This window comes from Symphalangus syndactylus, chromosome 2 (genome assembly GCF_028878055.3).
Source record: "Symphalangus syndactylus isolate Jambi chromosome 2, NHGRI_mSymSyn1-v2.1_pri, whole genome shotgun sequence".
Taxonomy (NCBI): Eukaryota; Metazoa; Chordata; class Mammalia; order Primates; family Hylobatidae; genus Symphalangus; species Symphalangus syndactylus.
Window position 1 is genome coordinate 38131520 of NC_072424.2, and position 142803 is coordinate 38274322.

The 142803-nt window shown below is 43.7% G+C and overlaps 3 protein-coding genes and 1 long non-coding RNA gene across 23 annotated transcripts; 3 read left to right on the forward strand and 1 right to left on the reverse strand.

Annotated features, from left to right (window-relative positions):
- Nucleotides 1-1664: 1664 nt before the first annotated feature.
- On the forward strand, nt 1665-7976 carry NDUFB8 (NADH:ubiquinone oxidoreductase subunit B8). Of its 2 annotated transcripts, none has more exons than XM_055252004.2 (5): nt 1665-2074; nt 2336-2462; nt 4754-4853; nt 5274-5429; nt 7787-7976. In XM_055252004.2, exons 1-5 carry the CDS (start codon nt 1990-1992, stop codon nt 7877-7879), a joined length of 561 nt encoding a protein of 186 aa, XP_055107979.1. In that variant the 5' UTR covers nt 1665-1989; the 3' UTR covers nt 7880-7976. The 2 variants fall into 2 exon arrangements, with proteins under 2 accessions (XP_055107979.1, XP_055107982.1); XM_055252007.2 differs by having other exon boundaries at nt 1916-2074; nt 7577-7976.
- Nucleotides 7977-12057: 4081 nt separating this feature from the next.
- Nucleotides 12058-51464, forward strand: SEC31B (SEC31 homolog B, COPII coat complex component). Of its 19 annotated transcripts, XR_010115797.1 has the most exons (29): nt 12175-12337; nt 15097-15220; nt 15869-15992; nt 22152-22347; nt 22561-22656; nt 23618-23761; nt 24102-24244; nt 25240-25339; nt 25459-25620; nt 26157-26291; nt 29155-29385; nt 32011-32085; nt 32349-32447; nt 32805-32904; nt 33401-33579; nt 33815-33941; nt 34332-34477; nt 35182-35355; nt 36061-36222; nt 40727-40904; nt 41291-41605; nt 41850-41908; nt 42215-42361; nt 42636-42755; nt 43524-43595; nt 43827-44121; nt 45950-47555; nt 47776-47835; nt 48849-50447. XR_010115797.1 is itself a non-coding variant. In XM_055252017.2 (26 exons), the coding sequence occupies exons 2-26, from the start codon at nt 15142-15144 to the stop codon at nt 44004-44006; spliced, it is 3543 nt and encodes a 1180-aa protein (XP_055107992.2). In that variant the 5' UTR covers nt 12175-12337; nt 15051-15141; the 3' UTR covers nt 44007-44973. The 19 variants fall into 19 exon arrangements, 17 of the variants coding, with proteins under 17 accessions (XP_063474379.1, XP_063474383.1, XP_055107992.2 ...); XR_010115800.1 differs by having other exon boundaries at nt 45950-47835; nt 48849-51464; XM_055252017.2 differs by lacking the exons at nt 45950-47555; nt 47776-47835; nt 48849-50447 and having other exon boundaries at nt 15051-15220; nt 43827-44973.
- Nucleotides 47882-71937, reverse strand: WNT8B (Wnt family member 8B). The gene is made up of 6 exons (XM_055252058.1): nt 71710-71937; nt 52568-52601; nt 51638-51776; nt 50513-50638; nt 49582-49724; nt 47882-49365 (listed from the first exon to the last, which is right to left on the reverse strand). The coding sequence occupies exons 1-6, from the start codon at nt 71775-71777 to the stop codon at nt 48820-48822; spliced, it is 1056 nt and encodes a 351-aa protein (XP_055108033.1). The 5' UTR covers nt 71778-71937; the 3' UTR covers nt 47882-48819.
- LOC129467562 (uncharacterized) lies at nt 52630-70884 on the forward strand. The gene is made up of 5 exons (XR_010115817.1): nt 52630-53459; nt 63189-63235; nt 65082-65213; nt 70286-70397; nt 70858-70884. It is a non-coding gene; the product is annotated as an uncharacterized lncRNA (long non-coding RNA).
- Nucleotides 71938-142803: the final 70866 nt, after the last annotated feature.

Below are 142803 nucleotides of genomic sequence, written 5' to 3' on the forward strand. Positions count from 1 at the left end.
GACAAAAACTTATACAAGAATGTTCATAGCAGCATTATTCACAATAGCCAAACAAGCAGAAACAACTCAAATGTCCGTTAACTGATAAATGTATAAATGCTGTACTGTACATTCATATAATGGAATATTATACAGCTCAAAAAGGAATGAAGTACTGATATGTGCTACAACACAGACAAACTTTGAAAACATTATCTTAAGTGAAAGAAAATGGACACAAAAGGCCACATATTGCATGTGCGTTACATATATATCCATTTATATAAACTGTCTGAATAGGCAAATCCATAGAAACAGAAAGTAAATTAGTGGTTGCCAGTGGGTAGAAGTAGGGGCAATGTGCTAATGTGTATGGGTTTTTTCAGAAGCGATAAAAATGTTTTAGATAGTGATGATGATTGCACAACTTTGTAAATGTACTAAAAATAACTATTGTACACTTTAAAAGGTTTTTTTGTTTTTGTTTTTGTTTGTTTTTTGTTTTAGAGACAGTCTCACCCTGTCACCCAGGCTGGAGTGCAGTGGCGTGATCTCGGCTCATTGCAACCTCTGTCTCCTGTGTTCAAGTGATTCTCCTGCCTCAGCCTCCCGAGTAGCTGGGATTACAAGTGTACACCACCATGCCCGACTATTTTTGTATTTTCAGTAGAGACGGGTTTTTGCTGTGTTGGCCAGGCTGGTCTTGAACTCCTGACCTCAAGTGATCTTCCCACCTCGGCCTCCCAATGTGCTGGGATTACAGGCGTGAGCCACTGCACCCGGCCTAAAAGGGTGAATTTATGCTATGTGAATAGTCTCTTAATAAAAATAAATAAATTAGATCAACTCTGTTTCTTGACCTAAATTGGATCAGGGTTTGCTATTGGTTGAATGCAGATGTTGTCCAATTATTCTGAACATCAACTAGTGATGCTCATTTGCAAGACAGCAAGTTGCTGCGTAGCCCTTCCCAAAATTTATATATTAAATAGTATATATCCATATTTGTTTATTTTTTATAACTTAAAAAAAAAGAGAGACGAAGTCTCACTGTGTCACACAGGCTGGTCTCAAGCCATTCTCCAACCTAGGCCTCCCAAAGCGTTGGGATTACAGGTGTGAGCCACAGCTCCCAGCTTATATGCATTTTTATTGCTCTGATATATACTTGAGAATATTTATAATAATAGGTTCTGCTCCAAAACAGTGGTCACCTGAAAAGTCACCGGAAATACGTGCATATTTATAATGTGTAAGTTATTCAAATCCCAAGTGAAAACATTCATATGCAAACATAATAATGTCTCCAATTCTTCTGTTGAGTTAGAGTTTGTTCATTATGGGCCGGTTTGTAATTTGTTTTATCCAAGTCCTACCAACTCCGAGGCTTTAAGCTGTCTCTGGAGAGCTGCCTCTGGTGATAGGTTTAATTTTACATTTGTTGGGTTGAGGTGACTGAGACATGCAGATGGAAACACGGACTGAAACTAAAGAGCCAATTCAGGGCCGATTTGTGTGTTGCACTGGCGTCTAAGTGAAGATCAATCAATTTGGAGAACAGAACAAGCAAGACCAACAGGTGAATTTGAAGAATGATCATGTTTGGGGATGGAAGGAAGTGCCGGTGAAGGAGAGGAAAGCAAGCAGCCAGAGAAGAGAGTAAGACAGGCTCATTTCACTAGTACAGCTTCTGGGGGAGGTGGTTAAGCTGTCTACTTGGGTTGCTCAGGTTCCAGTTCCCATCATCCCTGGATGGGTCTAAGTCAGCTCAGGGAGAAAAAGGACACAACATTCTGAAATGTCAGAGATCTGCCTGGTTTTCTCTTCTTCCCGCTTATCCCTCCCAGCCTCTATCCAACCCCTGGCTTCCCAACTCCGTATTTAAACCCCGCCCCTGTTGAACCCTTCGGCTTTTCTTCACTCCCGGCTTCCTCCGTCACGTTTGGCCCGGCTCAGCCGCCGTGACAGGCCTTTGCGCATGTGCAGAAGGGAAACGTGAAGAAGGTGAAGATGGCGGTGGCCAGGGCCGGGGTCCTGGGAGTCCAGTGGCTGCAAAGGGCATCCCGGAACGTGATGCCGCTGGGCGCACGGACAGGTCCGCGAGAAAGCGGCGAGACCTCAGTGTGGGAAGGGGGCACCTGAGGTTTGGTGTATCGGGAGGGGGGATCGTGGATGCCGCGGCGGCAGCCTCTGGGTAGGGAGCGGAGGTGGCGTTGATATATCCAGAAAATGGGGTGGAGGGTCGCGCTGATCCTGCGAAGTCCCAGGCTCGGACCTCTGCAGCCCCAGCGACTTGAAGGCTTCGGAGCGGCTGGAGAGCGGGCTCGCTTCTGACCTGTTCTCTTCTGCGTTCTAGCCTCCCACATGACCAAGGACATGTTCCCGGGACCCTATCCTAGGACCCCAGAAGAACGGGCCGCCGCCGCCAAGAAGTATAATATGCGTGTGGAAGACTACGAACCTTACCCGGATGATGGCATGGGGTGAGACAGAGAGGGTCTGCTCGCACCCAAGTAGTGATGGGAGAAGGCCGGCTGGGTTGGGTGGCTTGACTGTGACCCTTTCTCCCGAACCTTCTCGTGACTCCTCAGAGTCAATGGAGTGGGTGCTTTTCTCTGTGGAGGCAGGTGGGAGGGGGTGGGTGAGCAGCTGCAGCTGAGAGGACTTCAATTTTCTCCTTGGCTCAGGCTGTTTCCTCAAATGAGGAAGCCGAGGTTTTAATGGCTCCCTCGAGGTCTCCCGAATAGCAGGAGCCTTCCTTGGCTCTATTCAGAGCGTCGAGTTTCATTTAGATTGAGCATCTGCTGCGCTCAGGTGCTGTCATCCAGGCATGTGACCAGGCTGGAGTTGGACTCCTGTCATGAGAATCTTATTTGTAAACGGAGTACTCTATATTTGTGTGTATGTCTCTTTAAAAAAAAATTTTTTTTCTGTTAGTGCTGTGGAAATCGTAGCAACTGTTAAGCAGGTTAAACAGCCAGCCCCCTTACTTACTCCAGTTGATGGTATCCTATCCCTTCCACACTCTTCCGTATCCATACCCACATAACATCTCAATGGTTAATTATCTGAAGTGATTATCATTGCCTTTATTTCCTGTCCTAATGTCACTCTTTCAATCTTGGTTTCAGCAGCTTCTATTCTTCTTGTTATACACTCATTTTCTGTAGCATATGTCTAGTTGTCATCATTTCCTGTTTTTTCTTATGTTGTGGACAAGAGCAGCCTTGTTTGAAGTCAGTGTCAGATGAACCTGGATTTGTTGGGGAAAACCCAGCTTAGCAAGACACCCATGAGGTGTCTGAGATGTGGAGATGAATGCCAACTGGGTGGTCAAGAACACAGTTATTACGAGAAGAGTGCTTTTCTGATCTGTACCCTTTTTGTTTTTATTCCAATTAGCTGGGTGACTTTGGATTCAGACTCTAAACTTTAAGTTTTCATTTTCTATCTTATGAGGGAATCAGAGTACAGTCATACGTCATTTAACAACAGGGATACATTCTGAGAAATGTGTTGTTAGGCGATCTCCTCACTGTATGAACATCAGAGAGTACTTACAGAAACCTAGATGGTATAGCCTACTACACACCTCGGCTTTATGGTATGGCCTATTGCTCTGAGGCCACAAACCTGTACCGAATACTGTGGGAAATTGTAACACAATGGTATTTGTGTATCTAAACATAGAAAAGGTACATAAAAATATGCTATGAAAGATAAAAAATGGGCCAGGCACAGTGGCTCACGCCTGTAATCCCAGCACTTTGGGAGGCCAAGGCAGGTGGATCACGAGGTCAGGAGATCCAGACCAGCCTGGCCAACATGGCAAAACCCTGTCTCTACTAAAAATACAAAAATTAGCTGGGCATGGTGGCAGGTGCCTGTAATCCCAGCTACTTGGGAGGCTGAGGTGGGAGAATTGCTTGAACCCGGGAGGCGGAGGTTGCAGTGAGCTGAGATTGTGCCATTGCACTCCAGCCTGGGCGAAAAGAGCAAGACTCCGTCTCAAAAAAGAGAAAAAGATAAAAAAAAAATGGTACATATGTATAGGGCAGCTTTATTATAAACTTATGGGACCCCCTTCGTGTATGTGGTCCGTCATTGACCGAAATGTTATGTGGCACATGACTGTAATTGATTGCTAAATTCCCTTTCATCTCTAATATCACATGATTGTGTGACTTTTTCTTTTTATTGAAAGAAGTTTGGGGAAGCTGGGTTTTTTTGTTTTGTTTTGTTTTTTTCAGACAGTTTCACTCTTGTTGCCTAGGCTGGAGTGCCATGGTGCGATCTCGGCTCACTGCAACCTCCACTTCTTGGGTTTTAGTGATTCTCCTGCCTCAGCCTCCTGAGTAGCTGAGATTATAGGCATCTGCCACCACACCCAGCTAATTTTTGTATTTTTAGTAAAGATGGGGTTTTGCCATGTTGACCAGTCTGGTCTTGAATTCCTGACCTTAGGTGATCTGCCCACCTCGGCCTCCCAAAGTGCTGGGATTACAGGCATGAGCCACCGCACCCGGCCCAGGGAAAGCTTATATACGTTAAAATATTTCAAAGTTTGCCATGAACTTTTAAATACAATTTGGACTTCTATGGTTAATTCTGTGCTTAGTGACTAGAACTTGAGCTCTTGCCTTGAGGTTTAGTTCTTTTGTCCTTAGGTGAGGCAGTTATCTCTGTCACTTGGTTTCTCATCTATAAGATGAGGAGACTCTGAATTGTCTGAGGCTCCTCACAGCCCCTTCCAGAAGTTCTTGCTGTCTCTCAGGTATGGTGACTACCCGAAGCTCCCTGACCGCTCACAGCATGAGAGGGATCCATGGTATAGCTGGGACCAACCGGACCTGAGGTTGAACTGGGGTGAACCGGTAAGTGAACCATATCTCATTTGACCTTCCTTCTCCCTTTGTCTTCTTGGAGATTCTTTAGCTCAGATGGTACTTCTTTGACCAAGTAACACTAAGCTTTTCTGCTCAAGGAAGCAAGGTCCAGTGATGTGAGATCTGAGATTGCATGTGGCACACTGAATGGGACGTCTGGGAATCATGAAACTCTGTACTGTGAAAGTTGTGCACTTCCATGATTGAGCTGTCCCTATTCAGCAGAACCTAGACAGAGGCCAGCATCTAATCCTGTAGGGCAGTGTGCCTCAGACCTGGTTCTCAGCATATTACCCCAGGGCGGTAGAATGCGTCTGTCTAGCCTTGTATCAGGCTCTGATCACTGGGGACTTGCCTGCATTTTGCAGGAAGAGTAGTATGTGACAGCTATTTGTCTTTCTGCCTCAGATGCACTGGCACCTAGACATGTACAACAGGAACCGTGTGGATACATCCCCCACACCTGTTTCTTGGCATGTCATGTGTATGCAGCTCGTCGGTTTCCTGGCTTTCATGATATTCATGTGCTGGATGGGGGACACGTACCCTGTCTACCAGCCTGTGGTGAGTATCCGAGAAGTGCTCCCTTAGGCACGCTTGCTTAGCCCCATTTCCTGAGGGAGTGAAGTCTCTGGGGTAGGAATCCAATCAATACCAAGCTTGGCTTCCTGGAGTCTTAGGAGATAGGAAGATAGGAGGGCCTTGACCCATTGGCCTGCCACAAGTACCAGAGCACTTCTCCACCCCTACTTCTTGGACCAGTCTGGGTGAGTAGATACACTTGAAGACTAGATGAGCAGTGAGTGTGTGGAAACCAGCTAGTCACCAGAGTTGCTATTTAGGGATTATATTTATTAACAATATTTCATTAAGTGATCTTTCACAGTAGAGTTAAGGAATCTTGAGCGAAAATCTTATCCTTTGTTGGACATGTGAAGGGCACTTCCTGTAGTATATTGGAAGCAATTAAGTGTCTACTACAGGCATAGACTTACATTTTGGAGAATGTAAAGGACATAGAAAATGAATTCTCTAGCTTTAAGGAAGTTTAGTTAAGAAAATTTAAATAAGTTACATGAGCAACATTTGAACATATATATGGGAATTCTGTACAATTTATGTGTATATATGTGTATAGTGAATGTATGTGCTTAGTGGTATGAGTTACTGTCAAGGAGAAGGGCTACCTAGATGCTAACACACACACACACACACACACACACACACACACACGCTTTGGGTGATGGAAAGTTGGAGAAAACATTTGGGGCAAGAGAAAACAATGAAGGCGGCCAGGCATGGTGGCTTGCGCCTGTAATCCCGGCACATTGGGAGGCTGAGGTGGGCAGATTGCTTGAGCTCAGGAGTTCAAGACCAGCCTTGGCAACATGGAGAAACCCCATCTCTACAAAGTATACAAAAAAATTAGCTGGGCATGGTGGTGTGCGCCTGTAATCCCAGCTACTTGGAAGGCTGGGGCACAGGAATCCTTTGAACTCGGGAGGCAGAGGTTGCAGTGAGCTGAAATCACACTACTGCCCCCCAGCCTGGGCAGCAGAGCAAGACTCTGTCTCAAAAAAAAAAAAAAAAAAAAGAAAACAATGAAGGAAAAGGAGGGTGAGTTAGCTAGAGTAGAATAGAAGTATAAAATAGTTCCTAAATAACCAGCTGCATTGGTTTCCTGGAGACTTGCTAAAAATCCAGATTCCCAGGCCCCGCTTCTTGGTGCTCCTAATTCAGTAGCATCACAGTAGGGTTCTAGAAGCGGTATTTTTAACAAGCTCCCAGGTAATTCTGATGTGCATCTAGATTTGGAAATCACTGTGTTAAAAAATATTGTGACGTAAGTTGGTCAGTTAGGTTGGGCAGCTTTTATTTCATTGGTAAGGGATTTGGACTTGATGGTGTAATAAAGCATTAATTGAACAAATATTTATGGAGCCTCTACTATGTACCAGATGCAGACTGTGCTAGCGGTTGGGGATACAGTGATGACTTGGTCTGCCTCTAGGTGGCAGGGAGCCATTTTGGGTTTTCGAACAGAAAAGTGACATAATGAATGCTGAGTTCTTAGGAAGATTAATCCAGGAGTAGTCTCCAGGATGTACTGGAAGGAGAGAAACTGAAAGCAGAGAGGCTGCTGTGTTTGCAGTTGGCTGCCCAGTGCTACCTCTGCAGAGACAATCAATGTCCTGAAGGTAGCTGGTATGTCTGTGTGCACTGACACGAGCCTTCCTACCAAGCCCCAGGGGCTCCATGCTGGAGAGTGCACGTAGGGCTAGGGTGAGCACTAACTTCACTTCAGGAGAGCAAGAAACAGTGTGGCTCTTCCATTTTTCAGTTCTGTAAGCACATCACCCTTTTCTCCTCCCCTTGAGCTGTGTTCTCTGACAGCTGTTTGTTGGTAAAGCCAGCAGCCCCTAAAGCACGTCCCAGCCTTGTCTCCTCTGTGCTTTCCCCCACCACTGCTCCTGCACGCCTCATTTGCTGGGCCACTTTAGTGGTGGAACCATTAGAGGCTGAGTGACTTAAAGGAGATTGAGTCTGTCTCGACCCGGAGAGAGAGTAGGATGGATGGATGCATTGTCTCATTTAGAAAGCGTTGCCTCTGACTCTGACACACTCTCTCTATTTCTTTACCTCCCTCCCTCTCTTCCTTCCCCTCCTTTCCCTAGCCCCCTTCCCTCCCCCTTTCTCCTTCTCTTTCACAGTGTAGGCACCACTTCTCTTACAATTTAGGCTTTCTCTCTGCCTTGGGCTGAGTGAGGAAGAGGAGTGCTGTTCCGGCCTTCCTAGCCCAGCTGGGTCTGACCAGAGGCTACTGCGTACCCATTTACCATGCGTGATTGTTAACTCAGAGTGGGGTGTAGCCAGGTATTGACTGAATGTATGTTCTTGCTGACCTGTGTTTTTTTCCGTAGGGACCAAAGCAGTATCCTTACAATAATCTGTACCTGGAACGAGGCGGCGATCCCTCTAAAGAACCAGAGCGGGTGGTTCACTATGAGATCTGAGGAGGCTTCGTGGGCTTTTGTGTCCTCTAACTAGGACTCCCTCATTCCTAGAAATTTAACCTTAATGAAATCCCTAATAAAACTCAGTGCTGTGTTATTTGTGCCTCATTTCCCCAGGAATAGTCACTGCCCTGAGGAACCTCATCCTTTTCCCTTTTTTTCTGCTTGAAGTCTGCTGTCTTCCCTGTTTTCTTATTCTGAAATTTAAAGTATAAGAGGGTGGGGTGGATGGGGGCTTAGGCACAAAATGTTAATTTGTTAATTTCACTTGGGTTGTGAAGGTACTTAAGGGTTTTAGCTGTGTGGAGGTGTTAAGGGTCGCTCCTTTTCCCATTTACAGGGTCAAGGAAGAAATGTTCCTAACTTTCCAAGTTGGAACAAGATTTATTTCCCATAAAAAACCTTTCTAGTCTGGGTCTGGTAGCTCACGCCTATTATCCCAACACTTTGGGAGGCTGAGGTGGAAGGATTGCTTGAAGCTCAGGACTTTGAGACTAGCCTGGGCAACATGACGAGACCCCATCTCTACAAAAAAAAATTTCAAAAAATTCGCTGGGCACAGCAGTGCGCGCCTGTGGTCCCAGCTGTGCAGGAGGCTGAGCTGGGAGGATCATTTGAGCCCTGGAGGGTGCAGTGAGCCATGTTTGCAACACTGCTCCAGCCTGGACAACACAGCAATACCCTGTCTCGAAAAAAACCTTGGCATGGCGTGGTGGCTCAGCCTGTAACCCAGCACTTTGGGAGGCCGAGGCGGGTGAATCACTTGAGGCCAGGGGTTGAAGACTAGCCTGACTAACATAGTAAAAACCCCATCTCTATTTAAAGAATACAAAACATTAGCCGAGCTTGGTGGTGCATGCTTGTAATCCCAGCTACTCCGGAGTCAGGCAGGAGACTCGCTTGAACCCAGGAGGTGGAGGTTGCAGTGAGATGGTGCCACTGCACTCCAGCCTGGGCAACAGAGCCAGACTGTCTCAGGGAAAAAAACCTCCTTAATAATAGTGGTTACTTGGAAAAAATTGTGCTCTTAACATGTTTCAAGTATATTACAGGACTGATAAGTGTTTTTGTCCTGTCTGCCTAAGGCTGTGACTGCCTCTGATCTTATTTCTGTTATAAGAAGAATATTCCAAAGCAGCTTCTGAATCATAGCTTCTTAATAAGTTGACATTACCTATATTTATGAATTGGAGGACAGTGAGTTACTACTGAACATGTTCATAGCTTTGATTACTTTTAATGACTCATCCACACTCCTATAACAGCCTTAGAGAAAAACTATGTTTTTGAGAATCTATCTCATTCATCTGTTTTTTGTTTTATTTAGAGATAGGATCTTCCTCTGTTCCCCAGGTTGAAGTGCAGTAGCGCAATCATAGCTCTCTGTAACCTCAAACCTCTGGGCTCAAGAGATCCTCCTTACTCAACCTCCCTAGTAGCTAGGATTACTGGTATGTACGAACCTAAGTTTCTTATTTTTTGTTGAGGTGGGATCTTGCTATGTTGCCCAGGCTGGCTCAAACTCCTGGCCTCAAGCAGTCCTGCCTCAGCTTCCTAAAGCACTGGGAATACAGGCAGGAGCCACCGTACCCAGCCCTCATGCGTTTATTTTTAAGTGAACCAACCCGTATTCCTTTGGGGACGTTTTCTTAAGTTACAGTATATTGCCGGAAAACCTGTCCCATAGAAATGCATACATTTAATGTGACCAAAAGAAGCAAGTTCATTCAAATTAGATGTGGAGTCTTAGTTATGCAGGCAGTGAGAGATCTTTTGTGAGGTCAGGGAGTGGATACTTGTGGAATGCTATTCTTTGAAGGTCCCGACTGGCTTTTTATCTGTCTTCATTCTCTATAGCATTTGATAATCATTTCCTTCACAAACACCTGTGTGTCTAATATGTATCAAACACTTATAAGCCCTGGAGATATAAAACTGAGTAAGACAAAGTAATCGCCTTCAAATATTACATAGGAGACCAGCAGTTATAATACAAAGTGAAAATAATTATCATTATTACTATTGAGACAGGGTCTCACTCTGTTGCCCAGGCTGCAGTGTAATGGTGTGATCACAGCTCACTGCAGCCTCTACCTCCCAGGCCCAAGCGGTCCTCTCACTGTAGCCTCCCAATCAGTTGGGACCACAGGGATGCACCACCACACCTGGCTAACTTTTGTATTTTTTGTAAAGACAGGGTTTCACCATGTTGCCCAGGCTGGTCTTAAACTTGTGGGCTCAAGCAATCCACCTGCCTTGGCCTCCCAAAGTGTTGAGATTATGGGTGTGGGCCACTATGCCAGGCCAAAAAGAGTTTTTTTTTATTTTTATTTTTTATTTTTTTTTTTTGAGACGGAGTCTCGCTCTGTCGCCCAGGCTGGAGTACAGTGGCGCAATCTCGGCTCACTGCAAGCTCCGCCTCCCGGGTTCACGCCATTCTCCTGCCTCAGCCTCTCCGAGTAGCTGGGACTACAGGCGCCCGCCACTATGCCCGGCTAATTTTTTTTGTATTCTTAGTAGAGACGAGGTTTCACTGTAGTCTAGATCTCCTGACCTCGTGATCCGCCCGCCTTGGCCTCCCAAAGTGCTGGGATTACAAGCGTGAGCCACCGCGCCCGGCCAAGAGTTTTTTTTTTGAGACATGGTCTCACTCTTGTCACCCAGGCTGGAGTGCAGTGGCATGATCTCAGCTCACTGCAACCTCTGCCTCCCAGGTTCAAGTGATTGTCGTGCCTCAGCCTCCCGACTAGCTGGGATTACAGGCATACGCCACCACGCCCAGCTAATTTTTTCTGTATTTTTTGGTAGAGATGTAGTTTCACCATATTGGTCAGGCTGGTCTTGAACTTCTGACCTCAAGTGATCTACCCGCCTCAGCCTCCCAAAGTGCTAGGATTACAGGCATGAGCCACCGCTCCCAGCAAGAATTCTTAAAAGGTGTGAGTTGAGAAAGTGCACTTTTAATTTGATTTAATCATGTCCTACCCGAAACTGTGACTTAAGCTTCCGGTTCAAATTTCTTTAGGAGTATTCCATCAGTAACTCTTCTGCCTCCTTCTCTCAGGTTTAGTTTTCAACCCTGTTTACTTTTCCTCAGGCTTCATTCCCTGTAGTGCCAGCTAAGAAGTTCAGGAGATACATGAGTACTTAGTAGGTAGGAAGCACGGGCTAGGCACAGATAATGCACTGAATTACCTTCTGTCTGACTTCAAAATTGCCAAATCCACATGGAAGGGAACTGGAGTTGTGTCACAATGAGTTGGGCCCCATTATGATAACTGGCCCCCATCTTTGGAGGTGTATCAGGCAGAAATACAGAGAATTCATGCATTAAGCATAAGTTTCTAAGATCTAAAGCTGCTTACAGATTTTTTTTTTTTTTTTTTTTTTTTGAGATGGAGTCTCTGTCACCCAGGCTGGAGTACAGTGGTGTGATCTCAGCTCACTGCAACCTCCGCCTCCCGGGTTCAAGCTATTCTCATGCCTCAGCCTCCCGAGTAGCTGGGACTACAGGCGTGCACCACTATGCCTGGCTAATTTTTATATTTTTGGTATCGATGGAGTTTCACCACGTTGGCCAGGCTGGTCTCGAACTCCTGACCTTTGGTGATATGCCCACCTTGGCCTCCTAAAGTGCTGGGATTACAGGTGTGAGCCACTGCACCCAGCCTGTCCATAGAACATTTTTATTTGGAAGTGGCACAATTTCTTCAACATAAAAAATACATGATTGGCTGGAATATCACCTGTGTTCTTGCAGCTCCAGAGGATAACACCCCTCCTATGTTCCTGAAATATTTCAGGAAGCCCCTGGCCCTGTAGTCTCACCCTCCATACACTTACAGCCCTTAATTCAACCAAGTTTTGGGCACCAGTTTCTGCTGGGCTGCAGTGCAACACTCACTGCCATGTACAGCCTCGATTGCTTTTTACGTTTTCAACTAAATGGATTCCACCAAGGGCTCCTGGGGCTAGGACCGGGTCTTCTCCCGCTTCAATACATAGATAATGAGTTAGTATTTTCCCTTTTCAGAGACTGGCCCTAGAGCCTCGCTCAAACTGAATAGACCAGAACTTACTGGTCCAGATCTGAGCCACTGCGCAATCACAGGGTAGGTGAGGGAGGTGAGCCACTGCGCAATCACAGGGTAGGTGAGGGAGGTGAGCCACTGCGCAATCACAGGGTAGGTGAGGGAGGTGAGCCACTGCGCAATCACAGGGTAGGTGAGGGAGGCCCGGTTAAAAGCTATAATATTGTTTGGAAACGTTCTCCGTGGGTCTGTCCGTGTCTCGGGCTCGGCGCCCGCGGAGCGTGTTTGCGGCGGTGCCCTTCCGGGGTCCGCGCCGCTTTTGGTCCTCCGCAGCCGCCGTCCACAGCGCCCGGCTCCGCGCGAGAGCCCTGCCAGAGGACCGGCTCCGGCCGCGGCGCCTGACCCTTGCCCGGGGTCTTCCGCACAGGTTGGTTCGCCCCGCCGGTCTGGGGTCCCTGGGAGCAGAGATTGCGCTGGGGACCCGGAGCACTGCTCCTTTCTCGGCAGAGCGCCGAGGGGAGCCCGCTTGCTGCGGAGCCCCCGGCCCGCGCCTGCCCTGCCCGCGGGTCCGGGCCCCGGGGGCCTCCACTACGCCTACCCTTGAAGTGGATCCGGCTCTACTGTCCCTGCTGCACGGGAGCCCCCAGCCGGATGAGGGTCTCCCTATTCAGCGCTGCCTTGCGCCTTCCCATCCGCCTTGGTCCTGACCTGGCCCGGTGTCGCTGCGTTTGGGCTGGGCGGGAAGGCCTGTCATTGCTGACCCTGGCGCGCCGCGCTTCGGCGACAGCGGGAAAGAAGCCGTACTGACCGTCTTCCCTAGGGACTGGACTGCCAAGGGTAGCTGGTGCCCTCCTGCATGGCAAGTCTGTCCAGCATTTCATTGGTCATCTCCCCCTCACGCCCCCATGGCCAATCTGACCCCAGCGGGGGCCCTTTTTTCTGTGAATAGCTGCCTCTGAACAATGTGAATTAAGAGCCCATTTTCCCAGTTCCTAGACTGTCAGTGATTAAAACACTTTATAGGGTTTACTTGCGACTAGTACAATGGTTAGAAATACAGGCTCTTGATGCTGATGGGGGTTCACATCCCGGCCTAGCCAGTTGTCGTCTCTGGAAAATGGGCATAATCGTAGTACTTACCTGATAGGACCACTGAGATAATTAAATGAGATATGCACATCAAATGCACAGCTGCTTATCGCAGCTCCTATTTTTGTTATTAGGGGATCTTTTCCCAGAAACATTAAAATGGCTGTGACCAGCAGGTGGCACTGGTGACTGTATAGTAGAGTGTTGAGCTGGTCACAGGATACCTGATAGTAGCCACAAGTGTTTAAAGGTCCCTTGGAAATCTTGGCTTAATGGGCAGGCTTCAACTTTCTTCACGCTGGAAAGTACGTTAGAGATTAAGTAATACTATCTCCTGTTTTTGTAGGTGAGACTGATCTGACTATAGCTTACTCAAGCAGGTCACAGTAGGTCCCAAGCTTTCTCCTCAAGTTCAGTGTAATTTTTAAAAATCATTTCTACCTCTTTGCTAGCCTGTTGGGATGGGACCTTGAATATACATTGGAATTAGAAACCACAGAGTTAAAATGGGTGTCCACATTCGAGCTTTTACGATGTGCCAGGCATTCGTTTGGAAACTAGTTATAACATGGTGAACAAAAGCGGACACAGTGCCAGCTCTCATGGAGCTTGCATATTAGTGGAAGAGACCGACAATGTCAATGTAAATAAATATGTAATTATAAATTACTAGGAAGAAAAAAAACTGAGGCTTTTTGTGATCGGGTAGTTCGCTTATTTGGGGAAGTGAGAAGCTGAGCCCAGAAAGATATGATAAGGAGACAGTCATGTAGAAAGTGAAGCGAAGAGCATTCAAAGCATAGGGAACAGCATTTGTAAAGGCTCTAAGGAAGGAAAATGTCAGGAAATTAAAGGCTAGTGTGGCTGAAGCACAGTGAATGAGAAAAATATCAAAATATGAAGTTGAAGTGGTAGGCTGGAGCCTTTGGGCAGGGCTCAAAGAACTTTGAGTTTTATTCTGTGTGTGATAGAAATCATTGAAAGATTTTAAGCATGGAATGCCAAAATCCTATTTTTTATTTTAGAAGTTCACTCCTGCTGCTGTGTAAAGAACGAATTGGGTAATGGCTTGAGTAGAAAGGGGATAGCTAGTTGGGAGACTGTTGCAGTACTCCAGGTAAGAGATGATATAATCAAAAAGGCTGTTGGCAGCGAAAATAGAGAAAAGTAGACAGATTAAGATATATTTTGGAGGTAAAATCAGGAAGACTAAATGACGGATTAGAAGAGAATGAGGGAGGAGGAATCAAGAGGGATTTTCAGGCTTCTGGGTTGAGCAATTGGGTGGATAGTGGAACCATTTACCCAGATGAAGAAAACTGGAAGAAGAACAGAAGAGATTGTAACTTTGCTCCTTTCTGAAAAAAACAAACCCGTAAGAGATGGTAGAATAGAGAATTCCATTTTAGACAGACTAAAATGGGAATTCCCTCCCCCATTGGGTATCTACTATATCCAAGTGAAATATTTGATTAGAAATTGCATTTAAGCGGCGGATCACTTGAGGTCAGGAGTTCGAGACCAGCCTGGCCAACACAGTAAAACTACGTTTCTACTAAAAATACAAAAATTAGCCAGGCGTGGTGGCACATGCCTGTAATCTCAGCCACTCAAGGAGAATCACTTGAACCCAGGAGGCAGGGGTTGCAGTGAGCTGAGATCGTGCCACTGCACTCCAGCCTGGGCGACAGAGCAAGACTCTGTCTAAAAAAAGAAAAAAGAAGAAGAAATTGTATATAAGAACTGGGAGCTTAGAGAAGAGATTTGTGATGGTGATATAAATTTGGGGATCATCAGCATATGGATGCTATTTAAAGCCAAGGAAATGGACAAAAATCACTGAGAGATTGTCTGGTTTGATGGTTATCACCACTGGACCTGTGGTAGCCATTGTGGTTGAGTATCTTTTGCGGTTTAAAGCATTACATTTCAGTAATTGGGTGAATGAACTATCTTTAGATCTGCAGATGGTCATGTATTTGTCACTCTGTGTTGCCCTGAAATGCCCTATCTTGTGATGGAGAAAGACAAACAAGAACTCTTGTCCACAGATGCTCCCTGGATCTGGCTGTTAAGTTTGCTGGTTTCTATTTTCAGTGGGCTGAGGGCCATGTCAGTTTTCTGCCACCTACAGGATAGACCATGAAGCTGAAGGAACTTGAGCGGCCAGCTGTCCAGGCATGGAGCCCAGCCAGCCAATACCCTTTGTATCTGGCCACAGGTATGGTGACACTGTGAATTAGGATCCACTGGGAGTACATAAGATGAGGGGAAACTTAGTATCTAGAATTATTTATTGAGCATCAGAGAAAGCTCTCAGATCATAGAAAGCGAGGGTGGCTCACAGCATAAGCAAGGAGATATTAGGTATTTTGGGTACCTGAGGGCTGCCTAGGACTATGGCTCAAGTTTAGGTACGTCATGTTTTTTTTTTTTTTTTGAGACAGAGTCTCACTCTGTCGCTCAGGCTGGAGTGCAGTGGCGCGATCTCGGCTCACTGCAAGCTCTGCCTTCTGGGTTCACACCATTCTCCTGCCTCAGCCTCCTGAGTAGCTGGGACTACAGGTACCCACCACCACGCCCGGCTAATTTTTTTTGTATTTTTAGTAGAGACAGGGTTTCACCATGTTAGCCAGGATGGTCTCAATCTCCTGACCTTGTGATCTACCCGCCTCGGCATCCCAAAGTGCTAGGATTACAGGCGTGAGCCACCGCGCCCAGCCAATGTTTTCTTGCTTTTGTGGAGTTACCTTTGAGAAAGGGTATACCCAGCCCTCTTCTGTTCCTTCTCTTCTTCACTCCTTAACCTTCTTATACCTGAAATCCATGCGTATATTGCTGCTCATATGCTGCCTTTTCTTGTGCCTAGGAACATCTGCCCAACAGCTAGATTCCTCCTTCAGCACAAATGGCACATTGGAAATATTTGAGGTTGATTTCAGAGACCCTTCTCTGGACTTGAAACACAAAGCAGTCCTTTCTGCCTCGAGCAGGTATTGTCTGATCTGTCGATGGGTATACAGGGTAGATCCTGATGAGGAATCCTGGGAGCAGTGTGTGTTTCTCAGGGCTCATGAGGAACCAAGTGAGGGAAGAAGGAGCTTTGCCAAGTTGGAGAGAAGTTAACCCTGGGCTTATTTTGCAAAAGGATTTAAAAAACAACCACCCCCACCTTTCCAGTCAGCAGCAATAGCAGTGTCAGGCTGAATGCATGTGATAGAGATGCCTCAGACAAGCCTGGACCCACGTGTACCTGGTCTGTCTTTGAACCCAGAGATATTGGCTCCTTCCTCCCTTGGCTCTTGTGAAGATAAACATCTTACACAATATCACTCTCTCTGCCAACAAGGAAGAGAACGAATGATCCTCTCCTCATTGCTTTTAGACACTGATTGGTTCTCATGGATTTCATGGCTCTTGCAGGCTTCCAGCGCTAGATACTATCATTCATTGAGCACATGTGTACATGCCAGACACTGTGCTAGGGGCTCTGTACATTTTATTTATTCCTCATAATAAACCTAAGTGATAAGTACCATATTTCCATTTTACATAGGAGAGAACTGAAACTCTGAGAAGCTAGGATTTAAGTCAAGGCCTATCTGTGTCCAAAGCCTACCTTCTTTCCATTATTCTGCCCTTCTTCTAAAGGTCTTATAAAGGTGGGGCTTATAATCTGAAGCGATGGTCTCCAAATTTTTATATCATCAGAAAAAATGTGAATATTCATTATACTCAAGTTATATATTCAGTATAAATGTATACATGTACTACTATACTGTTTTTGTTTTTGTTTGGAACAGGGTCTCACTCTGTTGCCCAGGCTGGATTGCAGTGGCACGATCAGGGCTCACTGCAACCTCCACCTCCTGGGCTCAAGCGATCCTCTCGCCTCAGCCCCCTGAGTAGCTGGGACTGCAGGTATATGCCACCACACCCAGCTAATTTTTTTATATTTTTAGAAGAGATGGGGTTTTGCCGTGTTGCCCAGGCTGGTCTTGAACTCCTGAGCTCAAGCGATCAGCCCCCTCGGCCTCCCAAAGTGCTGGGACTATAGGTGTGAGCCACTGAGCCACCTGGCTCTACTATTTTTTTTTTTTTTTTGAGATGGAGTTTCACTCTCTTGCCCAGTCTGGAGTGCAGTGGGGCGATCTCGGATCACTGCAACCTCTGTTTCCCAGGTTCAAGGGATTCTCCTGCCTCAGCCTCCCGAGTAGCTGGGACTACAGGTGCGTGCCACCACACCTGGCTAATTTTTTTGTTATACTATTAATAAAGTGTAATTTCTACTTTTTAAATATATATTAGAGGTTACTGGTTTAGAAGGCAACATTCCATCTGATGACTGATGAACTCCTTGTGCATTTCTTGGTCCCTCTAAGAGATTAGTTAAAATATTTAGGCAGAAGTACCCTCTTTCTTTTCATAGTTTAACCTCATAATGAAAAGTTAGTTGTTGTTTTCCCTTTCTTGAGCTCCTGCATCACTTTATGACAGCATCTCTTATTTTGCAGGTTTTTTTTTTTACATCTCTTTGTATTTCCAGTACCTATATCCTCTGAAGAGCAGGCACTTGAGGATTTACTGATGATGATTAGGTACTCTTAGCCCCTAACCAAACATTTCAGAAGGGGCCCCTCAAAGGGGTGAGCTAATTCAAGATGTTTATATGCTGGAGCTTAAAAAAGGGGTTCAACCTGAGAAAGCTAATAGGAAAAGAAAAAAGATGAGGGGGCACTAGTTCTAATCCTCAACAAGCAAAGCAATAGCTTCAGCGTAGTAGTGGCTCCTTAGGGCTAAGAGTTCTTAAGAAAGAGGCAGTATAATCTTAGAAACTTAATTTTGAGATCCATGTGGGCAGAGATTTTAATGGTTTTTTGTTTTGTTTTGCTTTTTTTTTTTTTTTTTTTTTTTTGAGACGGAGTCTTGCTCTTTCGCCCAGGCTGGAGTGCAGTGGCGCAATCTCGGCTCACTGCAAGCTCCGCGTCCCGGGTTCACGCCATTCTCCTGCCTCAGCCTCTCCGAGTAGCTGGGACTACAGGCGCCCGCCACCACGCCCGGCTAATTTTTTGTATTTTTTAGTAGAGACGGGGTTTCACCGTGGTCTCGATCTCCTGACCTTGTGATCCGCCCGCCTCGGCCTCCCAAAGTGCTGGGATTACAAGCGTGAGCCACCGCGCCCGGCCTTGTTTTGCTTTTTTCCGGAGACTGAGTCTCACTCTGTCACCCAGGCTGGAGTGCAGTGGCTCAATCTCGGCTCACTGCAACCTCCACCTCCTGCATTCAAGCAGTTCTCCTGCCTCAGCCTCCCGAGTAGCTGGGATTACAGGCGTGCACCACCATGCCCAGCTAATTTTTGTATTATTAGTCAAGATGGGGTTTCACCATATTGGCCAGGCTGGTCTCGAACTCCTGACCTCAGGTGATCCAACCACCTCAGCCTCCCAAAGTGCTGAGATTATAGGCGTGAGCTACCGCACCCGGCCGAGATTTTAATGTTTTACTCATTGATCTATCTCCAGCACTTAGAGCAGTGCCTGGCATTATATTTAATAAATATTTGTATTTAATAAATATTTGTTATATGAATGAGTGATATTAGAAACTTTTGGGTTACCAGCCAGGTGCGATGGCTCATGCTTGTAATCCCAGCACTTTGGGAGGCTGAGACCGGTGGATCGCTTGAGGCCAGGAGTTCAAGACCAGCCTGGCCAACATGGTGCAACCCTGTCTCTACTAAAAATACAAAAATTAGCTAGGCGTGGTGGCGCACAACTGTAATCCCAGCTACTCGGGAGGCTGAGGCACCAGAATCGCTTGCACGTGGAAGGCGGAGGTTGCAGTGAGCCAACAAGATGGTACCACTGCACTCCAGCCTGGGCGACAGACAGAGCAAGACCCTGCCAAAAAAAAAAAAAAAGGAAGAAGAAACTTCTGGGTTACCAAACAGCATTCAAATCCAGCACTTCAGTTACAGTTAGTCTTCAGTTCTTCAGTTAGTCTTAGTGTCTTAAGAGTTTTTTAGGCTTAGTGTCTTAAGAGTTTTTCTCTGATGCATCAGAGAAATATTATCTACCTAGAAATATTTGACTGAAAGAAAAATGTTCTGAAACACCAGTATGGGTATAGATAAGGGGCAGCCTCAAGCTATAAATAGACTGAAGAGAGTGCATGGAAAAATGCCTCTGGATGCAGTCAAAATCAATATGGATTAACATGTGCAGTGGAGCAAACAGTGTTTGGTTTGTTAGATGAATTTCACTCAGAAAGGTTTCTGGGAGAATATCACACTGTTTATATCATTGACTGAGGACATAGCTGCTGTGGGTAAATGAAATGAGAGACCAGTGTGTGGTCTGCTGTACCTTACCCTCTCTATACACTGAGTTTCTAGCTCTCTGGAGTGGCCCCCATAACCTCTGGAAGAACCATCCTCAAGTAACATGGAGAAAGTAGAGGATCTGTCTTCTGTCATTCTACCTTTATCTCAATTCTAGCTACTTGGGGAGCACTGTGTCCTCTCTTTGGGGGCCTTCTGTAAGGGACGACATCAAGCAGAAAAAAATCATTTGTGTACTTCTCTCAGTTTTCCTGTTCTCAAGACTTGCCTTCTTTCTAGAGGCATTAAGATAATAGAGCATGGCTTAGTTGTTGGATAGACCTGAGTTTATATCCCAGCTCTGCTACTTGCTGTCCTCTTGGACAGTTTATCTAACTTCTCTGAACCTTTTTATTCCACTGTAAATTGAGGATTCATGGTAGATGCGTAGTAGTTTGTTGTATAATAGGCATTCAGAAAAGTAGCTTTCCTCTCAAACAACCAATGCTCCATTCATTCTCCAGCTTGTAGTACTGCCTTAACCACTCTGTTTGACTTCTAGGGAGGCTTGAGTTTCCCAAGTTATTTTGGCTTGAATATGGACAAACTCTTTTCACTTTAGTTCACTAACATGAAGCTGGGATTTTTTTGAAAAGAATCTTACTAAGAAAATGAAAGAATCCAAACCAAAGGAATGAATAAATCATGGAAACAATTTACACAGCAGATATTTCTTTTTTAAAAAAACAGACATAGGGTCTCGCTTTATTGACCAGGCTGGCTTCCATCTCCTGGGCACAAGTGATCCTCCTGTCCCAGCCTCCTGAGTAGCTGGGATTATAGGTGTGAGCCACTGTGCCCAGCTAGACCACCTTTTTTGTTTTTTAACTTTTTATTTTTTAAAAATCCAAACTTACAGGAAAGTTGCGGAATAGGACACACCCACCCATCTCTTGTTCCGTTTTCATTTGCAGAGTAGAGATGGGAACACTCCCTGAGCACCCTGAACCATCAAGTCGCCTTCCTCACTTAACTCCACCTAGGTGTTAAGCCCATTCGCTCAGGTTGCTCTCTATCACAACCTATTCAGGCACCAGCTTTACCCTCGCTAGTGAGGTGGTTAACCACAGAAATGTGCTTTCTATGTGCATACAGAAAGAAAATCATTTTGTCACACCCTGTATGTGGCAAACTGAAGTAACTGCCACTCTGAAGTAACTGCCCTCTTCTCCAGCCCTTTGGTGACTCCCCCTTGAGGTCTCAGGTACCTTTTACTCTGCTCTGTATGTCATGTGTTCTGACCATGCTGAGGCCGCTGCACCCTCTGCATCTCCATGTGGGTTTTTCACTGGACATACCCTCCGCTGGTTCCTGTGTGACCTACTGTGGGCTTCTCTAGCTACTCAGTTGACATGTCCTCTACCCCTGCTGAGCTCCAGTCCCTGGATGACATGGCAGCCTCTTGAACCTGTATGGAAAAACATCCTTCTGCTACCTTAGAAAACAGCCTTTCTGGCAGTAGCCTCTTAGCTAGCATTGTGTTAGTTCTGCTGTTTTGCTTCAGATGCTGACCTGGTCCGAGCTGGTGCTCCACACTTTGCTTCTGACCAGTTGGCTCCGCTCCAGTGACTGGCCTACCAGTGACTGGCCTAACAAGCTCCTGCCTATCACCTACTCAGTTGCTTTGCTGACTGTTCGCAGGGAGCATTTCTTTGCAGTTGGAGATCTTGTAACCTCATTTGGCGTGATATCTGGCTTCTCCAAAGGGCTGTGGAAATGTCCTTGGCAGCTATGAAGTGAGAGACAGACCACCTATGAGGCTTCAGGGATTTCACATGCCTTCCATAGGGGCTTTGCAGAGGACCCAAACTTGTCCAGAAGGGATCCAGGGATCCAAAGGGATCTTTTTCTCTGGGGCAAGACGTTGGCATTATCTTGTTAGAAGCATCCTCAGAAATCCAGAAAAGTATTTCCTGAGTGGGAGTGTATCCTTTCATGCCTCTGTCTCCAGGTCTGGCCCTTTGTAGCCACATGGCCACTCCAGTGGGCCAGCCACATGGGAGAGGCATGGGATGGGGAGGCCATTGGGTCTTTTCTCATTTCCAGTTTGAGAGTGAATTGTTGGTCTAGGGAGCCTGCTTCTAATAGTTACAGAAGAGTTTGGATCTTTCTCTCAATAGGAGACAGTATTTTATGATGTTAAGAGCTCAGGCTCTGGAATAAGATGGGCCTGACTTTGAACCTTGACCCTGCTACTTCCTAGCATTTATCCTAAAATGGGGATAAAATTACTAGCTCTGTGTACAGAAATTTTATAACTTCTTTGTGCCTCAGTTTTCTCAATTGAAAATGGAAATAATAGTAATACTTCATGAGGTTGTTAAATATTCAGTCAGCTAATACATCTAAAGCACTTAAAACAGTGTCTGATACATAGCAAGTATTCAGTCAGCGTAAGTGGTTGCTATTATTACCTGACTATTTGAATTGTGAGGATTATGTGAAGTAATCTATTTGAAGTATATATCATGGGCCTATATAACCCCAATGTTAACTTAAAAATGTACATATATATGTTTATATATACACCTCCACACAACTCAGCGGCAGTAGCTTCCTGGCTTCTGGTGTAACATAGATGAAACATTTTTTCAGAGAAAGGGCAGGACTGGGCGGAGGATACCTCCCTTCTGTCTGGGAAATGAAGGAGACAGGCAAGTTCCAGCTAGGGGTGGGGCTGCCTGCATAATGGCAGAAGCTGACAGAGATGCCCATCCTGTGCTTACTGACATGAACCTAAGTTTGTACTGATGCCAGTTCCTCCTCTTTATAGGTTTCACAAGCTGATCTGGGGGAGCTTTGGCAGTGGGCTTCTGGAAAGCTCCAGGGTTATTGCAGGCGGCGGGGACAATGGCATGCTTATTCTATACAATGTGACCCACATCCTGTCTTCGGGGAAGGAGCCTGTGATTGCCCAGAAACAGAAGCACACGGGAGCTGTCAGAGCCCTTGACTTTAATCCTTTCCAGGTACTACATTTCAGTTAGTCAAACATGGCCAAGCCAGGGAGCAACAGATCTGAGTGGAAGCATTCGTTTGTGGCCTCCAGTCTGTAACTCTGACCCCTTTCCAGGCTGTTTCAGGGGAAGCTTTTGATAGCCCCAAATTTGGGCTTCTTTCCTCCTTTCCTGCTCTATTTCTTCCTAGGGTGGTATGTCTCCAAACACCTTTTATTCATACAGGGCAACCTCCTGGCTTCAGGGGCCAGCGATTCTGAAATCTTCATTTGGGATCTGAATAACTTGAATGTGCCAATGACCCTGGGATCCAAGTCACAGGTAAGCAGCACCCCCACTACCCAACCCTGGCTGCTGCTTAGAATGTGCAGCTGATTCTCCTAAGTAAAAGTCTTGAGTTCTGGAGCCAATCGGAGCTCAAGAGATATCAGGCTTTACCACTGGAGGGCAATAAAACTCCACAGACTAACTTGCTACCAGCCAGATAAGAGTTAGGATGGCCGGTGGGTGGAGGGTGTATATGGGGTAGTTGGTTTGTGCACATTACTTGTTCTAGGAGTTTCTGGGAGGCAGATGAAAGGTGGGGAGAGCAAAAGACACCACAAGAAGGGATGGGAGTGCTGTTTATCACAGTAGAGCTTTCGCAGGGTTGGATAGGGCATTGGGCCCAGCAAAGAGGGAGCAAGAATAGGACCCCAGACATACCATTGTCCTTTTTATGGGGGGGGGTCAGCTTTGTTCTCCCTGTATGTGGCTCTCCCCTGCAGTCGGGGGTCTGGTCTCTCTTGGAGAGCCTGTCTGTCAATCTGTAACTGGGCCTATCTTTTTGCTTCCTGGCCTTTTCTCTTTCTTCTGTGCTTACAGTATCGTGAGGTAAGTTAAGTTTCAATTTGATAGCATCTTGTGGTTTTTCTCTCAGCCTCACTCTCTCCGGGGGTCTTGGGTATCTGTTTTCCTCCCTCCCTCATCTTCCTCCTTCTCTCCATCTCTTTTTGTCCTAGACAAGAGGGCTGTTTTTTAAAATCTTGACTCTATCCTCTTAGTAAAACCTTGGGTAGGAGTAAAACTTAGATGTGCCTGCCATCCCCTCTGCTTCTACACTGATACCCTAAAGGATCCTCCCTGGAAAATTCAACTCCCAGCTTCACAACACTGTTTTAGTTTGGGTAGCCCCATGTCTATTCTTGGACTTGCTGTGGGTGGCTGGGAGCAGTGGAACAGCAGATGTCACTTTGTCCAGGGGGTGACAAATTGTCATCTTTCTGTCCCCATCCTGCCTTAGCAGCCCCCAGAGGACATCAAGGCACTGTCTTGGAACCGGCAAGCCCAACACATTCTGTCTTCTGCTCACCCCAGTGGCAAGGCAGTTGTGTGGGATCTCAGGAAGAATGAGCCTATCATCAAAGTCAGTGATCACAGCAACAGGGTGAGTATTGGAGGTCAGAACACAGGCATGGGCTCTGGCTTCTCTCTCCTGCCTAGCAGTTAGAGCTGCTCTGCCCCAGGCCAGAGTCCTGCTTTCAGCTGTCAGACATGTGGAGTCAGCCACTTAGCACATTTCCTATTGAGAGTGAAAACTTTGAGAAGCTAAACAGAGCTGATCTGGAAGCTTCTGCCGTTCCTTACTTATTCCTGGCCATCACTCTCTGATGCCTGTGGTGTTCCCAGTCACAGAAGAGACAGAAAACTTGCTCTCAGAGTGGTCCCATTTCAACTGGGTAAAAGAGTCAGGTTACAGCACCCATTGGGATCTGCTTTGTTCACAGATGCACTGCTCAGGCCTGGCCTGGCATCCTGACATTGCCACCCAGTTAGTGCTGTGCTCAGAGGATGATCGTCTTCCCGTGATTCAGCTGTGGGACTTGCGCTTTGCCTCCTTGCCCCTGAAGGTGCTGGAGAACCACAGCAGGTAACATCTCAGACGTCATCCATATCCTTGGGGGGATGGTGGACATAACTGGCCTGGGTAGGAGGCAATGTATCCCTCACTTTAGCTACTAAACATCCTCCCTGGCTTTAAAGCCATTCCGGTCAACATATAGTCATCCAATACCAACTCCAGCCTTAACCAAGAGGAGGCGCTTAGACCCTGAGGTTATGGAGAGGAGGCTGAGATTCCATCTAAATTCCAGAGATGGGAATGGAATGGGGTAATGAGAAATACTGGAACCAGTGTTTAGTCCGCAGGCTCTGATATGAGGATAACGTTCATTTCTTTAGGTGATGAGCTTGCCTTCTCCAGGATTTTTTCATAAAAACAACTTGACTCCTGTCTGTCCTGTGAACAGGCCTCTACAATCTGTTCTTTCTAACCAAAGGGCCATGGTGCCTTTGTATCTCCTTGGGGACTTTTATTTTTTTAGACCAGTTCTTGCTCTGTCACCCAGGCTGGAGTGCAGTGGCGTGATCAAGGCTCACTGTGACCTCAATCTCCTGGGCTCAAGTGATCCTCCCCGCTCAGCCTCGCAAAGTGTTGGGATTACAGGCATGAGCCACTGTGCCTGGCTTCCTTGGGGACTTTAGATGGTTAGGTCTTTACTACCTCCTGGGCTAAAAGCACCCATAGTGATGAGTGTTTGTGTGATTCATACTGATTCATAATCTCTACTGTCTAATCAGTGAAAAGAAGTAGGCCATCCTGCAGTGATCTAAGAGAGGCAGAGTGGTACATTGCATAGTGCACGGGCTCTGAGGTTTGGTTTGGGTTCTGACTCTGCAACTGTTGGAAAGTTACTTAATTTTTCAAAACCTCATTTTCTTCATTTGTAAGATAATATCAGACCATGCATTTTATAGGGCATGGATGGTCTGATATGCCCTATAAAATGTATAAAAGACATATAACGCACCCTACTCATAGTAGGCATTCAACAAATGCTAGTTCCTCTTCCCTTCCCTTTTTAGGGGGATCTTGTCAGTGTCATGGAGCCAGGCTGATGCTGAGCTGCTGCTCACTAGTGCTAAGGACAGCCAGATCTTGTGCTGGAACCTGGGGAGCAGTGAGGTAGGCTGGCCCTTCTGTGGGCATGCTGGGATGGGAGAGAGAGGGTAGAAGAATCTCAGCTGCAGCCATGTGTTTTGGGTTTCATGGACTGTCCCTAATGGTGTGTTCCCTCATATTAGGTGGTATATAAGCTACCAACACAGAGCAGCTGGTGCTTTGATGTGCAGTGGTGCCCTCGGGACCCTTCAGTGTTCTCTGCTGCCTCCTGCGACGGCTGGATCAGTTTGTACTCTGTGATGGGTAGGAGCTGGGAAGTCCAGCACATGAGACAGGCTGACAAGGTTTGAAGGGCTTGGTAGAGAATGCTGGAGGGAAGGGGCTGTCTCTGTGGGAGAGAGACATGTGGCTTGAGAAGCGGAGATATTGGAGATTGGGAGACCAGGGCCCAGGGTTTGGGAGGGCTGTACCTTTGTTCTAGTGCCCATCTTCCTGAAAGGATGTCAGTTTCTGCCACAATGTGAAGAAGGCCTTCACCTTGACTCTTGTTATTGGATGGGCCCTATAGTATTTCAGGGACAGTGGGACCCCTTTGCTGGGACAGTTATTTCAAGAGTATGACTCTTATCTTTCTCCTATAGATCCATTTTATGCCACACTCCATTGTAGACTTTGAATGTAGTAGTCTTTCCAAGAGCTTACTTGCATAGGAGTCCCACCCTCGCTACCACTCACTTCCCCATCCCCTAGAATATGGGAGTCTGACCTTTCTAGGTCAAATTGGGTGTCTCAAGGATTCCTCCCAAAATGGAGTTTGTAGGTGGAGTTCCTGACTAAACTGTCACTTTAGGATGGCGATGCAGGTGTCTTTCCCCCCCAGATCTCCTCTTCCTTCAGCAAAGGCCAGCCTCTCCCACCACTGCAGGTGCCAGAGCAAGTGGCACAAGCATCACTGATACCTCCCCTGAAAAAACCCCCCAAATGGGTTAGAAGACCAACAGGTGTTTCATTTGCTGTAAGTGTAGTGGATGTATAGGTGTGTGTGTGTGTGTCTGTGTGTGTGTATGTTTGTGAAGCCTACCATGTGCCCAGCATGGAGCTAAGTTTTGTAGGAGACATATTCCCACTGCCTCTGTCTCAGAATGGATCCCACTTTACCTCTCAAGGAGAGAGTTACTATAGCTTCCCTCTCTTCACTTCACCCATTCTATATCTTCTGCCAGTCCTGTCTAAAAGGAGTTGACTGCCTTAGAATTCTCGGTTGTGGAGAAATAGCCTGAGATTCCATCTTTTCTCTAACCTTACATGTCTGGACTGGTAGTAAGGAACTACAAAGAAGGCAAAAAAAAACACCAGATTTTATTCTGTCATTTCTCTGTTCAAAACCTTTGAGCCTCCCATTGCTTTATAGACAAGGCTAAATGTGCACAGGGCTCCACTTACCTTTCCATTTCCATCTCATTCTCATATGTTCTCTATGTTCCAGTTACATATGACTTCTTTCTGTTTTGTAAATAACTCCTCAACTCTTCCTGTCTCTGCTTGTACCCTAACCTTCAGCTTCTCTCCTGGGCCCATTGAATGCTACCACAGCCTTTCAAGGCCCCTCTCTTAAATACTATCTCCTCCTTGATGCCTGTCTTTAACCCAAGTCAAAATTAACCTCTGTCTCTAATCCCACAGACTTATACTTTGGTAATGATACATTCTAACTATACTAAAGTTATTTATATACATATATGCATATTACCCTGCTAAGTAATAGACTCCTTAAGGATAGGGACTATGTCTTGCTGATTTTTATATCCCCAAAGCGGTGCTTCACAAACTATTAATGTGCATCCACATCACTTGGGGATCTTATTAAAATTCAGAAACTGGGTCATTGAGTCGGAAGTAAAGCCCAAGATTCTGATTTTTCAGCAGGCTCCCAGTTGATGTCCTTGCAGCTGGTCTGAGGACTAGCACTTTGAATGACAAGGCCCTGAAGCACTTGGTACAGTGCTTTAAATATTAGTTTTGAATTGAAAACAGATGTATAAAAGTGGAAGTTCTTGTTTTCAAAGCCAACAGTTTTACTGGGGAGGCAAGACTAACACATTCAATAGGCTGTGAGCTTAAAAAGAAAAAGAAGTAGGGAGGTAAAGAATTCTGAGGTCAAGAGGCCTGAATTCTTATCATAGCTCTGTCATTTATTAGCTGGGTAACCTTGAACAATTCATTTAACCTCTCAGGACTTAACCGTTGTTTTCGGTAAAACAGGGATAGTGATGCCTGCCCAGAAAATTAACATGAACCACAAATAAGAATATATGTACATACTTTGTAAAACTATCAAGTACTATATAAATCAAAAGTTAAAATGGTTTTGTTTAGCATTAATCTGTAGATTTTGTGCTGTAGAAGTCACGGTAAATAAGAATTCTGACTGGGAGAGTTCATTAGGAGGTGGATATTGGGAAAAGAAATGGTGAATAGTTAGGGAGTAAAGCAATAGTTATCAACCCCAAATAATCTGTACCACAAACCCCCATGACACAAGTTTACCATGTAACAAACATGCACATTTACTGCATTGGATTGAATTTTTTTAACCTAAAGTAAAAGCTAAAAAAAAAAATAGTTGTCGGCCAGGCGCTGGTGGCTTACTCCTGTAATCCCAGCACTTTGGGAGGCCGAGGCGGGTGGATCACCTGAGGTTGGGGAGTTCGAGACCAGCCTGACCAACATGGAGAAACCCCTGTCTCTACTAAAAATACAAAATTAGCCGGGCGTGGTGGCGCATACCTGTAATCCCAGCTACTTGGGCGGCTGAGGCAGGAGAATCGAGTGACCCCGGGAGGTGGAGGTTACGGTGAGCCGAGATTGTGCCATTGCACTCCAGCCTGGGCAACAAGAGCAAAACTCCATCTCAAAAAAAAAAAAAAGTTGTCAGCCTTGGATACACATTTGAATAACCTGAATAATTCAAAAAATTCTGATGCCTAGTCCCACCCCCAGAGTTTCTGATTGTATTGTCTGGGGTGTGGCCTGGCAAGTCTGGATTGTTCTTCACGTGGTTTTAATATGCAGCCAATGTTGAGAACTGCTGGAGTAAAAAGGGTTTTTCCAAGGTCCTGTTTTGTGCCAGGTGCTTTATATAAGGCATCTAATTTGGTGAGAAGGATACTCCAGGTGGGGGTGTTGTGGGTAAAGGCACAGAAGCAGGAACACACCGGGCATTTTAGGGATGTGGAGCAATTGTAATAAACAAGCAGGGAGAGAGATGCTGGGAAAGATAGGTTTGGCCCTGATTTTGCAGAGGTTTGTGCACTGCATGCGGGGGAGCTTAAGCTCTTTCCTGTGGCCTTGTAAAACCACACAAGCTCCTGAATAGCAGCAGGTTGGTACAAACAATAGAGGGATAGTCTAAGGCTTAACTAGAGGAGGGAAAAGAACAGAAGGCTAGCAAACTATTTTAGTAATCTGGGTGTACTAGCACTGGGAATGGGATGGAGGGGACCTGTATGAAAGACAGTGAACAAGAATAAGTAGGACTTTGTCGTTGCTTGGCTATAGGGGGTATGAAGACTTTGCTAATGCTGAGGTATTTAGCCCAGGTGACTGGGAGAATGGTGGTACCAGGACAGGTTAGCAGAAGGTGAGTACTGTGTGGTGAAGTTTGAAGCGGGTGGTCCTAAGAGTGCAGAAGTGGTTTTGGTAGGGAGATGCATTCAATACTAAAGTCCTGATCCTATTCCACCCCACCAGGAACTCTCTTATTTTATTTATTTCCTAGCCTAGGGTCAGCCATCAGATAGCCTTCTCTGTGAACCTGACTTAGTGTTACTTTTTGGCTTGAAGGTATAACCTTTACCCTTCTTGCTTTTCCTCACCAGTTTGGAGGGAAGCTGGTTACTTTTGGCCTCCTCAGCACCCCTGCCCATCTGGTGCCGCAGGCTTGCCCCCGCCTAGTCTTCATCAGTCAAGTCACCACAGAATCTGAATTCCTGATGCGATCAACTGAGCTGCAGGAGGCCTTGGGATCAGGAAATCTACTGAATTACTGTCAGAACAAGAGCCAGCAAGCTTTACTGCAAAGTGAAAAGATGCTGTGGCAGTTCCTGAAGGTGGGAAGCCTGAAGGCTAGCTGCTCGGAAGTGTCTCCCCAAAGCCTGGAACTCCAACCTGTGTCAACTGCAGGAGAAGCACAAGCACACTGGGACCCAGATTTCAGAGGCCTTAACTCCCATTAGTTTTTCCCCCACACTATACCCACTATCTGGACACAAAACGTTCACCCTTTACCAGAGGCTCAGAGGCCATTTGGGAAGAGGCTAGGAAAGATGGGGAATACACGAGATGTTTTCCTTTGTTGCTACTATTGCTGATGTCCTAGGTACTTTACCAGGGCCAAGGCAAAGACCTTCACGGTATCATGCCAAAGGGCAGGCAAGGTAATGGAAAGGAAGAAAAAAGGGAAGAAAGAGAAAAAGAGGAGAAAGGAAAATGATTAGTTAGAAGGACACATTGTCATAAGAAGGCTTTGAGTTGGTTTCACGTAACCCAAGGCAAGTCGTTGGAGTGGGTCCTAGGGTTCAGGTGCCACTGTACGCTGGAGGCATGGGTTCAGTGCCAGTTCTCATTTAATTTCAAGTTTCCTATGACACCAGGAGAAGTACTATACCTATCAAAGGAAATGAGCAAGTGAGAGATCTGAAGGAAGAAAGGGAAGTAGCTGACTGGTCAGTCAGTGGGATGATTGTGCAAATTTTTGGAATTGTATAGAAGAAAGCAAAAAGGATTGGGCTTGTACCAGGGCATCTGAGAGGGACTTGAAATTTGAGCTTTAGGCATAGTAGAGCTTTATGAAGGTGGACATCAGGAAGTTAGAGAAAGAGGATTTGAGAAAGATCTTGACTATACAGTGAAGCCAGAGAATGATGTGGGAAGAAAAGAATAAGAAATGATGCTTTTGTCGTAAGCAGGATACAAGTTCCAGGAATGGTGAGATGGGAAAGAGAGGGAGTGGTCAGGAGTTCAGCCTTTACTCCGCTAAACAAAGGAGACAGTGGTACCTATAGGACAGAGGGACCTATAGGACAGGGCATTTTGAGTTTTTTTGTTCCTGTTTTTTTGAGACAGAGTTTCACTCTTGTCACTCAGGCTGGAGTGCAATGGCATGATCTTGGCTTACTGCAACGTCTGCCTCCCGGGTTCAAGCAATTCTCCTGCCTCAGCCTCCTAAATAGCTGGGATTACAGGCATCTTCCACTACGCCCTGCTAATTTTTGTATTTTTAATAGAGACAGGGTTTCACCATGTTGGCCAGGCTAGTCTCGAACTCCTGAACTCAGGTGATCCACCCACCTCAGCCTCCCAAAGTGCTGGGATTATAGGCGTGAGCCACCACGCCTGGCCAGGCATTCTGGTTTAAAAGCTACCCAAGAGCTGTCCATCATGATGGTTCCTGGTTGGGTGTGGTGAACATTTCCAAGGGAAGGGCATGGAAGGAGAAGGGTGACCAGAGAGACTATGAGAAAGGTATGGTTAGAAATCATGGTTCAGTGTGGAATAAATTAAGGGCCTGGGACAGCTAACCAAGATTACAGGGGCTTCAGAAAGGTTTGCTCCTTGGTATTTGGGACATTGAGTGGGAAGCTGACTTTGTTTGCCGTACCTGTGCAACTTCTACCAGAGGTCTTCTCAAAGAAACATTTAGACTCACAAGGCTGGGTGCAGTGGCTCATGCCTGTAATCCCAGCACTTTGCGAGGCCAAGGCGGGTGGATCACCTGGGGTCAGGAGTTGGAGACCAGCCTGGCCAACATGGTGAAACCCTGTCTCTACTAAAAATACAAAAAATTAGCCGGGGCATGGTTAAGGGTGCCTGTAATCCCAGCTACTCAGGAGGCTGAGACAGGAGAATCGTTTGAACCCTGGGGGTGGAGGTTGCAGTGAGCCGACATGGCGCCACTGTACTCCAGCCTGGTCGACAGAGTGAGAGTCTGTCAAAAAAAAAAAAAAAAAAAAAACACCATTTAGACTCACAAGACTACTGTAGGCTATACTTGGCAGCAGTCTTCTCGGAAGGATATGGGATAGGGACCGCAGCAGGGTAGCATCAGGCGGGTATCTTCTGTGGGAGCCCTTTCAGCAGTCTTGCAGTAATTCAGAGTTCTCTTCTTCAGCCCCCCAGAGACAGCTCAGGTGCAAGGAGATGAGAATATACATCAGGCAGGTACATAAGTTGCTCTGACTTAGAAGCTTCTTGCCCACAAGAGCCAATATCTCTTGTACCAATTCTAAAAGCATAGCTTCCGGGGTCCCTGCAAGGAATCTGTCCAGTTACAAGAGCCACTGCAATCAGGGAAACGCATAGCATGTTGTTCACATTAATTATTTCTAGGTTACATAGTTCCAGTCTATGCAAGTTACCAATCACAAGCATATTGCCTAGGAACAGCCGACATTTTACTCTCACCAGACTACCAGGGTAACAGAGCTAGGAAGTCAATGAAAGGTCAAATTCTCATGTGCAAAGGGCAGGGGGCTGTGTTAACACTGCCCATAGCCCATCAGTAAGTCAGATCCAAGGAGGAAAAGGGAGAGACGGCATTGGACTGCTGAGGGCACTTCTAGTAGTACAAAGAACTATATTGGGGGGTATACTGGCACAGATGCCCAGCTTGGTGTAGGAAGACCGTCATTTATGGTCATTTAATGGAATCTTTTCTGTGTTCTGTGGTTTCTTAGGTGACCTTAGAGCAAGACTCCAGAATGAAATTCCTAAAGCTTTTAGGATACAGTAAAGATGAGCTTCAGAAGAAGGTAAGCTGCTTTTCACATCAGAAACATGTACTTGTTGAAGAGAAGAAGAGAATGTTGCCAGAGTAAACCATCTCAGAATACCTCTTCCTGGCCTTATGATTGCATATGTGAGCATTTTACATCTTGGAGTTTGTTTTTTTCTCAGAAAGAAATAGATCAGGGATCTTAGAGAGTCCAGTTGGTGGGGTATGGAGGTAGGAAGAGGATAATGCTTATTTGATCTTACGCTGGAAAGAGTGGTTTTCATAGGTCTCTCCCTGCAGGTGGCCACATGGTTGAAGAGTGACATGGGGTTAGCTGAGAGTCCTCAGCCCAAGGGAAATGACCTCAACAGTGACAGACAACAGGCCTTCTGCAGCCAGGTGTGGTAGGAGTCTAGTCAGCCTGACCTATGGTAATACAGGAAACCTGCCTTTTGGGCATCTTTCCCTTCCTGGCCCTTTTCTTTGCTCTCTGTAAGTGTTTAGCATCTGTAGAAGTCTTCAGACTCCTCACTCTCTTAGAACCAGTGTGAGACACAGGGTCCCTAAGCTTTTGGGCTGGGAGTGGAGAGCTGTGTCTTAACTGTGAACTATGGCCCTTCCCAAACCTTACCTGGCTATTTTTTTAGTTTTACCCATTAACGGCCAAACAGTAGAGCTCTCAGAGCTGCTAAGCCAGCTCACTGTCTGTTTTCTGGGTTCATCCCTAAGTAGTCACCTCTGTCCTTCCTCATACAGGCCTCCAAACACACCACAGAGGAAGCCTCTGCTTCCTCAGCCTTCTTTGATGAGCTGGTCCCTCAGAACATGACTCCTTTGGAGATCCCCATCACAAAAGGTACCCTGACCCTGAGGGAGAGAGAGAGTCTCTGCTTAGGACTAGGTGGGCATGGAGGTTTTGGACTTGAGACATTCCCTTCTTGTCCCCTGCCTCATGCCTTCCTCCCACCATCTCAAATGCTGAGTGAGTCGCTTACCAGTTAGAGCTCTCTCTGGTTGTAGATTTTCATGGATAGGTCCTTCCTATGGAAGGTCTTCTACCAACAGATTTTCTTCTATCCTTCTTGCTGAAAGCACTGTGGGCCTGCCCACTGTGATCAAGCACACCTCACACTGTGCTACTGCCACATCAGTTCCCTCCCTTGTCTTGGGCCCTGTCTTTAGACCTGGGCACCAAAATACATTTTATTGCCAAGGAATGAAGCTTGAGGGCTTAGTTTGGAGCCAAGCACGCTGAGTGATACAGAGATATAGAGGGTGTGCTATGGGCCCTGAGGGGGCAGGAAGTTGGGGTTTGAGAGCAACTAATGCAGAGGGGATGCTTCTGCCTGCAGATGTTGATGGACTCCTAAGCCAGGCTCTCCTGCTTGGGGAACTGGGTCCAGCCGTGGAGCTGTGTTTGAAGCAGGAGCGCTTTGCTGATGCCCTTATCCTGGCCCAGGCTGGGGGTGCAGATCTGCTGAAGCAAACACAGGAGCGCTACTTGGCCAAGAAGAAAACCAAAATCTCCTCGGTAACTGCCCATCATGCAGGAGAAGAAGGGAGGGGATTACTTGGACCTTGTGAGGTGGATACCCACACCTTGGGACCCGTGTTTGAGTATCTGCCTGCCTCTCTCTTTCTACTCTAACCACCCCCACCTCATCCCTTGCCTCTACTCAGTGCTCTAACAGGAGGCCTGTGCAGGAATCCTGCTGCCTATGCTGGATGGATGGCTGATGGCCTCTTTCCCCCTCTGCCCGTTACAGCTTCTAGCCTGTGTTGTGCAAAAGAATTGGAAGGATGTGGTGTGTACCTGTAGCCTGAAGAACTGGAGAGAGGCACTGGCTTTGCTACTGACATACTCAGGCACAGAGAAATTCCCTGAGCTCTGTGGTAGGTGTGGTCCCAGGCTTCAGGATGAAATGGTGTGACCCCAGCATGGAGTCAAAGGATGCATGCAGGAGGGAGGTGGAGGAGCATCCTGAGCTCTGGGAGGCCAGGCAATGTTGTCAGGGCTAGAATCTGGCTCAGCCAGGAGGCAGGGACCACAGTGCATGCCCCTACTTTCAGAGGGGATCTTTTGTTGTCCTGTTTTACCTTGTCTTGTCACACCATGATGTGAGAACTTTCCCCTTCCCTGTACAGCAAGGTGAGTCTCAGTGTTGTCTTAAAGCCACTGCAGCTACTTGTCCCAGGCTCATGGTCCTCTCCCTGTTTTCAAACAGGAGAAGGAGAGGCACACAGGGCAGCTGTGCCATTAATGAAATTTTCCTCTCTCTGCAGACATGCTGGGAACTCGCATGGAACAGGAGGGCGGCAGGGCACTAACCTCCGAAGCCAGACTCTGTTATGTGTGCTCAGGGAGTGTGGAGCGGCTGGTGGAGTGCTGGGCAAAATGCCAGCAGGCTTTGTCCCCCATGGCTCTGCAGGTACCCCTTCTCTGCAGGGTACTGGCCATTCCACACCAGGCCCTTAGGAGGCTAGTGGTGGAGATGTGCAGAGCTAGCAGAGGCGAATCTTCTGGGACAGGCTGGAACCACGGTGTTAGGGAGGAGCGAAAGGTCCTGAATGTCTGGGATCTTCTCCTTCCTCAGAGAAGACTTAAGCAGCAGCTGCTTCCGTGTTAGTCTTCATAATTTTTTTCCTATTTCAGGTTTGGTTTTACAGATGTATTCAGCACTTGAGTAATTGTGGCTTGGCCCTTCTATTAGCTACTGTGGAAAATTCTGTGGATCTAAACTGCCAGGTGTTCTGTGGGTGACCACAGAAAGTGGGGGTCACAGACTCACGGAGAGACAAAAGTCACACATGAAACAATTAGTATAACAGAGTCTGTGGTTGGTGATGTATAAGCAGAAAGGGTAAAAAAGCAAAAGGAAGAGGTAGAGATGTACAAAAATCTAAGACCCAGATGGGTCCAGTTAAATCCAATCTTAACAGTTTGGGAGGTGAGGCCAGGTGGCCCTTCTCTGTCACAGTTCTTACATGTCATCATCTGCTGCCTTCACCTAGGTATGGCCAGGTACCCTCATCTCTACCCATAGTGGGAGATCCCTGAATGAGCTGCGTGGACTTAAAAGAGAGCAGGATATGCCTCATTGAAGGCTTACCACCCTCATCCTTGTCCTTACAGGACCTGATGGAGAAGGTGATGGTTCTTAACAGGAGCTTGGAGCAACTGTGGGGTCCTCATGGGGTGAGCCCAGGCCCTGCCACAATCTACAGGGTCACTCAGTATGCCAACCTCCTGGCAGCCCAGGGCAGCCTGGCCACTGCCATGAGCTTTCTACCCAGTGACTGTGCTCAGGTAAGTGGGGCCATGTGGAGAGAGCAAACCATTTCATTCAGTCATCTAACATTGATTGAGCACTTCCATGTTCCAGGCACTATGCTAATGCTGAAGCTCCTAGGATAGATAAGATGGAATCCCTTAAGCACCTCACAATCTACTGGGGGAAGATCAGATGTCGATGACTTATAGTGCCATAACAGAAGCTTATACTGAGCACTGTGGGAGTCCAGGGAAGGGACTGATTTTTGCCTGGAGAAGTCAAGGAAGGCTTCCCAATGGTTAAAACAGCTGAGCTGGACCTTCAAAGAGAAGTAGCTTACCAGCAGATATAGAGCATTCTAAGCAGAAAGAATAGCAAGGAGGGAGGCATGCAAGTGTTTGGCAGGGATTCGGGAACCTTGAGTCATTTCTAAGGGGGCTAGAGTATAGAGCAGGGGTGTCCAAGGGTCAGAATACAGTCGTGAGTGCTTAGTTTCTGTTTCTGGTTGGGCCAGTAAAGCCCCTTCCTCATCCGTTTTCCACTTACCACTAGAGACAGAAACCAAAAACCATGGCTTCAGGCTGCTAAAAGCCTAAAACAAAACAAAACAGAACAGAACAACAACAAAATAACACGGGTTGGACAAGCTTGGTGTAGAGGGTCAGCTGAAATTTGACTGCTACCTGGGACCTTGATTGTTTTAATTTCTTGACACAGCTCTTCCTCGTTAAAACTTATAGCCACCAGTTCAGCAGCTAAGAGATCGGCTTTTTCATGCTCAAGGTTCTGCTGTCTTGGGCCAACAGTCTCCCCCTTTCCCCTTCCCCCGGATTGTTGTGGGAGCTACCCTCCACTCTAAAGAGACATCCTCTTACAAATTGGGATCCCAGCCTTCTCACCAGGTAAGACCTTGTTTGTTCATTCATTTGTTCATTCAACAATACTTAACGTGCCAAGCATGGTTCTGGGCACTTGGAATATATTGTGAACAAAACTGATGAAAATTCCCGACTTCCATAGAACATAGATTCAGTTCTTTTTATAATAAATAACTGTTTATTGAACTACTAGGCTCTTAGGACATAAAGGTGCAAAAATCGTGATACTTGCCCTCAAGTAGCTCATAGTCTAGTGGAAAGATAGATATGTAAAAAATAGCTACAATAGGCCTGGCGTGGTGTCTCATGCCTGTAATCCCAGCACTTTGGGAGGCCAAAGCGGGCAGATCATGAGGTCTGGAGTTCGAGACCATCCTGGCCAACATGGTGAAACCCCATCTCTACTGAAAATACAAAAAAATGATCTGGGCGTGGTGGCACGCACCTGTAGTCCAAGCTACTCGGGAGGCTGAGGCAGGAGTATCACTTGAACCCAGGAGGCGGGGGTTGAAGTGAGCCCAGATCATACCACTGCACTCTAGCCTGGCAACGGAGCAAGACTCTGTCTCAAAAAAAAAAAAAAAAAAAAAAAGCTACAGTAAAATTCATAAATACTATGATTGGGGTATGGCAAGGGGCTATAAGATCACACAGATGAAAGTAGTTTACTCTGTATGGTGAGGTTGTGGGGGCAGTCCAGGGAGTGTTTCAGAAAGAGTCTGATGTTTGATCAGAGTTTCAAAGATTAAAAGTTTTTAGGCAAAGGAATGAGCAAGTGAAGACTGTTTCAGGCACAGAGAATAGCATGTACAAAGGCACTGAAGCAAGAGTAAGCCGAGGCCTTTTGAGGATTACTATTATTTCATTGGGGCTGCAACACAGGTGTTTGTGGCTGTGAAGTGAAGTTAGATGAAACTGGAACAACAGGTAGGAGTTAGATCACTAAGGACCTAGCATTCTGTGATAAAGAACTTAAACGACAGGGAGGAACTATTGAACAGTTTTAGGAAGAGTGACATAATTAGCTGTATATTAGGAAGGGCCAGGCTGGAGGGAGTTAGGCTATAGTAAGGGATGATGAAGATATGAAATAACTAAAGCTAGCCAGTGAGGTTGGATTTGAAATACTAAGTACGTAGTAGATAGAACTGACAGAATTGCTGATAGTTTGGAGAGGTGTGTGTGTGGTTGCGGGGACTGAGGGAGAGGAAAGAGGTTCTGGCCAAAGTGCCCGGGGGGATTGGATACTGTTAAGATGTGAGGCCAGACGCTTACTAGAGGGGCTGGGGAACAGAATCCCGGGAGATTTGGATACTGAGTTATCAGGCAGAAGCTCTGATGGCTCATCTTGTCCCACCTTCAATCCCCACCCTAATGCCTTTTCTTTTTTCCCTCCCTTTCCTCCCTCCCTTTCTTCCCTCACTTGTCTCCCCTTTTCCCCTTCCCCTCCTCTCCTCTCTCTCTCCCTCTCCCCGTCTCTTTTCATTTAAAAATAACTATAGATTCACAGGAGGTGGCAAAGAAATGTACTGGGATGTCTCCTGCATCCCAACAACACCCCGCCCCATGTCGGCATCTCACACAACCACAGTACACTATCAAAACCAAGAAATTGCCATTAGTACAATCCATGGATTCAGATTTCAGATTCAGTCTCCACCAGTTTTACATATTGTTATGTGTGTGTTTATGTGTGTTTATGCAGTTTTGCCACACTGTGGTATGTAACCACCACCAAAATCAAGATACTCAATTTTACCATCACCACAAGACTCTCTTGTGTTACCTCTTTTATAGCTGTGCTTATCCCGCCTCCCTCATCCTTGACTTGACCAATATGTTCTCCAGCTCTATAATTGCTATTTAATGATTGTTACTTAAATAGAATCATGCAATGTGTATCCTTTTGAGATTGGCTTTTCTCCCTTAGCATAACTTCTTTGAGATTCGTTCAAGTTGTTCTGTGTACCAGTAGTTCACTCATTCTTATTGCAGAGTAGTATTCTATGGTGTGAATGTACCATGGTTTTAATTTTTTTTTTTTTTTTGAGACAGAGTCTCGCTTTGTTGCCCAGGCTGGAGTGCAGTGGCGCGATCTTGGCTCACTGCAAGCTCCGCCTCCCAGGCTCACGCCATTCTCCTGCCTCAGCCTCCCGAGTAGCTGGGACTACAGGCACACGCCACCACGCCCAGAGAATTTTTTGTATTTTTAGTGGAGACGGGGTTTCACCATGTTAGCCAGGATGGTCTTGATCTCCTGACCTCATGATCCGCCCGCCTTGGCCTCCCAAAGCGCTGGGATTATAGGCGTGAGCCACCGTGCCCAGCCCCAGTTTTAATTTTTTTAGCCATTCAAACTTTGAAGGACATTTGGGTAGTTTCCAATTTGGCGTATTATGAGTAAAGCTGCTATGAGTATTCAAATACAAGTTCCTAACTGACATCTTTACTAGGTTCAGTCTTTCAGTCCATGAACGTGGCATGTTTCTCCATCAGCGTTTTATAATTTTTATCACACCAATCCTGTACATATTTTGTCCAATTCATACTTAAGTATTTCATTTTTTTAATATCACCTGTCAGCTCATGCCTACTAAGTATTTAATTTTCTCTTCAGCAGTTTAAAATCAAATTTCCTGGTTTCCACTTGTTCATTGTGAGTATATAGAAATGCAGTTGATTTTTATGTATTGATCTGGTTATATCCTGTGACTTTCCTGAATAGTTACAGAAGTTTTTTGTGGATTCCATGGGGTTTTCTATTAGACAGTCATGCTGTCTGCAAATCTGCAGATAGTTTTCTTTCTTTTCAATCTATATGCATTTAATTTCTTTCTTATGCCTTATTGTAGTGACTAGGACTTCCAGTCTCTGTTAAATAAGAATAGTGAACATGAGCCAGGCGCGGTGGCTCATACCTGTAATCCCAGCACTTTGGGAAACTGAGGCGGGTGGATCACCTAAGGTCAGGAGTTGAGACCAGCCTGGCCAACATGGTGAGACCCCATCTCTACTAAAAATATAAAATTAACCGGGCATGGTGGCGCATGCCTGTAATCCCAGCTACTCAGGAGGCAAGGCTAGACAGTCGCTTGAACCCGGGAGGTGGAGGTTGCAGTGGGCTGAGATTGTGCCATTGCACTCCAGCCTGGGCACCAAGAGCGAAACTCTGTCTCAAAAAAAAAATAAATAAATAGTGAACATGAATGTTCTTGCCTTGTTTCCAGTCTTAGAGGAAAAACATTCAATATTTCAGCATTAAGCATGATGTTAGCTTTAGGTTTTTCGTAGATGCTCTTTATGAGACCAAGGACATTTCCCTCTGTTCCTTGTGTCTTAGTCCATTTTGTGCCACCATAACAGAATACCACAGACTGGGAAATTTATAAAGAACAGAAATTTCTTTCTTATGGTTCTGGAGTCCAAGATCAAGGCACCACCAGGTATGGTTCCAGCAGGTATGGTTCCACCCTCTAGTTCCAAGATGGTGCCTTGCTGCTATGTCCTCACCTGGCAGGCGGCAGATGTGCAAGAGAAAGCAAACCCACTCCTGCAAGTCATTTTTATAGTGGCATTAATCCATTAATGAGGGCAGAGCCCTCATGACCTAAACACTTCCAAAAAGTCCCACCTCCCAACACTGTTGCATTGAGGATTCAGTTTTCAACACATGACTTTGGGGAGCATATTCAGACCATAACACCTTGTGTACTAGATCATGAATCGGTGTTGAATTTTGTCGAATGTTTTTTCTGCATCATTTCTGTGATCATATTATTTTCATTCTTTAGTTTGTTGGTATAGGGGATTAAATTGATTGGTTTTTAAATATATTGGATCAGCTTTGTATGAACTGGGATCAATCCCACTTTCTTGTGGAATATTATTTTCTATATACATTATTTGATTTGCTAAAATTTTGTTGAGGATTTTTGTGTCTAAGTTCATGAGAAACATTGATGTGTAGTTTTATTTTCTGCTATGCTGGCATCAGGGTAATACTGGCCTCATGAAATTAGTTAGGAAGTGTTCCTTCTATTTTCTGGAAGAGATTACGTAAACTTTGTATTAATTCTTTGACTGTTTGGTGAAATTCTCCAGTGAAACCATCTAGGCGTGGAGATTTCTTTTTTGGGAGCTTTTAAATTACAAATTCAATCTCTTTAATGGTTATAGGACTATCCGGATCTTCCTTCATTGTGACTGAGTTTTGGTAGTTTGTGGTTCTTGAGGAATGGGTCCATTTCTGATAAGTTGTCAGATTTATGAATGTAAAGTTTTCTTTAGTATTCGTTTATATTTTTAATGGCTTCAGGGTCTGTTGTAATATTCCCTGTTTGATCTCTGATGATGATTTATATCTTCTCGCTTTTTATCTTTATCATTTTTTAGATGTTTATCAATTTTATTGATTTTTTTTCTCAAAGAACTAGTTTTTGTTTCATTAATTTTCCCTATTATTTTTCTGTTTTCTATTATTTACCTTTCTCTTTCCTTTCCAAGAGCTGATGTTTTTTTCTCTTCATAGGTTCCAACTCCATCTCCAAGGCCAAGGGTTTTCACCCCTCAGTCATCACCAGCGATGTGCTTGGCACCTTCCCATCCTAGCCCTTATCAGGGCCCCAGGACGCAGAATATAAGTAACTACAGGGCACCTGGGCCCCAGGCCATCCAGCCTTTGCCTTTGAGCCCTGGGGTAAGGCCTGGTGAGTGAGTCACTGAAGATCTATCTGGGCAGAGCACAGAGGTCTCAGGAAAGCAATTGGCATGGCCAGCATGGATTTGGGAAGCTGTATGTCTGTCTAGTGAGAGGAGCTTGGAAGTTGAAGTCTGAATTCCTAATGCTATCACTGGCTTCGTACCTTTGTCAATATAGCAAAGTGTTGTGTTGCTTATTTCAACGCTATGGGATTGTTTTGAAGGTCAAATAAGGAATATAGTTAAAAGTATTTTGTAAATTATAGATTTCTATATACATGTATTAATCATTTATTATTAATTTTTTATTGCAATCCTGTTTCTCCCTCATATGCTCTGAGTTGCTCCTGAATTGAAATTTAGTGACAAATGACCTGTTTCTGTTCTACTTCAGCTTCATCTCAGCCACAGCTATTAGGAGGGCAAAGGGTGCAAGCTCCTAACCCGGTGGGATTCCCTGGGACATGGCCTCTTCCTGGTTCCCCTCTACCCATGGCATGCCCAGACATCATGCGACCTGGCTCTACCTCCCTGCCTGAGACTCCTAGACTGTTTCCTCTGCTTCCTCTGAGACCACTAGGTCCCAGCCGCATGGTCTCCCACACCCCAGCCCCTCCTGCAAGCTTCCCGGTGCCATACCTTCCAGGGGACCCAGGTGCCCCATGCTCTAGTGTCCTCCCAACCACTGGCATCTTGACTCCTCACCCAGGTCAGTCTTCCTTCCATGGATCCCTCTTCTGGGTTATTGCCTCCTGCCCCTCTCACTACTTTGGGAGTCTTTCCTCAAGTCAGAGGGCTAGGGCCCTGTTGGGTGGAGGGTGGCTGGGAGTGTAGCTGGTCTGCAGAGGGAGGTATGGTGGACTCCAGCTCAAAGAATGCTTCCAGCCTTCAGATAAAAAACTTCCAGTGTTTTTCACTATGTGCCGAAAAACCTCTATCTTTTTATCTTATAGGACCTCAAGATTCCTGGAAAGAAGCCCCAGCCGCCAGGGGAAACCTCCAGAGGAACAAGGTCAGTGCATCTTTCCCCACCCACTCCCTCGCACGTTCACCAATGACCGCGTTCTAATTCCTTAGAGGATTCAGTCAGTCCTTCCCCTTCTCAGACTGTCCCTGCCCTCCTCCCACTTACTCTTCTTTCCTCAGGACCCTCCTCTTTCTCTTTCCCTCTTACACACACACAGCAGTCTCCTCACTTCCCAGTTTCCCACACTCACTCTTCTGTCTCCTTTTTCACTATCATTCCTGCCACTCCCCAAAACCAGAGCCATGGAGTCTCTCGGCTTAGACTCATGTGTCTTTCCTTCTGTCTCTTTAGCTGCCAGAGACATTTATGCCCCCAGCACCAATTACTGCTCCAGTTATGAGCCTCACCCCTGAGCTACGAGGGATTCTTCCCTCACAGCCCTCTGTCTCCGGTGTGAGTCATGCTCCCCCAGGAGTTCCAAGAGAACTTAGCCTGCAGGTGACAGGGACAATGTATTCTCCTCCCTTGGGAAACCTTCCAGCCCTCCTTGGGTGCAGGTCATGGTAGATGGGCCTCACTCCTCAAGGCATGTGCTGAGGGAGACTGGGGGCAGGTACCAGGTGTCCTTACTGCAGAGAAAGGGAGGCTGCTCATCTCCCCAACTCTGCTGTAATGGGAACAGTGTGACTGTGAGTCACTGGGGACTAGTCCTTAGGGAAGCCATGAGAAGGACAGCTTGCCCCTCTGGCCTTTCTCCCTGCTTCTTTATCAGCAGCTTCAGCACCTGCCACCTGAGAAGATGGAAAGGAAGGAGCTGCCCCCAGAGCATCAGTCCTTGAAGAGCAGCTTCCAGGCACTTCTCCAACGCTGCTCCCTGTCTGCAACTGACTTAGTAAGTCTGAACCTTCTTCACAGTGCCCTCCTCGCACCCCTCGCTGGCTCCAGGACCCCTCAGCTGTGGACCAGTTCCTTGTGTGACTCTCTTCTCACTGCCCCTGGACATGCTGTCTCTATCTTATACTTAATTGATGTCCACGTGGAGCTGGGGAGAGACTTTGAGTCTGGTCTGAAGTCCAGCTCCTTGGTCGTAGGACCCAGCAGCATTGAGACCTAAAGGCAGCAGGGGTGCTGGAAGGGGGGTAGAGCCAGGAGTGAGGAAGTCTGCCATTCCCTTGCTGGCTGTGTCAGCTTGAGCAAGTCACTTATTCTTCTTGGGCCTTCATTCCTTCATCTGTGAAATGAAGCCATTCTAGCTCTAATATGCTGTGATTTTTTTTTTTTTTTTTTTTTTTTTTTTTTTGAGATACAGTCTCGCTTTGTCGCCCAGGCTGGAGTGCAGTGGCGCGATCTCGGCTCACTGCAAGCTCTGCCTCCCGGGTTCAAGCCATTCTCCTGCCTCAGCCTCCCGAGTAGCTGGGACTACAGGTGCCTGCCACCACGGCCGGCTAATTTTTTGTATTTTTAATGGAGACAGGGTTTCACCGTGTCAGCCAGGATGGTCTTGATCTCCTGACCTCATGATCCACCCGCCTCGGCCTCCCAAGGTGCTGGGATTACAGGCGTGAGCCACCATGCCCAGCCTAATATGCTGTGATTCTTTATGGCCCTGTGTGGTGTTAGGCTTAGGGGCTGGGGTTTGAGTCCATTTCTTTCCCTGCAGAAGACAAAAAGGAAGCTGGAAGAGGCAGCCCAGCGTCTGGAGTGTCTATATGAGAAGCTCTGTGAGGGCACAGTAAGTACTGCTAGCTGTGCTCCCACTGCCTCCTACACTTCCACCATCACCATGGCCAAAGGAAGCCCAGTGTCTTTTCTTCCCATAAGTCTCACTGACCTGGGTTCCCCACAAAATACGCGCATCTTCCCTGGACTGGGCCCCAGAACTTAAGTCTTCCCTTATTCCTTCCATGCTGCCAGGGTAGGAGCTGGGTTGGGCTCACTAACCTAAGGGTCATTCCCTCCACAGCTCTCACCTCATGTTGTGGCTGGGCTCCATGAGGTTGCCCGATGTGTGGATGCAGGAAGCTTTGAGCAGGGCCTCGCAGTGCATGCCCAGGTGGCGGGCTGTAGCAGCTTCAGCGAGGTGTCCAGCTTCATGCCTATCCTGAAGGCTGTCCTCATCATCGCTCATAAGCTGCTGGTCTAAACCAGGCAGCCTCTCTTGCTAGGAGGCCACTTCTGCTGTTACATAACTCCTCCCTGCAGAAGAGGGGACTTTTGCAACAGACTCTGTTTTTCCCGACTCTTTTCCTTGCTGCCAGGTATGTGATGCTGTAGGCTTGGCTCCAAACCAGCTGAGTGCCTGCTTTTTACTCCTTTATGCCTGGCCTTCTAGGATTTGTCCAGGACACTCTCAGGCCTGGAGGCAGGGCATAGAGTCAGTTCTTCACTCTCCCTAATACTACACTCTGTAAGGACCTGGGGCAGGATATCTTCTCCCCCAGGGATCTTCTATTTAAGTGGCTTCTGAGAGGTTGAACAGGATTGTTACTTTTAAGCCTACCTCTGCTGTGATCCATCATGTGGGTCTTTTGTTTCTCCCTTCTGTGGTTTATGAGCCTGCCCTTACCTTTTCCCTGCCTCTGACTTCGTATTTCCAGGTCCGTATTTCTCTGTAGCCCAGGGTCTGGGGTAGAGCTGACTGCTGTTCACCCTTTGAACAAGTCATGGACGTGAGGGACGGGTGCTGAGCAGAACCAAGAGAGGAAACTTTGGTGCTGTTAAAATGGAATTTCTCATCTGCTGGCATTATTAAGGGTGGGCTAGGTTGGATGGAAGGTAAAAGGGATGAACTGCCTTTTGCTGGAAGCTGTCTTAGGCTGTGAGATAGGAGCAGGGGAACCACAGCCTATGGGGAACTGCCCTTGACTCCACCTATGTTGGAGCCTTAGCCCAGGGCCATTCCTTCTGTGATGATAAAGCCCAGTTCCGGAATTGGAGCCATATTAAGCAACGATTCTCTTCCAGCGCTGCTCCTCAAGGGTTGGGGGTCCTTCTCCCTCACAGCCACCACATGTCTCAGGGCTACCTTCTCCGAGTGGATTTGCATTTGTGGCACTGTATTTGATGCAGTGATGTACTTAATGGTGCAATAAAGCTGCTTTGATTTGGTTTCCTCTGTCATCTCCCAGTCATTATTGCCTCCTCTGGGTTCTGTTTTGCCATTACCTTTCTAGTCCTCTTTGTTCTTGCTTCCTGCACTCTAGTAAGGCAGGGGAGAGGCTTAGAGAGAGATAAATCAAGAAAGTTAAAGGAAGGTGTCCAGTCCCACTGAATTAGGTTCTCTCCTTGCAGCATTTGTGGTCACTCTGCTGGGTGTGTTGGGGGTGGGGGGATTGTCTCCCTTCATCCGTGCCTAGTGTTCAGTTCCAGGGTTTTCCCCACCCCACTTCAGGGCTGAGCTCAGCTATACAAAGGGACTGGGTGTGAAGCCAGGGGATACTAGCCCTAATCCTGTTGTAGATCCCATCATGTCTGCAGGCTAGATGTGTGTGTGTTTGGGAGGGAGGGATTGTTAGGCAGTATTTGTTTGTAAAGCCACTTGCTCTTCAGATAATACTTGCACTAACTTCTATTGATGAAGCAGTGTGAGCCCTAGCAAAGTCCTTTCCCAAAGTGTCTTTGAAGCCAAGAGCCCATTGAAGGGAAGAAAGGCCGGGAGAGGGGATTAGTTTGTTCAGCAGCTGTGAATTTCAGTGGGAGGTTGATGAACTCTGAAGTCTTTGTTTAAATTAAAGTGGGGGAGAAAAAAGCCGCTGCTGGAGCGAGAGCCCCACTTGGGGCCCTGAACTAACACAAGGAGAAGTCTGAGCTGCAGGGAGCTGTGTACTGACTGCGAAGACTTTTCCCAAACACTTTCGGAAAAGGTGTTGTGAGAAGACAAGGGGGCGGAGTGGCGGATTAGCATGTGAAATGAAGTTTTCATTGACTCCGGTGGGGGTGGAAGGCTATTTTAATGGCATTTTGTTCTCCTATTTTCTCTTCTTGAGCTCTTTAGAGATATTGTTTTGCTAAGACAGGCTTTCTTCCCCCTTCTTTCCAGTCTGAGGATTGCCTCTATGGGAGCCAACATAAATATTTCTCCTCCAGGAATGCAGGTTAATTAAAAGGAAATGAATGAGTGGAAGCATCCAATCCAGACCTACAATAGGCGAGTGCCCTGGCCTGCCCTCCCCTCCCACCACCACCAGCACCACCAGCGCAGAAGACGACCCCGTCTCTGTCTTTGCCCTAACCTGCTGCTAAGGCCAGTTGAGGCTGCGATTCTTTTCAAAAAGAAAAAGCTCTGCCTGTGTGTAGGCTCACAGGCCAGGGACAGGAAGGAGACAGTGTTTTGCCCACCCCAACCAATGTCCTTCTCAATTCTCAGGACCTCCCTCTGTTTCTGTCTTCTGGCTGAGACAGATGGGCTCCTGAAGAGCACACAAGGGGTGGGAAGGGGCCTGTGCTCTGCACTCACCCCACAGTAACTTACTAGTTGGGGGAAGAAGCCAGTCATCTTTCTCAGCATCAGTTTAAATCTGTAAAACAAAAGGTTTGACTAGCTGACCTCAAAGATGTCTTCCCAAGCACCAGTTCTGGAGTTGTCTACTTTGTAAAGGGACCACGGCCCTGGCAATTGAGTGTAAGATGATAACTTAAAATCCATGATGCAGCAATGGTGGTGGTTGTTCACCACTATCTCTACTCTGGTGTTTGTTGAATGAACAAATGAACAAGTGGATATTGCAAAAGGAAGGGAAAAGCAATACAGATCCAAGGCATCTCAGTCATGTTTTCTTGGTAGAACTGGAATGAATCTGGTATCCATTTGGGGATATAAAACAATAACCTATGAAATAATGTTCTGGCAGCATGACGTATTTAGAGTGCTGACCTGGAGTTACCAAATATGAAGTACAATAGTTCTGCTTTTATGCTAAGAGACCTGGAGAATGTAGCTTTACTTTACAACATTGTACTTTTAAATTTTCTAGCTGCCTTGCCAAACTTTCTTCGTGTACATTATCAAGTAATTCCGCAAAGTGGGACAGGTAGGTTAGTAATATGCTGCTTCTTGATTAAGGAGAAAAGGTGAGTTGGGAGATTCAGGAGGCTCAGATAAAAGCAGAGGGAAGGCGTGAAGGACCTTTTGCTGAGAGAGCTGGAAATGAAGCTCTAGGAACACCTGAAAGGAAGTGTATCCCCGGTCAAGAACGGGAAACTCTCTCCTCAGTAAGTGTTGGTAAGACCAGAAGGTGTGTGGTTGAGGCCAGGGGTTTGGGATCTGACCTGGCCATTGCCTTAGTTTGGAATATGGGAACCCTTGACTCTTACAGGTGAGCCCCTAGAGTCTTGACTTTTGTTACCTGGAGCCAGCCACACTGCTTTCTCCTACTCTGGGAGAGGAAGGTTGAGGTCATCTAGCATCTGACCAGTTCTGCTCTAGAAGAGCTGCCCAGCCCCAGACCTGGGACTGTCCTAGGGCAAGGAAGCTGGCTGGGAAGCTCCTTGGGCTACAGAGGGTCTGTCAGGGATTGGTTCTTCCCTCCTCAAGGTCTTGCTCTGTTTCATAAAGAAGTCTCTGCTGTACTCTCTGAGAATAAAACCAGAAGACTCAAGTACCACAAGCAGCAAGCTCATGGCTATTGAGTGAATGTATTAGAAGATTTATATAGATGATTTACTAAACCTTGGCAGCTTAGCCTCAATCCAGGTAACTGCTTGGGCCACCAGGGAAGTGAGGCTCTAGGGAGGTTGCTATCCTGCAAGATGGGAGGGAGGGGAGAGCCTACAGGTTGTATCTGTTACCACACCCCACCCCAATATCCTCAAGAATAAGTGCAGTACCTAGAAAAATAGCACATATCACAATGACTGCAATAAATTAAGGTTCAAGGTGCTGAACTTCCTATTAAGTAACAGTTTCATTGCAGGAGGTTTACTCATCGAAGGAAGATATCCAGTGCTCTGAATCCTGCCTGTTTGAGAACCAGGTTAGTGAGAAGGAAGGGTCTCAGTTTCTCCTTCTTATGACCTGCCTCTAGAGGTGCAGACCAGGATCTGAACAGGAAAGTGGCTTTATTTACCTCAGTCTTGGCTCAGAGGAACAAAGATCCTTTGGAGAAGAAGAAGAGATAAAGTTGGTTGCTAGGAGGAAGTAGGTTGGGAGAAGGTACCTTTAAAGGGTAGGAAATGACTGTAATCTGCCCTTAACTTTGGGGCAGATTCCTAGACCTTTGGGGTATGTATCTGGAGTCCCTTGGGTGATTGTCTAGTAAGGTCATTGCCCCACTAGTAAAGTCCATTCATGACATGATACCACAGAGATGAGTAGCACCCTTGGTGTTGAAGTTAGCACTCCAGAGCTCCCTCTTCCATCTTCAACCTCTGCCTCTAGGAACCAACCCCAAAGACATGCTTTTCTGGGGCCGGTTTCCTCAGTTTTTCTGGGAAAGAAAGGAAAGGGAGAAGACGAGAGAAAGCATTCAAGATTCCTGGGGAGTCTGGGTCAGCAGGTAGCAGGGGAGGAGCTGTGCAGAAGAGAGGTGCAGCAGTGGGTGAGCCCTAGTAGCAGACAGTGGACAAAAGGGCAAAGCTTTAACTTTACCTGGGCCCTGCGTGTCTGAGAAGGGTTCTTCCAGCGCCTAAGGCTTGATAGGCTAGGTCAGACATTAGGGCTGCTAGGAGAGGGGAGGAGGAACACCTGTTCTCATCCTAATCCAAGGAAGATCAGTAGCTCAAAGCCTGAGTTCTCAGACCTAGGTGTGGCTGCGAGGATTCAGACAGAGCTCTAGGAGAGCACAGAGGAATTGGGGAAACAGGGTGGAAAGTGACAAGCTTCGGAGAAATTGCAGTCTCTCCCTCTCAGGATCCCTAGGTCTGGGAAAGCGGGTTCCCCATTCCCTAGGTTCCACAATTACTGGGGTCTCTAAAGGAAGCCAAGAACCAGTGGGAAAAGGAGGGGGCAGAGGAAACGCTTAGGGTTTTCTCCCGGGTTTGTGCGCAGCGCCCCCCCGCGGCCGCTCTGCGCGGCTACAGAAGTACTTGGTGACCCTCCGGCGGCACTGCTCGCAGCGGACTGCGCAGCACCAGTGGAACTTGCAGTTGCAGCTGGACACGGTCTCGGCCCGGCGCTCCTCCACCGCCAGCCCGCAGTCCCCGCAGAGCCGGCGGCAGCTGCGGCGTTCCCAGCGACCTAGGGCCCGCCCGCGCCTCAGGCACTCTCGGCCTTCGGTGCCCAGCAGCCCTAGCGTTTTGTTCTCCAGGCAGTAGTCCGGGGAGTCCTCCAGGTGCACCAGCTCCCGGGTAGAGATGGAGCGAAAGGTGTCGGCGATGGCGCCGCGGCCGGCCGCGCTGTTGCCAGCACCCTGCAGCAGGTCCACCTTGAGTGCTGCGTGGTACTTCTCCTTCAGGTGCGCGCCCACCTCGCGGAACTCGGGCAGCTGCAGCCAACAGGTCTGCGTGGTGCAGCTGCCAGACACGCCGTGGCACTTGCACGTGCGTTTCATGGTGCCCTTCACCGCCTGGGGAGAGAGCTCGGAGTGAGAGGCCCGGGATTAAGCGCGTGGCGAGTTTAACTGCCCCTGCGGGAGTTGCGAGAACTCTAGTTAGTCTACTGAGCCAGCCCACTTGGTACCTCATTTTGCCAATCTTTTAAATGAACTGAAGAGTTGTCCGCACCTGGAGCTGTTAGTGGATGTAGCCAGCAGCTGCCTATTTCCAAGGGCTGCGGGACTCACCTTGCGGCCAGCCTCGTTGTTGTGCAGGTTCATGGCTGCCCGTGCATCCTGTCCTGTTTCCAGGGCATCGACAAACTGCTTGGAAATCGCCTCTCCGAAGCCCACATTGTCACTGCAGCCTCCCCACAGCCAGCCTTGGCCCCCTGGGAAAGTGCAGAGGGAGGACAGGTCATTGAGCAAGCGGGCGCAGAGCCTCCTGGGCTGCTGTTTCTAATTGAGTTGGGGGTGGGGAGGTCCAGGATAGGAGAGGATTAAGGTTGGGCGAGTGCCCTGTATCCAGATCAGTTGCCGTCTAGATTTGGTTTTGCCACTTTTACACGCCCACTTCCAGGTTCAGCCAATCCCCTGCTCAGGACTCAATGACGTAAGTAGTTGCCGGGTGGATTCTTTGCAAGGTGCCAGTACACTCCTCTGCCAACAGTGCCTCTTCGCATGGGCAGAGGGTGCACGTGCCCTGCTGGTGATTGAGGTCCAGAAGGGACAAAATAGTGCCAAAAAGATGTGGAAAGAAGGAAGCATTGAGGGGGAAAGGGGTACAATTGAAATATGGAACAACGGTGTTGGAAATTGGTCAGCAGGGCACAGGAGATTGGGAGACGGCACTGGAGGTAAGGAGTGGAAAGTAGACGGGGATAGGCAACACGGAAGGAAGTTCCCCTTGTGTTTGAGAGAAGCAACAGAGGAATCCCCAGAGTGTTGTTTCTTTATTATTATGTTTAAATTAAGGAAACTACTAAACGGGAAAAGAAGGTTCTAAGCTACATTTAGCCTGGCTTGTCATTGTAGGGCTTGGGATCAAACTCGTTCACCCATCTTCCGCATGATTTTCTTCATATTTAGAAGAATACAGCTCTTCTTCACCCCCACCAGGCTTTTCATTCTTTATGTGCGTTGAGCTGGCCTATGTACCCATCCCTACATTACTACTCACCCAGTTGCCCATTGCGGGAGTCATCACAGCCACAGTTATCAAAATCTCCAAGGCTGCAGTTTCTAGTCAGGGTGTACATGACTCCAGCAGAACTGATGGCATGCACAAATGCTGTCTCCCGATTGGCTAGCAGGAACCAAAAATCCAGAGTTAGAGGGAGGGGTTTCAGCTTAAAGAAATACCAGACATGCTACCTTTCTTTAATAACCATCATTATATCCTCTTTCCCTAGCTCCATCCTATTTCCCCATCTTTATTATTATTTTTTAACTTTTATTTTTTTTGCAGAGAGAGGGTCTCACTATGTTGCCCAGGCTTGTCTCAAACTCTGGGCTCAGTCTTCCTACCTTGTCCTCCCGAAGAGCTTGGGATTACAGGCTTAAGCCACTGTGCCTGGCCTTCCCATCTTTATAATGTATCTTACCCTCTTCCATGGTCTGCCCCATCCCTGACCTTAGCCCTGCTCTTCTCACCTCCTGTCTTTTCAGGTCACACATTTTATGACCAGGTGGCTAGGGTACTGTTGACACACATGATTGTAAATGATTTAGATTGGAAAGAGCCTAAGGAAGAAATGAGGAGGGAGATGAATCTGAAGGCAAGGTTGTAAAGAACCCATCCCCACTTCCTCCTGGAACACTAGGGTGTAAGAGTCATGTGCAGTTAGTCTTGAAAAGAGCCTCTGATTGGCAGCTCTTTCATTTACTGGCATGGCCACTCTTTATCTTCTCCATGGGAATCTGGTCTCCAAGTCACTCTCCACTTGCCCAGTACCTCTCTGCTAAGGAAGGGGCTAAGAGGTCTGAGGAATTACGACCCCTGCCTACCTCCTGATGTTACCTACATTGTGAGGAGACCTTTAGCCAACTGGGAGGTCAAGGATGGTATGGGATTGGGAGTAAGGTGAGATCCATTTGTTGAACAATGAGAGTGTTGAGAAAGAAAGAAAAAACTATAGGTGGGAAAAAGGAAGTAGAAAAGGAAAAGAGAAGATCCTGGAGAGGGAGATGACCTAAGAGAAGAGGGCAGGTGAGGAATAAGGGTGTCGAAGAGGCAACGGACTATCCCTGGAGCTCTAACCTGTGACTAGAGGGTCCAGGGAGCTGTGGCTGAGGCTTTTCTTACCACTGCGAAGCCCACCATGGCTGGACAGCTGCAGGGCTCTCTCAGGGCAGTTCCAGCGGTCCCAGGCAAACTGATACTTGCATTCTTCAATACCACTCTGGGCACCAGCTGCCACACTGCTGGAGTAAATCAGGTAAGCCTGTAGGGACATAGGAGTAAAAATTCAGACTGAACTTAGGAGGCGTTTACCTTAAACTGACCAAACACCCCTCTTCCTGCTTACTCTCCCATCCCTCCAAAATAATGATGGAGTAAGCCTTTAAATATGCTGTCTCATTTGACATCACAAATAACCTGTGAAATAGGCACTATATTATAGATTAGGAAACCGAGGCTCAGGGAGTGAGCTAAAGTAATTTCCCCAAAGTCCCAGAGCTAGAAAATGGCAGAACTAGAAATGACACTCAGTTTTATCAGACTCTAGTCCCTATTATCCTTTATTCACCTTTCTTCACTATACTATCCTGCCTCTCCAAAATGAGCCCAAATCACTTAATTCATGAAATTTAAGGAGTTTTCATCACATGACCATCTTAGAAAATAACATTTTGGAACTGAAAATGCCCATGAATGTAAAGATCATGTACTACAATTCCAGCATTTTAAACATGGGAAACTGTATCCCACCACGGGGCACTGAGAAGGATGTGTGACTTTGCAGCCTGACACCTATAAAAGGCTGTTGACTTTTATGGCTCTGGAAATTCTAGCCATGAATTCAGTGCTCCTGAGTTCTTATCTTGGCTCTGACAGTGGTTTGCTATGTGGTTTTAGATGTGTCCCTAACACCCTCTGGGTCTCAGTCTTTCGATCTGTAATATATACAGCATAATAAAAGATGTGGATATAATGAAAAATCTGCATTTATCATCTTTAGTCAGCAGGCTAAGATTAGTGAAATCCATATCAGTTAAAGGAATTTGTTCTTACCTTTGGACCAGTCATCAGGAAATTGTTTACTGACCTATAAGGGAAAAAAACAAAACAAAAACAATATAATGCAGAGACACCAACTTGTTTCTGCTTCCAAGAGTGGTAAGAATTACTTCAGCACATGTAATTAATAAGAAGAAAGGGAAACTAGTTTTACCCAGGAAACACTGTGCATAACAAACCTACTAAAGATAATTTACAGCCAGGTGGGGTGGCTCATGCCTGTATTCCCAGCATTTTGGGAGGCTGAAGCAGGTGGATCACTTGAGGTCGGGAGTTTGAGACCAGCATGGCCAAACATGGCGAAACCCCATCTCTGCTAAAAATACGAAAATCAGTGGGGCATGGTGGTGGGCGCCTGTAGTCCCAGCTACTCAGGAGGCTGAGGCATGAGAATCACTTGAACCTGGGAGGTGGAGGTTGCAGTGAGCCGAGATCGCGCCACTGCACTCCAGCTTGGGCAACAGAGCAAAATTCCATTTCAAAACAAAAAAACAAAACACACACACACACAAAACTTAGTAGAAAAAACATGAATAAAAGTAGTATCATTTCCTTGCATTGTTAAAGCCAGGTAAAATTTCCAGTACCATACACTTGATAGTAATGGTTGCTGATTATTCTGCCATGAAGTGGGGAGAGAACTAGCATTAATTCCTGACTATGTTCCTTATGCTCTACTATCTCAGTATTTTACATGTTGATCTTGTTAAATCTTTACTGTCTCAGACATTATTATCTCTATTTTGCAAACAGGAAATCTGAGACTCCAGAAGAGTTAAACATGTGTTCAGGCTCACCCAGCTAATAAGTGAGTGAAGCAGGATTTGAATCCACGTTCATCTGACTCCGTGGGACGTTAGAAGGATACTTCTCTAATTAGGAAGAGGTAAACTAACAGTGGAATATCTCTCTAGGGATTGAGTCATAATAAAATTCTAAAAATAAGTCATCTGATTTGGGAAAATGGTTTGGCTGCCCCTTTTAAAACTAAAAATGGACTGGGCACAGTGGCTCATGCCCGTAATCCCAGCACTTTGGGAGGCTGAGGCGGGTGGATCACATGAATCCAGGAGTTCAAGACCAGCGTAGGCATCATGGCAAAACCCCATCTCTATTAAAAAAAAAAATAGCTAGGCATGGTGGTCTACGCCTGTAATCCCAGCTACTCAGGTGGCTGAGGCACAAGAATCGCTTGAACCCGGGAGGCAGAGGCTGCAATGAGCTGAGATTGCACCACTGCACTCCAGCCTGAGCAAGAGTGAGATTCTGTCTCAAAACAAACAAACAAACAAAAAAATCTAAAAATGAACTTGCCATATGATATGACTTAGCAGTTGCACTCTTGGGCATTTATCTCAGAGAAATAAAGACTTATTTTCACACAGAAATTTGTACCTGGATGCTCATAGCCACTTTATTCATAATAGTCAAAAACTATAAACTACCCAATGTCCTTCAAAGGGTAGTTTTAAAAACTGTGGCTGGGTGCAGTGGCTCATGCCTGTAATCCTAGCACTTTGGGAGGCCAAGGCAGGCAGATCACGAGGTCAGGAGATCGAGGCCATCCTGGCTAACACGGTGAAACCCTGTCTCTACTAAAACAAACAAACAAACAGAAACAACAAAAAAAATTAGCCGGGCGTGGTGGTGGGCACCTGTAGTCCCAGCTACTCAGGAGGCTAAGGCAGGAGAATGGCGTGAACCTGGGAAGTGGAGCTTGCAGTGAGCCGAAATCGCTCCACTGCACTCCAGCCTGGGTAACAGAGCGAGACTCCGACTCAAAAATAAAATAAAATAAATAATAAATAAATAAATAATAAAAAACTGTGGTACATTCATACCATGGAATATTACTCGGCAATAAAAAGGAATGATCTATTGATACATGCAACAACTTGGATGAACCTCGAGGAAGTTACGGAGTGATTAAAGTCAATCTCAGAAGGATACATACTGCATGATTCTATTTACATAAACAATAGTGAAATAATAGAAATATATAATTATAGAGCTGGAGGACAGATCAGTGGTTGCCAAGGATTTGGGATGGGGGATGGATGTGGCTGTAAAGAGTAACATGAGAAAGTCTTGGGGGGATGGCGAAATATCTTTACTGTGGTTATACAAGGCTACACATGCCAAAATTGCATAAAGCCACATACATGAGTACATGTACACACAAGTGCATGTAAAAATGGTGAAGTCTGAATAAGCTTCATGGATATTGTACTAACGTTGTAAGATGTTCACACTGGGGGAGGTTGGGGCAAGTGTACATGGGACTTCCCTGTACGTTTCTTCCCTGTACATGTCTTGCAACTCTATAATTATCTAAAAATAAGAAGTTAAATATATATGTACATACACACATGATCTGCAGGGCCAAAGACTTGGAGAATGACTTCAGTATAGGCATTCGAAAATCAGAATCTATTATCTATTATCTTTCTTTTTCCATTATAATGTGGGAAAGTAATACGGGAATCATTATGTATTATTCCATGAAATCTGGTATACCCCTGCAATTCTGAAGGCCAATAAGGTGCTGAACATCACCAGAAAGGGGATTGGAAATGAAATAGACCAAGAAAGTTTCTTGTCAGGCCAAAAGAGCTTGGCTGACTTTCTTCATACAAAACACATACAACACCAAAAATGTGAGTAGTTTTTGAAAACCAGTATTAACAAACTAAGAGGCTGCCATATGAGAAGATGAAAAAGATTCTAAACGAGTTGTAATAGAATTTTAGAAAATCAAAAATACTATGAAGTCTAGCAAAACTAAGGCCTATTTTTTTTTTTTTTTTTTTTTTAGACGGAGTCTCACTCTGTCGCCCAAGCTGGAGTGGTGCCATCTTGGCTCACTGCAACCTCTGCCTCCAAGGTTCACGCCATTCTCCTGCCTCAGCCTCCTGAGTAGCTGGGACTACAGGCACCTGCCACCATGCCCAGCTAATTTTTTTTTTTATTTTTTTATTTTTAGTGGAGACGGGGTTTCACTGTGTTAGCCAGGATGGTCTTGATCTCCTGACCTCGTGATCCGCCCGCCTCGGCCTCCCAGAGTGCTGGGATTACAGGCGTGAGCCATCGCACCCAGCCACTAAGGCCTACTTTTTAAAGCTTGGTAGGCAACCTTAAGTCAACTGAAAAGAAGCGCTGCTTGATCAGGTGTAGTAGCACCAGCAAAACACAAAAATAAAATTCAGAATGACTTAAATGAATTCACAATTTCCAAAGCCATTATAGGTTTGGACATGAATTTCTGATCCTTAAAGACATGTCAGAGGAATCAGCCAAGCCCCTTTGCTTTGAGGAAAGGGACCTGAGCTTGTTCCCACTCAGAAAGGCACTTTTTATGTTAGGAATAACATTCAAAGCTTTTGGACATTACCAAGCCTGACAGAGCTAGTTCCCATTTTCCATAAGACAGAAATTATCAGGAAAGAAAACAAAACAACAAAGCAAATTGAGTGACAAAGAAAATGCTTTGCCATAGTCGGGGTGAAGAGGCTTCCTGTGAAAGGAGTCTAAGCCGGAACTACAGGGAGTGATAGAGATTCTAGAGAATTCTTTCCTGGAAGATCCTACAATATGCAAAGATTTGTATGATGTCCTGGTCTAGCCTAACTGATCAATGAATGAGACTTAATTGAGCACCTGTCATGGAACAACACTATAGGCCTTATTTGGACAACATTCCCATAAAGTGACTTGTGTTTTTGTTTTTCGTTTTGTTTTGTTTTTGGAGACAGAGTCTTGCTGTGTCTTGCTCAGGCTGGAGTGCCGTGGTGTGGTGTCAGCTCACTGCAGACTCTGCCTCCCGGGACTTGTGTTTTTTTGTTTGTTTGTTTTTTGAGACGGAGTCTTGCTCTGTCTTGCCCAGATTGGAGTGCAGTGGCATGATCTCAGCTCACTGCAGCCTCTGCCTCCCGAGTTCAAGCAATTCTCCTGTCTCAGCCTCCTGAGTAGCTGGGATTACAGGCGTGTGCCACCACACCCGGCTAATTTTGTAATTTTCATAGAGATGGGGTTTCACCATGTTGGCCAGGCTGGTCTCAAACTCCCGACCTCAGGTGATCCGCCCACTTTGACATCCCAAAGTGCTGGGATTACAGGCGTGAGCCACTGCGCCTGGCCAACTTGTGTTGTTAACCTCTGAGTTATTTGCAGACATATTTGAACCTTATGGCTGGCTTGTTCATATCCAAAATATCCTATATTAAGACTCAGCTGGACGCAGTGGCTCACACCTGTAATCCCAGCACTTTGGGAGGCCAAGGCGGGCAGATCTTGAGGTCAGGAGTTTGAGACCAGCCTGACCAACATGGTGAAACTCCGTCTCTACTAAAAATACAAAAAAATTAGCCAGGCGTGGTGGCGGGTGCCTGTAGTCCCAGCTACTCAGAGAGGCTGAGGCAGGAGAATAGCATGAACCCGGGAGGCGGAGCTTGCAGTGAGCCGAGATTGCGCCACTGCACTCCAGCCTGGGCGACAGAGCGAGACTCTGTCTCAAAAAAAAAAAAAAAATTTGTTTTAAGATACAAATTTTGTTTAACAAATGGAGGCTGCTATATAGACAGAACATGGTAAAACCGGTATACTCCCAGATGGAGGTACAAGCTTCCCATTTCCCATGAGGTTGTGCAGTTGCTGACAATATTACCCAGATTCAGGACCATTCAAAGGGTTCATGACTTCCTGAACCCTCCCAACTCTTCTCAGACCTTTGCTTGAACTCTAGACTTGCATATCCAACTGTATTCTTGGCATCTCTCCTTCAGTGTTTAATATGCATCTCAAACTTAACGTGTCCAAAACTGAACTCCTGATCCTCGCTGCCACCACCCAAGCCTACTCCTTCTGTAGTCTTCTCCATCTAAGCAAAGGACTGTTCCTCCTAGTTGCTCAGACAAAAATCATAAAGAGTCACTTTTTTTTTTTTAGACAGAATCTTGCTCTGTTGCACAGGCTAGAGTGCAGTGGTGCCATCTTGGCTCATTACAACCTCCACCTCCTGGGTTCAAGCAATTCTTGTGCCTCAGCCTCCCAAGAAGCTGGGATTAGAGGCATGCGCTACGACGTCCAGCTAATGTTTGTATTTTTAGTAGAGATGGGGTTTGGCCACGTTGGCCAGGCTGGTCTCAAACTCCTGACCTCAAGCAATCCGCCTGCCTCAGCCTCCCAAAGTGCTAGGATTACAGGTATGAGCCAGCATGCCCAGCCAAGAGTCATCTTTGACTCCTTTCTTTCTCTCACATCCTGTTTCAGTCTGTCCTCAAATCCTGCTAACTCCAGCTCAGGATGTATCTAGCATCTAACCAGTTCTCAACACCTTTGCTGTTATCACCCTGGCTCAAGCTGTCATCTCTTGTCTGGATTATGGTAAAAGCCTACTGATTGACCTCCTTGCTTCTGCCTTTATTCTCCCAAATTTTGTTCTCAAAATGAGTGGTCTGTTTAAAGATTAATACCTTTAAAATACAGATCAAATGTTGCCACTTTCTGCTGAAAATCCTCTAATAATTTCCTATCTCACATCAAGCAGAAGTCAAATTCTTGCCATGGTTTATAAGCCCCTACACAATCTGGCCTCCATTTATGCCTCCGACCTGATCTCCTGCTTTCCCCTCACTACTCTTCGCTAGCTGTGCTGGTCTCCTTGTTGTTTCTCTCACCCACCAGGCACTCTCCAGCCTTGGGGTCATTGCATGTTCTCTGTTCCTGGAATCCTGGAATGCTTTGTACTCAGATATCCACATAGCTTGTTCCTTCACCTACATCAGCCCTTTAACCACATAACCACATGTGTCCTTCTCCCTGAGGCTTTCCTTCATTATCCTGTTTAAAACTGCAACTCCATCTCCCCCATCCCCTTTCTCTGCTTATGAACACTATATGCTTTACATATATATTTATTTACTGTTTGCCTCCTCCCACTAGGCTGTAAGCTTTATTAAGGCAAGTTTTTTTGTTTGTTGGTTGGTCTATTTTGTTCATCAAATATTACCAATGCCTTGAACAGTGTCTGGCAATAATAAGCATTTAATAATGTTTATTAAATGTATTTTAATGTTTGTTGAATGAATGAATGCAGGAACCCACATTTAGGGGTGGTAGTAGGAAGAAATATCATCTGAAGAAACTCTAAAGGAGCTGCTATCTAGAGAGAGAAGGGGATTTCCTCATTCATGTCCATGGTTCTAACGATCATGATTAAGTGATGTCTCCCAAAGCCTTAACTTCAGCCCTGACTTCTTTCTTGAGATCCAGAGCTGCGTTTCCACGTGAAAGTTAGATTTCTCTACTGGGAATGTTTCAAATTGTGAAGATGGTTTATCTAAAAGTTAACTCATCTTTCCTACTAAACTAGCTACTTCTCCTGACTTTTTTATTGTTATTAATGGAACCACCATTTTGCCAAGTCTCTACCAATTTGCTCTCATCATCCAACCGGTTACTAGGCCTTATGTGTATTGTGCCTCTCATACTTTTTGCTTATCAGCTCCCTCTTTTCTACTCTCACTGTCACAGTCTTAGCTGTGATCTCCCACCTAGACCACCATAGGAGTTCTGACTTCTCTGCTTACGTTGTTTACCCCATTCCAATCTAGTGTATAGTCTTCAACTAGACCACTCTTCTGAAAGACTGATTCTAATGTCATTCTTCTGCTCAAGAATCTTCCACAGTTCTCCAACTTTTGGTACTCAAGACCCTCCATAATCTGACTACATAACCTTTCCAGTCTCATTTCCCATTAAATATCCCTACTTGTCCAATCCTCTATTCAGGCTGAACCAGTGGCTATTCCTGCGCATCCATGCATTCATGCCGCCATGCCTTTGTTTGGCTGTTCTGTTAAATCTCACCTATTCTTAGTATTTGCAGCCAGTGACTCTGGGACACCTGGATATACACATATAAAACGATTAAGTTATTAAGTTGGATTGTTATTACACAACATATATTTATTTAACATTGCAACTCTCCATCCCCTTTAATTAACTCAAAATGTATCATAGACCTAAATGTAACTGCAAAAACTATAAAACTCTTAGAACAAAGGATGCGTGTAAATTTTTGTGACATGGGGTTCGGCAGTGGTTTTATAGCTATGATACCAAAAGCATAAGTGACAAAATAAAGCACAGATAAATTGAACTTCTTCAAAATTAAAAACATTTGCACTTCTAAAAACACCATCAAGAAAGCAAAAAGAAAACTCACAGAATGGGAGAAAATATTTGCGATGCACATATTTGATGAGGGGTTAATGTACAAAATATATAGAGAACTCCTGAAACTCAACAACAACAAAACTTGATTAAAACATCAGCAAGGGGCCGGTTGCAGTGGCTAATGCCTGTAATACCAGCACTCTGGAAGGCTGAGGCAGGCAGATCACTTAAGGTCAGGAGTTTGAGACCAGCCTGGGTAACATGGTGAAACCCTCTCTCCACCAAAAAATCCAAAAATTAGCCAGGTGTGGTGGTGCATGCCTGTACTCCCCAGCTACTCAGGAGGGTGGCAGGAGAATCACTTGAACCAGAGAGGCGGAGGTTGCAATGAGCCAAGAGTGCACCACTGCACTCCAGCCTGGGCAACAGAGCAAGTCTCCGTCCCAAAAATAAATGAATAAATAATATTTTTTAAAAAATCAGCAAGGGACTTGAATAGACATTTCTCCAGAGAAAATATACAAATAGCCAATATGCACCTGAAAAGATGCACAATATCACTAGCCATCAAGGAAATACGAATTAAAAAGATGACGAGGATTTGTACCCACAAATATAGCTAAAATAAAAAAGACAACTGTTGGTGAGGATGTGGAGAAATCATACATTGCTGGTGGTATTGTAAAATGGTGCAGACACTTTGGAAAATAGTCTGCCAATTCTTCAAAAGGTTAAATATGGAGTTATCATATAAGCCAGCAATTCCACTCCTAGGTATATACTCATGAGAATTGAAAACATATGTCCAACAAAAACTTGTACATTTATTTTCATAGCAGCGTTATTCATAATAGCCAAAAAGAAAAAAAAATATCTATCAACTGAGGGGTGGATAAATAGAATATTTTTGTTTTCTTTTCTTTTTCTTTTTCTTTTTTTTTTTGGAGACAGAGTCTCACTCTGTTGCCAAGGCTAGAGTGCAGTGGCATGATCTTGGCTCACTGCAACCTCCGCCTCCCAGGTTCAAGCAATTCTCCTGCTTCAGCCTCCGAAGTAGCTGGGATTACAGGCGTCTATCACCATGCCTGGCTAATTTTTGTATTTTTAGTAGAGATGGGGTTTCACCATGTTGTCCAGGCTGGTCTCGAATGTCTGACCTCAAGTGGTCCACCCTCCTCAGCCTCCCAAAGTGCTCAGACTACAGGCCTGAGCCACCACACCTAGCCCTTTATTTTCTTTTCTCTTTTTTTTTTTTTTAAGTATAAACAGGGTCTTTCTCTGTCACCCAGGCTGAAGTGCAGTGGTGCCATCATAGCTCACTGCAGCCTTGAACTCTTAGGCTCAAGTGATTCTCCTGCCTCAGCCTCCTGAGTAACTGGGACTACAGATACACATCACTATGCCAGGCTAATTTTTTAATTTTTTGTAGAGACAGGATCTCACTTTATTGTCCAGGCTGGTCTCAAACCCCTGGCTTCAAGCACTTGTCCTGCCTCAGCCTCCCAAAGTGCAAGATTACAGGCATGAGCCACCATGCCCAACCCATAATAGAATATTTTTTGACCATAGAAAGGAATGAAGTACTGGATACAAGCTACAACATGGATGACCCTTGAAAATATCATTCTGAGTGAAAGAAGCCAGACACAAAAGGCCATAAATGATGTGATTCTATCTATATCAAATGTCTAGCATAGGCAATCTCATGGAAACTGACTAGATTCACAGTTTCCAGGGACTGAGGGGAGGAGGAACGGGGACTGAATGCTAATGAATAAAGGGTTTCTTTTTGGAGTGATTAAAATGTTCTAAAATGGATTGTGGTGAAGGTTGCACAAATCCGTGAAATGGCTAAAAAAATCATTGATTTGTTAAAGGGTGCCTTTTATAGTATGTAGATTATATCTCAATAAAGCTATTATTTAAAAAATCTCACTTATTCTTGAATAAGTACCAGTGCAGAAGCCACAACCAGCACACCTTGAAGCCTCACAGCAACTTTTCTCTGTTTCATATGAAGGTTTCCCTTTCCTCTTTTATACTTGACTATAAGTATGGGCTGCCTTAATTATCTCTGTATACCCTCCAGTTCCTAATCTAGTACTTTGAACATAGTAAGTGCCTACAGAAGTGAATTGAATATAAGGATTTTGAAATAAAAAAGATAGATCATCAGATGCAGCAGAAGATGTAAGGAGAAAAAGAACTGCAAAAAGATTTTGAGAAATATAAGAAGTCTGTGGCAAGCCAGTGCTCCCACTAATTTTTTTAATGTAGTGAGCAGATGACTATGCTACATTAGCAGATGATCATACTACAAGAGTAACAGAGAATGAACACTGAGCATATGTACACAGAGGTTAGTGCTGTAATCAAACCTTTAGCAAAGTTAATCTGACACACTTAGTGCTGTGTGTAATTGTTATTGTGCTTCATAGTAATTAGGCATAAGTGGTAAGCGATTTACATAAATAACGTGGCTAGTTATGCTTTTACACTGCCAAGTCAAAATTTTACAATTGTTTCTTCTCCTTGTGTTAGCTGTCCAGTATACGTGTGTGTGTGTGTGTATACACTGATATAATATAAAGTTTAATCATATCATGTAACAATAACTAGCATTTATCAAGTATGTGAGGAACTCTTCTAAGTACTTTACCTGTATCATCTTTTTAAATTTCCGTAGCAACTCCATGGGGTGGGTACTATACTTTTCACTGAGTGTTTATTCTGTGCACACCAAGTACTTTTATTTATTTATTTAGAGAGAGGGTCTTGCTCTGTTGTCCAGACTCAAGAAATCTTCCGGCCAGGTGTGGTGGCGCACGCCTGTAATCCCAGCACTTTGGGAGGCCGAGGTGGGTGAATCATGAGGTCAGGAGATCGAGACCACGGTGATACCCCATCTCTACTAAAAATACAAAAAATTAGCCGGGCGTTGTGGTGGGTGCCTGTAGTCCCATCTACTTGGGAGGCTAATGCAGGAGAATGCCGTGAACCTGGGTGGCGGAGCTTGCAGTGAACCGAGATTGTGCCACTGCACTTCAGCCTGGGCAACAGAGTGAGACTTCATCTCAAAAAAAAAAAAGAAAAAAGAAATTTTTCCACCTCAGCCTCCTGAGTAGCTGGGGCTACAGGCACATGCCACCATGCTGGCTAATTTTTGTATTTTTAGTAGTGATGGGGTTTCATCATGTTGGCCAGGCTGGTCTTGAACTCCTGACCTCAAGTGATGCGCCCATGTCGGCCTCCCAAAGTGCTGGGACCACAGGGGTTAGCCACCGTGCCCGGCATATTTTTATTTTGTATTTTTTGTAGAGACAGGGTCTCGTTGTGTTGCCAGGACTGACCATGTACTTTGAAGTGTTTTACATATTTTAAGTTCATATAATGATCACAATTATATGAGGTAGAAACTATTATATCTTTCATTTTACAGAAACAGAGACTGAAACACAGAGTGGCCACCCAGCTTCACGCAGCTAGGTAAGTGGTGAAGCCAGGACTGGAGCCTAGGCAGTCCTACCCTAGAGCATGCACTCTACCTGCTGTGCTTTTCTGCAGCCCGTATTTCCCTTGCTCTTATTCCCACTGGCTAATCCAGGACTCCTAATTCCTGAAAAATTCTTGGTAAATATTTCTGAGAGGCCGAAGCGATGTTTTGCACACACTCATGAATACACTCAGTTAACTATCACATTGTCTCTGCTACTTTTTATCCTTTCATTGCACCAGCCTACTGCTTCTATGTCCACAAAACAACCACATCTGCCAGGGCACAGGCCCTGCTTTATCTGGGTGGGCACATTTTCTAGGCACCGTTGCTGCTCACACTGGGTTCTATGTATGAAAGAGTAGGGAGAAACAAATACTAAAGGACGCTGTAGGCAGAGGTGGGGAGGGGATACAGTGTGTGGCTTCATGACAGGGATATGTTTTGAGAAATGTGTTGTTAGGTGATTTTGTCACTGTGCAAACATCATAGAATGTACTTATACAAACCTAGATGGATAGCCTACTACACACCCATGCTATATGGTAGAGCCTATTGCTCCTAGGCTACAAACCTATACAGCATGTTATTGTACTGACTACTGTGGGCAATTATAACATGATGGTAAGCATTTGTGTATCTAAACAAAACATAGGCCTGGCACGGTGGCTCATGCCTGTAATCCCAGCACTTTGGAAGGCTGAGGCAGGCAGATCACCTGAGGTTGGGAGTTCGAGACCATCCTGGCTAACACGGTGAAACCTCATCTCTACTAAAAATACAAAAATTAGCTGGGCGTGGTGGTGTGGACTTGTAGTCCCAGCTACTTGGGAGGCTGAGGCAGGAGAATCCGCTTGAACCTGGGAAGTGGAGGTTGCAGTCAGCTGAGATTGCGCCACTGCACTCCAGCCTAGGCGACAGAGTGGGACTCTGTCTCAAAAAATAAAATAAAACAAAATAAAATGGAAAATAAGAAACAAACATTCTGAATATGAATCTGCAGAATTTGATATTTTCCTCTTACCACCCAGGACTTTCATCTTAGTGCCCTGTGATTTTGTTTTGTTCTGCCTCTCATCACTTTCCCCACAAATCTTTACGTAATATTTCTGGCTTCTCCTTAACCTTTAATCCCATCTCTTAATGTCCATAAAATGTCTCTGAGTCATCAGCTGGGCATGGTGGCTCACGCCTGTTATCTCAGCATTTTAGGAGGCCAAAGTGGGTCGATTGCTTGAGCCCAGGAGTTTGAAACCAGACTGGGCAACAGAGTGAGACTCTGTCTCTACAAAAAATAAAAATAAAAATCATAATAAAGATGGAGAAATGGGATGGAGCTCAGAAAAGAGGATATAATGATGATATTTAAAAAGGCAATGAGACCCTGTCTCTACAAAAAATACAAAACTTAGCCAGGTATGGTGGCATACACTATAGTCCCAGCTACTCGGGAGGCTGAAGTGGGAAGATCACTTGAGCTAGGGAGGTCGAGGCTGCAGTGAGCCAGGATTGTACACTCCAGCCTGGCTGACAGAGTGAGATCCTGCCTTAAAAAAATTGTCTGTGAGTCATGAGGCTCAGTTTGGTCTACTTTATGAGAGAGATGTCTGATTACCGAAATTGGAGTGCTGGCCTGGGGGAAAGGAGAAATGGTAGTGAATGAATGTGAACTGTAGATCTCCATCTGAAGATTTAGCACAGAAGGCATATAGGGCAAAGGGCTAAAGGCTAAGGGGAGGGTATGGAGTAGGGAAACTGCCAGGGGCTATAGCTGGAAGGTGCTCCAGTGATGCAGCTTTCTCTTAGAATGAGTTCTGACAGCAGCTTTTCACTCCATAGAATTCCCAAGATGCCTTGGGCTGGGGAGAGCCCAAAGATAGCTCTTCTGAGTGAGTTTCCTTGTGATTGTCTCTGTTCCACAGCATCCACACATCTGACCTGTAGAACACACGTGAACGAGCAGACACAAAGGTATGTTCACACATGTGCCCACACACACAGTTACACAGAAAGTAGGTCTTACTAATAACTGTGAAATAATATCCCATTGGTCCCCAAATTTTCTTCACTACCCTTATCTGATAATACCTGAGGGTATTGAACTTGGAACTATTCACTGTACAATTTGAGAGAGTTAAGTTTAAAATGCAAATATTTTTCAAGGGTGAAAAGCATGACTAATTCTTACCTATTCCAACGTATTGAAATCAGGCTTTCTTATTTAACTAGGGGAAGGGATTAGGAGGTAGAAGTTACAAGGTATCTGAAGTCTTAAAGGGAAGAGAAGTATTCAGACTTTCAAAATCAGATTTCCTCCTACTTAAAAATATGTCAAGAGGGAACAAAGCTGGTATCAGTGGAGGGATCTATTTAAATATGGCAATAGAACACAAGCCAGATTGCAGAGAGGGAAGAGTTATGACACAAAAGTAGCTAGTGCTGACTCGTTTTGAGGAGGACGGCATTGAAAGAAAAAAGAGAAAGGAGAAATGATTGCAGTGGAGAGTGGGGCCAAAGGAAGGTATTTTTCAAGATGAGTATAGAAAGAAAAATTCAGGAATGTGTAGCTTTTGGTCATATTCCCATAACTATTTCACCAAATTAAAGTCCATTTCTTTCTTCAAAGGGAGTTCAGCCCTGTAAATCATTCTAAAAATGTTTTTTATAAGTGTGAATTTTTTATATAATAATGCAGTGCCCTAAAATATGAAAAGAGAAAACAAGTCTTGTAAGCCAGTTGACAAAAAAAATTTTTTTTTAAGTTAAACAGATGTGACAGTCTTAGCAGTAGTCCTTATATTAAAATGTATATTAAAATCCCACATTATCGCAAATCCAGCCCTTGCCAAATGATTGTTGGCAAAGGCCATGTAATAGCCCACAGGACAACTCTGTACCATGGATCTTTGCAAAAGAAGCTCAGGCAGATTCCTTCACAAGCGAAGCACAAATGTTCGGGGGATCATCTTTTTCCCTGCAACTGAGATGTTATTTGTATTCCAGGATATTTTATAGAGTGATAGGCTATCTTCCCTGTCCTCATTTCCTTCCTTCTTTATGTATTGTAGCAAGCGCTGCTGAGAAACGCTAAGCTACAGAAAAGCACTTCAGCACTTAGCATCTAAATGAGGACTGTGGCAGGGATAAGCTATACTCACGCTCCTTTCCTTGGTCTGTAAGTGAGAGCTGCTAAAGAACAGCTCAAGCCACCATTCCCAGAAAGCCTGGGATCACGGGAACTTTTTCCACAATCGTTATGGAGGCAGATAATTCCATTTTGTTTTCTGATCTTGTTGCCTTGGTCCCTGCAGTATAGACTTTAGAAAACATTTATGTTCTCAATTGCATCGATGGAAACAATACCAGTTTATATCAGTATCAAGAAGGTAGGTGTACATGGTAACTCCAAGAATTATCCTGTAAAACAACTAGGTGAACAGTTTAAGGTTGGAAAATTGACAGGCTTTGGCACTTTAGTGCCATTTTTACTGCTTAATGGAATTAAATCCAAATAGATGGTAAAATGTTCTCTCCTCAATCTGATCCAACCATCAATTTCTACTGCCTTTGCTAATCAACCACAGCTCCAATAGAAATAAACACAAACATGTATTTGAATGACTTATTCCCTTTTGCTAATTTGTATTCTTGATCTTCTCCCAAGGGCAATGGGAGAAATGTACAATATTCCCCAAACTTCATTCTAATTACTGGCCTGGATCTCTCAGACACAGGACAGATAATCCTTTTGCTATCCCTCTTCTTCCTATTTTGAACCATGGTAGTACTTGGAAGATTTAGACTAAGAGAATATGCAGTTAAAAATGCTACAGAAAGTATAGGTGAAACATGATGGTCAGAGATTGATAACGGTTGAAGCTGAGTTATTGGGGTTTGTTATATATGCTGTTCTCAACCTTTGTAAAAACATGTTTTTCCCATAATATGAAAATTTTAAAACAAAACCAATTATTCTGAAAAGCAATAATCTATGGAATCTGGGCTCCACCAGGTGCCTTGGATTAAGGTGAGGAAATACCAGACAGGATAATGTGGGCAATCTATTGGTTCACTACTTAGTGTCCTGGATAATGGAACCTTCAAAGTGTGATACGATAAACCTAAAGAACCTGACTACAGAAAAAGGACTGAGATTTAGAGCAGCAAAAGGTAATGGCAGTTTTGAATGAGGGGGAAATTCCGCCTAATGTAGGGTGGTGTAGATTTGGCCTGGAGAGTATAAGAATTTCATCTATGGAGCTGCATAGAAAGACTGACCTATTAGCCCTCTTATAGGGTCTTATTGGGACTACTGGAATATAGCCCCATAATGTGCTGGTACCATAGGATGCTGAAGTTGCGAAAACAACCTGTTTTTAAAAAGCGAGTTTGGACTGGTCAAATGATGGTGAATTTAAATGATCCCCTTAAGATCTGATTTTCTCTTGGCTTGGAGAAAACTCTAACCTAAGAAGCATACAGAGAAATGAAATGATCAATAACAGGGGCTTACAATAAAGATTGAGAAAAACAAACCATAAAAGTTTGGCTCATAATGAGACTGAAGCATCTGTCCAAAGTGGATGGTAGTTTCCGTTGAGAGGTCCTGGGAGTGCAGGTATATTTCAAGTGGGAGGCAATGGGGAATGTTATTTATGTGACCCAAGCTCAGTGTTTCCCCCAGCTGTTAACCCAGCCTGATCTTTTACTGAGTAAGAAAAAAATCCACTTTCTGAAAAATAGATTTATCCTAAGAAAAATTATATTGACCCCATTCTCTAAGCCATATGAATTCTCCCCCACTTTTCTGATGGAAATAGACAAGCATCATCAGAGCCCAGAAAAAAAGGAATTTTATTAATAGTCCCAAGAGATAATAGTATCACCCAATGTAGAGCAGCATTAAACCAATTTTCTCAGCTGGAAAAAAGAAAAAAAAAAAAGGAGTATCTTTCCATGGAAGGAGAGGGTTTAGATTAAAACTCCTTTTCTTCTGGTCCTTTTTTAATGCCTCATTTGTCACTGTGTAATAGCACACAAAGGAGATCCTTCTTTGTGTCATGTTGTCATCCACCAAAAACTAAAACTAAAACAAAGATGCATCTTAGAGCATCCTTCTTGTCACTCACATAAACTGGTTTCATAACAAGAGCTGTAATGAAATGTCTTTTCCCAGCATACTCACAGCCTTTGTTGTTATTAATAATTATACTAATAATAGTTATTGTCTTTCATGACAATAGAAATAGAGATTCTGGAAAGAAACACATAGGGCTCAAGTTGTGGAGGCCTGCAATGATAAAGCTGGGAATTAAACTTCTCTGGTTATGTCTCAGAGCCCTCAGGCCTTCCTACAGTGCAGCTGCTGATCTAGCCCACCTCAGAGCTTCTCCACAAATCCCAGCTTTTTTTTTAATAGATCGGGCACTTTTTTTTTTATGAACCAAGAATGCTATTAAGTGACTCTTTTGTACTGGTATTTCTTTTTCCAGATTCCAAAGCAGTTCCTCATACCTTACTTTTTATTTCTTTAACTTCGGGGATTCCCAGCATCTTTGAGGATGAGAACCCTCCCCTATCGTGACAGTTTTAGTGGATCCTAACTTGATCATATATGGTTTTTTTTAATCTGTTAGTGGGAAAAAGTCAACATGGCAAAAACTTATGACAGAACCCCAGTATGAATTCAGTAATTTTTAAATGAGCTTGTGTTTTATTGTTCATAATATACACCTAAAAGTAGTAGCACATAGTGTGGAGATCAGTAATTTCAGCTTTACACAATGCTTGGTGAGAATATGGATTCAAAGACCCTCCTCCAATAACTGATTCCTTTGCCAATCAGGAGTCCCACATGTCATCATCAGATGAGATTTCAAGAGCCATAGAAAGGTTACTCTATAAGATGCATGTAGAGGACCAAAAGATGATGTTTTTCAAAAGCTGCCTTAAAATCCAAAGATTTTAGGTAAATTCTTGCCCTACTGCAGAAGAGAAATGGACCCTGCTGAAATTCCTGCTGCAGACCTTTGGAAAGAAGTAGAGGCGGTAACTTCTGTTGAAGAATGAGAGCAGAGCTATAGTTTACTTCTGTATCCCAGGGCATCCTTCTGATTTGGCGACTGAGTTAGGTGGGGAGAGAGTGAGAAATGAACAGAACTGGGTAAGACCCACTGTCATTATGACATATCATTTGGAGTAAAATGGGGCCAACCAGTTAAGGTAAAACACTTTCTAGGCCTGCTCATTCCAGATGAGTAAGTGCATTGGAAGGAAAATCAAATTTGTTCATCTCTGGCCACCATTATAATCATCATCATCTGCTTGGCTTATCATGCATTCTCATTCTCTTTCTTTGGAGCCGTAAGGATTAAGACAAACAAATTCAAAAAAAATAATTTTCTCAAGTTACTAAAAGACAGTTCTTCTTGGAAGCGTCCCAACTATAAAAAATTGTGGCAAATACTTTTCAAAGAAATCATCTTGTACTGATTTACCTAGTAAAATTCCATACTATAGGTGAATGTCATCATTATTCTCTCCTTTTCAAGCCCAGGAATTTCTGCTGATGGACTCTTTTAGACAGTAATTTCAGGCAGGCCTACAATTGAACAGCCAAGCAGAAATTGTGGTTCTCTATTTGTTAAATGCTTTTGAGGTCCTTACATAAAAGGTTGATAATGAAGTATTAAGAGAAACATTTCAAAGGCTGTGGTTGGTCAAATTTCTCTGCATGGCATAAAGGGGAAGATGACCTTATGCAAAACCCTGATAGTTTCATTAGAAGCATAATCAAGATTTAATGTTAAATTTAAAAATCACTTTTCAAATGCCACCACAAACAGATTCTTGGTGAAGTACAAATGTTTAATTTAAATTGGAGCTTATAGGAAAAAGCAATTAAGATCTAATTGTATTATAAAGGAGATTTGTACATTTTCTCCTCAAAGTCAGGCAAGGCGAGAAGGGGTTCTTAAACCCTGTTTTTTTTAAATTAGAACTTTCTTTCACATCTCTTTTTCCTTTTTTCTTTTTGAATCCAGACACTTGAATTTGGACAGACAAGCAACCCAGCCACCTTTCAGTGTGGCTGTGTCAGTATAGGAATGAAATGAACATGACCCCCTCCAGCAGGGAAGGGAACACACAGTAAAGGTATTTTTTATAGAACAATTCTTCACACCGCCCTGGTGACTAGGGAAAGGAATCTCGTGTTTCTCTTTTGCTGATACTGAATCAGCTGAAGAATACCATGAACATCAGTAGAAATGCTCTGAAATAGTCTCCTCTCCCTTTTGTCTTTTTGTTCTCATGAGGGGGAGAGAAGAGAGATCTTTTTTTTAACGTTGAAATATTTAATTAAAATGCCAATTAAAAATGGACTAATTGGTGGTTCTGCTTATAATCAGAAATGTTGCAAATTATTGTATTAACTTGCAAATAGTTTTATGAAGTTGGCATACTTCTTATCAACACTCCAATAAAGACAGCTACACTCATTTATGATAAAAATATATTTTCAATTCTCAACGGAAGCTTATCTCAGCAAAGAAATTTCTTTTCCTGCTTCCTCAACAGTTTATGTAGCAATTGGATTTATATCTTTGTTAAATAGATGGTCAAAATGAGAACTGAAGAAGAGAGAGACTGAGCTCATATCTGAACTGGAGAGAAACTCCGAACACCCTAGCAACCTGCATTCTGTATGTTATTGTGTACTGGTGTATTTGCTAATGAACAGTTGTATGTATAGATAGTTTGTATGGTTTCCAAGAGCTAAATGAGAATGGTGATGATATTCTTTAGCATTTGTGTTTATAATTTACAAAGCACTTTCATATACGTTATCTGATTTTCTGAACAATTTAGAAATTTTTGTAAATTGAACAAATTAAATAAATTTCTTGAGACGTTTAGATTTCTAAAATATCTGGTTTCAAACATGTTTGTTAACCCAATGCCCGCTTAGTGGTTCAAATAAAATTTTTTATGTCTAGGAAATGACAATTTGAGCAATTACTTAGAATATCCTGAAAAAAAATAAAGTCAGAAAGTACAAAGTAAGATCCCATTGAATTTTGTCTCCAGACTTTACCTCAAGATGAGATTCAACACACGGTAGAACTTGCTTTGAACTACCTTCCTCCTCTCTACAATGCTGACATCAGGATTTCGTGAAAAGGGCTGCTGTCCATTTACCCCCAAATCACTTTGGAGGAATATTTGTGGAGTAGCAATTTATAAAAATAGGAACCCCCCCTCCCATCATTTAGTCCTTTATTGGTAGGGGTCCTAAAGATTCACTAAAATCAGCCATAAATTTAGGAAGAGCCCTACCCCATAGAACAGTTTTTCCTAGGAGAGATCTCAAGGCTTCCTACATTTCTGGAAATGAAATGAGCTTTACCCAACATATTACATACACTTACCTATTCCCAGCTCCAGGTAAAGAGTCCAGGTTACTTACCAGCTGTGGCTGAGTTGGAGGACACAGGTGAAAAGAGAGATGTACACAGAAGGCTTTGAAAGAAACATAATCCTCTGGAGTAACAGCTAGAGAAAATTCCAAAAAACTGGGAGATGGGTAAGCAAGATGGAGAAATATTCTCCTCGGTGGCAGTGGGATGGAATTCTCAAAGCCCAACTTCCTTGGTGTGTAAGCGATCCCAAACAGAGTTAAGGGGAGGTGAAATGGAGCTGCCAAACGTCCAAAGAAGAGATTATCTACTTAATTAAAGTTTTTTTTCCCCTCTAAGTCCTTCAGCCAATCAGAACTCAAGTGCCAGAGAAAGATTGAGTCGATCAAAAGAACACTCCAGGATCCTCCTAGACAAATGCAGAAGAAGGGGACCAGGAGAAAGAGGACAAAGAAAGAAGCGGGGGGAAGAGACATAGCAAATCCCCTCCACATAATCACTGTGTGGAGTCTTTCCTCCCTCTTGCCTATCCCCTCCCATCACACCACAACCTTTCCCCACCTATGCACACTTACACACAGACACACACACACAGACACACACACACAACACACACACACACACACACACACACAGAGCCTGGTCCCCAAAAGGGGTCCAGAAGGGACTGTGCTTTCCTGGTTGTCCTTTGCAGCACTTTGAGACTGAATTTGCATTCAGGATAGCTTTTTTTTTCAGAAAAAAATACACCAGGTGCAGGTGAAACTGCACCCTCTGATTTGAGAATGTGGGGATGCAGTCCTACCATCTAGTGTATTCTCTGTCTAAGTTAGAAAGGCTAGAAACTTCAGGAAGCCTGATGGTTTTTTCTTCCTTTCAACTTTTTCATCACACAATTACTTACCAAATGCGTATTTTATTCTCGACACCACCCTGGGCATTGCGGAAAATTTTAAAAACCAAAACATGATTTCTGCCCTAATGACATTTACAGCCTAGTAAGGTGACAATAAAATAATGCAGTTTAATAAAGTATTAAATAGCTACAAACTGCCTATAATAGTGTAGGCTTATTTAGGGGAGATTTTCTGAAGAAGGTAGAATTTGAGTTTCGAAGAAGGGAAGAGATTTCAATAGGCACACAAAGGTGATCTCAAAATCCCTACTTTCTTAAACTCGGGTGGCAGAGCCAGGAGGGCACCCAGGCTCACACTTCTCTGGGACTCTGCTCCGTCTGTTCCCTAGAGAGGAGGGTGGCCTCAGCCACAGCACTGGGGATCCTCAAAGGGCTCCAGACTGATGTCTATGTGGCCATATAGCCCCATCTTTTTAAAAAAATTTCAATTAACTTTTATGGGTACATAGTAGGTATATATATTTATGGAGTACATGTACATGAGATATTTTGATACAGGCATACAATGAATGCGTGATAATCACATCAGGATAAATGGGTATCCATCACCTCAAGCATTAATCCTTTGGTTAGAAACAGTCTAATTATACTCTTAGTTACCATGTGCAATGAAATTATTATTGACGATAGTCACCCTGTTGCGCTATTGAATACTAGGTCTTCTTCATTCTTTCTATTTTCACACCTTGTACTTTAGCATCCACATCCCCTTTCTTAAGGTCTCCCTGAGACAATGGTCTTTGTTCTTTTCTTTTAACCTTGTTCCTCTTGCTCCAAAACCCTCTCTGGCTAGGCTGAACCAGAAAATAAGAATTAATACACAAATTCACTTTCTCCATTACCTAGGCCAGACGATTTAGGGGGTTTTCACCTCAGTATCTTAACTGTGTAATTTTGTTGTCCACATGGAATCTTCTAGACCAAGTCTTTATCTGGGGCTCTAAACCTTATTGTGAGATGAGCTTGGTCAGTTGTGGCTCCTACACAGACAACTTTAGGTCCTTCTCTCTCTTCATTCAGAAAGAGAGCAGCAGAGTCTATTTCAGGCCAAGAGTCAGGTCCTAGGAAGATAAGGAGCAATGACTCCTGGATTTCAGCCTTGACTTCTTCCCTGACCACAGTTTTTGCCATTTACTTGACTAGAGAACTCCTAAGGGATGCAAAAATTCATTGGGAGGTAGAGCAGATTTGGGCAGTTTTTGTGTAAAAAGGGAGAGCTAATTTAAAATGAGTTCATTGAGGCACTGTCCTATCCCCTTAGAATTTCTTCCACAAAGGAAAAAGTTGACTTTTATTGTTTGTTTATCTATCTATCTATCTATCTATCTATCTATCTATCTATCTATCTATCTATCATCTATCTATCTATCTATCTATCTATCTATCTTCTATCTATCTATCTATCTATCTAATTTATTTTTAGAGACAGGGTCTCGCGATTCTGTCCAGGCTGGTCTCATACTCCTGGCTTGGCGAGATCATCCAGCCTTGGTCTCCCAGTGTGCTGGGATTACAGGCGTGAGCCACCACGCCTGGACTACTTTTATTGTTTTGCACAAAATTAATACATTCTTATAATAAAAACTTAAACATGACAGAGATAAATAGTGCAAATCCCCTTTGATGACCTGCCTTCTCCCCTCTAGGATAACAGCAGTTAAGTTTTAGATGGTCTTTCAAGAGGTTTTATATGCATATGTAAATGTGTATATAAACATTTTCCACAAAAATGAGATTATATAAATTGTATTTTGCAAATTGCTTTTCTCATTTAGTAATATGCAACTTTTTTTAATTTTTAAATTTTTTTATTATACTTCAAGTTCTAGGGTACATGTGCACAACATGCAGGTTTGTTACATATGTATACATGTGCCATATTGGTGTGCTGCACCCATTAACTCGTCACTCACATTAAGTATATCTCCTAATGCTATCCCTACCCCCTCCCCCAACCCCACGACAGGCCCCGGTGTGTCATGTTCCCCACCCTGTGTCCAAGTGTTCTCATTGTTCAATTCCCACCTATGAGTGAGAACATATGGTGTTTCATTTTCTGTCCTTGCTATAGTTTGCTCAGAATGATGGTTTCTAGCTTCATCCATGTCCCTACAGAGGACATGAACTAATCCTTTTTTATGGCTGCATAATATTCCATGGTGTATATGTGCCACATTTTCTTAATCCAGTCTATCATTGATGGACATTTGGGTTGGTTCCAAGTCTTTGCTATTGTGAATAGTGCTGCAATAAACATATGTGTGCATGTGTCTTTATAGCAGCATGATTTATAATCCTTTGGGTATATGCCCAGTAATGGGATGGCTGGATCAAATGGTATTTCTAGTTCTAGATCCTTGAGGAATCACCACACTGTCTTCCACAATGGTTGAACTAGTTTATAGTCCCACCAACAGTGTAAAAGCCTTCCTATTTCTCCACACCCTCTCCAGCACCTGTTGTTTAATGATCACCATTCTAAATGGTGTGAGATGGTATCTCATTGTGGTTTTGATTTGCATTTCTCTGATAGCTAGTGATGATGAGCATTTTTTCATGTGTCTGTTGGCTGCATAAATGTCTTCTTTTGAGAAGTGCCTGTTCATATCCTTTGCCCACTTTTTGATGGGGTTGTTTGATTTTTGCTTGTAAATTTGTTTAAGTTCTATGTAGATTCTGGATATTAGCCCTTTGTCAGATGGGTAGATTGTAAAATTTTTCTCTTATTCTGTAGGTTGCCTGTTCATTCTGATGGTAGTTTCTTTTGCTGTGCAGAAGCTCTTTAGTTTAATTAGATCCCATTTGTCAATTTTGGCTTTTGTTGCTATTGCTTTTGGTGTTTTAGTCATGAAGTCCTTGCCCATGCCTATGGCCTGAATGGTATTGCCTAGGTTTTCTTCGAGGGTTTTTATGGTTTTAGGTCTAACAGTGAAGTCTTTAACCCATCTTGAATTAATTTTTGTATAAGGTGTAAGGAAGGGATCCGGTTTCAGCTTTCTACATATGGCTAGCCAGTTTTCCCAGTACCATTTATTAAATAGGGAATCCTTTTCCCATTTCTTGTTTTTGTCAGGTTTGTCAAAGATCAGATGGTGGTAGATGTGTGGTATTATTTCTGAGGGCTCTGTTCTGTTCCGTTAGTCTATATCTCTGTTTTGGTACCAGTACCATGCTGTTTTGGTTACTGTAGCCTTGTAGTATAGTTTGAAGTCAGGTAGCGTGATGCCTCCAGCTTTGTTCTTTTGGCTTAGGATTGACTTGGCAATGCAGGCTCTTTTTTGGTTCCATATGAATTTTAAAGTAGTTTTTTTCCAATTCTGTGAAGAAAGTCATTGGTAGCTTGATGGGGATGGCATTGAATCTATAAATTACCTCGGACAGTATGGCCATATTCACAATATTGATTCTTTCTATCCATGAGCATGGAATGTTCTTCCATTTGTTTGTGTCCTCTTTTATTTTGTTGAGCAGTGGTTTGTAGTTCTCCTTGAAGAGGTCCTTCACATCCCTTGTAAGTTGGATTCCTACGTATTTTATTCTCTTTGAAGCAATTGTGAATGGGAGTTTACTCATTATTTGGCTCTCTGTTTGTCTGTTATTGGTGTATAGGAATGCTTGTGATTTTTGCACATTGATTTTGTATCCTGAGACTTTGCTGAAGTTGCCTGTCAGCTTAAGGAGATTTTGGGCTGAGACGATGGGGTTTTCTAAACATACAATCATGTCATCTGCAAACAGGGACAATTTGACTTCCTCTTTTCCTAACTAAATACCCTTTATTTATTTCTCTTGCCTGATTGCCCTGGCCAGAACTTCCAACACTATGTTGAATAGGAGTGGTGAGAGAGGACATCCCTGTCTTGTGCCAGTTTTCAAAGGGAATGCTTCCAGTTTTTGCCCAGTCAGTTGGATATTGGCTGTGGGTTTGTCATAGATAGCTCTTATTATTTTGAGATACATCCCATCAATACCTAATTTATTGAGAGTTTTTAGCATGAAGGGTTGTTGAATTTTGTCAAAGGCCTTTTCTGCATCTGTTGAGATAATCATGTGGTTTTTGTCTTTGGTTCTGTTTATATGCTGGATTACATTTATTGATTTGCGTATGTTGAACCAGCCTTGCATCCCAGGGATGAAGCCCACTTGATCATGGTGGATAAGCTTTTTGATGTGGTGCTGGATTCAGTTTGCCAGTATTTTATTGAAGATTTTTGTGTCGATGATCATCAGGGATATTGGTCTAAAATTCTCTTTTTTTGTTGTGTCTCTGCCAGGCTTTGGTATCAGGATGATGTTGGCCTCATAAAATGAATTAGGGAGGATTCCCTCTTTTTCTATTGATTGGAATAGTTTCAGAAGGAATTTGTACCTCTGGTAGAATTTGGCTGTGAATCCATCTGGTCCTGGACTTTTTTTTGGTTGGTAGGCTATTAATTGCCTCAATTTCAGAACCTATTATTAGTCTATTCAGGGATGCAATTTCTTCCTGGTTTAGTCTTGCGAGGGTATATGTGTCCAGGAATTTATCCATTTCTTCTAGATTTTCTAGTTTATTTGCATAGAGGTGTTTGTAGTATTCTCTGATGGTAGTTTGTATTTCTGTGGGATCGGTGGTGATATCCACTTTATCATTTTTTATTGCGTCTATTTGATTCTTCTCTCTTTTCTTCTTTATTAGTCTTGCTATCACTCTATCAATTTTGTTGATCTTTTCAAAAAACCAGCTCCTGGATTCATTGATTTTTTGAAGGGTTTTTGTGTCTCTATCTCCTTCAGTTCTGCTCTGATCTTAGTTATTTCTTGCCTTCTGCTAGCTTTTGAATGTGTTTGCTCTGGCTTCTCTAGTTCTTTTAATTGTGATGTTAGGGTGTCAATTTTGGATCTTTCCTGCTTTCTCTTGTGGGCATTTAGTGCTATAAATTTCCCTCTACACACTGCTTTAAATGTGTCCCAGAGATTCTGGTATGTTGTGTCTTTGTTCTCATTGGTTTCAAAGAACATCTTTATTTCTGCCTTCATTTTGTTATGTACCCAGTAGTCATTCAGAAGCAGTTCGTTCTGTTTCCATGTAGTTGAGCAGTTTTGAGTGAATTTCTTAATCCTGAGTTCTAGTTTGATTGCACTGTGGTCTGAGAGACAGTTTGTTATAATTTCTGTTATTTTACATTTGCTGAGGAGTGGTTTACTTCCAACTATGTGGTCACTTTTGGAATAAGTGTGATGTGGTGCTGAGAAAAATGTATATTCTGTTGATTTGGGGTGGAGAGTTCTGTAGATGTCTATTAGGTCTGCTCAGTGCAGAGCTGAGTTCAATTCCTTGATATCCTTGTTAACTTTCTGTCTCGTTGATCTTTCTAATGTTGACAGTGGGGTGTTAAAGTCTCCCATTATTATTATGTGGGAGTCTAAGTCTGTTTGTAGGTCTCTAAGGACTTGCTTTATAAATCTGGGTGCTCCTGTATTGGGTGCAATATATATAAATATATTTAGGATAGTTAGCTCTTTTTTGTTGAAATGATCCCTTTACCATTATGTAATGGCCTTCTTTGTCTCTTTTGATCTGTGTTGGTTTAAAGTCTGTTTTATCAGAGACTGGGATTGCAGCCCCTGCTTTTTTTTGTTTTCCATTTGCTTGGTAGATCTTCCTCCATTCCTTCATTTTGATCCTATGTGTGTCTCTGCACGTGAGATGGATCTCCTGAATACAGCACACTGATAGGTCTTGACTCTTTATCCAATTTGCCAGTCTGTGTCTTTTAATTGGAGCATTTAGTCCATTTACATTTAAGGTTAATATTGTTATGTGTGAATTTGATCCTGTCATTTTGATGTTAGCTGGTTATTTTGCTCATTAGTTGATGCAGTTTCTTCCTAGCATTGATGGTCTTTACAATTTTGCATGTTTTTGTAGTGGCTGGTACTGGTTTTTCCTTTCTATGTTTAGTGCTTCCTTCAGGAGCTCTTATAAGGCAGGCCTGGTGGTGACAAAATCTCTCAGCATTTGTTTGTCTGTAAAGTATTTTATTTCTCCTTCATTTATGAAGCTTAGTTTGGCTGGATATGAAATTTCTGGGTAGAAAATTATTTTCTTTAAGAATGTTGAATATTGGCCCCCACTCTCTTCTGGCTTGTAGAGTTTCTGCCGAGAGATCTGCTGTTAGTCTGATGGGCTTCCCTTTGTGGGTAACCTGACCTTTCTCTCTGGCTGCCCTTAACATTTTTTCCTTCATTTCAACTTTGGTGAATCTGACAATTATGTGTCTTGCAGTTGCTCTTCTCAAGGAGTATCTTTGTGGCATTCTCTGTGTTTCCTGAATTTGAATGTTGGCCTGCCTCACTAGGTTGGGGAAGTTCTACTGGATAATATCCTAAAGAATGTTTTCCAACTTGGTTCCATTCTCCCCGTCACTTTCAGGTACACCAATCAGACATAGATTTGGTCTTTTCACATAGTCCCATATTTCTTGGAGGCTTTGTTCATTTCTTTTTACTCTTTTTTCTCTAAACTTCTCACTTCATTTCATTCATTTGATCTTCAATCACTGATAACCTTTCTTCCACTTGATCAAATCAGCTACTGAAGCTTGTGCATGCATCACATAGTTCTCGTGCCATGGTTTTCAGCTCCATCAGGTCATTTAAGGACTTCTCTACACTGTTTATTCTAGTTAGCCATTTGTCTGATCTTTTTTCAAGGTTTTTAGCTACTTTGCGATGGGTTCAAACATCCTCCTTTAGCTTGGAGAAGTTTGTTATTACTGATCATCTGAAGCCTTCTTCTCTCAACTCGTCAAATCATTCTCCGTCCAGCTTTGTTCCGTTGCTGGTGAGGAGCTGCTTTCCTTTGAAGGAGAAGAGGTGCTCTGATTTTTAGAATTTTCAGCTTTTCTGCTCTGGTGTCTCCCCATCTTTGTGGTTTTATCTACCTTTGGTCTTTGATGATGGTGACGTACAGATGAGGTTTTGGTGTGGATGTCCTTTCTATTTGTTAGTTTTCCTTCTAACAGTCAGGACCCTCAGCTGCAGGTCTGTTGGAGTTTGCTGGAGGTCCACTCCAGGCCGTTTTCCTGGATATCTCCAGCGGAGGCTGCAGAACAGCAAATATTGCAGAATGGCAGCTGTTGCTGCCTGATCCTTCCTCTGGAAACTTAGTCTCAGAGGGGCACCCGGCTGTATGAGGTGTCAGTCGGCCCCTACTGGGAGGTATCTCTCAGTTAAGCTACTCGGGGGTCAGGGACCCACTTAAGGAGGCAGTCTGTCCATTAACAGATCTCAAAATCTGTGCTGGGAGAGCCACTGCTCTCTTCAAAGCTGTCAGACAGGGACGTTTAAGTCTGCAGAAGTTTCTGCTGCCTTTTGTTCAGCTATGCCCTGCCCCCAGAGGTGGAGTCTACAGAGGCAGGCAGGCCTCCTTGAGCTGCAGTGGGCTCCACCCAGTTCCAGCTTCCCGGCCGCTTTGTTTACCTACTCAAGCCTCAGCAATGGCAGACGCCCTGCCCCCAGCCTTGCTGCAGCCTTGCAGTTTGATCTCAGACTGCTGTGCTAGCAGTGAGCGAGGCCCTGTGGGAGCGGGATCCTCTGAGCCAGGAGCGGGATATAATCTACTGGTGTGCCATTTGCTAAGGCCGTTGGAAAAGTGCAGTATTAGGGTGGGAGTGTCCCGATTTTCCAGGTACTGTATGTCACGGCTTCCCTTTGCTAGGAAAGGGAATTCCCCGATCCCTTAAGCTTCCCCAGTGAGGCAATGGCCCTCCCTGCTCCGTGGGCTGCACCCACTGTCTGACAAGCCCCAGTGAGATGAACCTGGTACCTCAGTTGGAAATGCAGATATCACCCATCTTCTGTGTCACTCACGCTGGGAGCTGCAGACTGGAGCCATTCCTATTCGGCCATCTTGGAACCTCTACACAACTTTCTATGTTAGGATCTAAAGATCTCTCGGCCGGGCGCGGTGGCTCACGCCTGTAATCCCAGCACTTTGGGAGGCTGAGGCAGGCGATCACGAGGTCAAGAGTTCAAGACCAGCCTGACCAACATGGTGAAATTCATCTCTACTAAAAATACAAAAATTAGCCAGACGTGGTGGCATGCGCCTGTAGTCCCAGCTATTCAGGAGGCTGAGGCAGGAGAATCACTTGAACCTGGGAGGCAGAGGTTGCCATGAGCCGAGATCGCACCACTGCACTCCAGCCTGGGCAACAGAGCAAGACTCAGTCTCAAAAAATATATATATCTCTCTCTCACTCTCAATTTTTTAAAGAGCAGGGTAGTATAAATTGTCAGGTATACAAGTAATCTTATTTTGTTCAATATTTGGGTTGTTTTCAGTCTAATAAAAGAATTGGCAGTTTTTTTTTTTAATTCTTCGGGTATTTAAAAGGCAAGTTTTTCAACACCTGTGAAAAGAAGGGAACAAAAAAAGTCAACTTTTTAATTTCTTTCAATTTGGATTTAAGTATTGCTATTTTAATCACCTTGATACTGAAGGATGGAGTCTTTATCTCAATGGTTGAGGTACAATGAATTATAAATAAATTTATGAGTTCCATCAGGTTTTGTTTTCAACTTTATAACCCTCTTATTATTTTCAAATCCTAAGTCTGGAATTTTTCTCTTGGTGCCCTCAAATCAGGGGCCCCATGTAAAAATGAACTACATTTGCATTTTTCCTCTAAAACAGAATATATTACATTATTTGATTTACTATTATAAATAATTAAAAATCAGATATTCTTAGATCTCTTGGGTTTTTTTTTTTTTTTTTGAGAGTGTCTTACTCTGTCGCCCAGGCTGGAGTGCAGCGGTGCCATCTCAGCTCACTGCAGCCTCCCAGATTCAAGCAATTCTCCCTGCCTCAGCTTCCCGAGTAGCTGGGATTACAGGCGTCCACCACCATGCTCAGCTAATTTTTGTAGTTTTAGTAGAGACGGGGTTTCACCACATTGGCCAGGTTGGTTTTGAACTCTTGACCTCAGGTGTTCCACTTGCCTCAGCCTCCTGAAGTGCTGGGATTACAGGCATGAGCCACCGTGACCGGCCTCTCCTGGGATTTTATTTTATTTTATTTTTTTGAGACGGAGTCTAGCTCTGTCGTCCAGACTGGAGTGCAGTGGTGCGATCTCGGCTCACTGCAATATCCGCCTCTCTCCTGGAAATTTATACCAGAAACTAATAAATTGAAGCACTTTACAATCAAATTTCTTTTTTTTTTTTCTTTTTTTTGAGACGGAGTCTCCCTGTTGTCACCTGGGCTGGAGCGCAATGGCATCTCAGCTCACTGCAACCTCTGCCTCTTGGGTTCTAGTGATTCTCCTGCCTCAGCCTCCCAAGTAGCTGAGATTACAGGCACCTGCCACCATGCCCGGCTGATTTTTGTATATTTAGTAGAGATGGGGTTTCACCATGTTTGCCAGGCTGGTCTCGAACTCCTGACCTTAGGTGATCCACCTGCCTCAGCCTCCCAAAGCACTGGGATTACAGGCATGAGCCGCTGCACCCGGCCTGACAACCAAATTCTTAATATTCTTCTATCCTAGTTCATCTTCCAAAGGTGTTTGCTTAGTGTTATTCTTTTAGACATAAAAATGTGAAAATTAAGCTAGAGGGCAGAAAAGCAATATACTGAGTATTCTTAGTGATAGTACTGTTTTAAGTTATTATTATTAATGCCCTGACACTTTATTCTCTATTTAAAACTTTGATAGTGGCACATTTGCTTTGTTGTACTTTTCCCTGTGAAAACATGGATGCGTGAATGTGTCTATTTAATTGGCAAAAATGTAACAGCCTATGATGTGTCAGGCCCTTTGTAAGACTCTGAATCATAGTGATAGAGGAGGCTGCCACCACATTGACAGTTTCCTGGAAGAACAGACTAGTAAACATTCAAAATTGCCAAGGGAGAGATATGCATGGCGTGCCTTGGGAGCGTGGAGGCGGTGTACCCAAAGGAACGGGGGAAGAGCCAGAGAGACTTCCTAGAAGATGAAGAGACTTGGTTAAGTCTAAAAAAAAATGAAATAAGAGTTCATCAGTAGTGAAAAAAAGGAAAGGGGTTTCATATAGAGGGAATAACAAAAGGTATTACAAATGTGTGAAGCAACAGGGTACATTGAAGAACTATTATTAGCCCATTGTGGCTGCAGTATGTGGAACAGGGAGGGAGGAGGGAGAAGACAGGCAGGTCAGGCACAGTGACTCATGCTTGTAATCCCAGCACTTTGGGAGGCCGAGGCAGGTGGATCACCTGAGGTCAGGAGTTCGAGACCAGCCTGACCAACATGGTGAAACCCCGTCTCTACTAAAAATACAAAAATTAGCCAGGCATGGTGGCGGGCGCCTGTAATCCCAGCTGCTCAGGAGGCTGAGGCAGGAGAATCGCTTGAACCTGGGAGGCAGAGGTTGCAGTGAGCCGAGATCGTGCTATTGCACTCCAGCCTGGGGGACAGAGCAAGATTCCTTATCTCAAAAAAAAAAAAAAAAGAAGGAGGAGGAGGAGGAGAAGAAGAAGAGGAGGAGGAGGAGGAGGAGGAGGAGAAGAAGAAGAAGAAGAAGAAGAAGAAGAAGAAGAAGAAGAAGAAGAAGAAGAAGAAGAAGAAGAAGAAGAAGGAGAAGAAGAAGAAAAGAAGAAGAAGAAGAAAAGAAGAAGAAGAAAAGAAGAAGGAGGAGGAGGAGAAGAAGAAGAAGAGGAAGAAGAAGAAGAGGAAGAAGAAGAAGAAGGTATACATTAGAAGACTTATTTTTTGGCAGTGATGAAAAATGGCTTAGATGAGGATGAGATTGGAGGCAGAGACAATTTAGGGCCAGTTGCAGAAATCTGGGTGAAAAAAGACAAAGACTGAATATGGCAGTGAATAGAAGAGTATTGAATTAGCTATTTAGTATAATGAAGGACACTGTGATTGAATATTTGCTTGGTGCTTCATACTCACTAAGTATTCAAGATTCATTTGCTAATATTTAATCTATTTTTCTCTAGAGTATTTTTTAAGTGTGTTATTAAAGTTGATTTGAGGGCAATTAACATTTAGGTAAATGTGTCATTTTAAATTTAACTTGGCATTAAAAAACCTTTCTATAAACAAAATAGACTAATGGAAATATATCTTTAATATGTATGTTGAAAGCAAATATTTTTGGGCCGGGCACGGTGGCTCACGCCTATAATCCCAGCACTTTGGGAGGCCGAGGCGGGTGGATTACCAACATGGTGAAACCTTGTCTCTAGTAAAAATACAAAAATTAGCTGGGCGTGGTGGCAGGCGCCTATAATCCCACCTACTCAGGAGGCTGAGGCAGGAGAATTGCATGAACCCTGGCAGCAGAGGTTGCAGTGACCCAAGATTGAGCCACTGCACTCCAGCCTGGGTAACAGAGTGAGACTCCGTCTCAAAAAACAAAACAAAACAAAAAAGATAAATATTTTTAATATATAAAGAGCTATAACAAACCATTAGAATGAAAAATGTCCAATTTTAAAACAGCAAATTCATATGGATAGGCTCTTCAGAAGTCAGAAATAAAAAACACCCTGGAAGCAGATGAAAATATTTACCTTGGCCAGGAGTGGTGGCTCACACCTGTAATCCCAACCCTTTGGGAGGCCAAGGTGGGAGGATCACGTGAGATCAGGAGTTCAAGGCCAGCCTGGCCAACATGGAGAAACCCCGTCTCTACTAAAAATACAAAAAATTAGCTGGGTGTGGTGGTGGCCGCCTGTAATCCCAGCTACTTGGGAGACTGAGGCAGGAGAATCACTTGAACCCTGGAGGGTGGAAGTTGCAGTGAGACAAAATTGTGCCACTGCACTCCAGCCTAGGTGACAGAGTGAGACATTGTCTCAAAAAAAAAAAAAATTTCCTTTACTGATTATAAAAGGAAGATTAAAATAACGAGACATCACCTAACTCATCAAATTGGCAAAGATTTAAAAAAAAGATCCAATATTGTTTTGTCAAATGGCCATTTTATATACTGCTAATAGGAGTGTGAATTAATCCAGTGCTTTTGAGATGAATTTGATAACATGAATTTAAAACTTTAATCATATTAATACACTTTGACCCAATAATTCCACCTTTAGGAATTTATTTTAAGGAAGTAATCATATGATGTTTATAAAGATTATACACAAGGGTATTCATTGAATTATTACAACTCATAGCAGAGTGCTTTTGAAGTGTCTGCCCAGCTCATAATCACGTTTATAGGCTATCTAACCTCCAGTGGGAGGCCTCTGGCAGTAATTTTGTACCACATGACCTCAGCCCTGACCATAAATGATGTAACTAAGTGGGTAACTAAGTGGGTACTCTCCCCAGCTGAGCCAATCAGGTTTCCTTCTCTGGAAATTTGGATAAGAGAGAGAATGACAGAGAGGAAAATAGTATCTCTGTCAAGTTGGGCTTCTCACTGATTCCTGAATATTCCATATATTTTTTTTTTCAAAAGAAGAATAGTGAGAGCAGAAAGGAGAAACATGAGATAGCAAAATGCGCTCTAAAATAGATGACAAGGAGAAAAAGATTTAGAGAATCTAGAAGCCCTAGAGTAGTAGAAGCCGAGTGTGTCTTTGCACAACCAAAAAGGACTGCATCAACTTCAATAAGTGACACCTGGCTGAGACAGTTTAATGTTGAATAACATAACTTGTGGCAATGATCCTCTTTCATGGTAACTGACCTCTACTCAGAATTATCTTTTGTGTAAGGAAAGTCTAGGCAGGGGCCAGGCGCAGTGGCTCACACCTGTAATCCCAGCACTTTGGGAAGCCGAGGCGGGTGGATCACCTGAGGTCAGGAGTTCGAGACCAGCCTGGCCAACAAGGTGAAACCCCATCTCTACTAAAAAAATACAAAAATCAGCCAGGTGTGGTGGCTCATTCCTGTAACTCCTGTAATCCCAGCTACTTGGGAGGCTGAGGCATGAGAATTGCTTAAGCCTGAAAGGCAGAGGTTGCAGTGAGCCAAGATTGTGCCACTGCACTCCAGCCTGGGTGATAGAGTGAGACTGCCTCAAAAATAGATAAATAAATAAAAATAAAGTCTAGGCATGAAGTAATCAGTGACTGAGGGTCCTGGTTAACCCATTCCTTTTCATTTTGCTATTCCATTTCCACTGGCTTTTCAAGGATGCCAAGATTGGAAGAAATACACTATGCCTGAGAAAAAACAACTTGATATAGAAAATTAATGTGGAAGATGTATTCGTTTCCTAGGGCTGCCGCTGTGTTACAAAGCACCGCAAAATGGGAAGCTTAAAACAACCAAAATGTATTCTCTCACAGTTTAGAGAGCAGAAGTTTAAAATTAAGGTGTCAGCAGGATTGGTTCCTCTTTGGCGGCTCAGAGAAAGAATCTGTTCCAAGCCTTTCTCTTAGCTTCTGGTGTTGCTAGCGGTCCTTGGCATTTCTTGGCTTGTGGACACATCACTCTAGTCTCAGCCTCTGTCATCACACAGTGTTCTCCCCTTCTTTCTCTCCTCCTCCTCCTTCTTCTTCTTCTTTATTCTCCTTCTCCTTCTTCTCTCTTCTCCTTCTCCTTCTCTTCCTTCTTCTTCTTCTTCATTTTTAAAATTTTTATTTATTTATTTTTAGAGACAGAGTCTCGCTTGTCCCCTAGGCTGGAGTGCAGTGGTGCAGTCAGAGCTCACTGCAGCCCTGAACTCCTGGGAACAAGTGATCCTCCTGCCACAGCCTCCTGAGTAGCTAGGACTGCAGGTGCACGCCACCACACCTGGCTAATTCTTATTTTTTTTAGGGATAAGGTCTCACTATGTTGCCCAGGGTGGTCTCAAACTCCTGGCCTCAAGCGATCCTCCCATCTTGGCCTCCCAAAGTATTGGGATTACAGGTGTGAGCCACTGCCCCGGCCTCTTTTCTTCTTAGAAGGACGCCATTTGTGTTGGATTAAGAGCCCACACTACTCCAGCATGCCCTCATGTTAAATTGACTAATTACATCTGCCGCAACAACTCTATTTCCAAATAAAGTCACATGCTGAGGTACTGGAGCTTAGGGCTGCAATATATCTTTTGGGAGGACACAACTCAATCCATAACATATAGGACATATACCTTTAAACATTTCACTCTAAAAACTCCAATAGGCCGGGCATAGTGGCTTACGCCTGTAATCCCATCACTGGGAGGCCAAGGCAGGTGGAAAACTTGAGCTCAGGAGTTTGAGACCAGCCTAATCAATATGGCAAAACTCTCTGTCTACCAAAAATACAAAAGTTAGTCTGGCACGGTGACTCGCGCATGTGGTCCCAGCTACTTGGGAGGCTGAGATGGGAGGTTCGCTGGAGCCTGGGAAGTCAAGGCTGCAGTGAGCCAAGATTACATCACTGTACTCCAGCCTGGGAGACAGGGTGAGACCCTATCTCAAAACAACAACAATAATAACAACCAAAATACACCCCCAAACCCTGCAGCAAACCTTGTACTCACATTCAGATGTTGTATAATCTCAGATTTTATCACTTTGGAACTTTTTATCTGGGTGGTCAAATCCCATACAACAGATGAAAGAAAGTTCTGTGATGCCAGAGCCTGCATTCTGGGTATTGAGCCCTTTCTTATTGAGCCATTTGAGTTATTTTGAGGAGAACTCATCAATTATTTACTGGAGGGGCAGGTGCTTGACTGATGAAGGGAGAGTGAAATTGATGGGCCAGCTGTTCTATGTACAGACTTTTAATCAATAACTCCCACATCTCATTTGCTCCCTGTGTTGTATCTGGGGCCTCCAGCTAAAAGCTCCTCCTGGATCCTGTGGACTACCCAGTGTCCTTGGCAGCCACCCCCTTCACACAAACCCTAGGCAGTAGCTACTTCTTCTTGGCTTCATTACGCTTTCCTTATCTCTAACTTCAAAAAGTTGGTTGAAATCTTCATTTGCTGATGGGCCCCTTCATTTTTTTCACCACTGTAAGTTTTTCACCACTATAATAGGGTGGAGTTCCAGTAGTGAGAGGGAAAAACTATGTGTTCACTTGGCCACCTAAAACTTGTGAATATATATACTTAAAGTGTTAATAGATATTACCAAATTGACTTTTCTTTTCAACATTTATATTTCTCTATTCTTTTTCTTCTTTTGTTGCATTGACTAAACTTGAATATAATATTGGTGATAGTAATGGGCCTCCTGATCTTATCCTATTTTGGTGGAAATGCTTCTAATATTTCATCGTTAAATACGATGTTTTGGAGGCCATTATCCTTACTGAAATGACTCAGAAGCAGAAAGCAGAAAACGGCATGTTTTCACTTATTAGTGAGAGCTAACAATGAGTGCACGTAGACACATAGAGTGGAATAATAGACACTGAAGACTCAGAAGGTGGGAGAGTGATGAGCCTGGTCCTGAAATTGTACTTTCCGATTGTTGCTGGCACAATTTATTTTTTAATATTCACTTTGTATTCAGAAACATTACTCACTTTAATTCTAACACTTTGTGGGATATTCTTTTGCATTTTTTATATTGACATATGTGATCTGAAAATAGTGACTGTTTCTTTCTTTTATTTCTTGTTCAATTTTACTGTGTCAACTAAGACCTCTAGTTCAATAGAATAGAAATGATGATAGTGGCAACTTTTGTCTTGTTCATAAAATGGAATAATTTTAGTGTTTCACCATGAAAGAAGATATATGACATGAAATTGTGATAACCAGTCTCTATATGGCTCCAAATGACCTTTGCCTAATGATATTCACATCCCATATCTGAAGAGGGCTGACCTGTGTAATAGGATATTGCAGAAATGGTCACGTGTGACTTCTGAGGCTAGATTATAAAAGATACTGTTTCCATCTTGCTCTCTCTTGGTTTGCCTGCTCTGGGGGAAGCCAGCTGCTGTGCTGGGAGGACACTCAAGTAGCTCTATGGAAGGGTCGCTGCAGCAAGGAGGCCTCCTGCTGGCAACCAACATCAATTTGCCAGCTCTGTGAGTCAGCCACCTAGAAAGAGGATCCTCCAGCCCCAGTCAAACCTTCCGATGACTGCAGTACTGGCCAAAGTTCTGGACTGCAACATCATGGGAAATACTAAACTGGAAGCACTCAGCTAAGCTTCCTGAATTTCTCACCCATAGAAACTGTGTGAGATCATAAATATGTTTAAGTGTGTTAAGCTATCAAATTTTGGGGTCATTTGTTATGCTTCAATGGATACCTAATACAAAGAGCTTTGTAGAGGCTTTATCAGATTGAGGAAGTTCACATCTATGTCTAGTTTCATTAAAGGTTTTTAAAATAATGAATTCACTTTGGGAGGTCAAGGTGGGAGGATCACTTGAAGCCAGAAATTTAAGATTAGCCTGGGCAATGAAGTAAGACCCTCTCTTTAGAAAAAAACTAAAATTGGCTGGGCATGGTGGCTCACGCCTGTAATCCCAGCACTTTGGGAGGCCGAGGTGGGCAGATGATGAGGTCAGGAGATTGAGACCATCCTGGGCAACATGGTGAAACCCCGTCTCTACTAAAAAATACAAAAATTAGCTGGGCGAGCTGGTGCATGCCTGTAGTCCCAGCTACTCAGGAGGCTGAGGCAAGACAATCGCTTGAACCCAGGAGGCGGAGGTTGCAGTGAGCTGAGAATGTGCCACTGCACTCCAGCCTGGTGACAGAGTGACACTTCATCTCAAAAAAAGAAAAGAAAAAACTAAAATTAATTAATTATTTAAAAAAAATGAATCGATGTTGAATTTTATCATATGCATTGTGTCCATGTAGTGCATAAACATATTATCTTTCATTAATATGCAAATATTTTGAATTATGTTGGTGGATTTTCCAATGCTAAACCAAGCTTGCATTCCTAAGATAAACCCAACTTGGTCATAAAGTATTGTCAGTTTTGAACATTATTAAATTTAGTTTTCTAACACTTTATTAGGATTTCGCATCTATATTACTGAGTGACTATGACCTATAATTTTCCTTATTCACAAAGTTTTTGTAAAATTTTATAAGAATTCTGCCAGTTTCACAAAATTAATTGGGAGTGATTTATCCTTTTCTGTACTCTGAATTGATTTGCATAAGTTGGAATCATTTGGCCCTTGAATGTATGTGAGAACTCACTGGTGAAACCACCTGGACTTGATTTTTAGCTATTGCTTTAATGCCTTGTTATAGGATTATTCAGGGTTTTTCTTTCTTCTCGAGTCAGTCTTGGTAAATTGTATTTTTTCCTGGAAGATGATTCATTTGATGAAAGTTTTCATATACGTTAGCTTATAGTTGTTTATAATATACCCCATCTCTACTAAAAAAATACAAAATTAGGCGGGTGTGGTGGCGCATGCCTGTAATCCCAGCTACTTGGGAGGCTGAGGCAGGAGAATTGCTTGAACCCGGGAGGTGGAGGTTGCAGTGAGCCGAGATCGTGCCATTGCACTCCAGTGGGCAACAAGAGTGAAACTCCATCTCAAAAAAAAAAAAAAAAAAAAAAAAGAATTCATAGTAGTAACTCAAATAAATGTACTGAGCAATTCCTACAACCCTAAAAAGGGGTTTACATGAATGAAGTCATTTAATCTCATGACTCTATGAGGGATGCAATATCATTGCCCTCATTTATGAGCGAAGCAACCAAGGTTTAGAGGAGCAAGGTAAGGTGCCCAGATTTACACAGTAGGTAAGTTGCAGAGGTAGGATTTGAACCTAGGTGTGCCTGACTCCAGAGCTTATTCTAACCACAGTGCTATACTGTTTAATAAAACTGAGGTCTCGTCATAACTTTGGCTAGTGCAGTCTATAGGATCCTCAGTTCTATTTACTTTTTCCCCATCTCAACTTTAAGATTTACCCCTAAAGCCCACTTTTTTTTTTTTTTTTTTTTTGAGACAGTTTCACTCTGTTGCCCAGGCTGGAGTGCAGTGGTGCGACCTTGGCTCACTGCAGCCTCGACCTCCAGGGTGCAAGCAATCCTCCCACCTCAGCCTCCCAAGTAGCTGGGATTACAGGCATGCACCACCGCACCCAACTAATATTTGTAGTTTTTAGGTAGAGACCATGGCGGGGGGTCTCCCTGTGTTGCCCAGGCTGGTCTGAAACTCCTGGGCTCTAGTGATCTCCCCCTTGGCTTCCTAAAGTGGTTGGATTACAGGCATGAGCCACCCCAGCCAGCCCAAAGCCCACTTTTTTAGTCTTAATAACTTCTCACTAAAGTACGCTTTTGGCCAGGTGCAGTGGCTCACGCCTATAATCCCAGCACTTTGAGAGGCTGAGGTGGGTGGATCGATTGAAGCCAGGAGTTCGAGACCAACCTGGCCAACCTGGTAAAATCCCATCTCTACTAAAAATACAAAAACTAGCCCGATGTGGTGGCGTGCACCTGTAATCCCAGCTACTTGGGAGGCTGAGACATGAGAATCACTTGAACCTGGGAGGTGGAGGTTGCAGTAAGCCAAGATCGCGCCACTGCACTCCAGCGTGGGTGAAGAGTGAGACTCCGTCTCAAAAAAAAAAAGAAAAGTGTGCTTTTAATGGTTTATTCATTCAACCTTCTTCTGGGTCACTGGAATTTCACACCCTGTACCTGTACCCTGCTTTGCGTGGAGTGGCGAAACCACAGGTGGGCCAGCAATGTTGGGCAGTTTTCTAGGAGCTATAACCTTTAAGATGTCTCGAAACTTCTTCTCATTTGAACCTACAGGTTCTTGAGAAGGTCCAAGCATTTTCACAAAAGGCCATTATGAAAACACATGTAGAATCTATAGATAAATAGGTTTTTTTTGTTTCTTATTTTTGAAATGGAGTCTCGCTCTGCCACCCAGGCTGGAGTGCAGTGGTGTGATCTCGGCTCACTGCAACCTGTGCCTCCTGGGTTCAAGCGATTCTCCTGCCTCAGCCTCCCAAAGTGCTGGGATTACAGGTATGAGCCACTGTGCCTGGCCAGATAAAGAAATTTAATAAGAGGTAGGTGATGTAGGACTGCTCTTTTTAAGTAGGTACTTATACGTTGAGTTTTTCTTATGTAGGCTATTTCAAGCAGTAATATTTGGGTTGAATACTGGGCTTCACAAGTGAAACTTGAGACCGAGAACTTTGACAAGGACCAGAGAGAACAGCAATGTGAGATATGATGAGAAGTAGAATTATCATTGAGAAGGCCTAGTACATTTATTATTGACCATGGTAAGCCAATTTAATTATTCCATTGAGCATCAGACAAATGAGAAGAGACAGGACAGACATTGCTTTGGGAAGGATTAGGTTGGATATTAGGTGGACCATTCTGACAACTAAATGTTATCGGATGCTGGACTTCATTTTTATTGTCAGAAAAATGGTGGAATCTTTTCTGAAAACATTTAAGGAGAGAACTGGCTGCTCTCTTTCCAGACTGCTTGAAGGTCACCCATTCATTCATTCAACAAACATGTGAGTGCCTGTGATGTGCTAGACACTGGTGTATGCACTAAGGATACAGCTGTGAAGAAGAAAGAAACTATTGTTGTCTTGAAGGTGGTGGTTGGGAGAGGGAAATAATGAACAAATGGCAAAATAACTTCAGATAATATATGCTATGAAATTATAATGAATAGGGACTGACTACAGGGCTACCTCAGATGTGGTCACAGAAGTCCTTTCTGAAGAAGTGATACATGAGGGGAGGCCTGAAAAATAGGAAGGCGCATTAGGCATAGATCCAAGGAAGAACATTCCAAGTGAAAGAACAGTAAACACAAAGGTCTAGAGGCAGGAACAAGTTAGGCAGGTTTTTGGAGCCAAAAGATCTGTACGGCTGAATATGGTAAGCAAAGAGGGGAGGGTAGCTGGAGATAAGGTCAGAGAGGTAGAATAAGCTAGATCAGGAAGTGTCTACTAGATGTTTGTGTGTTTGTTTATTTATTTATTTATTTATTGAGGTAGAGTCTCGCTCTGACACCGAGGCTGGAGTGCAGTGGCATGATCTCGGCTTACTGCAACCTCTGCCTCCTGGGTCCAAGTGATTCTCCTACCCCAGCCTCCAGAACAGCTGGGATTACAGGCATGCGCCAACACGCCGAGCTAATTTTTGTATTTTTAGTAGAGACAGGGTTTCACCATATTGGCCAGGCTGGTCTCGAACTCCTGACCTCAGCTTATCTGCCCACCTTGGCCTCCCAAAGAGCAGGGATTATAGTGAGACCCCCATCTCTATTTTAAAATTTTTTAAATAATGAAAATAAATCAAATAAAACTGCTGTAAACATTTAGTGCAAGTGTTTAATGGATCTATGTCTTCATTTATTTGGGATAAATACTTAGAAATGGAATGGCTGGGTTTATAGTAGGTGTATGCTTAACATTTTAAGAAGCTGCCAAACTTTTCCAAAATGGGGTTTTTTGTTTGTTTGTTTGTTTGTTTGTTTTGTTTATTTGGTTTTTTTTTTTTAGATGGAGTCTCGCTCTGTTGCCTAGGCTGGAGTGCAGTGGTGTGATCTCGGCTTACTGCAGCCTCCACCTCCTGGCTCAAGTGATGCTCTTGCTTCAGCCTCCTGAGTAGCTGGGACTACAGGCGTGTACCACCACACCCAAGTAATTTTTTGTATTTTTAATAGAGACAGGCTTTCACCTTGTTGGCCAGGCTGGTCTCGAACTCCTGATCTCAGATTCACCCGCCTCAACCTCCCAAAGTGTTGGGGTTACAGGCGTGAGCCACCGTAACCACGCAAGCCCAGGAGTTTGAAACAGCCTGGGCAACATAGACGCTTTCTCTAAAAAAAAAGAAAGGAAGAAAGTTCTGGTTGCTTCCCATTCTTGCCAAAACACTCATCTGGATTATGGCTCTTGTAGTAAGTGTGTAGTAGTATCACTGAGGTTTTAATTTGCATTTCTCTACTGGCTAATGAGGTTGAACATCTTTTTCTGTGCTTATTTGCTATCCATATGTCTTTTTTTTTTTTTTTTTTTTTTTGAGACGAAGTGTTGCTCTGTCGCCCAGGCTGGAGTGCAGTGGTGTGATGTCGGCTCACTGCAAGCTCCGTCTCCCGGGTTCACGCCATTCTCCTGCCTCAGCCTCCCGAGTAGCTGAGACTACAGGCACCCGCCACCATGCCCGGCTAACTTTTTTTTTGTATTTTTAGTAGAGATGGGGTTTCACCGTGTTAGCCAGGATGGTCTTCATCTCCTGACCTCGTGATCCTCCCGCCTCAGCCTCCCAAAGTGCTGGGATTACAGGCTTGAGCCACCGTGCCTGGCTGCTATCCATATATCTTCTTGGGTGAGTTTTCTATTCAAATAGTTTCCCCATTTAAAAAATTGGGTTGTTTGTTTTATTACTACTGAATTTTGAGAGCTCTGTCTATATTCTGGATACAAGTCCTTTATCAGATACAAGACCCCTTTAGGCTGTCAGCTGTGCTGTTGCTTCCTTTGATGTTTCCCATGCAGATGCTGAAATGGTACACTGCTTGTGGATCCTGAGTTATTTCTGTATTCTCCCAGTCTGCTGCTTGTCTTTTTTCTTTTCTTAACAACCTTCAAAGAGCAAAAGCTCATAATTTTGAGGAGTTTTAAGTTATTGGATTTTTTTTCTTATATGAAATCTTGGGTTGAGCAAAAACTTATTAGATACTATTATGCAGGTTACAAAAATATTCTCCTGGCCAGGTGCAGTGGCTCATGCCTGTAATCCCAGCACTTTGGGAGGCCGAGGCGGGTGGATCACCTGAGGTCAGGAGTTCAAGACCAGTCTGACCAATATGGTGAAAACCCATCTCTACTAAAAATACAAAAATTTGCTGGGCATGGTCATGTGTGCCTGTAATCTCAGCTTCTCAGGAGGCTGAGACAGGAGAATTGCTTGAACCTGGGAGGCAGAGGTTGCAGTGAGCCAAGATCGCAACACTGCACTCCAGCCTGGGTGACAAAGCAAGAGATGAGAAAGGACGTTTTTGGCTGGGCATGGTGGCTTAGGCCTGGAATCCCAGCACTCCTGAGGTGGGAGGATCACTTGATCGCTTGAGCCCAGGAGTTTCAGACCAGCCTGGGAAACACAGTAAGACCTCGTCTCTACAAAAAAAAAAAAAACTAAAAAAAAAAATTTTAAAAAGAAAGAATAATTTTCTTTTCCTGAATTATAGCACACTCCAGAAAAGCTTTGCTGGAAGCACAGCAAGTGTAAGAGTAAGGAGCTGAGGTACCAGAAGATCTCATTACATTCTATGAATAGTTACTGAGCACCTGTTACGTGCTCAGGAACTGTTAGGCTCTGGAGAGACAACAGTCAACAGGACACAATTCTTATCCCTAAGGTGATTCCATTGAGTAAACAGGCAATTGGCTGTACAGTGAGAGTGCAGAGGAAGGGAGGGGTGCAGTTAGGGGGTGAAGTTGGAGATTGTGGCAGTGAGGCAGGTAAAGAGATCTTGGGATGAAGCTGGGAAGACTGGCATGGTGGGATGCCAATCACTATTTTCTTCTTAGTTCTCTTTATTAGTTGCTCCTGATTGCTACTGTGAGATAGTATTTATAACTGCTGACTCTTCCTGCTTTACATACACTATGACACATTATTATATCCCTGAGTGTTCTGACAGATGTGATCATGACTTTCCAATGGACAATTATGTATCTGATATAGGGGAGCCCAATAAAACCCAGCTAGGAATTAAAGATATTTTTGTATTCTTTTTCTTAAAGAGTGTTCCTTAAATTTTATAAGCTTCAGGACCCATAAAATCTCAATCAGCCCCAAGATATAGAGGATGATCCTGATGCGTATTATTCTCTGCATCTTGTATGTTTATTTTTGCAGCTAGCTACAGGATGCCTTTCTAGAAAATGGGGGTTTGAGTTTTAATCAGTGAAAAAACTTCACACCACTGAATGAATTTTTAAACTTTTTTTAGTGTAGGTGAAAATAAAAAGCTAAAATTAGGCCGGATGTTGTGGCTCACACCTATAATCCCAGCACTTTGGGAGGCCAAGGCGGGTAGATCATTTGAGGCCAGGAGTTCAAGACCAGCCTGACCAACATGGTGAAACACCATCTCTACTAAAAATACAAAAATTAGCCAAGCATGGTGGCAGGTGCCTGTAATCCCAGCTACTCGGGAGGCTGAGGCAGGAGAATCTCTTGAACCCAGGAGGTGGAGGTTGCAGTGAATCAAGGCTGTGCCACTGCACTCCAGCCTGGGCGACAGAGTGAGACTGTCTTAAAAAAATAAAAAGTTGGCCGGGTGCACTGGCTCACGCCTGTAATCCCAGCACTTTGGGAGGCCGAGGTGGGCGGATCACCTGAGGTCAGGAGCTCCAGACCAGCCTGGCCAACATGGTGAAACTCTGTCTCTACTAAAAATAAAACATTAGCTGGGTGTGGTGGTGTGCGCCTGTAGTCCCAGCTACTCAGGAGGCTGAGGCAGGAGAATCACTTGATTCTGGGCGACAGAGGGAGATTCTAAAAGAAAAAAAAAGAAAAAAGTAAAAATTCTTAAACTGTTATGCATGAAAGATAGTCGGGACCTCTCCCAGCAATGAGATTAAAGATCTTTCATTGTCCATACATTGGATGTTCTTATTTTATCTTCAATATTTGCCACTTTCTCTTTAATCTTTTCTATTTCTTTTTGGGTTATTTTCTATTTATTTATTTACTTTTTTTGAGACAGGTCTTGCTCTATCTCCCAGGCTGAAGTGCAGCGGCACAACCATAGCTCATTGAAGCTTTTATCTCCTTGGGCTCAGGTGATCCTCTCACCTCAGCCCCACAAGTTGCTCAGACTACAGGCACATGCCATCATGCTCAGCTAATATACATATATATATATATATATATATATTTTTTTTTTTTTTTTTTTTTTTTTTTTGAGAGAGATGTGATCTCCCTATGTTGCCCAGGCTGGTCTCGAACTCCTGCACTCAAATGATTCTCCTGCCTCAGCCTCCCAAAATGCTGGGATTACAGGTGTGAGCCACCACACCCAGCTCTTTTTTGTTTTTAAAATGTTCCCTGTTTTTTGCCTTCTATTTCTCTTTTTTTTTTTTTTTTTTTGAGACAGAGTTTCACTCTTGTCGCCCAGGCTGGAGTGCAATCTCGGCTCACTGCAACCTCCGCCTCCTGGGTTCAAGTGATTCTCCTGCTTCAGCTTCCCAAGTAGCTGGGATTACAGGGGTGTGCCACCATGCCCGGCTAATTTTTGTATTTTTAGTAAGGACAGGATTTCACCATGTTGGCCAGGCTGGTCTCGAACTCTTGACCTCAGGTGATCCACCCGCCTAGGCCTCCCAAAGTGCTGGGATTACAGGCGTGAGCCACCGCGCCTGGCCTTCACCTTCTATTTTTCTTAAGGCATTATTTGTTGTGCCTATTCACTGTGGTGTTTCTGATAGTTTGTGTTTATTTCTGAAATTATTTTCTTTCTAATTATTTCCTGAGTTCTGTCACTTTATTTCTGAGTTTGTCTGTTTCCGATTTTTACTATTCTGTTATGTCTTATATCATTTAAAAGGGGTTTTCCAGTTGGTTTCAAAGCAAGAAGTTGTGAGAGTTTTACTCTGTTTCTAATGTGCTTTCATTGTCTGTAGAAACTATTCTGCCTCTTCTTCTCCTTTTCCTCATAATAACTTTTATTAGATTTAACCTTGATACTTTTCTGTTGCTTCTTTCTATGTGAGGCTGGCTTCCTGAAATTTTAGGAGATAGGACTGCAGTGTTTAAAAATATGATGGCTTGCTTTCTGTGACTCTGATATTGTTCCTTTCCTCCTCCACCTTATCTGAACACCTCTTTTACTGGCCTTTTTATATCCCAGTCCTGCTTAATTTTGACTCTACATCTAGATGTTTTTCTTCAGTGTGTGGCCATGTCCTGAAATGGGGCCCTGGTTGGTCAGTTTCATGGGTTTCTAGGGGCTGGATTGCTCTAGCCAAACTCATGGGCCCCACACGCACTCACCCACTAATAGGATTAGGCCAGACTCCTCCAGTTCTACCTCTTGTTTTCAGATTGACCCACCTCACTTTCCTGTTGGCTCTTTTGGAGTTCTCCAGTTGGGGGTCTGTCAGCTGTCCTGTTGCTTCCTTTGCTTTTCCCATGCAGATGCCGAAATGGTACGGAGCTTGTGGGTATGGAGTTTCACCTGCTTGCATATGGGATTCCTAGGGATACCTTGTCACCTAGCTTTGCAAAATGTGGTCCAGGGATTTTGGGTTTGTTATCTAGTTGCTCTCCCAGTTTTGATGTGGGAATTTGGAGAGATTAAATAACTGTGCTTGCATCATTGCCATCTATCTAATATCTGTATTTGATTCGGTGGGGAGAAGAGAAAAATAATATATTCTAGTTTTTTAAAACAAATCAGAGGCATGTAAAATAAAAATGGAATGCTCTTCTCTTCCCAGTTCCATTCTCCAGAGGTATTTACTGTTAAGAGTTGAGTATATTTTGGCCGGGAGCAGTGGCTCATGCCTGTAATCCCAGCACTTTAGGAGGCTGAGGCAGGAGGATCACCTGAGGTCAGGAGTTCAAGACCAACCTGGCCAACGTGGCAAAACCCCGTCTCTACTAAAAATACAAAAATTAGCCAGGCATGGTGGCGCGCACATGTAGTCCCAGCTACTCGGGAGGCTGAGGCAAGACAATTGCTTGAACTCGGGAGGTGAAGGTTGCAGTGAGCCAAGATGGTGCCACTGTACTCCAGCTTGGCGACAGAGTGAGACTCCATCTCAAAAAAAAAAAAAATAATGAGTCGAGTATATTTCCTTCCAAATACTTTTCTTTTGCTGTTTATGTACTTTTCTATCACTTTGCTATCTGCATTTTCTTGCAATTTTCTTTTTCCACGCATATATTTTCCAACATACAACAATATATTGGGCACCATCTTTAAGGACTAATATAGTCTGATAGTTGTTATTATTTATTACAATTACCAAGTGGATAATTATCTCAGGAAGGAAACAAACTGCTTCTAGTTGCTTTGAAAATAAACATTTATGGCTGGGCGTGGTGGCTCAACGCCTATAATCCCAGCACTTTGTGGGGCAGAGGAAGGCGCATCACCTGAGGTCGGGAGTTCGAGATCAGACTGACCAACATGGAGAAACCCTGTCTATACTAAAAACTACAAAATTAGCTGGGCATGGTGGCGCACGCCTGTAATCCCCGCTACTCGGGAGGCTGAGGCAGGATAATTGCTTAAGCTCGGGAGGCAGAGGTTGCGGTGAGCCGAGATCATGCCATTGCACTCCAGCCTGCGCAGCAGGAACAAAACTCCATCTCAAAATAAATAAATTGATTAATTAATTAAACATTTATTTATTTATTTTTTTAAAAAAATTTTAGAGATGGAGTCTCACTATGTTGGTCAGATTGGTCTTGAACTCCTGGCCCCAAGTGATCTTCCCACCTTGGCCTCCCAAAGTTCTGGGATTACAAGCATGAGCCACCATGCCTGGCTGGAAAATAAACATCTAAATAGTGTAAAGAGCCATCACAAAATAATTGATGGTATTTGTCTATAGTTGGAAAGGTCATGGCACTCAGGACCACTAAGCGAAGACCTCCTCAATGAACTCTAGGCTGCTTTGCTTTAAGAAAATTCTGGCCGGCCGGGCGCAGTGGCTCACGCCTGTAATCCCAGCACTTTGGGAGGCCAAGGTGGGTGGATCACCTGAGGTCAGGAGTTTGAGACCAGCCTGGCCAACATGATGAAACCCGTCTCTACTAAAAATACAAAAAAATTAGCTGGGCATCGTGGTGGGCGCCTGTAATCCCAGCTACTCAGGAGGCTGAAGCAGGAGAATCGCTTGAACCCAGGAGGTGGAGGTTGCGGTGAGCAGAGATGGTGCCACTGCACTCCAGCCTGGGCAATAGAACGAGACTCTGTCTCAAAAAAAACAAAAAAACAAAAAAACAAAAAAAAGAAGTTGTATGTAGTCCTGAGAGGACTAGGACTGGTTCCCCTTAAAATATGTTTTCCCTTCTAAATCTTAGATAAACAACACACCAATGATCTTCTGAAAAAGCTTTTTAGAAAGACAGATGACTGGGCTCCTCTCAAAATTTTTGAATCAGAGTTTCTTAGGATAAAATCTGGGAATCTGTATCTTTAAAAATGTTCTCCTGGTGATTCTGCAGTCAGCCAGATTTGGGAACTACTGGATTAATTCCTTGGACTAGTAGATAACTTTCCTGATTGCAGTGGATCAGATTTGGGGTGCTAGGGAAGCCCTATCTGGCAGAAGTAGCCCACTAGCTTTCTTCCTAACATTCTCCTTTCCCTGCTTCCCTGGCGCCCTCCCCTACACCTTCTAATTCTTGCTGTCACCTTTCCTACCCTAAACTGGCCCTAAAATGACACTTAGAACAGCAGCGCCACATTGTGGAGAGAAACAATATAGTGCTTCAAAAGGCCCAGAACACTGTCCTCGCAGATCACCGAGCCTGCAGTTACCGATTTGTCCTGCAGGGGACATAACTTCCTTACTTTTTAAGTGAGGACGGGTTCTCGCCCCATGAAACCTGATAAAACCTGGATGATCTCAGAAAACATCCCTGGAGAAGGCACGGGATGGAGCATCTGTGCCAGATCAGAAATCAAAAACCTCCACTTCGTGAAACTAGAATAAACCGACTAAGGGCATGGACATGAGCAAGCCTTCTGCTAAGGTTAGAAGCCAAGCTCTATGACAGTCTTGGTCAGGGTAAAACTATGGCGGTCTCCAAGTCACTGTGTGACTTGATAAACACACGTCTATCTGAGATACAAGGCACTGTCAGATATCTCTTGGAAAGTGTTCTGTTTTATATGGTACCCACGAGTCTGGCATTAATCAATACATCTGATCTCTTTAATAAGGATATTTATACCCAATGACACATCGGTTTATGTTGGTGGAGCAGGGTTGGATCGCTGTAGTGGTGTTCTGAGTATGCACATTTGGATTTGTTCCCACCTGGTGAAGTCTCTCTCTCTGTCTCTGTCTCTGTCACACACACACACACATTCACGCATTCACACACAGGCTTTTCTGATATTTGTAACTGGATACATCTTTTTCAATGGCATGTTTGGTGATCCAGCCAAATTAATACGGCTAGAAAAAAAAAGACATATTTACATAAATTCACCAATCTATCTGGTTGCCTGGTTGTTTTCCCTTCATATTAATAGCTGCCCTCAGGCCCCAGATGAAATAAGAATGTACACCTTGGTAGATTTGCGTAAGATTTCCTGGCAGATGATTGTGTGGCTTTGTTTCTTTTCTTTTTTTTTTTTTTTGAGACAGAATTTCATTCTTGTCACCCAGGCTGGAGTTCAATGATGCGATCTTGGCTCACGGCGACCTCTGACTCCCGGGTTCAAGTGATTCTCCTGTCTCAGCCTCCCAAGTAGCTGAGATTACAGGTGCCTGCCACCACACTCAGCTAATTTTTGTGTTTTTTAGTAGAGACGGAGGTTTCGCCATGTTGGCCAGGCTGGTCTCGAACTCCTGGCCTCAGATAATCCGCCCCCTTCAGCCTCCCAAAGTGTTGGGATTACAGGCGTGAGCCACTGTGCCTGGCCTGTTTCTCTACTTTGACTCTTCTAGCTGCTTGGTTTTCTGAACTCCTGAGTTACACTGGCAGCTAGAACCCCGTGGTTTACTGTTAATGTTTTCCTTGTTGTCTTGTTTTTTCTGATATGTTTTCTGTCTCCCTAACTAGACTGTGAGCTCTTTGACTGCAAGCTCTAAGCCCAGATCACTCCTATCCCTTGAACACTCACCGCACACATTGTTGGGTGTGTGTTATGTCCTCAATACAAATGTTTAGGTTGTTAGTTTGAATAATGAGGAAAGGTGTTTTAAAAGACCGAGAAGCGGGCTGGGTGCGGTGGCTCACACCTATAATCCCAGCACTTTGGGAAGCCAAGGCAGGAGGACTGCTTGAGTCTAGGAGTTCCAGACCAGCCTGGGCAACATAGGGAGACCCCTGTCTCTTTAAAATAATAATTAATAAACGAAAGAGTGAGGAGTAAAGGAGAACCAGGAGAGAGAAAGAAATAAAACATCATGTTTCTAAAAGATTGACTTAAATGACCAATGAAAGGAAGTAACTGATAAAAGACAAAAGAGAAACACTAAGGTGACATGAAAGGAGGATTTTGGGGTTCTAGCTTTTTCAAAAAATGGAAATGCTATTGTGGACAATGATAATTTCTGAGGAGATGTTCATGGTCAAAGAAATAAGATTTCCCCCTTGGGAGACTGAGGTAGGTGGATCACCTGAGGTCAGGAGTTCAAGACCAGCCTGGTCAACATGGTGAAACCCCGTCTCTACTAAAAATAAAAAATAAAAAAAAAAATTATCTAGGTGTGGTGGCTCGCATCTGTAGTCCCAGCTACTCAGGAGGCTGAGGCAGGAGATTCATTTGAGCCCAGGGGGTGAGCCGAGATTGCGCCACTGCACTCCAGCCTGGGCGACAGAGCCAGACTCTGTCTCAAAAATAAATACATAGGCCGGGCATGGTGGCTCACTCCTGTAATCCCAGCACTTTGGGAGGCCGAGGAGGGGGGCGCGGCGCAGATCACAAGTTCGGAAGTTCGAGACTAGCCTGGCCAATATGGTAAAACCCCCTCTCTACTAAAAATACAAAATCAGCCGGGCGTGGCGGTGGACACCTGTAGTCCCAGCTACTCGGGAGGCTGAGGCAGGAGAATTACTTGAACCCGGGAGGCAGAGGTCAGTGAGCCGAGATCACACCACTGCACTCCAGCGTGGGCGACAGGGTGAGACTCCATCTCAAAAAAATAAAATAAAATAAAAATAAATACATAAAATAAAATAAGATTTCCTTACCAATTCAAGGAAAATGAGTGGAATGTGACGTACTCTGTGAAAGAAAGTTGTAATTTTGGAATAAGTTCAAAAGAATGAATGAGTACACAGATTTAGTATATAGGCCAAGCCTAAAACTCTCCCTGAATGTGACAATCAAATATTGCATAACCAAACCCTTTTAAATCTTCCTTTATTGCTCTGTAGAGTTGAACCAGTTTATGTATCCACTAAAATCTCAAGGAATTGTTCTTTAGCTTTAGATTCTCAGGTACAGTGAATGGAAGAGGCCTTCCTGCTATTATTTATTTATTTTATTTTACTTTATTTTATTTTTTGAGACGTAGTCTCACTCTGTCACCCAGGCTGGAGCGCAGTGGTGCAATCTCTGCTCACTGCAGCCTCCATGTCTTGGGCTAAAGTGATCCTTCCATCTCAGCCTCCCGAGTAGCTGGGACTACAGACACTCACCACTACGTGCAACTAATTTTGTTTATTTTTTGTAGAGATGATGTCTCATTATGTTGCCCAGGCTGATCTCAAACTCCTGGACTCAAGCTATTCCCCTACCTCAGCCTCCCAAAGTACTGGGATTACAGATGTGAGCCACCATGGCTGGCTATTTCTTATTTTTAATTTGCTTTTTAATTGCACATACATTCGATAGAATACATCTAGAGTGTTTTAAAGCAAAAGTCACAATCTTAGCTCACTCAAGTCTGTTTCATATTTAAACAATTGTTTTTCTATCTCTGAAGTGATTATTTTGGTAGAAGCATTTCATGTTGTTTGAGGGAGCAATAATCCATTGATTATAACAGTATACATATGAAATGGCTGGGATTTAGAAGCAATATTGTCATGGTTGTAAAGAAAAATAAGTCTAAAAACTGTAAAATCTTGGAACAGAGTATACTGGTTAATTGAGCTTCTGATTAAGTATGGGTTAATGAGAAGACACTTTTTGTTTGAAATCTCTCTAAATTGCCTCAGTCCATTTTCGTGCTTTAATAAGTAGTCTAATGAACATAATTAAATATTCTCTTAACTGATTCAGCACTCTGTAATGCCTCAGGACCATTACTCTGCACATAATGTATAACTCTATAAAGTACTGCAGCCACAGAAGGTATAGGAGTTTAGGATGACTCATTAGACATATCTTTACTTTAAAAAATAAATTCCTGTAATCTGTGCATTTCATTGTATGTAAATTTATGTTAATTTAGTAAATGCCTGTTACATATCATAGAATAATAAACTGCTCAATCATTTAATCCATAGGGACTCTTGAGATTATGAAATTCAATGTCATTATTTAACAGATGAGAAAACTAAGAATAAGAAAATAACAAGAAGGATTAATACAACTAGGGCTACAATCAGTGTCTCCTGATTGCAAATCCAGTGGCCTTTTACACCGTGCTGCAACTTTCAAATGATTTGGAGTTCTTGTCATTTCTCTCCCTTCCCCCATACAAGTGGAGTTCATTTTCAAAATTGATTATTTGAGATTTTTGGATAAATGAACATGAGCTCCACTGAAATATCAGCTCCGCTGAAGCAAGGATTTGTTTGCTTTGTTCACTGATGTAGTCTCAACATCGAGAATAGTCCCTGCCCCTTAGAAAGCCCTCAATAAATGTATGTTGAATGAAAGAATGAAATAAAGATTGAATATCTATTACACACAAGATAACTTGATTTTGAGCTCATAGGTTGAATATAGCTCTATGTTAATCTGTTTAACAGTCATTAGGATTCACAGTGTACAGATTACAAGCTAGAATCCTTATAGTCAAAACTTTGAGTATACAATGAGAAAATGAAGAAGAAATATTAAATAATTGTTGTGGTAAAACATTTTGAGCTTTTGTTTTTGGTTCTCTTCTGTTTTGTGTACCTCAGTTTCAAACACCAAGTGTTGGAAGTTAGAAACCCAGATATTATTAAACTTTAAAAATATTATTTGGATAGTCAAATGAGTCATCAAAATAGAAAATGTCAAAACTCAGCTTTGCAAAGCTGTTTTAAAATATAAATTCTGGGCTGTGCATGGTGGCTTACGCCTGTAATCCCAGCACTTTTGGAGGCCGAGGCAGGCAGATCACGAGGTTAGGAGTTTGAGACCAGCCTGACCAACATGGTGAAACACCATCTCTACTAAAAATACAAAAATTAGCCAGGTGTGATGGCACCCACCTGTAATCCCAGCTACTCAGGAGGCTGAGGCAGGAGAATTGCTTGAACCCAGGAGGCAGAGGTTGCAGTGAGCGGAGATCACACCACTGCACTCCAGCCTGGCAACAGAGCGAGACTCTGTCTAAAAAAAAAAACAAAACAAAACAAAAAACAAAAAAATCAATAATGATCAAGCATGTCTCTTTAAATAAGGCAAACAAGGCTTTAAACTTTAAAACTAGGGAGAACAAAAGATTCTTGGACACTACGTCCTATGCTTCTTATCACATATGTGCTTTGACTCAAAATTGACGAGTCTGCCAAAGCATCTGCTAAGTCCTTCCGTATGAAGAAATACCTCAAAAACAAACCCAAGGATGAATGAAATGCAAAAGCCCTTTACTTAAGAACCACTTTAGGGTCGGTCATGGTGGCTCATGCCTGTAATCCCAGCATTTTGGGAGGCTGAGGCGGGCAGATCACTTGAGGTCAGGAGTTCGAGACCAGCCTGGCCAACGTGGTGAAACCCCGTTTCTACTAAAAATACAAAAAAAAAAAAAAAAAAAAAAATTAGCCGGGCATGGTGGTGGGTGTCTAAAATCTCAGCTACTGGGGAGGCTGAGACAGGAGAATCGCTTGAACCCGGGAGGTAGAGGTTGCAGTGAGCCGAGATCGCGCCACTGCACTCCAGTCTAGCCAATAGAGCCAGACTCTGCCAAAAAAATAAAAAAGAAGAAGAAAGAACCAGTTTAAAATTTAACAGTGTACGAATGTAAGCTTATATGCCCACACAGGAGTATTTGGACTCAGAGTCATGGTTTCAATAATAGCAAATCAGAAGATGGTATTTATCTTACAATGCACGAAAATAAATAAATAAATAAAATTTTTAAAATTGCGTCTTGGGAGGCCAAGGCAGGAAGATCACTTGAGCCTAGGAGTTTGTGACCAGCCTGGGCAACATAGCAAGACCCTGTCTTTATTTAAAATTTTTTTTAATTAAAAAAAGTTTTAAGTTTTAAAAAAAGTGGTATTTATCTATTAAAATGGACCCATCTGTTATTCCCTTTATATTCCAGAAAATGTTTTAGGCCTCCACAATTCCTTGAATTTCTTTTTTCTTTTTCTTTTTTTTTTAAGTGTATTGTTTTATTTATTATTTTTTTTTTATTTATTGTTATTTTTATTTTTTTGAGATAGAGTCTCACTCTTGTTGCCCAGGCAGGAGTGCAATGGCCTAGTCTTGGCTTGCTGCAACCTCCACCTCCTGGGCTCAAACGATCCTCCAACCTTAGCCTCCCAAGTAGCTGGGACTATAGGCATGTGCCACCACATCCAGCTAATTTTCTATATTTTTCATAGAGACAGGGTTTTGCAATTTGCTGAGGCTAGCCTTGAACTGCTGGGCTCAAGCAATCCTCCCACCTCAGCCTCCCAAAGTGCTGGGATTACAGGTGTGAGCCACCACAACTGGCATATTTATTTTTTAAATATAATTTCAATTTTTATTTTTCAACTTATATTTTAGATTCAGGGAGTACATGTGCAGATTTGTTACCTGAGTATATTTTGTGATGCTGAGGTTTGGGGCACAAATGATCCCATCACCCAGGTACTGAACATCATACCCAACAGTTACTTTTTCAACCTTTGCTTCTCTCCCTCCCCACTTAGTAGTCCCCAGTTTCTATGATTGCCATTTTTATGTCCATATATACCCACTTATAAGTGAGAATATGGGTATTTGCTGTTCTGTTCCTGTGTTAATTAACTTAAGATAATGCCCCCCCGCCAACTGCATCCATGTTGCTGCAAAGGACATAATTTAGTTCTTTTCTATGGCTGTGTAGTAGTCCATGGCGTATATGTACCACATTTTCTTTATCCAATCAACCATTGATAGGCACCTAGATTGATTCCATGTCTTTGCTATTGTGCTGTGTCTTTTTGGTGGAATGATTTGTTTTCTTTTGGAAATATACTCAGTAATGGATTGCTGGGTTGATTGGTAGTTCTGTTTTCAGTTCTTTGAGAAATCTCCAAATTGCTTTCCACAGTGGCTGAACTAATTTACATTCCCACCAACAGTGTATAAATGTTCCCTTTTCCCTGAAACCTCACCAGCATCTGTTTTTTTTTTTTTTTTTTGACTCTTTAATAATAGCCATTATAGTTGGCATGAGATGGTATCTCATTGTGGTGTCCATTTGCATTTCTGACAATTAGTGACATGGAGCATTTTTTCATGTTTGTTAGCCACTTGTATGTCTTGAGAAATGTCTGTTCATATCTTTTCCCATCTTTTAATTGGGTTATTTGGGTTTCACTTATTTAATCATTTAAGTAAGTTCCTTATATATTCTGGATATTATAGCTTTGTTGGATATGTAATTTGCGAATATTTTCTCCCATTCTGTAGATCATCTGTTACTCTGTTGATAGGTTCTTTTGCTGTGCAGAAAAGAAGCTCTTGAGTTTAATTAGGTCCCACTTGACCTAATTAAATCCTAATTAATCAATCTTGAGTTAATTTTTATTTATGGAGACAGATAGGAGTCCAGTTTCATTCTTCTGCATATGGCTAGCCAGCTATCCCAGCACCATTTATTGAATAGGGAGTCATTTCCCTATTGCTTATTTTTGTCATCCTTGTTGAAGATCAGATCACTGTAGATGCGTGGCTTTATTTCTGGGTTCTCTATTCAGTTCCGTTGGTCTATGTGTCTGTTTCTGTGCCACTACTATGCTGTTTTGGTTACTGTAGTGTTATAGTATAGTTTGAAGTCAGGTAATATGATGTTCCAGCTTTGTTCTTTTTGCATGGGATTGCTTTGGCTATTTGAGGTCTTTTTTGGTTCCATGTGAATTTTAGAAAATTTTTTTCTAATTCTGTGAAAAAATAACATTGGTAGTTTGATAGGAATAGTGTTGAATAAATAGATTGCTTTGGACAGTATGGCCATTTTAACAATATTGATTCTTCTAGTCCATGAGCATCGAATGTCTTTCCATTTGTTTATATCACCTTTGATTCCTTTTAGCAGTGTTTTGTGGTTCTTCTTCTGTAGATTTTCTTGAGAGATCTTGGAAATCTTTCACCTCCTTGGTTAGATGTATTCTTGGGGTTTTGTGTGTGTGTATGTGGCTATTGGAAATGGGATTGCATTCTTGATTTGGCTGTCGGCTTGAACATTATTGGTGTATAGAAATGCTGCTGATTTTTGTACATTGATTTTGTATCCTCAAACTTTTCTGAAGTCTCAACTTTTATTTTAGAATCAGGAGGTACATGTGGTGGTTTGTTACCTGTGTATATTTTGTGACACTGAGGTTTGGGGTATGAATGATCTTGCCACCCTGATAGTGAGCATAGTACCCAATAGGTAGTTTTCAGCCATTGACCCCCTCTTTCCCTCCCTCCTCTAGTAGTCCCCGGTGTCTATTGTTCTCATCTTTATGTTCATATGTACCCGATGTTTGGCTCCTGCTTCTAAATGAGAACATGTGGTATCTGGTTTTCTGTTCCTGCATTAATTTGCTTAGAATAATGGCCTCCAGCTGCATCCATGTTACTGCAGAAAGCATTATTTCATTCATTTTTTTTTTTTTTTCTGAGACAGGATGTCACCCTGTCACCCAGGCTGGAATGCAATGATGTGATGTCGGCTCACTGCAACCTCCGCCTCCCGGGTTCAAGCAATACTCCTGCCTCGGCCTCCCGAGTAGCTGGGATTACAGGTGTGTGCCACCAGGCTCGGCTAATTTTTGTATTTTTAGTAGAGATGGAGTTTCACCATGTTGGCCAGGCTAGTCTCGAACTCCTGACCTCAGGTGATCCGCCCACCTCAGCCTCCCAAAGTGCTGAGATTACAGGCATGAGCCACTGTGCCCGGCTGTGTATCATAATTCTTGTCCCTTATCTAGTTATAGGGATATTGGAAGAAATAAAAAAAAAAAAATTGGTGTGAAATGCTTTAAACCTTAAAATCAGTGATAAAAATACAAGGTGACACTTCGTTTCCTAGGAGTTAATAAGTTAAACATTAACCTAAAGTGTCATTTACTGCTGGAGGTTTGTTTGTACATTTAGCCCATTGTTAACTAGACTATCTTTGGAAAATGCAATGAAAGTACAGATTCTGTCCCTGCTCTCAACATTTTAAAAATTAAATGATCAGGAAAAGTTGGCATGAAAAGTGCCTTTCCAAGGCTTTGGTGCAGAAAACCAGACCCTCACAACATCTCTGACCTTTGTGGTCTCAAATTGACCTTCAAACCTAAAAGTTCTGCAGTCAGGAGCCTGCACATGCCATGTACTTTGCCTGCCTAGCCAGTTCTCAGATCCTTTGCTTCCCAAAGGCCTTAACTTCCTAGTCTAAGGAGTTGGGAAGGAGTCTCCTACCTGCATTCTTCATGTCCAAAGCATTTTCACCACCTAGTGATCACTCCTACTACATACCTTCTGGTTCAGAAGAGGTTAAAGTTGATTTGAAAAGAAATCTGAGCTCAAGAGTACAGAAAGCCAAACTTCTACCCAGAAAACAATATTTCCAGGGTACATGTAAGATTTTTGTTTTGTTTTAACATGGAGTTTCGCTCTTGTTGCCCAGGCTGGAGTGTAGTGGCGCAACCTTGACTCACTGCAACCTCTGCTTCCTAGGTTCAAGCGATTCTCCTGCCTCAGTCTCCGGAGTAGCTGGGATTACAAGCACCCGCCACCACGCTCAGCTATTTTTTTTTTTTTTAGTAGAGACAGGGTTTCACGATGTTGGCCAGACTGGTCTCAAACTCCTGACCTCAGGTGATCCACCTCCCTTGGCCTCCCAAAGTGCTGAGGTTACAGGCATGAGCTGCTGCGCCCGGCCTAGACTCTTATTAATAGGTGTGTTAGTTCAGAAATAAGGAAAGATTAAGAAATAAAGAGATGATAGGAAAGCTGTCCTTTCAACACACTTTGGGAAGTACAAACATGTTTGTGTGTGTGTTTCTTACAAAGCGCTATTCTCAGTGGACATTTGTGATAATGAGGATTAAGGGATTTAGAGGCAAATTCAAATATACCCAAGACTGGAGCTCCAAAAAGATGAGTCTTCATTTCTCTTAATCTTTTTTTTGTTTGTTTGTTTTGAGACGGAGTCTCACTCTGTTGCCCAGGCTGGAATGCAATGGCGTGATCTCAGCTCACTGCAACCTCTGCCTCCCAATTCTCCTGCCCCAGCCTCCCGAGTAGCTGGGATTACAGGCACCCGCCATCATGCCTGGCTAATTTTTGTAGAGATGGGGTTTTACCATGTTGGCCAGGCTGACCTTGAACTCCTGACCTCAGGTGATCCACCCGCCTCGGCCCCTCAAAGTGCTGGGATTACAGGTGTGATCCACCGTGCCCGGACTCGTTTCCCTTAGTCTTTACCCATCTTTTCTCTAGTTACTTTTTTCTGGACACCAGGAACTCATTTCTGTTAACATTTCCATCTATCATTGTAATCTAGAAGAGGGCGCTTAAGTCTGTCTCTAAAATTCATTCATTCAGCAAGTACTTACTAAATTCCTTTTCTTTTCTAACACTGTGACAAACCACTTTAATACAAATATAAATTAGACATTATCCTTGACTTCAAAGAACTTATGATTTTGTGGCAATTCAGGAAAAAAAGGAAAAAGAAATTTCCAGCCATAAAAAAGAATGAAATCAGGCTGAGCAGTGTGGCTCATGCCTGTAATCCCAGCACTCTGAGAGACCTAGGTGTGTGGATTGCTTGGGTCCAGGAGTTTGAGACCAGCCTGGGCAATATGGCAAAACCCCATCTCTACTAAAAATACAAAAAAAATTAGCCGGGCATGGTGGCTTATGCCTGCGGTTCCAGCTACTCAGGAGACTGAGGTGGGAGAATCACATGAGCCCGGGAAGTCAAGGCTGCAGTGAGCTGGGATCACATTATTGCACTCCAACCTGGGCAACTGAAGTGAGACCCTGTTTCAAAAAAAAAAAAAAAAAGGGCCAGGTGTGGGGGCTCACGCCTGTAATCCTGAGGTCAGGAGATTGAGCCCAAACTGGCTAACATGGCGAAACTCCGTTTCTACTAAAATTACAAAAATTAGCCAGGCACTAGTGGTGCACGCCTGTAATCCCAGCTACTCGGGAGGCTGAGGCATGAGAATCACTTGAGCTTGGGAGACAGAGGTTGCGTGAGCTGAGATCGTGCCACTGCACTTCAGTCTGGATGACAGGGTGACACCCTGTCTCAGAAAAAAAAAAAAAAAAGAATGAAATAATGTTTTCTGCAGTAACATGGATGCAGCTGGAGGCCATTATTCTAAGCAAATTAATGCAGGAACAGAAAACCAGATACCACATGTTCTCATTTAGAAGTGGGAGCGAAACATCGGGTACATATGAACATAAAGATGAGAACAACAGACACTGGGGACTACTAGAGGAGGGAGGGAAAGAGGGGGGCAATGGCTGAAAACTACCTATTGGGTACTATGCTCACTATCAGGGTGGCAAGATCATTCATACCCCAAACCTCAGTGTCACAAAATATACACAGGTAACAAACCACCACATGTACCTCCTGATTCTAAAATAAAAGTTGAGACTTCAGAAAAGTTTGAGGATACAAAATCAATGTACAAAAATCAGCAGCATTTCTATACACCAATAATGTTCAAGCTGACAGCCAAATCAAGAATGCAATCCCATTTACAATAGCCACACACACACACATACAAAACCCCAAGAATACATCTAACCAAAGAGGTGAAAGATTTCCAAGATCTCTCAAGAAGATCTACAGAAGAAGAACTACAGAACACTGCTAAAAGGAATCAAAAGTGATATAAACAAATGGAAAGACATTCTATGCTCATGGACTAGAAGAATCAATATTGTTAAAATGGCCATACTGTCCAAAGCAATCTATTTATTCAACGCTATTCCTATCAAACTACCAATGTTATTTTTTCACAGAATTAGAAAAAACTATTCTAAAATTCATATGGTAGCATGTGCCTATAATCCCAGCTACTTGGGAGGCTGAGGCAGGAGAATAGCTTGAAAAAAGCTTGAACTCGGGAGGTAAAGGTTGCAGTGAGCCAAGATCATGCCACTGCACTCCAGCCTGGGCGACAGAGCGAGACTCAGTCTCAAAAAAAAAACCAAACCAAAACAAAAAAAAAACAAAAATTAGCCGTGTGTGGTGGTACACGCCTGTCATCCCAGCTACTAGGGAGGCTGAGGCAAGTAGCTGAACCTGGGAGTCAGAGGTTGCAGTGAGCCAAGATTGCACCACTGCACTCCAGCCTGGGCAACAGAGTGAGACTCTGTCAAAACAAAAAACAAAAAAAAACTAAACTCATCCCCCAAACCTCTCCTTCATTCTCCATGTCCCAAACTCAGTGAGTGATATCACCATAAACCTGGTTGCTGAGAACCAGAAATACCATGTAACCAACAGTTTTGTTTTGTTTGAGACAGGGTCTGGTGCAATCATGACTCATTGTAGCCTCCACCTCCCAGGCTCAAGCCATCCTCCCACCTCAGCCTCCCTAGTAGCTTGGACTACAGACATGCACCACCACGCTTAACCAATTTTATTTTATTTTTCTGTAGAGGTGGGGTCTCACTATGTTGCCCAGGCTGCTCTCAAACTCCTGGGCTCAAGCGATCCTCCCTCCCTGGCCTCCCAAAATGCTGGGATTACAGGCGTGAGCCACCAAGCACAGCCAACACATAGCTTTTTTTGTTTTGTTTTGTTTTTTGAGATGGAGTCTCACTCTGTTGCCCAAGCTAGAGTGCAGTAGCATAATTTTGGCTCACTGCAACCTCCACCTCCCAGGTTTAAGAAATTCTCCTCCCTCAGCCTCCCTAGTAGCTGGGATTACAGGTGTCCACCACCACAGCCTGGCTAATTTTGTTTGTTTTTTAGTAGAGACAGGGTTTTACCATGTTGACCACACTGGTCTCGAACTCCTGACCTCAAGTGATCTACCCACCTCAGCCTCCCAATGTGCTGGGATTACAAGCATGAGCCACCGCACCCGGCCTTAACACATAGTTTTTATTTTGTTTTTTGAGACAGAGTTTCGCTCTTGTTGCCCCAGGCTGGAGTGCAATGGCGCAATCTCGGCTCACTGCAACCTCTGCCCCCCAGGTTCAAGTGATTCTCCTGCCTCAGCCTCCAGAGTAGCTGGGATTACAGGCGCCCGCCACTATGCCTGGATAATTTATATATATATTTTTTTTCTTTTTCTTTTTCTTTTTTTTTTTTTGAGACCGAGTTTTGGTCTGTCGCCCAGGCTAGAGTGCAGTGGTGCAATCTTGGTTCACTGCAAGCTCCGCCTCCCGGGTTCCCTCCATTCTCCTGCCTCAGCCTCAGCCTCCCGAGCAGCTGGGACTATAGGCACCTGCCACCACGCCCGGCTAATTTTTTTTTTGTATTTTTAGTAGAGACAGGGTTTCACCGTGTTTGCCAGGATGGTCTCGATCTCCTGAGGCCTCCCAAAGTGCTGGGATTACAGGCATGAGCCACCGCACCCGGCCTTAACACATAGTTTTTCAACACCACTGTGTGCCACACACCCTGCTACAGCATGTACCTAAGTAAGATGTTTAAGAGAAATCCCTGTCCTAGGGTGGTTTATAATCTTGTGGGGAAGGCAGCCAAACAAATACTTGCACAAATAACTACTTAGTCATAATTGAAAGCACTACCAAGGAAAAGATAAGGAATCATCTTTGACTCTTTCTCCGCCTGCATTGAATCACCAGGTGCTGTTAATTCTAACTCCAAAGTCTCCAGATTTTTCTCTTCTCTCCACCTCACTGTGATCAGTATCTCAACTTAGACGACCGAAATACCTTCCTAACTGGCTCCCCTGTGTCCATCCTTGCCCCACAGTCTATTTACCATGCTAGATCCATAGTGATCTTTTAAAAATGCAATTCTGCATGTCACCTTCCTGCTTAAAATACTTCATTGGTTTTCTGTTGCCCTTGGGATAAAGTCTACACTTCTTACCGTGGCTTGCGAGGCCCTCTATGTCCTGGTCCCTCCTTGCTTATATCTTTACCTTACTGCTAGCCACCCTTCTCCTAGTTCTATTTCTATGATTCTCTACTTTTAGGGCCTCGCTATATACTTTTCCGTCTGCCTAGAGCACTCTGCTGCCTCCTCTCTCTTCTCCCACTGACTTTTCACTTAGCTAATTCCTATTTTCTTCAAGTCTCCAAAAAGATTACCAGGTCAGCTTCCCATATTATACCCTCTCCTAGCTCCTGTGGTTTCTGCTTTTGTAACATTCATCATGTTTGTACTGTGCTGCTCTATGAGGACAGGTACCATGATTGTCTAGTTCACTGCCATCTCCCTAGAAGTACCTGGCCCAAGGCAGGCATTCAATAGATATTTCTTTTCTTTTCTTTCCTTTTCTTTTGAGACAGAATCTCCCTCTGTCACCCAGGCTGGAGTGCAGTGATGTATTCACAACTCACTGAAACCTCGAACTCCTGGGCTTAAGTTATGCTTCTGCCTCCCGAGTAGCTGGGGCTACAGGCATGCAGCACCACGCAGGACTAATTTTTTTAGTTTTTGTTTTTTAGAGACAGGGTCTCGCTGTGTTGCCCTGGCTGGTCTTGAACACCTGGCCTCAAGCAATCCTCCTGCCTCAGCTTCACAAAGTGCTGAGATTACAGGCATGAGTCACCATGTCCTGCCTCAATAGATCTATCTTTCTTTCCTTCCCCCTTCCTTCCTTCCTTCCTTCCTTCCTTCCTTCCTTCCTTCCTTCCTTTCTTTCCTTTCTTTCTCTTTCTGTCTTTCTTTGTTTCTTTCTTTTTTCTTTCTTTCTTTTTCTTTCTTTTCTTCTTTCCCTCTCTCCCTCCCTCCCTTCCTTCCTTCCTTGCTGATTGAGATGAGGTCTGGCCACGTTACCCAGGCTGGTGTCGAACTCCAAGGGTCAAACGTTCTTCCCACCTCAGCCTCCCAAAGTGCTAGGATTATAGGTGTGAGCCACTGTGCCCAGCCTTCAGCCTTCTCAATAGATTTTTTTTTTTAAGCTACTGTATTGCTCTGTCGCCCCAGGCTGGAGTGCAGTGGCATGATCTTGGCTCACTGCAAAGGGGTTCAAGCAATTCTCCTGCCTCAGCCTCCTGAGTAACTGGAATTACAGGCACACACCACCATACTCGTCTAATTTTTGTATTTTTAGTAGAGACAGGGTTTCACCAAGTTGGCCAGGCTGGTCTTGAACTCCTTGAACCTCAGATGATCCGCCCACCTTGGTCTCCCAAAGTGCTGAGATTACAGGCGTGAGCTACTGTGCCTGCCCAGGAGACGTTTAAAGGACTCTATCTTAAAAGCCTGCTGTCTTTCAGGCAATAGATGTGCTTTGTTTTGTTTTGTTTTGTTTTGTTTTCAGAGATGGGGTCTCCCACTTTGTTGCCCAGGCTGGACTTGAACCCTTGGACTCAAGATATCTTCTCCCCTCAGCCTCCCGAGTATCTGGAAATATGGGCTCGTGCCTCCAGCCCGGTTCCATGTGTGTACTTAAACGCTTACTGGAAGCTATACCACTGTGGGGTTTTTGGGGTGTTTTACTTCCCAACCTGTGTAGGGTAATTGCTTTTTTCCAGCAGGTATTTGGAACCTCAAAGTCGCCTTCAATCACGCTATATAGGCACTAACTCTACCCGTAATTTTTCTTTTTCCTTTTTAAATTGTGCATGTGTGAGTGTGGAGATGGGAGTTTCACCATGTTGCCAAGGCTGGTCTCGAATTCCTGAGCTCAAGCTATCTGCCCACCTCTGCCTCCCCAAATGCTGGGATTACAGGCATGAGCCATTGTGCCTGGACTTTTCTTTACTTCTTTCTTTTCCTTCCTTCCTTCCTTCCTTCCTTCCTTCCTTCCTTCCTTCCTTCCTTCCTTCCTTCCTTCTTTCTTTCTTTCTTTCTTTCTTTCTTTCTTTCTTTCTTTCTTTCTTTCTTCTTTCTCTTTTTCTTTCTTTCTTTCTTCCTTCCTTCCTTTCTTTCTTTCTTTCCTTCTTTCTTTCTCTTTCTCTCTCTTTCTTTATCTCTTTCTCTCTTTTTTTCCTTCTTTCTTTCATTTTTTTAAGAGTTGCCCAGGCTGGAGTGCAGTGGCATGATCTTGGCTCACTGCAACCTCTGCCACCTGGGCTCAAACCATCCTATCACCTCAGCCTCCCAAGTAGCTGGGACTACAGGCATGTGCCACCACGTCCAGCTAATTTTTGTATTTTTTTGTAGAGATGGGGTTTTGCCATGTTGCCCAGGCTGGTCTTGAACTCATGGGCTCAAGTGATCTGCCCACCTCAGCCTCCCAAAGTGCCAGGATTATAGGTGTGAGTCACGGCACCCGTCCTACCTGTAATTTTTAAACAAAAGGCAGAAACTAGCCAGGCAAACATAGTAGAGACAAGATAGTAACAGCTGGTCATTTGCCATATGAACTAGAGAAATCCCTTTCTTAGTTTTTCCACATTAAGAGGATATCATAGTATGAGCTTATTTTACCAAAGAGAAAAAAAAAATAATTAAAACGTAGTGCCGGCCGTGGTGGCTCATGCCTGTAATCCCAGCACTTTGGGAGGCCAAGGCAGGCAGATCACCTGAGGTTAGGAGTTCGAGATCAGCTTGACCAACATGGAGAAACCCCGTCTCTACTAAAAAATATACAAAATTAGCCGAGCATGGTGGTACATGCCTGTAATCCCAGCTACTCAGGAGGCTGAGGCAGGAGGATTACTTGAACCCGGGAGGTGTAGGTTGCAGTAAGCCGAGATCACGCCGTTGCACTCCAGCCTGGGCAACAAGAGTGAAACTCCATCTCAAAACAAAAAACAAAAACGTAGTATAAGAACCCTTATTGTTTTTCAGATGTAAAAGAAGTGTTTTCTAATGTTGAATTAACATTAATCCAGATTATTCCCATATTCTCCATTATGAAAGTAAATCAATATTGTTCTTTCTCTTCCTCTGCATTTTCACTCCTTCCCCTTCTTGCTCTCCTCTTGCTTCTCCGGCCCTCCTCTTTCCTCCCTCTTCTTCCCTTCCCTTCGTCCCTTCATGAACAACTTTAATCCAAAAGCCTAATGGTGAGCAAGGTAGATGTCTTCATGACAGGAGTGGTTGTGGGGACGAGCAGTGCTTAAAATCAGGTGCTGGAGTCTTAAGCAGGGGAGAAGCAACCAGGCAGGGGTGGGTAAAGACAGCAGCCTTGTGGAGGGGAAGCTGGTGTGCAGGGCTGGGTCCCAAGTGCTGTGAGGAGACATCCATTTGCTGAACAGGATAGTCAATAGTCAGAAAGTATCTCCCCACCAAATAATTAGTAAGTACCCTTCCTCCGCCACCTTAATCAATTGAACCAAATTACTATCCCCAGTAATGAGACAAATATAAATCACGTGCCACCCGATGGGATGCAGTGAGAACGCAGCATCGGTGCCTTGGTGACAGTCCTGAGGAAGACGCGTAAGCTGAGTCTCATCATGAGGATACGTTAGTCAAGCCCACATTGAGGGATGTTCTAAAAAACAAGTGGCCATTAAGCTAGAAATGTCAAGATTGTGAAAGTCAGGAAAAGACTCTTCTAGATTGAAGGCAACTAAAGAGACATGATGACTGTATGCAATGCATGATTCCAGATTGGATTCTTCTGCTAAAAAGGACATTCTTGGGACAACTGAACGAGGCCTGAGTTTATGGTTGTAATGTGGTTATATAGGAGAATGCTTGTTGTAAACACACGCTAAAGAATGCAAAGGTGTGAGTTTCTATGTTTTTGAGAGAAAATAAGAAGAAGAAAGAAAGAATACAAACGTGATGGGCTAAACTGGCAACTAGCTTTCAAATGGTTCAGAAAAAGATAAGGTTCTTTGAACTGTACTTGCAACTTTTCTAAAGTTTGAGATTGTCTATATTAAAAAGATAACATCTACAATTGATATTAAAAATTAACAAATAGAGGCCAGGTGCAGTGGCTCACATCTGTAATTCCAGCCCTTTGGGAGGCCGAGGTGGATGGATCACCTGACGTCAGCAGTTCAAGACCAGCCTGGCCAACATGCTGAAACCCATCTCTACTAAAAATACAAAAATTAGCTGGGCGTGGTGGCACAGGCCTGTAATCTCAGCTACTTGGGAGGCTGAGGCAGGAGAGTCACTTGAACCTGGGAGGCAGAGGTTGCAGTGAGATGAAATTGTGCCACTGCACTCCATTGAGCCTGGGTGACAGAGCAAGCCTCCATCAAACACACACACACACACACACACACACACACACACACACACACACACACACAAAAGACTAGGAACTTGGAACCCCAAAATATCTTGCCCAAATATCCCCAGATCCACTTCCAGAGCCTGCATGGACCTCTTCCCTGGGTCTGTCCCGCCAAGGATGTACTGTACCCCCGTGCACACCTCACTAGACCCAAGGGGGTGGCTGCTTGATTGTTGTGTGACTGAGACTTAAACATGGGACCTGCAGAGTTCACACGAAGGAGCATCAGAACTCTCCTGGCGTGGACAGAGCTGGGGTAGAGAGAGAAGGGGCCTAGAGGCTGGTGCTGGGGCCAGCTCATCCCACACCACCACATTCTGGTGTGGGACTCTCAGGAACTTGAGAATTCTAAACCCAAATCTAGCCTTCTAGGTTATGAAGGCATATGTGTCAAGGGAAAGGGAAATAATATATCTTTCTCTTATTTTATTTAACTGTTTGTTAGCTCGATTTGAAAATTTTAAATATTTAAACACATCTTTGTTCTTTTGTGCTCCTGCAAATCGTGGTTTGAAAATCCTCATGGCGACCTTTGTTTTCTACCTTATCATCATGAAAAGAAACATTAGGAAAGTGTAATTTAAAAAGCCCTCTTGACCTGTCTGTGCCTTTCATTACAAATTTTTTTTTTTTTTTGAGATGGAGCCTCGCTCTGTCACCCAGGCTGGAGTGCGTTGGCACAATCTTGCCTCACTGCGACCTCCACCTCCCAGGTTCAAACAATTCTCCTGTCTCTGCTCCCGAGTAGCTGGGATTACAGGTGCCCACCACCACACCCGGCTAATTTTTTGTATTTTCAGTAGAGCCAGGGTTTCACCACGTTTGTCCGGCTGGTCTCGAACTCCTGATCTCAAGTGATCCACCCACCTCAGCCTCCCAAAGTGCTGGGATTACAGGAGTGAGCCACTGTGCCCCACCTTTACAATATTTGTTATACTTCTCATAAGCATTTCATAAGTCAAGTTGACACAGGAATAATTTGGCCATGGGAACAACAAGTATGTGCCAAGCAGTCACTTTAGAGAAGGTCGGTGACTGGAGATGGCACCACCTGGTTAAATGAGACATCATTCTCTTTCACATTTAAGGATGGGCATGTCATTGTCTCAACTCTATCCAGATTGATCAGAACTGCTGCGTGATCCACCAAGTGATTCACTTTGGTCTACAAAAACGAAGGTATCATGTTCAATTTACTGACGCTTCATATTTTCCTTTCTTTCTTTTTTTTTTTTTTGAGACAGGGTCTCCCTGTGTCACCCAGGCTGGAGTGCAGTGATGTGATCTCGGCTCACTGCAACCTCTGCCTCCCGAGTTCAAGCGATTCTCCTGCCTCAGCCTCCTGAATAGCTGGGATTACAGGTGCGTGCCACCACAGCCCAGCTAAGTTTTGTATTTTTAGTAGAGATGGGGTTTCACCATGTTGCCCAGGCTGGTCCTGAACTCCTGACCTCGGGTGATCAGCCCGCCTCAGCCTCCCAAAGGGCTGGGATTACAGGCATGAGCCACCACGCTCGGCAGATGCTTGATATTTTCAAAATTTGGCCAAAATTTGTATTTTTATGAAAAGTCTGAATTGAAACTAATCTGATTCTGTCTCTCCTTTCCTCCCTTCTTTCTTTTCTCCTGTCTTCCCTCCTTCCATCTTCCATTTATTTGCTCCAGAAAGAGAAAGCTATTGGGAATTTCTTCTGTCTTGGAACGTAAACAGACTCTTTAGGAAGAAAGCAAATTAGTTTATAGACCCAGAGTCCAGGACTTTTGCTTTTTTCTTGCTTGCTTTTGTTTTTAAAAAATGTTTTATGGGCTGGGTGCGGTGGCTCACACCTATAATCCCAGCAGTTTGGGAGTCCGAGGCGGGAGGATCACCAGATCAAGAGATCAAGACCATCCTGGCCAATGTGGTGAAACCCCATCTCTACTAAAAATAAAAAAAAAGCTGGGCATGGTGGCGCATGCCTGTAGTCCCAGGTGCTTGAGAGGCTGAGACAGGAGAATCGCTTGAACCTGGGAGGCAGAGATTGCAGTGAGCTGAGATCACGCCACTGCACTCCGTCCTGGGCAACAAAAGCAAGATTCCATCTCAAAAAAAAAAAAAAAAAAAAAAAAAGGTCTTATGTATTTAGAGATGGGGTCTCTCTATGTTGCCCAGGCTGGTCTTGAATTCCTGTGCTCAAGTGATCCTCCTGCCTCAGTCCTTCAAAGTGCTGGTATTATAGGTGTGACCTACCATGCCTGGCCAGGACTTTTGCTTTCTTCCCATTTCTTTTTTTGTTTTGGTTTGTTTTGCTTTTTTGAGATGGAGTTTACTCATCGCCCAGGCTGGGGTGCAATGGCACGATCTCACTGTAACCTCTGCCTCCTGGGTTCAAGTGATTCTCATACCTCAGCCTCCTGAGTAGCTGGGGTTACAGACACATGCCACCACCCCCAACAAAAAAAAAATTTTTTTTGTATTTTTAGTAGAGACAGGATTTCACCATGTTGTCCAGGCTGGTCTTGAACTCCCGACCTCGGGCCTTTTCTTCCCATTTCTAAGAGGGTCCCACCACATGCTCTTAAGCAAGTTCTATAGCTTCTTCATGACTCTTTTTTTCTCAATCATTTACCACACAGAGCTGACACTTCTCTTACTATCCAAAGGAAATGGCTATCTGCATAAACTGAATAACGAAGGAAAAGTACAAAATGTCATGTGAATATGTTTTATTCATGAGAAACAGTATGAAAGCTGTGCACAGTGAAGAAAAAACTATCGGTCACAGAGGGTATTTTTTTCCAGCCACACCCACATACTGACAACAATCTCATCCAGTCGTGCCCTCTCTGATTACAAAGAGGTAACACAAAAAATTCTGGCTGCGCAAAGTCCTACTTTATATAAAAGGGACAATTTTGGAGGCAAAACTCATGGGTAGCAGAGCTCGGGGACAGTCACAAAGACAAGGGTCACTTCCAGTTCTAAGATTCCAGGATTTTAGTTTTTTGAGTTTGGGAGAAAGGATGCTCAGCTGAGCAGAGGAAGCATCCTGCCTTCATCAGTTAGTGTTAAAATTGTGGCACAGCTCAGCCTGCCTGAGGTTTATTTTGATACCTTATCTTCATCTGCGTTTAAATCAGTTGTGGTCACATGGATTGCAAATATAGGATTTTTAGGCCGGGCGCGGTGGCTCACGTCTGTAATCCCAACACTTTGAGAGGCTGAGGTGGGCAGATCACTTGAGGTCAAGAGTTTGAGACCAGCCTGGCCAACACAGTGAAACCCTGTCTGTACTAAAAATACAAACATAAACCTCGCATGGTGGCAGGTGCCTGTAATCTCAGCTACTCAGGAGGCTGAGGCATGAGAGTCACTTGAACCCAGGAGGCGGAGGTTGCGTGAGCCGAGGTTGCACCACTGCACTCCAGCCTGGGCGACAGAGCGAGATGGTCTGAAAAAAAAGTATAGGATTTTTAAAAATGCATTAGCTTTGTTTGGATGAATACAAAAGGTTGGAAAGTATGCCTTTTACTGCCGTCACAAAAAGCTTGATCAATATATTTTCCTTTTATTGAATTATTCATTTAATTACCAGGCTGGGGAGAAAGAAATAGAGATTTCTTTTTTTTTTTTTTATACTTTAAGTTTTAGGGTACATGTGCACAACGTGCAGGTTTGTTACATATGCATACATGTGACATGTTGGTGTGCTGCACCCATTAACTCGTCATTTAGCATTAGGTATATCTCCTAATGCTATCCCTCCCCCCTCCCCCCACCCCACAACAGGCCCGGGTGTGTGATGTTCCCCTTCCTGTGCCCATGTGTTCTCATTGTTCAATTCCCACCTATGAGTGAGAACATGTGGTGTTTGGTTTTTTGTCCTTGCGATAGTTTGCTGAGAATGGTGGTTTCCAGCTTCATCCATGTCCCTACAAAGGTCATGAACTCATCATTTTTTATGGCTGCATAATATTCCATGGTGTATATGTGCCACATTTTCTTAATCCAGTCTATCATTGTTGGACATTTGGGTTGTCCAAGTCTTTGCTATTGTGAATAGTGCTGCAATAAACACACGTGTGCATGTGTCTTTATAGCAGCATGATTTATAATCCTTTGGGTGTATACCCAGTAGTGGGATGGCTGGGTCGAATGGTATTTCTAGTTCTAGATCCCTGAGGAATCGCCACACTGACTTCCACAATGGTTGAACTAGTTTACAGTCCCACCAACAGTATAAAAGTGTTCCTATTTGTCCACATCCTCTCCAGCACCTGTTGTTTCCTGACTTTTTAATGATCGCCTTTCTAACTGGTGCGAGGTGGTATCTCACTGTGGTTTTGATTTGCATTTCTCTGATGGCCAATGATGATGAGCATTTTTTCATGTGTCTTTTGGCTGCATAAATGTCTTCTTTTGAGAAATGTCTGTTCATATCCTTCACCCACTTGTTGATGGGGTTGTTTTTTTCTTGTAAATTTGTTTGAGTTCATTGTAGATTCTGGATATTAGCCCTTTGCCAGATGAGTAGATTGCAAAAATTTTCTCCCATTCTGTAGGTTGCCTGTTCACTCTGATGGTAGTTTCTTTTGCTGTGCAGAAGCTCTTTAGTTTAATTAGATCTCATTTGTCAATTTTGGCTTTTGTTGCCATTGCTTTTGGTGTTTTAGACATGAAGTCCTTGCCCATGCCTATGTCCTGAATGGTATTGCCTAGGTTTTCTTCTAGGGTTTTTATGGTTTTAGGTCTAACATGTTTAAGTCTTTAATCCATCTTGAATTAATTTTTGTCTAAGGTGTAAGGAAGGGATCCAGTTTCAGCTTTCTACATATGGCTAGCCAGTTTTCCCAGCACCATTTATTAAATAGGGAATCTTTTCCCCATTGCTTGTTTTTGTCAGGTTTGTCAAAGATCAGATGGTTGTAGATATGTGGCATTATTTCTGAGGGCTCTGTTCTGTTCCGTTAGTCTATATCTCTGTTTTGGTACCAGTACCATGCTGTTTTGGTTACTGTAGCCTTGTAGTATAGTTCAAAGTCAGGTAGTGTGATGCCTCTAGCTTTGTTCTTTTGGCTTAGGATTGACTTGGTAATGCGGGCTCTTTTTTGGTTCCATATGAACTTTAAAGTAGTTTTTTCTAATTCTGTGAAGAAAGTCATTGGTAGCTTGATGGGGATGGCATTGAATCTATAAATTACCTTGGGCAGTATGGCCATTTTCACAATATTGATTCTTCCTACTCATGAGCATGGAATGTTCTTCCATTTGTTTGTGTCCTCTTTTATTTTGTTTAGCAGTGGTTTGTAGTTCTCCTTGAAGAGGTCCTTCACATCCCTTGTAAGTTGTATTCCTAGGTATTTTATTCTTTTTGAAGCAATTGTGAATGGGAGTTCACTCATGATTTGGCTCTCTGTCTGTTATTGGTGTATAGGAATGCTTGTGATTTTTGCACATTGATTTTGTATCCTGAGAACTTTGCTGAAGTTGCCTATCAGCTTAAGGAGATTTTGGGCTGAGACAATGGGGTTTTCTAGATATACAATTATGTCATCTGCAAACAGGGACAATTTGACTTTCCCTTTTCCTAATTGAAGACCCTTTATTTCCTTCTCCTGCCTAATTGCCCTGGCCAGAACTTCCAACACTATGTTGAATAGGAGTGGTGAGAGAGGGCATCCCTGTCTTGTGCCAGTTTTCAAAGGGAGTGCTGCCAGTTTTTGCCCATTCAGTATGATATTGGCTGTGGGTTTGTCATAGATAGCTTGTATTATTCCCATCAATACCTAATTTATTGAGAGTTTTTAGCATGAAGGTTGTTGAATTTTGTCAAAGGCCTTTTCTGCATCTATTGAGATAATCATGTGGTTTTTGTCGCTGGTTCTGTTTATAAGATGGATTATGTTTATTGATTTGCATATGTTGAACCAGCCTTGCATCCCAGGGATGAAGCCAAATTGATCATGGTGGATAAGCTTTTTGATGTGGTGCTGGATTCGGTTTGCCAGTATTTTATTGAGGATTTTTGCATCGATGTTCATCAGGGATATTGATCTAAAATTCTCTTTTTTTGTTGTGTCTCTGCCCGGCTTTGGTATCAGGATGATGCTGGCCTCTTAAAATGAGTTAGGGAGGATTCCCTCTTTTTCTATTGATTGGAATACTTTCAGAAGGAATGGTACCAGCTCCTCCTTGTATCTCTGGTAGAATTCGGCTGTGAATCCATCTGGTCCTGGACTTTTTTTGGTTCATAAGCTATTAATTATTGCCTCAATTTCAGAGCCTGTTATTGGTTTATTCAGAGATTCAACTATTTCCTAGTTTAGTCTTGGGAGGGTGTATGTGTCGAGGAATTTATCCATTTCTTCTAGATTTTCTAGTTTATTTGCATAGAGGTGTTTATAGTATTCTCTGATGGTAGTTCATATTTCTGTGGGATCAGTGGTGATATCCCCTCTATCATTTTTTATTGTGTCTATTTGATTCTTCCCTCTTTTCTTCTTTGTTAGTCTTGCTAGTGGTCTATCAATTTTGTTGATCTTTTCAAAAAACCAGCTCCTGGACTCATTGATTTTTGGAAGGGTTTTTTGTGTCTCTATTTCCTTCAGTTCTGCTCTGATCTTAGTTATTTCTTGCCTTCTGCTAGCTTTTGAATGTGTTTGCTCTTGCTTCTCTAGTTCTTTTAATTGTGATGTTAGGGTGTCAATTTTAGATCTTTCCTGCTTTCTCTTGTGGGCATTTAGTGCTATAAATTTCCCTCTACACACTGCTTTGAAAGTGTTCCAGAGATTCTGGTATGTTGTGTCTTTGTTCTCGTTGGTTTCAAATAACATCTTTATTTCTGCCTTCATTTTGTTATATACCCAGTAGTCATTCAGGAGCAGGTTGTTCAGTTTCCATGTAGTTGAGTGGTTTTGAGTGAATTTCTTAATCCTAAGTTCTAGTTTGATTGCACTGTGGTCTGAGAGACAGTTTGTTATAATTTCTGTTATTTTACATTTGCTGAGGAGTGGTTTACTTCCAACTATGTGGTCAGTTTTGGAATACGTGTGGTGTGGTGCTGAAAAGAATATATATTCTGTTGATTAGGGGTGGAGAATTCTGTAGATGTCTATTAGGTCTGCTTGGTGCAGAGCTGAGTTCAATTCCTGGATATCCTTGTTAACTTTCTGTCTTGTTGATCTGTCTAATGTTGACAGTGGGGTGTTAAAGTCTCCCATTATTATTGTGTGGGAGTCTAAGTCTCTTTGTAGGTCTCTAAGGACTTACTTTATGAATCTGGGTGCTCCTGTATTGGGTGCATATATATTTAGGATAGTTAGCTCTTCTTGTTGAATTGATCCCTTTCCCATTATGTAATGGCCTTCTTTGTCTCTTTTGATCTTTGTTGGTTTAAAGTCTGTTTTATCAGAGACTGGGATTGCAACCCCTGCCTTTTTTTGTTTTCCATTTGCTTGGTAGATCTTCCTCCATCCCTTTATTTTGAGCCTATGTATGTCTCTGCACATGAGATGGGTTTCCTGAAAACAGCACACTGATGGGTCTTGACTCTATCCAATTTGCCGGTCTGTGTCTTTTAACTGGGGCATTTAGCCCATTTACATTTAAGGTTAATATTGTTATGTGTGAATTTGATCCTGTCATTTTGATGTTAGCTGGTTATTTTGCTCGTTAGTTGATGCAGTTTCTTCCTAGCCTCAATGGTCTTTACCATATGGCATGTTTTTGCAGTGGCTGGTACCGGTTGTTCCTTTCCATGTTTAGTGCTTCCTTCAGGAGCTCTTTTAGGGCAGGCCTGGTGGTGACAAAATCTCTCAGCATTTGCTTGTCTGTAAAGTATTTTATTTCTCCTTCACTTATGAAGCTTAGTTTGGCTGGATATGAAATTCTGGGTTGAAAATTCTTTTCTTTAAGAATGTTGAATATTGGCCCCCACTCTCTTCTGGCTTGTAGAGTTTCTGCCGAGAGATCTGCTGTTAGTCTGATGGGCTTCCCTTTGTGGGTAACCCAACCTTTCTCTCTGGCTGCCCTTAACATTTTTTCCTTCATTTCAACTTTGGTGAATCTGACAATTATGTGTGTCTTGGAGTTGCTCTTTTCAAGGAGTATCTTTGTGGCATTCTCTGTGTTTCCTTAATTTGAATGTTGGCCTGACTTGCTAGATTGGGGAAGTTCTCCTGGATAATATCCTGCAGAGTGTTTTCCAACTTGGTTCTATTCTCCCCATCACTTTCAGGTATACCAATCAGACGTAGATTTGGTCTTTTCACATAGTCCTATATTTCTTGGAGGCTTTGTTCGTTTCTTTTTTATTCTTTTTTCTCTAGACTTCTCTTCTCACTTCATTTCATTCATTTGATCTTCCATCACTGATACCCTTTCTTCCAGTTGATCGAATCGGCTACTGAGGCTTGTGCATTTGTCACGTAGTTCTTGTGCCATGGTTTTCAGCTCCATCAGGTCCTTTAAGGACTTCTCTGCATTGGTTATTCTAGTTAGCCATTCATCTAATTTTTTTTCAAGGTTTTTAACTTCTTTGCCATGGGTTCGAACTTCCTCCTTTAGCGCGGACTAGTTTGATCATCTGAAGCCTTCTTCTCTCAACTCATCAAAGTCATTCTCCATCCAGCTTTGTTCCGTTGCTGGTGAGGAGCTGCATTCCTTTGGAGGAGGAGAGGCACTCTCATTTTTAGAGTTTCCAGTTTTTCTGCTCTGTTTTTTCCCCATCTTTGTGGTTTTATCTACCTTTGGTCTTTGGTGATGGTGACGTACAGATGAGGTTTTGGTGTGGATGTCCTATCTGTTTGTTAGTTTTCCTTCTAACAGTCAGGACCCTTAGCTGCAGGTCTGTTGGAGTTTGCTGGCGGTCCACTCCAGACCCTGTTTGCCTGGGTATCAGCGGCGGAGGCTGCAGAACAGCGGATATTGGTGAACAGCAAATGTTGCTGCCTGATCGTTCCTCTGGAAGTTTTGTCTCAGAGGAGTACCCGGCCGTGTGAGGTGTCAGTCTGCCCCTACTGGGGGGTGCCTCCCAGTTAGGCTACTCATGGGTCAGGGACCCACTTGAGGAGGCAGTCTGTCCATTCTCAGATCTCAAGCTGCGTGCTGGGAGAACCACTACTCTCTTCAAAGCTGTCAGATAGGGACATTTAAGTCTGCAGAGGTTTCTGCTGCCTTTGTTTGGCTATGCCCTGCCCCCAGACGTGGAGTCTACAGAGGCAGGTGGGCCTCCTTGAGCTGGGGTGGGCTCTACCCAGTTCGAGCTTCCCGGCCGCTTTGTTTACCTACTCAAGCCTTGGCAATGGTGGGCGCCCCTCCCCCAGCCTCACTGCTGCCTTGCAGTTTGATCTCCGACTGCTATGCCACCAATGAGCGAGGCTCCGTGGGCATAGGATCCTCCGAGCCAGGTGCGGGATATAATCTCCTGGTGTGCCGTCTGCTAAGACCATTGGAAAAGTGCAGTATTAGGGTGGGAGTAAGCCAATTTTCCAGGTGCCATCTGTCACCCCTTTCTTTGACTAGGAAAGGGAATTCCCTGACCCCTTGCACTTCCCATGTGAGGTGATGCCTCGCCCTGCTTTGGCTCATGCTCAATGCACTGCACCCACTGTCCTGCACCCACTGTCCGACACTCCCCAGTGAGATGAACCCAGTACCTCAGTTGGAAATGCAGAAATCACCCATCTTCTGTGTCGCTCATGCTGGGAGCTGTAGACTGGAGCTGTTCCTATTTGGCCATCTTGGCTCCACCCTCTTTTTTTTTTTTTTCTTGAGATGGAGTTTCGCTCTTGTTGCCCAGGCTGGAGTGCAATGGTGCAATCTCGGCTCACTGCAACCTCTGCCTCCCAGGTTCAAGTGATTCTCCAGCCTCAGCCTCCTGAGTAGCTGGGATTACAGGCACCTGCCACCGTGCCCGGCTAATTTTTGTATTTTTAGTAGAGACGGGGTTTCACCATGTTGGTCAGGCTGGTCTCAAACTCCTGACCTCAGGTGATCCACCCACCTCGGCCTCCCAAAGTGCTGGGATTACAGCTGTGAGCCACTGCACCCAGCCAGAAATAGATTTCTGAAGCCAAAGATAATTGAAGGCAAGCGCTTCAGTGTTATACCAAGAACAGGACTATGAGGGGTCTGGTGTCTATTTCCTCCCAAACAGAGGGTGGAGTGGGATGAAGGCACAGAGCTCTGACAGAGAAGTTTCTGTCTCACAAAATGAAAAGGAAGAGCTACTGGCGGGAACAGAGGCAGCTGCCATTTAGTCCTCTATAAGCTGTCACTCTGCCCCTGACCCTGGCCTGCACCAGCCTGTCACTACTGAGTCTCAGAGCCTACACCTGGCTACCTGGCTGGGGAGACTCACTATCCTCCTTATCCCAACTGACATCTTTATAAAGTCCCTCATTGAATAAAGTGTCCATGAATGGGTTCGCTTTCTTCATAGAATTCCAGTAACTGAGGGAGGTATCATCCTCATCTTGAAGTTTGGAAACACATTCATAGATGGTGTATAGTGGTCCTCAACCTGAGAGTAAAATGAGTAAATTCCTGTGCATTTCCTCCTGATCCTTGTGGTAATTAAATCCTTGCAAAAAGAGCTTTTCTGTGAAATGTTTAAGGAAAATTTTTTAAATTGCAGTTGTGGCCAGGTGCAGTGGCTCACACCTGTAATCCCAGCACTTTGGGAGGCTGAGGTGGGCTAATCACTTGAGGCCGGGAGTTCAAGACCAGCCTGGCCAACATGGTGAAACCCCGTCTCTACTAAAAATACAAAAATTAGCTGGTGTGGTGGAGGGCACCTGTAATCCCAGCTACTCACGAAGCTGAAGCAGGAGAATCGCTTCAATCCAAAAGGCAGAGGTTGCAGTAAGCTGAGATCGCTCCACTACACTCCAGCCTGGGCGACAGAGCGAGACTCTGTCTCAAAAATAAATAAATAAATAATTGCAGTTATTATTGCAGAGTATTCATTAAGAGAATCTTTTTTCCCCTAGAATCCTTCATCTGAATCCCAAGGCTAGATGAAAATGGAATTTCTCTCCTGAAGGAAATCAAAAGATTGTTACTAGGATACGCAAATACTTGTCTCTTTTTTTCCTTAGTGAGAGATCACTATTTCCTATTGTACCTCTTTGTGAGGGCTTCTCAGGTACACCTGTTAGATTTTTATTCCAAACCCAGCTTCCACAGATGAGATATGTTTAGGTCACTGGTGTGACCAGGTGGCAACAAAGAATCCAAGGGATGTCCTTGGTATCTGGTCTCTTTGCTGACTTTAAATCTGGGAAGGTTGCAGGCTAGCTTTAAACACACGGGATTGGCCGAGCATGGTGGCTCATGCCTGTAATCCCAGCACTTCGGGAGGCCGAGGTGGGTGAATCACTTGAGGTTAGGAGTTTGAGACCAGCCTGGCCAATGTGGCAAAACCCTGTCTCTACTAAAAATACAAAAAAATTAGCCGGGCGTGGTGGTGCATGTCTGTAATCTCAGATACTCTGGAGGCTGAGGCAGGAGAATCGCTTGAACCTGGGTGGCAGAGATTGCAGTGAGCCAAGATCATGCCACTGCACTCCAGTCTGGGCAACAGAGTGAGACTCTGTCACAAAAAAAAGAAAGAAAGAAAATATTTTCACTTAACTTTACATAGCTTTCTGATATAGATAATGTCATTAAGTAGATATGTATAGAAGTCTATGAAAAAAACCCTGTTTCCTTCAGGCCTGGAGCAGAATCCAACTCCATTTCAGCATGGGGTGGGAGCTCAGTTTAGAAAATTGTCTGACATATAGCAGGCATTCAATAAAAAGTATTAATTAAATTGCCGTGTCAACTGCTAACTCCCTGGATCAGCTTCTGTGCTCTCAACCATACTCCCAAAGTCTAAGGAAAGCCTATGACACTTTTCCTGTAACTCTGATAAGTAACTTGAGTTCACTTACTAAAATCTTTTTTAAAATTAAGACATTGTTTATGTTAAAAAGCTCAAAACAGGTCAGGTACAGTGGCTCACACCTGTAATCCCAGCACTTTGGGAGGCCAAGGCATGAGTATTGCTTGAGCCCAGGAGTTCAAGACCAATCTGGGCAACATAGGGATATCCCATCTCTACAGAAAAAAAAATGTTTTAATTAGCCAGGCAAACTGGCATGCAGCCCAGCTTTTTGGGAGGCTGAGCCAGGAAGATGGAGGGGATCACTTGAGCCCAGGAGGTCGAGACTGCAGTGAGCCATGGTCACGCACTCTAGCCCAGGCAACAGAGTAAGCAGAGTAAGACACTGCCTTAAAAAAATTAAGCTCAAATCAGATAGCATTTTATTAACCTCCACTGTTAGAAAGGGGAAGACTCATTATAGAAGGAGTGTATGAACTACCAGCTTCCAAGTCCTCAATTGCTTCCTACCTCATTTCTCTATATACCAGATAAATGTGCAATATTTTACCTTCTGCTGATGATAGAGTGCTAATTAATTAATGTTGGCAAGATCTTTTAAAATGGGAATGTAGAGTCTGTTAAAGAAGCAGGAAACAGAATACTAGAGCAAGCCCTCAAGATTGACTAAATTTTGTGTGTGTGTGTGTGTGTGTGTGTGTGTGTATTGGTGTGTGTATGATGGGGTCTTGCTCTGTGGCCCAGGCTGGAATGCAGTGGTGCGATCTGGGCTCACTGCGAACCTCTGCCTCCCGGGTTCAAGCGATTCTCCTTTCTTAGCCTCCCCAATATCTTGGACTACAGGTGCACGCCACCACACCCAGCTAATTTTTGTATTTTTAGTAGAGACAGGGTTTCTCTGTGTTGGCCAGGCTGGTCTTGAACTCCTGACCTTAAGTAATATGCCTGCCTTGGCTTCCCAAAGTGCTGGGATTACAGGCATGAGCCAACACGCCCGGCCTATTGGCTAGATTTTATAATGTTACATAACATGTTTTCTTGTACCAAATGAATACAGTAGATGACTTTTAAAAGAGTTGTTTTCTTAAAGTCTTCCTGTTACATTGGCAATAGTAAATAGCAGCCCAAATTAGCAATTGCTTAAAATGTTTGAAGGGTCAAGCATCTGGGAGAATGGGAACCAATGATGTAGCCCTCCCTTGTTTGTTTTCATCTTTCATTCTACAAGTAATTACTGAATGAATACACACTGTGTGTCATCAGTATTCTAAGCTGTATGGGAGATATTGTTTCTATTTTTATTTTTTGAGATGGAGTCTCACTCTGTTGCCCAGGCTGGAGTGCAGTGGCATGACCTTGGCTCACTGCAACCTCTGCCTCATAAGTTCAAGTGATTCTACCGCCTCAGCTTCCTGAGTAGCTGGGATTATAGGCGCACACCACCATGCCCAGCCAATTTTTGTATTTTTAGTACAGATGGGGTTTCACCATGTTGGCTAGGCTGGTCTCAACCTCCTGACCTCAGGTGATCTGTCTGCCTCGGCCTCCCAAGTGCTGGGATTACAGGCATGAGCCAGTGCACCTGGCCTATTGTTTTGTTTTAATTTAATTTAATTTAATTTTTAGAGACAGAGTCTTGATCTGTTGCCCAGGCTGGAGTGCAGCACTGTGGTCATAGCTTACTGCATCCTTGAGCCCTTGGGCTCAAGCGATCCTCCTACCTCAACCTCCTGAATAGCTAGGACTACAGCCACACACCACCACATCTGGCTAATTTTTAAATTTTTTGTTGAGATGGGTATCTCATTATGTTTCCCAGGCTGGTCTCTGACCCCTGGCCTCAAGTGATCCTCCCACCTCAGTCTCCCAAAGTGCTGGGATTATAGGTGTGAGCCACCATGCCTGGCCTTTATGGGAGATATACAGGCATATAAGAGGGCAACATCTTCCATTAAGCTTATAATTTAGTAGAGGAAGTAAGATATGCATGTATAAATATCCAGGATATTATGTAAGACAGGATATAAGAAAAGTGCAAAGTACTTTCCTGGAGTGATTGGGACAGTATGTAGGGAGCTAGCCTTTGAGCTGGCACAAGTAGGGCAAAAGCAGAGGGAAGGATCATCCAGGCAGAGGTAACTACATGGGGGAAAACATGGTCAAATTTCCTCCTCTGTGAAGTCTTCTCTGACCCTCTTCCCTTTTTCCTTAGCTGTTCCAAATGGAGATAGACTCCTTCTGCCTTCTTGCTTTCTGTAATTGGTAAGCACCTTCATTGGAACAGTTATTAATATATCATAACTGTTGTTTGCCTGTCACTCCAATAAATTATAAACTCCTTTAGGGCAAGAACTGTGTACTTTCATCTTTGTTTTCCTAGCACTTAGCAGGGCTTCTGACATGTATAAATACTTGAGGGAGTAGGGGAATCAATTATAGAATGTGTTCAAGGGGGAGCAAGTACTACAATACAGCTGGAATCAAAGATTCATGCAGAAAAGCAGTGGGAATTAAGCTACAAAAGTAGGTTGGAAAGTAGGTCTGATAATATCAAGTGTTGGTAAAGAAGTGGAGGAGTGGAAACTCATACACTGCTGATGAGACTGCTAAGTTGGCACAACCATTTTGGAGAACTATTTATCAGTATCTAAGCAAGTCTAATGCTCATATCCTGTGGCCCAGAAATTTCAATTCTGGGGAGACTCTTGCACATGTATACAAAGGAGACAGATACAAAATATTTATAGCAAAAAGCTAGAAATAAATTCAATGTCCATGAACAGAACAGATGAATAACTAGAGATACATATATCAATGTGGGTAAATAAAGTATAATATTGAGTGGAGGAAAAAAAAACCCAAGACTGCAGGAGAATTCCTCTTTTTTTTTTTTTTGAGACGGAGTCTGGATCTGTTACCCAGGCTGGAGTGCGGTGGTGCGATCTCGGCTCACTGAAACCTCCGCCTCCCAGGTTCAAGCAATTCTCTTGCCTCAGCTTCCTGAGTAGCTAGGACTACAGGCACCCACCACCACGCCCGGCTAATTTTTGTATTTTTAGTAGAGGCAGGTTTTCACCGTGTTAGCCAGGCTGGACTGGAACTCCTGACCTCAGGTGATCCACCCGCTGTGGCCTCCCAAAGTGCTGAGATTACAGGCGTGAGCCACCGCGCCCAGCCCCTCTTATCTTTGTATAAAGGTTAAAATACTGGCAAACAGTACTATGTATTATTTAGGAATATATATATATATATTATATTTATGTATTTATAAAGATATAAATATAAAGGCTGGGCCCATTGGCTCACGCCTGTAATCTCAACACTTTGGGAGGCTGAGGCGGGTGGATCACTTGAGGTCAAGAGTTCGAGACCAGCCTGGCCAAACATGGTGAAACCCTGTCTCTACCAAAAAATACAAAAATTAGCCAGGTGCGGTGGCACGCACCTGTAGTCTCAGCTACTTGGGAGGCTGAGGCATGATAATCACTTGAACTTGGGAGGCAGAGGTTGCAGTGAGCTGAGATCATGCCACTGCACTTCAGACTGGGCCACAGAGTGAGACCGTGTCTCAAAAAAATAAATAAATAAAAAAGATATATATGTGTATATAAAGAAATGCCTGGCCGGGCATGGTGGCTCACGCCTGTAATCCCAGCACTTTGGGAGGCTGAGGCAGGGGGATCACCTGAGGTCAGGAATTTGAGACCAGTCTGGCCAACATGGTGAAACCCTGTCTCTACTAAAAATACAAAATTAGCCAGGTGTGGTGGCGGGCACCTGTAATCCCAGCTACTCGGGAGGCTGAGGCAGGAGAATTGCTTGAACCCAGGAGGCGGAGTTTGCAGTGAGTGGAGATTGTGCCACTGCACTCCAGCCTGGGTGACAGAGCAAGATCCCATCTCAAAAAAAAAAAAAAAAAAAAAAAAAAGAAAAGAAAAGAAAAAAGAAATACCTGGGCAAGATGAATACCAAATGTAGGACAGTAGGGAAGGAGATGTAATCAGAGAAGTTTACATAAGGGCCTTGATTCTGTTAAACTGGGTGGAGGGTATATGGGTCTTTTGTATTATATACATAGTATGCAAAAAAATATTAACATAGAAGGTTCCAGGCTTGCACTTTCCCCTGACTCCCTCACCCAAATTAGTCTGGTAATGAAGAGGCAAAAAGAGGGCAAGAGGCCCTTGGTCTGAATCTCTCAATCTATCAAACTGGAGAGAAGGCAATTCTTTAACAAGTGTCATAAATAAAATAGAAATAAAGAAAATTAAATAAATGAACGAAAAAATATAAAAACAAAAGAAAAATTAAACAAATAAAAAGAAAGTAGATTCTACATATTCACAACTCACCTAGTAGTACTCACATTAGACAAGTGAGAAGGACAAATTTAATTAAATTTATTTGAAATCTAGGAATAAGGGCTAAATGTAAGGGGCTTGGGCTTGGAAGTTTTGAGTTAGAATTATATTTGTTTTAAAATGTCTTTGGGCTGGGCGCGGTGGCTCACGCCTGTAATCCCAGCACTTTGGAAGGCCGAGGCAAAAAGATCACCTGAGGTCAGGAGTTGGAGACCAGCCTGGCAAACATGGCAAAACCCCATCTCTACTAAAAATACAAAAATTAGCCAGGCCTGGTGGCATGTGCCTATAATCCCAGCTACTCGGGAGGCTGAGGCAGAAGAATTGCTTGAACTCGGGAGATGGAAGTTGCAGTGAGCCAAGATCTACAAAAAATTTAAAAAATTATTATTTTAAAAAGAAGCTGGTTCCATTGTAGTGGGTTATCAGAACTTATTAACATTAGTGTCATTAAAGTGGTATACAAACCCTCACCGCTAATTTGACTGGCTTTAAAAAAAGAAAAAAAACATTTATAAAGATGTATAATGTTCAACAGATTCATCAATGCAACAAAGTATTTACACTACATATAAAAAGACCGCTTAAAAGGCTGGGCACGGTGGCTCATGCCTGTAATCCCAGCACTTTGAGAGGCCGAGGCAGGAGGATCATGAGGTCAGGAGATCGAGACCATCGTGGCTAACATGGTGAAACCCCGTCTCTACTAAAAATACAAAAAAAATTAGCTGGGCGTAGTGGTGGGCGCCTGTAGTCCCAGCCACTGGGGAGGCTGAGGCAGGAGAATGGTGTGAACTGGGGGGGCAGAGCTTGCAGTGAGCCAAGATCGCACCACTGCACTCCAGCCTGGGCGACAGAGTGAGACTCCATCTCAAAAAAAATAAAAATTAAAATTAAAAAATTAAAAGACCATTTAAAGACGGGTGTGTGTGGTGGCTCATGCCTGTAATCCCAGCACCTTGCCAGGCCAAGGTGGGTGGATTGCTTGAGTCCAGAAGTTCAAGACTAACCTGGGCAACATGGCAAAACCCCATCTCTACTTAAAAAAAAAAAAAAAAAATTAGCCAGGTGTGGTGGCATGCGCCTGTAGTCCCAGCTACTCAGGGGGTTGAGGTGGGAAGATCACTTGAGCCTGGGAGGTGGAGGCTGCAGTGAGCCCTGATGGTGCCACTGCACTCCAGCCTGGATAACAGAGTGAGACCCTGTCTCAGAAACAACAAACAAACAAACAAAAGTTATATATTTTTTCCTTCTTCTTTAAAAAAATAAAATTTTTTTTTTTGAGACAGAGTCTTGCTCTATTGTCTAGGCTGGAATGCAATGGCACAATCTCGGCTCACTGCAACCTCTACCTCTCGGGGTCAAGCGATTCTCCTGCCTCAGCCTCCCGAGTAGCTGGGATTACAGGTGCCTGCCACCATGTCCAACTAATTTTTGTATTTTTTTTTTTTTTAGTAGAAATGGGGTTTCACCATGTTGGCCAGGCTGGTCTTGAACTCCTGACCTCATGATCCACCTGCCTCGGCCTCTCAAAGCACTGGGATTACAGGGGTGAGCCACGGCACCCGGCCAGACATATATATATTTTAAAGAAAACTGAAAATAGAAACAAACAAAAAATAATAGAAATATATATATTTACAGTTGCAGTTCCCTCAAATCTTCGCTCAAATTTTACTTCTTCAATGATACTTACTTTGATCAATCTATTATTATTATTATTATTATTATTATTATTATTATTATTGAGACTCAGTTTCACTCTGTCACCCAGGCTGGAGTGCTGTGGCATGATCTCGGCTCACTGCAACCTCCACCTCCCAGATTCCAGCGCTTCTCCTGCCTCAGCCTCCCGAGCAGCTGGGATTACAGGCACCTGCCACCATACCGAGCTAATTTTTGTATTACTAGTAGATACGGGTTTCGCCATGTTGGCCAGGCTGGTCTCGAACTGACCACAAATGATCTGCCTGCCTTAGCCTCCCAAAGTGCTGGGAATACAGACATGAGCCACCACGCCCAGCCTGATCATTCTGTTAAATACTGCAGCCTACCACCTGCCCATTACTCCTGATTCTGCATTTCTCTCTCTCTTTCTAAGCTAGGAATTCAAGATCAGCCTGGGCAATAAAGCAATACCCTGCCTCTAAAAACAAAACAAAACACAAAACCCAGAAAATATTGCATCCATAGAAGCAGACAAGATACAGTAAAAAAGAAACATTCTAGCAGAATCTTTGGAAATTAAAGTATGATAACAGGTCTTAAAAACTCAATAGGGCTGGGTGTGGTGGCTCACGCCTGTAATCTCAGCACTTTGGGAGGCCGAGGCGGGTGGATCATCTGAGGTCAGGAGTTCAAGACCAGCCTGGCCAACATGGTGAAACCTGTCTCTACTAAAAATACAAAACTTAGCTGGGCGAGGTGGCGGGCATCTATAATCCCAGCTACTCAGGAGGCTAAGGCAGCAGAATCACTTGAACCTGGGAGGTGGAGGTTGCAGTGAGACGAGATCGTGACACTACACTCCAGCCTGGGCGACAAGAGCGAAACTCCATCTCAAAAAAAAAACCAAAAAAACCAAACAAAAAAACTTCATAGAAGGTTTGTAAGATGAAGTTCAGGGAAGCTAAAAAGCCAAGCAAAAGCAAAAGGCATGGAAAATAATATAGGAATTTTTAAAAATAGAGAATCAATTCTGAAGATTCAAGAGAGAGAACAAACAAAATGGAAGAGGAAGATGAAATCATCAATTAATCAAAAAACATCCTCAGAAACGAAGGAAAAGCATTTATAGATTGAAATGGACTAGGAAACGTCTTTGATACTGGATGAAAATGGATCCATACCAAAGCACATCATCATGAAATTTTGGGAAACCAAGAACAAAGAGAATATCTTTAAAATATGCCTTTTTCACAAGACTAATAAAGAATGAGTTTCTCAGCTGGGCGCAGGGCCCACGCCTCTAATCCCAGCAATTTGGGAGGCAGAGGCAGATGGATCACTTCAGGCCAGGAGCTTGAGACCAGCCTGGCCAACACTGTGAAACCCCGTCTCTACTAAAAATGCAAAAATTAGCCCAGCATGGTAGCGTATGCCTGTAGTTCCAGCTACAGGTTGAGGCACGAGAATCACTTGAACCTGGGAGGCTGAGGTTACAGTGAGCCGAGATCACGCCAGCACAGCACACTCCAGCCTGGGCAACATAGTGAGACTCTGTCTCAAAAAAAAAAAAAAAAATAGAATGGGTTTATCCAAATCAAGGGAGTAAATCAAGAAAGAGGAACACAAAGGATCCAGGAACAGGGGATCTAACACAGGAGAGAACAAGGCTGAAGAGAATTCCCAGGACAAAAATTATGTATGCAACAGGTTGAGAGAGTAACCAGTCCAGATTGGAGCATGTGAGGGGGCTCCAGAAGAGATTTCTTCAAGAAAATGAAATTGAAAAAATATCTGATGTGACCAAGTGTATTGAGAAGAGATGTAGACAACTGGGGCGGAGGTTGAGTTAAATTAATATAATAAGTACATAGAAAAATACAACTATTAGGTCCAAAAAACACAAAAAGTTATGCAAGAGAGAAACATTACTCGGCTTACTTGGGTACATTACTTGGCTTATTTGTGAACAATATTTGCACAGTCACAGCAGTATGAACACTGACTTTTTTTTTTTTTTTTTTTGAGACAGAGTCTTGCTCTGACTCCCAGGCTAGAGTGCAGTGGCGTGATCTCAGCTCACTGCAACCTCCGCTCCCCGAGTTCAAGCAGTTCTCTGCCTCAGCCTCCCTAGTAGCTGGGATTACAGGCACCGCCACCACGCCCGGCTAATTTTTGTATTTTTAGTAGAGACGGGGTTTCACCATCTTGGCCAGGCTGGTCTTGAGCTCCTGACCACTGTGATCCACCTGCCTCAGCCTCCCAAAGTGCTGGGATTACAGGTGTGAGCCACCACGCCCGGCCAACACTATTTAATTAACCGAATTTTTTACAACACAAGTGTATTGAGAGGACAGAGAAAGTGAAGCATGCAGATATCATGTGAATGAGTGAGGATGTGGTAGTGGTGGCACTGGTGATGGTGAAAAAGATAAAATTCTCATCTTCTCTGTTGAGAAGTTCATAAATAATGTAAACATGTTTAATATGTAGTCATATAAGCCTTTAGAGATAAGTCATTTAGAGATACAGAGGTAAATGCCAGAAGGTTCCATTAAGAGAAGTTGAAAGTGGTTACCTTTGAGGAGCTGAAAATGGTGAGGAGAGGAGGCCGGGGCCCTGCTATTTCAAAACAAGCCGTATGGCAGGGGTTGGGGAGTGGGGGTGATGGGGACAAGCCTTATAAGGCCATTTAACTCTTTAAATCATGTACAAGTATAACTTAGATATAAAATAAGAACAAAATACAAAGAGACTATAGGAGACTTTTCCAAGTGAACAGAGCCCATTGGGAGGCCCCCACCCTCAATCTATTTCTATGACATTGTCTTATGTGGTATCCCACCAATCTTCCCCCAGCCTAGCACTCAAACAAGCGTGCTGACAAGAGCAGAAGGGAGACATTGGTTGAGTCTGGATCTGCCCTGTCAGGCTCTTGTTAGAAGCCCAAGTCAGCAGCCCATTAACACTAGATTACTTCTCTCTAGGCAAGTTAAAGATTTTTCTACTGAAATCACAAATATCAAAACCAGACTGACTCAATCCTAATGTGTTTTTTCTTCCTTACATTCCACTGAACATCTTGATTCCAAAACCCATGATTCTAAGCACATCTTCTGCTCCTTTCTTGAGGTTTTCCTCTGTTCGTTGCTAGAATGGCCTTGGAGTCCATCTGCCTTAGGTAGCACTCACACTTGCCAAGTCTTTTAACACTTGGATAACAAAATAGTTTGTTATCCTTTCACCTCACTCTCTTGCCTTCACTGAGGATAAAAGGCAGCGGTACTATTAGCTGTGCTTTTTTTTTTGTAAAGAATATTACCTTTACCTAACAAATTCTACGATATTTTTCCTTTTGCTTCACTGGCTATTCTACTGGCTCTGATTCTAAGGCTGGTCCATGACATAAATAAGGAACTGTTTGGGGAACAAAGCTGGAATGACCTTGGTAAACCAGGCATGCTCATCCACTCACTGCTTAGCACTCAAGGGAGAAGAATGTCTCATTTCAGATTAGTTCAAAACAAAACATTTCACTTTGTCCTTGTCTCTGACCTAGACAACCCTCTTATCTGTGATAAAGAAGGCATGCTTATGCTATTTTCCACTAAATAAAGCTAGAAGGGATATTTAATATCTTGGAAGACTGAATTGGGATTCATAAAGCTCTCAATAGTTTCCAAAGTTAGAATTAACAAATGAAATTTACTAGGGAAATATATATATATATATATATTTATTTATATATATAAAAAATATATATATTTATATATAAATAAATATATATAAATATATATATATTATTTTTTCTTTTTTGAGATGGAGTCTCGCTCTGTCACCCAGGCTGGAGTGCAGTGGTGCGATCTCGGCTCACTGCAACCTCCGCCTCCTGGGTTCAAGCCATTCTCCTGCCTCAGCCTCCCGAGTAGCTGGGGCTACAGGCCCATGCCACCCTGCCCAGCTAATTTTTTGTATTTTTAGTAGAGACGGAGTTTCACTGTGTTAGCCAGGATGGTCTCAATCTCCTGACTTAATGATCCACCCGCCTCAGCCTCCCAAAGAGCTGGATTACAGGTGTGATCAACCGCACCTGGCCAACCAGGGATATATTTAAAGTCCCATGCTTATGTTCAAAATATTAATTTCACAAACATAGGATGAGGAAGACTTAGCTTAACAGTTCAAGTGAAAAAAGCTATGAGTCTTGGATGACTACAAACTTAAGTTTTTTTTTATTTTTATTTTTATTATTATTAGTTTTTTAGGCTTAATAAGTTGAGAGCAGGAAGTGGCTGGGGAGTGACTACCAAAACGTAAATACTTCTCTTTTTACCTCTGACAACACAGGCAAGATTGAGTGCATCTATCAGTTCACACATAAATATTTACTGAGGATCTAGTATGAGGAAGGGGCTGTGGCGTAGAACGAAAGGAAAAACCCAAGGATCTTTGAATAGGTTGGACAGAGAACATATACATAAAAATAATAGCAGTAATGATCACTTACATTTTAATAGTGCTTTAATGTATTATGTCTTTCATTTATACCACCTCTTTGTACTTCATAGCTGCCCTATGAGGTAGTAAGTCAAATACAGTTATCATTTTATTTATTTATTTATTTTTTAATTTTTGAGATGGAGTCTCACTCCGTCACCTAGGCTAGAGTGCAGTGGCGCAATCTTGGCTCACTGCAACCTCTGCCTCCTGGGTTCAAGTGATTCTCCTGCCTCAGCCTCCCAAGTAACTGGGACTACAGGCGTGTGCCACCCTGCCTGTCTAATTTCCGTATTTTTAGTAGAGATGGGGTCTCACTGTGTTGGCCAGGCTGGTTGCAAACTCCTGGCATCAAATGATCTGCCTGCCTCAGCCTCCCAAAGTGCTGGGATTACAGGCATGAGCCACCAAGCCTGGCCAGTTATCATTTTAAAGTTGAAAAAACTGAGGCTGAGAGAAGTGAAAGCAGTGATTCTCAAACGTTTAGCTCTCAACCCCTTTATACCCTTAAAATTATTTAGGTACCTCACACTACATACAAAAATGAAATCAAAAGGGATCGAAGACCTAAATGTAAGAGCTGTAATTATAGAAGTCTTAAAAGAAAACTAAGTGTAAATCTTTGTGACCTTGAAACAGACAATGGCTTCTTTAATGTGACACCAAAAGCACAAGCAACGAAATAAAAAATAGATAACTGGACTGCATCAAAACTAAGAAGTTTAATGCTTCAAAAGATACTAGCAGCGAGGTGTAGTGGCTCACGCCTGTAATCCCAGCACTTTGGGAGGCTGAGGTGGGAAGATTGCTTGAGCCCAGGAGTTCAAGACCAGCCTGGACAACATAGTGAGATCTCATATCTACAAAAAAAATTTAAAAAATTAGCCGGGCTTGGTGGCACACACCTGTGGTCACAGCTACTTAGGAGGCTGAGGCAGGAGGATTGCTCAGGCCTGGGAAGTTGAGGCTTCAGTGAGTTGTGTTCAGGCCACTCCATTCAAGCCTGAACAACAGAACGAGATGTCTCCAAAAAAAAAAAAAAACATAAAATAACAATAAAAACCTATTACTATTATATTATAACAATTTTTTTAAAGGAAAATAACTATTTTCCAAAGCAAACAAACATTTAGTGAGATAAGAGTTATTTTACATTTTTACTAATCTCATAAATGTCTGACTTAATAGAAGACAGCTGGATTCTCATATCTATTGCCATATGTTGTTCGGTTGAAATAGATGAAGAAAATCTAATCTCATTCAAATATGTAGTTGGAAAAGGGAGGAGGATTTTTTTTTTTTTTTGAGATAGGGTCTCACTGTCACCCAGGCTGGAGTGCAGTGGGCCAATCTTGGCTTACTGCAACCTCTGCCTCCCAGGCTCTAGTGATCCTCCCACTTCAGCCTTCCAAGTAGCTGGGAATACATGCACATGCCACCACGCCCAACTAATTTTTGTATTTTGGTAAAGATGAAGTTTCACCATGTTGTCCAGGCTGGTCTTGAATTCCTGGACTCAAGTGATCCATCCACTTTGGCCTCCCAAAGTGCTGGGATTATATGTGTGAACCACCACAGGGAGGAGGATTTCAATAGATAATTGTGGATATTCTTCTTTGATACTACACTAAAACTCAACAAGTGTAGTGTCACGCACCTCAACAAGTGTAGTGTCACGCACGTCCGTGTGAAGAGACCACCAAACAGGCTTTGTGTGAGCAACAAGGCTGTTTATTTCACCTGGGTGCAGGCGGGCTGAGTCCAAAAAGAGAGTCAGCAAAGGGTGATGGGATTATCATTAGTTCTTATAGGTTTGGGATAGGCGTACAAAGTACACTCTCAAGGGCTGGGGGATAATATATAGTATCAGTTAGGGTGGGTCAGGAACAAATCACAGTGGTGGAATGTCATCAATTAAGGCTATTTTCACTTCTTTTGTGGATCTTCAGTTGCTTCAGGTCATCTGGATGTACACGTGCAGGTCACAGGGGATATGACGGCTTAGCTTGGACTCAGAGGCCTGACACTCCTATCTTCTTATATTAATATGAAAAACAAAACAAAATAGTGGTGAAGTGTTGATGCAGCAAACATTTTTGGGGGTGGTATGGAGAGATAATGGGTGATGTTTCTCAGGGCTGCTTTGAGCGGGATTAGGGGTGGCATGGGAACCTAGAGTGGGAGAGATTAAACTGAAGAAAGATTTGGGGGTAAGGGGTGATATTGTGGGCTTGTTAGAATATTTGTCTTATAGAATGATTGTTGATGGCCTGGATGCGGTTTTGTATGACTTGAGAAACTAAATGGAAGGAAGGCACAAGGTCTGAATAAGAGAAGGAGAAAAATAGGTATTAAAGGACTAAGAATTGGGAGGACCCAGGACATCCAATTAGGGAGTGCCCAAGGGGGTTCAGCATAATTATTTGCTTGGTTGGTGAATTTTGGGGCTCTATCCTTGAGTTTTTTATGTTGTCATATACCAGGCCACATTGATTTAGGTAAAAACAACACTCTTTGTTTAAAAATATACAGAGTCCTCTTTTTTTAGCAGTGAGTAAGTCGAGGCCTTGGCAATTTTGGAGGAAAGAGAAATG

Coding starts and splice junctions, on each gene's coding strand:
- NDUFB8 (XM_055252004.2), top strand. CDS start 1,990: ATGGCGGTGGCCAGGGCCGGGGTCCTGGGAGTCCAGTGGCTGCAAAGG. Junction 2,075..2,335: donor GCCGCTGGGCGCACGGACAG/GTCCGCGAGAAA, acceptor TCTGCGTTCTAG/CCTCCCACATGACCAAGGAC. Junction 5,430..7,786: donor ACCCTGTCTACCAGCCTGTG/GTGAGTATCCGA, acceptor TTTTTTCCGTAG/GGACCAAAGCAGTATCCTTA.
- SEC31B (XM_055252017.2), top strand. CDS start 15,142: ATGAAGCTGAAGGAACTTGAGCGGCCAGCTGTCCAGGCATGGAGCCCA. Junction 34,478..35,181: donor TGTCCCCCATGGCTCTGCAG/GTACCCCTTCTC, acceptor TTGTCCTTACAG/GACCTGATGGAGAAGGTGAT. Junction 42,362..42,635: donor CAAGAGAACTTAGCCTGCAG/GTGACAGGGACA, acceptor CTTCTTTATCAG/CAGCTTCAGCACCTGCCACC.
- WNT8B (XM_055252058.1), bottom strand. CDS start 71,777: ATGTTTCTTTCAAAGCCTTCTGTGTACATCTCTCTTTTCACCTGTGTC. Junction 50,639..51,637: donor CCATGGTGGGCTTCGCAGTG/GTAAGAAAAGCC, acceptor GGTTCCTGCTAG/CCAATCGGGAGACAGCATTT. Junction 49,725..50,512: donor CTCCCGCAATGGGCAACTGG/GTGAGTAGTAAT, acceptor GCACTTTCCCAG/GGGGCCAAGGCTGGCTGTGG.